This window comes from Lathamus discolor, chromosome 1 (assembly GCF_037157495.1).
Source record: "Lathamus discolor isolate bLatDis1 chromosome 1, bLatDis1.hap1, whole genome shotgun sequence".
NCBI lineage: Eukaryota > Metazoa > Chordata > Aves > Psittaciformes > Psittacidae > Lathamus > Lathamus discolor.
Window position 1 is genome coordinate 150,570,606 of NC_088884.1, and position 144,179 is coordinate 150,714,784.

General features: G+C 38.9%; 1 protein-coding gene across 2 annotated transcripts; it reads left to right on the forward strand.

Annotated features, from left to right (window-relative positions):
• Nucleotides 1-4,251: 4,251 nt before the first annotated feature.
• Nucleotides 4,252-71,011, forward strand: RAB28 (RAB28, member RAS oncogene family). 2 transcript variants are annotated; one of them, XM_065659205.1, is made up of 8 exons: nucleotides 4,252-4,559; nucleotides 11,739-11,835; nucleotides 16,569-16,657; nucleotides 23,776-23,905; nucleotides 55,122-55,225; nucleotides 62,624-62,701; nucleotides 69,338-69,438; nucleotides 70,331-70,413. In XM_065659205.1, the coding sequence occupies exons 1-7, from the start codon at nucleotides 4,482-4,484 to the stop codon at nucleotides 69,431-69,433; spliced, it is 672 nt and encodes a 223-aa protein (XP_065515277.1). In that variant the 5' UTR covers nucleotides 4,252-4,481; the 3' UTR covers nucleotides 69,434-69,438; nucleotides 70,331-70,413. The 2 variants fall into 2 exon arrangements, with proteins under 2 accessions (XP_065515277.1, XP_065515284.1); XM_065659212.1 differs by lacking the exon at nucleotides 69,338-69,438 and having other exon boundaries at nucleotides 4,283-4,559; nucleotides 70,331-71,011.
• The last annotated feature ends 73,168 nt before the right edge of the window (nucleotides 71,012-144,179 follow it).

Consider the following 144,179-nt stretch of genomic DNA (forward strand, 5'->3'; position numbering starts at 1 on the left):
ATTTAACATTTCCACTCAGTTGTCAGTCTAGTCCACCACATTAATCACCAAGTCTCACTCAAGCAGTGCAGAAGAAAAGACTATCTGGTAAAGACATTAGAGATGGTACTGATGAAGAAGAAACAGTTTGGGTTTTATTTGCAAATCTCTAGTGCAATTAAAAGTAACATCTGCTTTCTACTCTGCTCCAGGGCTGAGTGGCAAAATCAACACAATAATGCGAGTAAATCTCTTGAATTTTTTTTTTTTTTATGCACATTCCACTTTTTTTGGCAATAGTTTTGCTTTTCTTTTCAAATGACACTTTCCTTGTTCAAACAGATGTAATGGCAATTTCCACCCTGAAGAAGAGGAGCATCTATGGATAACAGCTACAGAGACTTGAAATAAAAAAACTGGTACGAATGAAACACAAAGAGAAATGCATGTGTTTGCATAAGCACAGGGGGAGAAAAAGCAGAGCAAGAGTTAAAAGAATGGTTTTTATTGGCAACAGAGGACACAGCTTCTGTCAGCCACTCTGAGAAATGTGTTGTTTCCATCAAGTGCTGAAGAGGACAGCAGAGATGCCTCCCCAGCTAACGACCCTGCATTCCTGAACAGGATGGCAGAAAGGTTGCAGGCCCTCACACATGCTATTCCTTTTCCTGTCAGCCCAGAATCCCACATCATTCGACTCACACCTTTTCACAGAACTTAGGAGAAGCATATGGCTACTTCCTATGTAGGTCATTATTTTTGGCTCTTTTGTGGATACTTGCATGTAGGAAATTTAGTGTGAGGTGCCCCTGCCCATGGCAGTGGTGTTGGAACTAGATGATCTTAAGGTCCTTTCCAATCCTAACTGTTCTATGATTCTATGAAATTCAACTTTATACTATATTCTAGAAAAATCACACACTCACAAAGATCCCACCATCCCTGAGAATATTATCAGCTACCAGTGGATTATTAGTAAAATGTCTTCACAAAAAAATATAATGATAAACAACAGAGCAAACAGCAACTAACTGAATGTCCACTAAATAATATGTTTGTTTCCTGTGCCATTGGGTAACACAGCAATTTTTCAGTGAAAGTTCTATTCAAAGGCAGTGCTTGGGGATTTTTTTCTTAGTATTCTAAAAATGCAGAAGAGTTTAAAATTATTTGTGTACTGCCATCAATAGAAAAAAAAAAAAACCTGACTGCAGGGTGTTCTGTTTGTTAATTCTAGTGCTTTTCACCCTGCTTAATATATTTTCTTTACCTGTAAAGTATCAAGTAGTTCATTACTAGCTTCCTTTAATCTATAAAATAAATATTTAGTGTATGAACATATTATATTCATATAACTATATTCATATATTTACCGAATAACAAACTAGTAAAGATTGTGCTGACTAAAACATTACAGTTTGAAACCCTCTCTAAAGCGGATGTGCTGGTACCAACAACCTGTACCACTACACACAAAATAACCACACCATGCTGTTAATGTGCTTGCTGGACACTGACAAATAAGATGTATACAGATTTGCAGTCTGTTGTGCTAGTATAAAGTGAAATAATGGTAGTTTTGATGGTTTTATTGATAATTAAAGCATTAACTCCAACAGGCAGCTTTAATCTTGTACACTGATTTTTTACAATGAAAAACTGCAAGGAGGCTCTTGGAGGGCTGAGCTGTCTGATTATGTTACTATGCTGTCTCCTGGGGTATTTTCCATTCACCCTTTTTGGTAGTCAACAGCAAATATGCATGTTTATCCACAGCAAGTAATCTTCGTATTTCCCAAATTAGGCCTTAATATGTAAGTGCTTATTTAAACAGATCAGATGCACAGCCTCAAGGCAACTTTAAGCCTGCAAATGCCATACTCAAGATGAAACAGTTCTTGCTATATTGTTCACTCATTTAGATGATGACTTTCTAACTTTTAATATGCTTGGGTGATTTGTGGAGAAAAAAAAATATTATAATCCAAGGAGAAAATTAAGTTTGGGGATGTGTATTATAACCCACACACTTTTTTGTTGTGTTTCAAATGAGAATACATGTGGCCCAGAGACCAGGAGCCCTTTGCTCTCTGACCATCCTGGCTTTGTATGTGCAACCTGAACATTCCTAATTCTTGTTTTGGGGGTTGAATAGAATCCTGCTTCTCCCCAAAAGCACTGGGAAGATTTGAATTAATCTTTTATGTTCTTTCTGAATGTGATTGAGGCAGAATTGGCAGGAATAGGAACAGTTCCCTCAACAGTGGTTTATCAATCAACAGTCTGCCTGGTGTGAGATGTGGAGCTTTTAAATGCCTAATGCCAATTGTAGAACCCCTCAGTATGTCAGAAATCATAAAGGAAAATTCCATGTTTGCCCTGTTGTACTTCTTCCCAAGAAATGCTGTTTGGCTGAGCCCTGGTGATGATCTTGCTGAAGTCCCCAGTTAAGAGAACTTGCAGTATAATTAAGCTAGATGATCTTAAGTGGAAAATAGTTGATGAGTAACACATTTAATTTGTTTTGAAGTATGAAGAAAGTCACAAAGATGTGTGTCTAGTTTTCCATTTGAAATTAAGGTATTTTCTGTTTTTTGTTTTTTGACCCCCCTTTTTTCAGAACGTCATTGGGAAAGCATTTGACCTCAATTATGCAAACACTTGAATACATGAGTAATAAGGAATCTTGATCCTGCTGAGGACTGAGTGAAACAGTGTACTTGCAATACTGGAATTTTCTGTCACACATTTCAAAAAGAAAACCTGAAAGAGACTGAAACAGGAACAATTTTTTTATTCAGGCATTACACAAAATTGTCCTACACATTCCTAGCTTGATACTGAACCCATTAAAATACGTCTATACTTTAAAGAGTTCTAGCTGTCTCTTTTGTTCAAATTGTTTAAACTATGCCCAAAGAATTGTTATCACTTGTTGGAAAGATATGTCAAACAGGGGATTGCAGAGATCTGGTACTATTGGATATCTTTATGAATTACTTTGGGACAGAGAATACGGTTCTTAAGGTTGCAGATACAACTAAGTTGGAAGGGATAGCATGCATTTTGAAGGGCAAGATTATAAATAAAATTACATTGACAAACTGTGTCAGTAGCCTGAAATATAGTATAAAATTCAATACAGGCAAGTGTAAAGGACTACAGTTGGGCAGGAATAAAACCTGGGAAAGTGTATGAAATTCTGATGACAGGAGGGGATTCAGGGGTGTTTTAGTAAATCAGAAACAGTATGAGTCAGCAATGTCATACCGTGAAGAAAGCAAACATCATACTGGGATATATAAACAGGAGTTTCATATGTAAGACACATGAAGTAATACTTCCACTCTACTCAGTACTCATAAGGCCTCAACCAAAGTACTGTATCCAGTTCTTGGCACACCACTTCAAGTAAGTGGAGAGATGCCAAAGGAAAGCAACAAGAATAATCAGAAGTCTAGAAAAGACAACCTAGGGAAAGACTGAACGAAGAGGAGTTGTTTAGTCTACAGAAAAGACAGATTGAAGCCATGCTAACAGTATTCAAATACGTGGAAAGCTGCTAGGAAAGGGGAGGTTACAAGCTGTTCTCCATGGTAAATGTGCGAAATAAATATTGGTTTAAAATTCAGTTAGGGCTATGTAGACAAGTTTCCTTACCAATTGGATGGCCAGAAAGGTTCCAAGTAGATTGTGTAAGAAAGCAGCAGCATCCCCATCTGGTGGGGTAGGAGGGTTTAGGAGAAACCTAGGCAAGAACGACTGTGCGGCAACATAGTGATATTAGGACTTGGTGCAGTGCTTCCCACCGCTATGAGCTTTCAGTGTTAGCTCACTTCTTTAAAAACACTACTATATCTTGCTGTTGTGCGGAAGCCCAGCGCTGAACGTGACCTGCTCATGGAGGCGGGTGCAGCTAGCACGGAAATGCAGCCCCGGTGAAGCGCAGCAGGCGGCCGGCTCCCCGCTCCCACAGCACGGCCCTGAGGGCCAGCCCCACCCGCAGCTCCCGCTCCGGGCCCTCAGCCGCCGGCGGACCACCGCGCGGACAGCCCCTCCGGCAGCCCGCCCCGCGCCCTCCGACCTCCGCGCTCCCTAGTTACCGCGCGGAGCGTCACGTCGGGGCCAAACCATCGCTGCGCGCAGCAGACGGCGGGGTTGAACCATTCGCCCAGCAGCTGGGGGGGGTACGGGGTCGGACAGAAGCGAGGGCTTCGCGGGTGCCCCCTGCTTGCGCCCGTAACGGCTGTCGGACTTGTTGCCATAGCTCTCGCTTGCGAGCTACCCTCTCCCCTTCTCTCTGGTCTCTCGTTGGTTTCGTCCCGTGCGGGCCATAGCGACGGTTGTGCGCTGAGGGAAGATGGCGGTTCCGGCTTCTGCACTGCTGCCGGCTCTGTGAGCGCGGCGCTCACTCCTTTCCCCCTTCCCCTCCTAGCTGTCGCACCCCGTCCCTCCCGGCTGCCCTCCGCCTCTTCTCCTTCCCTGTCGGGGGCGTAGGGATCATGTCGGAGTCGGAGGAGGAGGAGAGTCCGGACCACCAGCTCAAGCTAGTGCTGCTGGGGGACGGCACCACTGGCAAGGTCAGTGCCAGCCCCGGCCGCAGCGCCCCACTCCTCTCCGTAGCCTCGGTTTCCGGAGCCCTTTTCCTGATACTCCGCCTCAGCGCTCCCCCTTCCCGGCTCTCCCGCTGAGGAGGAGCAGCCCGGCTGACTGCTCCCCTTTCACTCCCGGCCCTGTACTCTCCTTCTCCGTCGTCTCCCTCTCGTGTGTGTGGCAAGGAGTAGCGGAGAGCCGGGCCGGGTTCCTCGTCGGGGCGCTGCGCCCCGGGACCGCCTGTGTTCGCTCCGTACTTGGCAGCGAAACCCTCTGTCGGCGTTTCGGTACCCTTGCGGCACCCGGGGAGATTTGGTCAACAAATAGATGTATACGGCTTTAATCCCATTTTCTTGAGCCTTAATGAAAGGAGCGGCTAATAACGTAGTGACTGTGCTGCTTGGTCCTGGCTCCCCGCAGTGATGCCCGTGCGCTGCTGGCCGCGCACTGGCGGCGGATGGTTGCCCGGCTGAGGTACCCGAAGTTGTTCTCCGTATCTGTCAGGGCCCGAGAGGGGGCCGGGGCCAGGCCCTGGCATGCGAGTTGGAGGTTTCCGCCAGAAGGGCGAGCAGGGAAGGTTGTCTAGGTGGATCAATAGGCTCTCTTGGTTTTCGGCTTCAGAGCTCGTTGCCTCCTGAGGTGGGTAGAGCAGCGTGCATCTATTTGAGTTCCTGTTCAGAATTTGGAAGGGCACTTCTGAGTAGATTTTAGTTTTTGTTTGTGGTTTTTACAGGGTTTTTCTTCTGTCAACATAATGAAGTACTACTTATAAAACTTTGTTTATAAACATGTTGCATTTTTAAAAGAGAAATTTTGATAGGCCAGAGAAGGCAAAAGAGATACTGCTTTCTTACCCATTAAAATACTGATCTTTACTATGCACAGGTGAACATTAGTGCTATATGTAGCCTGAATTTTTTTGTGAGATACACCTGAAAATAGTAATTTTATTGAGTGTTTGAAGGATACAGTTTTTCATTTATCATTTACTTTTGAAAACACGGGGAGGCAGAAGGTCTGCCTGGCTCCATTTCATATGAAAAGTAGAAATATTCTTAGTGGTGGCTTAAATAAACTGCCTGCCGTTAGTAGAAATAAGGTCCTATTGAAAGTATGTGCATGGTTTTGCTCACTTGTGCAGAACTCTGTGAAGAAACTAAACTTTTTTGTGTCCAGTGGTTATAAACTCAGTATGAAGTGCTATTGTACTCATCTGAGTCAGTAGATAGGCAATTCCAAGTGACTATGTGATGAGAGCATAATAAATGCACAGGATTGACAGCTGAAGTCCTGTTTCACTGGTAGTGTTCCCCAGGAGTTTTCCATTCAAACTGAGGAATCCTTTCACTACTGCTATTCAGCACCTTGTGGCAAGACCTCTTGCCAAACATGGATTTTCAAGTGTTCTTTGGTTTTGATGTATATTCCTGCTGGTTCCTACCTCTCATGTGGGAGCTGCCACTCATTGAATCTCCTGCTGGCTCTAGGAATCCTGTGCTTCAAGTGCAGTTTATTTTGCATGAGCAGCAGCTATATTGTGGTGGGCTGCTTTTCCTCCTGTTCCCCCTAGATGATGCTGTAATAGAGGCTTCTTCCAGCCATGCTGAGGGCCTAGCAGCAAACACTTGCAATAATGGATTTATTGTAAGGTCTTGTGAAAATAAAGAAGTGATTGGGTCATGGAATGGAAGGATAAAATATACCTAGTGCTATTTCAAGCACCTCAGAAGACTAAATTGTTGAGGTTCCTGTCCTTTGTTGGCTACTCGTTCCGCTTACTTGTTGAAACATGTATGTCTATATGTTTTCAACTCTAAATAGCCTGCCTCTGACATCTGGTTCACAGCTGGTCTTTACACACATGCATACTTAGCCTCTCACTTACTGTGCAAGATGTTTTTTCTTCTTCCTCTGTTGCTGGGATAGTTGGACAGGGGGAGTGTAGGGAATAATGGAATATATCTTCGAAATATAGTGTGAGATGTTCACATCTGACTTCTTTCTATTGCTCATCCTCCTGCCAAAAGAAAAAAAGAGATATTTTTATTTCTTTCCACTTGGCCATCTGGGGCTCTCTGGTCCTCAGTTCTCCAGGGGGAAAAATTTATGTCTTTGTGAGTCGGCTGGCCAAAGGTGTAAACTTGCTTTCTTTTTCCTCATCCATTGTTTAGAAGCAATGCGATTCCGGTTCTGTGCAAGGGTTGGTAGCAGTTTTAAAACAAATCAGTGCCAGTTCAAGGTAAGGATAATGTTTATGTTTCCACTAGCTGGGAGTTGCTCTGTCCATGAGGCAAGGGAGGGTTGTTGTGCTTCTACTAATTTGTTTTATGGTGGTTGAATGAATAATTGGATACTTAGAATTTTAAGGGGAGAAGAGCAGAAATGGAAGAAGGAATGAATGGGAGGAATGAGACAATATCTCTGAAAAAGTGTTTGAGAGCAATAGAGATGGTAAGGAAAGGGTAAATTGTTAAAAAAGAAAAATTGAGGAAGGCAAGATTGGTTAGTAAGAGGATAATAGGAAATAATTATTTTAACGAGCTAGACAAATTAGGAGAACAATCCCACAAGAAATTGTAGGTGGGAACAATGTGAGATGAAATAAACAGCAATTATGAATAACAGTTGGCTGATTTGATTTTGGTTACAGGAAGGACCGTATATATATACAGAGTAGCCATATGCACCTAGGGCTTAAATCAAGCCACTCATCCTGAGTCAGAATGATTTTCTGTTAAAATAAACCAGCAGTACTAGTATGCATTAAAAAAAATGATGTTATGATTCAGATATTTCTACTCTTGCTATGCACAAATTGGTTTAATGTTGAAGTATATGATGATGCTGATTTAAGGTAGAACTACTCTGACTTGGTACTGTTGAACAACGTTTTGGGCCTCTGGAAGCAAATCTTGGAGCTATTCATGGGAAGGGAGGTCCTGAAAAATAGCTGTGCAGGAGGCACAAAGCAGCTGAGGTTCTGTCTTCCTGCCATCTGTTGCAGCTGGGACTGGAGTATAACAGCAGGAACATCCTACCTTTTTCTTCTCTTAACAGCTGATTATGAAGATGAAAGAGCTGATGCTTGACCTGATGTGGGAGCTAAAACATAGGCTGGAATACAGAGTGGTGTCCTGCTTGCTTTAAGATTTTTTAGGATGCTAAATTTCTAAGCATTGTGCTAGTTCTGGATCTTGGTTTTAAACATGGGCTCAAAAAATTCATCAGTGTTGACAAAAACACTGTTGTTACTGTTAAGTCTTGCAAGTGGAAAATTGCATCAAGTGTCCTGTGCAAATTGGTCTAACTTCATAGATCCATGGCTAATGTCGAAAAAGTCTTGATAATTTTCTCTTTTAGAGTGAACAGTTTCATCAGTAATTAGGAGTGTGGTGGAAAGACACCAGCTTCAGTGGCAGAACTTTCTTTTTTACAAAATACTTCCCATCCAACCCCAATAAAGCTAGACTGTTCTCAGTGAGAAATTCTCTGTGTTGGACAGTTACATGTTTTTATGCTAGTTAAAGCATTTCATTATTTAGCCTAGTGTTTCTTTTCATTTTGTTTGTTGAAAAGTTCTTACCAGTTGGGGTAGGATGTGACTTAGGGGTGAATGTTGCTGTGCTTGGGGAATGACTTCTATGTTCTAGGAGTGAGGGAAGGAATAGGTAAGTGTTTTTGAAAAGTGGGTTCTCAGTTGGCTGGTAAAATTGGTACATTAATGGAAATTCATGGCTTCAGAACTGTGTGCTTGCATCCCATTGAATTTTGATTTTAGTTTTTGTTTTCTTACAACTGTGATACTACACTTTGACTTTCTGAAAGCTTTGTTCTGTAGAATTTTACTCAAAGAATCATCATTGGTGGGGTTTTCTCTACAAGTTTCTATGCTGTCCTGGTGAGTAGTCAATGTCAGTTAGAGCTGGCTATCATTGCTTGTTCTGTTTGACGTTCAGTTTATTTCCATTTATTTAATAAATAGGGTTTGCCTTTTTTCTCTTCTGTTTATACAGTAGGTAGGTGTTTAGGAACAGCATGTCAGCAGTTTGTACTGTGACTTGTTGACATTGACAGATGGAAACAAGAAATTGGCTTGCCTTGCCTGTGAGAATTATTCTCATCTTTGTTTCCAAAAAAATTTCCAAAATATTGCATTGTATTTTGCCCTTAGGGTGCTGTAAATTTGATTGTTGCTGTATTTTAAACTCAGAGTTTTTACTGTCTGAAAAGAGGGAGTTTGTCACACCAACCTTCAATATTGTATTGCTATTCAGAACAGCATTTGAACATTATAAACATTTGCTTTGAAGTATTTAAGATAAATGTGTGAACCTGTCAGACTGGGTCTAATGGAAAGTCTACTGTGAAAGTTGGTGGCCTGGTTGTCTTAGGAGATAGATAAAGGATAAGGCCTTCTGGATATCATACTGATATCATACTCATCACTGATCGTACTCTGATCTGTATATTGGTGGTTGAAATCTTATGAATGTAGCATAATCTTTTTCAAAACCAGTCACTGATCGCTACAGTTCTACTGAATGATTAGTTAACTTTGGTTATTTTTTTACGTAGGTTGCACTCAACATTGACAGAAAAGATTCTGTCATACAGAATCTTTTATGGCAAACATGGCAGGGAACAGTTTTAGGATTGAAGGGAGTATCTGCATTGTAGAGGTACCTGAATATGCATTGACATAACTTCGTTGACTGTTGTGGACAAATCTGAACTGTTGCTCTTCGTATTTTGTGGATAAATATTCTGTAAATAGAGGAGTCTAGTCTGGTAATCCAATGCCTTGAGCTCTAATATTTATTAGAAAAAAATTAAAAAGGAGTTAGTCAATGATTTTTTGCTATAAATTCCTTTGCATTCAAGAGCACGATAGAGGAAAAATGTCTGAGATTTTTGCCATGCTGTTGGTTATTTGCTGCTCTTATTGCTTGGCTGTTAATTGAATGCATGTTGTTTATTTTCACTAACACCCCTAGAGGCCCTCAGGGAATATCAAGTGTCACAGAGTGATAAAGCTAATATTTACTGAGTCCTTAAAACAAGAAGGGAGTGGTTGCTTATTTAATGGGGATCTAAATTAGTGTGTTGGAGAATATAGAATACTATGATATAGTTAGATGATATTTTAATCTGCACTCTGGGTACTGGTTACTTTTATGATAAGGAAAATTTGAAGGAGAAGGCTGTATGGTGTATTCCTGCGATGTTTTTGTTCTTATCTACATATTTAGGATCATGACAGATTAAAAATAATATCTTTGTAGTCTTGACAGACTGTGATTAGAAGAATAAGTTCTACAGACTTTTTCAGTACGACAGCCTAAATCTGTATTGAATTTAATTTTGTGTATGTTGTTAGTTCTGTCACATAGCTGTAGGCAGAAGAATCTTCTTACGATTCATCCTCTGTGGTCTTCACCCTTCCACAGTGATATAAATATATAATCCTATTCATGCTATTTATAATTTACTTGCCTTCCCCCCCCCCCCCAATTTATTTATTTATTTTTTATATCCTCTTGAGGCTTGAGTTAGTGAAGTAAGTGAAAATGTTGCCGTAGTCTCTAACTGACTTTTTGGATTACTTCCTAAATGTATTCTGATATCAAAATATCACTTGTCACATATATAGGACAGTGGTAGGAATATAAATGTGATATAGAAACAAGAAAACAGTAAATCTTGTATTTACTTCACAGGTAATTTAATTGCAGAATAAGAGTTTGCCTATTCATACTAGAGCTTTAATGCTGGAGCTCTGGTAACCATGTTTTCCTGCAAAAAGAGTAATTTATCTTTTCTTCCTGTGTACATTTGACAATTTTAGCATACTTTAGATCTTCATTATAACTGTTCTATTAACAGAACTTGCCTATTGTCATTGTTTCAGAACTATTGGCATTATTTTGCTACTGCATTAATTCTGTGTGCTCTAACAGCTATTTCTCATAACAATGTGACTCATCTCTTTGTGTCTGGATGAACAGAAAGCTGGCAAAAAACAATTCTTCTTGCCCATTTGAGTTTTCTCAGGCAGTGAAAGGGTTTTGTGAGGCCTTTAGGCTTTTATTCCCCTGTATGTGTAAATGCATATTTAGATTTTTTTCTGCAATTACTCTTGGTATTTTCAGATGTCACATCAACAAGATATTTAGGTGCACACCACTAATGTGATTTAGGATGTATTTTATCAGTATGATGTGTTTTTTAAATGTATTTCATTTTTTTCACAATAAAAATGTTTATATTCTTTAAAATTGCATCTCTCCTTTTTTTTCTTTTTTTCTTTTTTTAATCTGTGGATTGTGGGACTTTCTTCTTTTTTTTTCTTTCTTTCCATTTTTTCCTTTTTCTTTTCCTTGCATAGAGAACTTAAATTACTAGTGAAAGAATATAAATGCCTTGCTTCATTACTTTATGTATATTAGTTGTATATCCTTTTAGCAGTATGTAGTAATAGCTGATTAGTAGATCAACAGTGTATTGGTCTACTTTCATAAACCCACAAAATATAAATTGAAGAAGTAAATTTCCAAAGTTCTGCTTAAAGGAATAATTCTGCAAATGTGAATTCTTAAGGTGAGTTTAGTATTTTTTGTGCACAAGAAACTAATCTTCCTATTATGTAATATCTGATCCTGGAACTTCGATACACAGTGGTGGGAATCTGCCGCACTTTGGAGCCCCTGAGGGACTCTTCACTGTGCAGATCTCTGTTCCCTCCCAGAAAGTTGGTCTGGGATCGTGGTGTTCTGTACCAGGGAAGGACTCTTGTTTTGGAAATGAATGCTTTTTAAAAATAGTCTCTTCAGGTATGGATATTGTCACTTAGATTTGTTTCAGTTTGAGCGTACTAATGATGCCTTATTCAAATCTGTGTAATATTTTCTGATATGACTAAACAGTACCTTTGAAATACAAAGGAAATATGCAGTTTGCTTCTTTTTGCATAAATTAATATCCTTTTAAAGAAGAGAAGTAACATTCTTTTATTATGTTGAAGCTGGCCGGGATGCTTGTCAGTCCAAATCCATGGACACTGTTGGAATGCAATGATTTAAAAAGCGCTTAACTGTATTTCATACTTCTGGTTTAACATCAAGTTTTTTTGCTGTTTAAAACAACAATTTAATATTGTTTTGTTTTAGACATCCTTAGCTACACGTTTTGCTCAAGAAACATTTGGAAAACAGTACAGACAAACCATAGGATTGGACTTCTTCTTGAAGAGGATAATATTGCCAGGTAAAAAAATAAAAAGTAACACTGAAAAGACTGGGCAGGAGTAAGGCTTCCAGAAACAGATTCTTCAAAGTAGTGTATACCAAATAGGCTTAGTACAGTACTTTTTATGGCAAAGTAAATTAGGTTATTCAAGTAAAATTTTGTTAGTATGTCCTTGACAGGTGACAAAGGGTTATGCATTTGCAACTTGCATCTAAAACACTGAATTCATATAAAAGGAATGCTATCTATGTTAGTGATTTTTATTATCTCGAGTGAACTGACTGTCCGTGTGGATAGTGTAACATACAACAATGAAATGGAACTTTAAATATATTCACTCAAGAAGTATATGTGCTTTGAAAGAAATAATTTTTTTTTTTTTATTTAATGAAATACACAACTTGTATTTGAGTTGTGTGAAAGAAGCATAATGCAGCTATGGAATCACAGTGCTCTAATATGTGAATGCTGTTTTATGCAAGGCAGCATGAAATTGCTGGCATTTAATAGACCACTAAAATTTAGGGTCCCTCGGCACTCATAAAAATACAGTTTGAGCATTCAAGATGTTTCAGTTCATGACTGCAAAGAAACTATTTAGATGCCAGTTGCAGCACACTGCATGGAAAATGAAAAGAAATAATTAAAAAAGAATAGTTGCTGGTAGAAGTTTGTCTCTGAACAATTGGGGATTTGAAATAAGGCTTTATTGATTTGTGTTTGCTCAATTTCTAAGTATGCAAGTATTTCATTAAATGCATTTTCTTCTGGCTTCAAAAATCAGAAGAAGATAGCAAAAGTATGCGTAATTATTAAAAGTTGTAGTGAGATTTGATAAAGCTGATGCGAGTTCAGTTCTGTAGTTCTGTCTTTTTCCTTGTAGAGGACGAGGAGGGAAGTAAAGCCAGAAATGAAGCATTTTAGCTGTGACCTGAAGTTATAAGAAAATATATACAGTTCTTGAACTTATTTTGTTTAAATTATATTACCAATAACTTCTTGATTATGTTTATATATTTTGGTAAGTGAAACAGAATAATCTTTTCAGACTATTCCTGCATTCACTATTTTGGTTTGGCAATTTTGCTGTACTTTTTTAGTATCTGGTGAGTGATAAAGTACCAAATTTCAGTGCTTATTTCTCCATAAAATCAATGGAATAATTTTTTTATTGTCCTGCTCATGCCTCTAAAAATACCAGTGTGTATAATACTTAACAGCAGTACTTGCAAGTGGAATGTGTACACAAATCATGCAGTGTGCATGCTGAGAACTTCTTTTTGCAAGTTTTTTTCCAGCTGTTAAGCATACAGAAGCTATTAGTATGTTACTGGGATTCTGAATATTCTTGTGGAGTAGAAAATTTGGAAAATTATCAACTATTGATTCATTCATGTTTTGCTTTCTTCTAGTTTATTTTGTAATAAAATCAGAATGTTTTATAGGACCATATAGCACCAAAAGGGCAACAAAGTCTGTACATCTATTTTCCTCATTTATCATTAACAAAATAGTAATGTTTGTGGAACGAGTTCATATTCAGAAAGATGCATTTTTCTGCAGATTGTCATTCTGGTTTCACCTATGCGCATGTATGTGTTTAGGTATCTATGGGTTTCTGTGTTTTATAGGTAAGCTGAACTGGTGGTGGGGAGTGAGCGAAAGAAGAGGGAGGGAGGTAAAGTTTCTAAATACTGGAATGGGAAGCATTACTTAAGTAAGCGGATTTTTCTAATTTCTTGATTACTTCTTGGTTTGCAGAACTGCTGTGTTTACTTGAAAGGTTAACTCATACCACTGCACAGGAATTATAATATGTATATCAGTAGGAAACCCCCCTCAATTTCTCCTATTTGGTAGGAGAATTGGTGCATAACTGTGGTTCAGTAGTTGATTTTTTTTCTCATAAACAAAGTTTTCAGAAGTTAAAATTACTGATTTCTAGAATTGCAGAGACATTTACATTAGGCCACATTAGGAATGTATGTTAGCTTGTAAAATAAAGTACTGTTTTTCTGTTTTTGGGGCTTTTTAAAAAATAGTGTTATTTGTCCCCAGTTTTAGTAACTGATGCAGTTTTGCAATGAAAAGAAGTATTTTATATGGTAAAACAATATGGCTTAATACAAATAGGAAAAATACTGATTAATTTTGCACAAAGTGACTTTCAGTGTTCAACTCTTGACAAATTCTCTTCATGCAGTTTGTTAAAAATATTTTTTTTTTCAAATGCAAATCAACTTCAGTGTATTTATTGATGCGGTGTCTTGTGTAGTCTGGATGCAACCACGGTGTAGATTTTACTGCTTATATAGTGTGTATGTTAGTCAGAGGGTCTGCTGGTAGAGATTCGTAAGAGCCTTAGTCGAATATGCTTAGGAGGGCTGTGGGGTGCAGTCCAGTACACAGGATTCTCCTGTTAAAAGGATTTTTTTTCTAAATCAGTACAAAAAGTAGGCAGATTCATGTTTTTAGTTTCATCTTGACTGTGAATCACTTCAAATAAGGTAAACCCATGCACCAGGTATACTTCTGCAGAATCACCACTGAGTCAGCCCAGTGGCTTCAGTTCATACCAGAAACAATCTAGGTGCTTGCACGGTGTTGCCTCAGTTAATTTAACTTCTTACTCGTGTGTGTTTTCTACAGAGTAAAGAAGTACTAATGTTTTATTGTTCCATGTCAGCATATTGCATATTATTTTTATGGGATACTTTAGTTCTTTTTATTGGTATGTTAAACTTGTTTCTTAAGAACTGTCTTGTTATGCATGGTTTCTTTTTGTTGTGATTTTCCAGCTTGTTTATTCCTCCTAAATCTATGGAAAACCAGAAGATTTCAAACTCATTGCAGAAAACTTCATGTACTACTATCATAGTTGTTAATTAAATATTTGCTAGGCACATTGTCTGGAGTTTTTCCTTCTGTCAGAATAATCCTAATATCATTTTTTTTACCCATAAAATCAATTTCTGAACACAAAGTACGTATTATGGCACCTGACTGGAAAAAAAAAAAAAAAAGAAAAAGGAAATGAAGGATTTTTTTGCTGGAGATGATCAGCCTGAATTTCAGTAGTTAGTGAGGTGCTAATGAAGAATCACTTCACTTTAAATTAACATTCCAATCTTTTTTTTTTTCCAGTTTCTTTTTTTCTGTTGCAGTGAAGGAAAGTAAATAATTCATAACAGTAGATTTTTAAGTTGAACAGTCACTGTTAGACCATTTAATTTAACTTACTGCATTAAATTTTCTCAGATAATTTCATATACAGTTATCCAGATACTAAGCCCATCTGCTGTGCATGATTACTACTTTTAGGAATTAAAATGAGGTTAGAAACTTTTTAAAGCATTTGAACACAAAATTAGGCATTTGAAAATTGAGTTTGAAAGTGATAATATTTGTAAAGCTTTTTTCCCTGAACAGCTGACATGAATGACATGGTAAATTTCCAGAAGAATACAAACAACCAAGTTAGGGGTAGAACACTGCAGCATGTTGGAACTAGATGATCTTGAGGTCCTTTCCAACCCTAACTATTCTATGTTGAGCCTTTGAGCATATTTGGTTTGTTTACCCACCGAGGACGCATAATAATTTCTGACTGCAGATTGGCCAGTTTATCCATGCCAGATGCTATATGGAAGACTTTCCTGCATTGTTTGCAGTCACTTATGTTCTAAGCTTTAAAAATAATTAATACATAGTATATGCACTGTCAAAAGAAATAAGCTTTTTATTCTATGAAAGGTTGCCTCTGTTGAACTGGAATGTTATGATGTATTTATTGCACTACAAATCGAATTCTATATCTTACTGTTAGATAAAACCCAGTGTACCTTAAAAATACTGAGTAGGTTGTCCCACATTCATCTTTATATATCTGAGAGAAAAGCATCAGTTTAGGAAATCTGCACTTTTAATCAGATTAAAGCTAGATGCTTCATAAAAATACAATGTGGTATATTTAATACCATGAATAGCATATAATCAGCTATATGGTTCTAATTTGCTGTTTATATTCACTGAGTGCTGGGATGTATTTCTATGGAGCACACTTACTTACATAACTAATATGAATGTGTTAGTTATAAATTGATCGTGGAATTCCATGTAAATCATGTCCAATTTAGTTGCCTGCTTTGCAGTGGTGGGTGGAGGAAATAATAATAGTTTTGCATCCTCAAGTTAGATGTGTGTCAGTACTTCCATTTTTCAGTCTGTCATCTATGTAATTCTTTAACTGTATATTACTAAGAGCATCCCTACCAAATGCAGTTGCTGTGAAGATTTTACCCGCTTCTCGATCTGTAAACTTGGAAGGGGGGAGGGGAGGGCCACAACGTATGAAATAATGTGGTGAAGTTGGCATTAATTATATATTACCTTTCGTTCAAAGTACTGTGCTTTAGAACTCTCTCTGTAAAGTTGTACAGTTTTCTTCAGCAAAGTATGCTATATTATTTATATTCAGGAATGTTATACTATGCAATTCCACTTATCTTTCTGTTTATATTAAATATGTTAATGTCTAGCTGTAGTTTTACTGCGTCTTAGCTGGACACAAGTGAGTTTTTTCAAATGATACACTCATTTTTAGGTTAAAATTTAGTTACTATTGTATACTTGTAAAAGTTATTGTTGTTGATATGCTAGAGCTGTATTACCTGATGTGATAATGTATCTTCACTTTTATTTGTATTTAAATTTTCCAGGTTACCTAGTATCTGTATCATTTTCTTTTTCAGGAAATTTGAATGTTACTCTTCAAGTGTGGGATGTAGGGGGACAAACGATAGGAGGCAAAATGCTGGACAAATATATTTATGGAGCTCAGGTACAGTATAAATCATGATAATAGTATCTATAGTAATGATATAAAATTCCCAGAAACTTCTTAAAATTATACATATCTTATAGGTTATTATTTTGTAAATCTCAAAAATGTTGAATCAGTGCTTAACCTAAACTTAATTGATATTAAATATGCACATCTAAGTTTGGTATGCAGTTAATTTTTTAGAGCTGACTTAAAAAGCAGAGCACAAGTATGCATTTGTAGATCTGAATAACTCTTAAGAGCAGATGTATGCATGTTTCCATGCTTTGTGTCTTGAGTTAAGAAAAGCAATCACAGTAAATAAAAGGCTATTTGGATATCCACATGGTAGATATAGAGTGGCTGCTTTTAGAGCAGATGCCTCCTGCGGGGAAAAGTAGAAGGAGGAAATTAAGGGCAATCCTACACCATTAAACTCATACATGCAACTGGGGTTATAAGAGGGCAAACAAAAGGAGGCAACCAGGTAGCTAAATATTTTTGCAGAACTCCTATCCAATGAAAATTATTTTTATCTACAGGTTAACTAAGCAACTTAAAGTGAATGGTAAATATTATAGAAGTATCTAGAGTTATGAGATGATTTTGGAGGGTGTAATATATTTCAAAGTTCTTAATATGAGTAATCCCAAAATATGCTCTGTTCTTTAATTTGGAGTTTGTAATGAGAACAATAGACATGTTTTATTATTTAATGTTAAATTTATCTGAAAAGAAAATGAATGCACATAATTTTCCCCCAGTACTTCAGGCAAATAAGAATATGGAATCCTGAAACTTTTACTGGACAGAAACTTTGTACTAACAAGTGCAGCACAGTAATGGCTAATTAAGGAGATCAGGATTTATTAGTTAGTGGGATAAAGACAAACTTGTAAATTTAACATTCTTTCACTTTCAGAAAATGTCAGAATGTTTCTGTTGCATCTGTTTTATAGTATTTTCTTATTTTTAATAAAAAACTTTTTGCTGCCCTGTTAAAGATCTACCAAGCCACAGAAGAAAGTAACTTCCATGACAGAGAATTTGACTGATCACAAATTGTTGCCATATGCCCAAAGTAAACTTGATGAAGGAAATAAAAGGCTATTAACTTTTTCTGTATTGAATTTGGTGATAAACTTAGGAGTTTCTTATCAGCAATAGCAGGTCAAAAAGTTAATACCAGTGCCCCAAAGTAGTGAAAAAGTGGGTATCAGTAAGCCTGAAGTTACAAAAGTTTGATTTTTCAGTCATTCTGAGCACATTAACAGAAAACCCCTACATCAAATCTGTTCTTCTTTAATCCTTCCCCAACCCTCACTGTAACCCCCACTGTAACCCCTTTTTTTTTATAATGAACTGATAGCTGCTTTCTCTCCCATTAGTGTCATGTATTGCCATTGTTTGTAATAGGCTTCTTACCGTCAAAGCTGACTTGTAATGCACTTTTCTGTTAGCTTTGTAACAGCATCATGTTAAAGACACATGAAACTATTTTCATCAATTTATGAAACACCATGAATAATTTGGAAAGGCACTCTGTGCAGCATACTTCTAGGCAGAAGCTTATTTAATGTTGAAATCTATAGCTTTTTAGAAGAAAAAGGAATATTTAGAAAGAAAAATCTTTATAAGTATGTACAAAAATTCCTGTAAATGGAGAGCAAGACAGCAAGAATATAACTGGAAAGAGCTAGCATGTACTTAGGAATTTTTAAGTGTTGCCCAACCAACCTGAATGCCTTCTGTGGTTGGATGATTGGCTCTGTGGAGAGTAGAGCAGTCGGTGTCCTTTACGTTGACTTCAGCAAGGCCTTTGATATAATCTCCCATAATATTATTACAGACAACATGTAAAGATATAGATTAGATGGGTGGACCATAAGGTGACTGGAAAACTGAATGGACAGGTGGACTTAAAGGGAGATGGTCCACTGCTCAGTGTCCTGCTGGTGTGTGGTTGTAAGGCATATTCCTTAGGGCTTTGTACTGAGGTAATGTCTTATTAATTCTTTGAACAGTGGAACAAATTATTATTTGCAAATGGCACCAAGTTGGGGATGAATGGTCGTGTGCTGGAAGGCAGCTGCTGTTGAGAAAGGCTGCTGTCTTGGAGCAGTCTTTTCCCTACCTGTTTTTAATCTGATGTTGCTGCATCCTGTCTTGGTAGCTAAATTTCCTGATGGGAGCTCTGCAAATTGCGGGGGGAAAAAGAGCTCTCTGATCTTTATGAATAAAAGGTGCTAATAAACAGCTTTCTGTCAGTGCTGATTAAAACTGACGCCTTTATCGCAAGATTGAGAGAGGCTAAGAGTAATTGTATAGTCAGTTACCACAGCTGAACTGATAGACAGTAGCTCAATTACAGCTACTTAATCATGTGTATTTGGGTGACCATGTCCTCTGTATCAGCAACGACAACTGTGGTTAAGTATAAGTAGACTGTAAGCTGTTTTCACTTGTAAAATTAGCATTTCTGCAGATGTGCAAAATATCATAATGAAGTTACTCTTTGCTAAAATGAATAATCTGTGACTAGAAAAATATTTTAGAAATTTGGTCTGACATATTTCATAAATATTAATGAAAATTTTAAAGTTAATGTCGTTCCTTCATACTAAAGTCAGTCATAGGATGAGGGTAGATGAGGATAAATCTGAAGAAGAAAACATATGGTTTTAATTAGTATTTTCTGTAGCTTTCTTTTATTGTGACAGATCTTGACATAAACTTGACACCTTTTAAATGTTGATTGTCTAGTGTGAATATATTGCCTGGTTACAACACTTCCATAATAGCAGTTCTGCTGTATAATAGTACCATTGCTGTTTGCGTGGCAAATATTTCGGAACCACTCCCATCTCTTACCTGTAATTGCTGCCCCTACCCACATATCTCATTTAAAGTATCTTTAAGAGCTGGCATACACTACCTCATAAATTGGCTTGTTAATAGAATAAGAGTACTGCAGACCCTATCTTCTCCAGAGACCAGCAAATCATTTCTGCAATATTCGCACTTTTCAGTGACCTATTTTTAAAAATACTCTGTAATTCCAAAACAGAAAGCACTCACATATGCACTAATACAGGCAGAATGTCTCTCTTACTAGAGTGCAATTATGCAAGCAGGGACTATTTACCATGTTGCTGGAGACTAGAGAATTAACGTGCTGTTCTTGGCATGTTGTCCGCCATGTGTTTCAAACCTTTTTCATGGCAGGGAAATGGGCTACTTCTGTGTAAAAAGGCCAGTGTTAGTTTCCTACCTTAGTTGCTCACACATAAGAAGGAAACAACAGCTTTTATAGTATTTACTTGTTCTGTACTCCATATACTGTGGAAAATACGTGTTTTTTTTTTTTTTTGTGATGGGGTTTCTATGTTAAATAAAAAAAGGTGAAATAAATTTTAGCTATGAGTCTGACTAGTCCTTCATTAGTTACATATATCATACTAAGTTACTTGTAGAGTGCTGTTGTGGCAAAAATGAAAGCAAGAAGTATTCCTTATGACCTGGATGCCATGCTACCTTTTCTTGCATCTCTGAGATGTCATGAGATGTCATGCCTGCCATCTTTGTTTCTTAAGTATAGCAAATATCGACAATATTAAAAAAGAGAGAGGTTAAGAAAAGAACATGCTTTAGAGGAAATGTTTTAGATCATGGAGAAGGGGGCCAAAAGCAAGTTAGGTGAGCTCTAACTGCAGACTATGTTCAATTATTTCTTTCATGGTAAATCCACTGTGAATGCCCTTTCTTCCAAATGTGCAGGTAGGCTGCAGTTGTCTAGATTATATGTAGCAGAGCACCATTTGATGAAAATTAGTTAGAAACAGAGCTGGCCAATCTTAAATGCTCAGATTCTAACTTTGTCTTATATCTAATTCTGATTCAGCTCTTCAGTGGTGAAGAAGGTAGATAGAAGATAGATAGTCTGCTCAGTTTTTCTGCAAGCTGCCGAGAGAACTTGACCGCTGTTGAAAGAAGCATGGCATGTGCACTTTGTTATTTACAACATTCAACCTTATGTCTGGGTTTTTTTTAAGTTTTAAAATGCCTGTCCTTCAGCTTGAGTTTCTCCTTTTCCACTGAGCATTTAAGAACATCAGTATGCCCTTTCTAGAGCAAGTCTTACGTTATGGAAGACAAATGCATGTCCAGGCACTTGGCTAGTTATAAAAACCATCAGGAAAAATTGAGATGCAAGATAGTGAGGAATAAATTGTACAGAAGTTGAAGAGGGAACTGGGTGTTTAATATTGGATTTGATTGGTAAGGGAGAAAAGATAGCAAGGAAAAAGGTGTATGTGAGTTTTTAATTTCTTTGAAGGAACTGGTGAAAGCTGTTCCACAGAAATTAATAGTGGCCATATAAATGTAACAAACAAGAACTAATTTTTCCAACAGTTGATGGCATTGAAGGAAAAAAACAGATTTGTATTGCTATCATAGGGAAGTAGGAATTGAAAGGATTTAGGTAGGATCTGTTACTCTCTTCTGAAGCTATACATGTATAATGTTTATTTCATTTTTATCAACCTTCAAAAATCCTTCTGTGTTGATGACTGTCTCTGAAGGTGGTATATTTCAGAGCTTCACTATTCTTATTGTCTACATGTTTGGTTTTTTTTTCCCCCCTAATATGTACCCTTGCTGTAATCTTCTTGCTGCAGTTAAACTTGTTGCTGCGTGCCATATTGATCATAGAATTGTAAGAAAGTTCAAGGTGGAAGGGATCTCCTTCTTACCTACATTTAGTCAAACCTCCTGCTCAATGTATGGTCAGCTGTGAGATGGAACTAGGTTGCTCAAGGCTTTAGCCAATTGTTCCTTCTTGAAAACCTCTGAGGATGGAAATGGAACAATGTCTTTGGGCAATGTTTTTGACTGCTTGAATCTCCTCCTGGTGAAAAAGCTCTTCCTTATATCTGTTTTGAATTTCCCTTGTTTCAGTTTATGCCTGTTGTTTCATCCTCCTGACATGGACTTCTGTGAAGAGCCTTGCTCCATCTCCTTTATAGCTTCCTCATGTGTATGAAAAGGCTGCTTTTGGGTTCTCCCAAGGCCACCTCCTCTTCATGCTGAACAATTCTGGTGGCCCTTCGCTGAACTTACTCCCTTCATTGATGTTAAGAGGGGCCTAAGACTGGATGTATTACTTCAGATATGATCTAACAAGTGCTGAGTAGAATGAAATAGATCCCTTGATCTAGTGACTGTGCTCATGCTAATACAGCCTAGGGTCATGTTGGCCATCCTTGCTGCCAGGGAACATTGTTGGCTAATACTTGGCTTGCTGTCTACCAAGACCTGCAGGTCATTTTCGGTTGCTTCCTAGCTAGTCAGTCCCCCCAGCTTATATCGTTTATTCATCCCCAGATGCAGGGCTTTGCATTTGTCCTGGCTGAATGTTGAAAGGTTCCTGTTCATCCATTCCTTAAGCATGTTCCTTAAGCATTTCTTAAGCCTTGGGCCTGTTGGCTGGTCTTCCCAAATTAGTGTCATCTGCAGACTATATATAAGAGCATATAAAAAGATAATGGATATCTTCTCTTAAAACTTTTACCAGTATCATCATACCTGCCATCAATGTTGCATTAAAATACAAGGTTTTATTCAAACTTCTGATGTCAGTCATGGTTTCTAAACCTCCAGCACTATTACTGATCTCTTCTAGTCTACTGTTTTCCTGACATTTAGCATCCAAAGCTAAATGCATTATTTCACATGGAATGTTTCATGCCACTGTGATGTTTGCCTTTTTGCTATAAAATAAGCTTGACATATTCAACTATGACCTACTATAACTCCTTGATCCTGTTATATGGAACCTGCTACAAAACCAGATGTTTCCTATTGTGCAGGTGATTATTGCTTCCTTTGAACTTGTCATGGGACTTATTGAATTGCATCCTGTTATTTTTAGCTTGTTTCTCATCACATAATCTAAACTCTCTTCAAATAATCTTGTGGTCTCTACCAGTTTGTTGTCATCTGTGAAATTAATTTAAAAGTGTGCATCCTATTTTGTGGTCTAAGACACTGTTCATGAAACTGAGAAGTAAAGCTTGTCCCAGACAAATGCCTGAAAACACTTGACTTGAAAAAAATCTCTGCTGTTGACAGTGGCTCATTGAAGCAGCTAATTTTGTATGTGTTATATTGGGGCCTTTTTTTAGAATATTTGTACAAATTTTATGTGAGAGACAGTGTGCAGTTGCAGGGATACTTTTTTCCCCCCCCAGATGTGAACTCCGTGAGGACAAGTGCGAAAGAAGGCAATTCTGATTTTATTCCTCATCAAGGTAGATACTTTATTGGAATGAGGTGGAAAGCAGGGGCAGAAGACTCAGTAATTGAGAGGAGAGTGATTTGTGAGAGCTAATATTACAATTATGGGGGGGAAGAGGTGGGTGTTTGGGCTCTCAATAGGCATTATAATATTGGACATTAGCTCTGAGGAATCTTCAGAGTAATATCTGCTGTGAATATTTGTGAAGTGTAGCCTGGTGCAAAACCTCTGAAATACACGGGATCGTCTTCTGACCACATCTTTAGTTTCTTCTTTGAAAGTTTAAAGTTTGCCAGTGTTTCTTGCTTGTCTCCTACAACAATGAATGAAAGGATCTGGCCTTCCTCCTCAAATGAGAGTAGAGAAACAAGTTAGGCAATGTGCAGAAGTGTACAATTGAACTGCCTTTTTTCTCTTCAGAAGAGAACAGTGAAACTACAAATAACATCAGCTAAAATAAAAGTCCTTCTCCAGTGTGGTTTTTACTTTACCAGTAGTGTGAAGTGCTTTTGGGGTTTTCATAAAGCATATGCAGTTTGGAATATTTCTGATATAACTAATTGTGCTCTTTATTGAATTGTCTTTTTTTCTTTAACTACCCTTGTAGTTCTGGTAGTTCTGTTAGCATCTGAATTTGGAACACGTGGGATGCTGGAGATATACTGTAATAATGTGCTTATTACAGAGATTTATAATTCGTTTAATTATTCCTGAAAAGATACAATGCCATTGTTTGTTAATGGTCTGTTTTATTATAATAGTAATTTAGACAGATGCAAATTTTACCATGGTAAAATTTTTTTGTCAAGTAATATTTTTTATGTATCTTGTTGTTTAGGCTGTTCTCTTGGTTTATGATATTACCAATGGCCAGAGTTTTGAAAATTTAGAAGACTGGTATAATGCAGTAAAGAAAGCGAATGAAGAATCAGAAACACAGCCACTTGTGGCCTTGGTTGGAAATAAAAGTAAGTTATTAATATTTAAATATTAATTTAAATGCTCCTGATGTCGCTTTCTATTGAAGAAATGGGACAGGGCATATATGTTAGTAAAATGAAACCAAATACCGTCTTGTATGATGTTGCTGTACACAGATGACGTATTTGGGTGTACCTCAGGATTCTGGTTCTGGGCAGTGTGGTTGAGACACTTGCTGCATCATGCTTTACCTAGCCTGCAGCCTCTCTCCTTGTGTTTTCTTTTCTTGGAGAGCAGGACACAGGAGTAGAGATCTCTCTCACCCATGTTTGAATTTGGTAAGGCCTCAGGATATAGCCGTGGCTTACATCTGGAATGGAGAACTGGGAAGCATTCCTGGGTGTAATATTGGATGGTTCTGTATGTTAAGAGACTGCTAAATTAAGTACTGGTGTATATATATTTAGAATAATTACATATATAGTTATAGCTATATATATATAAATATTTATATATATATAAATATTACATATTATCTAAAATAACTAAAATATTATGTGCTAGGCATAATATTCAAGTTGCTTATTAGGCTTTTGGTTTTGTATGCTATCTGTAGTTTTGCACATGAGGTTACTTATTTCCTGTTGTTTTGGGATTTTTTTAACCTGTCCTCTTTTGATCATGTAAATATAATACAATGGATTTCTTCTGACCACCAAAATGTGGTACTTTAAGTAATCATCACCTAGGTAATTTCCTAATTAGATGCATTCCAGATTCCCTCGTTTCCAGCTAAGAAATTTTATATTAACATCCTTATTAGCATATCTGGGATGTTACAGTGTGAGGTGTCCCTGCCCATGGTGGGGGGGTTGGAACTAGATGATCTTGAGGTCCTTTCCAACCCTGACTATTCTATGATTCTGTGATCTCTGGACTTGATCCTGTTTCTCTTACCTTTTTTTTTTTTTTTTTTTTTTTCTTGAAGATGCTAAAAGGAAGGTAAAGCAATTTTAGAAGCAAAGTGGTGGAAGCAGATACAGATTTTATTTTTTTAACAATGTAAATGTATTTATTTGAACAACAAAAACCAGATTTGATTTATTTTTACTTTCCAAGTAATTCATGTCCATGTCACAATGTCCTTAACATGAACAACCACCCCAAAAAAGCCCCTCATCTAGCAAGTTAGTATTGTTTAAAAGCATTTGAAAACAATGTAGAAACAACACTTTCATTCAGAACCGTTAATTGTAATGTTGCTAGTGTGATGCTGTAACATGGTATTAATTATGAAAGGCTACTTATTTTCTGGGAAGAAAACACAGAAGCTCTTAAGAGTTACAATATATAAATAGCACTTCTGAAAGTATAACATAGACTGTGTTGTACTCTAGCAGACCAGAGTCAGTAATACAGATTCTGTTGAAATTCAGATGAAAAATATTTTTCACTGATTTATATTTTGCCCCCAGATTGGACTTCCTAGGTGGTGTTCTGCAAATCTTATGAAATATCTACAGTAAGATACACTGTAATATAGAATAAATAATGTTCTTTTGCTGGAATCACACCACGGGTAGAAAATCAGACACTGGTTTCCCTTTGAAGGAGTTTCATTTCTCTTACATACCTAGAGTATATATTCTCATATGTGTGTCTGCAATTCTTTAATATCCAAGTATTTCCTTAGGAGCATCTGCTGATAGTATCTGGTTTCGTAGGTGAGTGTCCAGCTAAAGGCTGACACTACTGTAAGGGCTTTCATTTTATGACAATAGCAGCTGAGGGAACAGCATGCTTGCTACCTTGTTTTCCTTCATAAGCTGTGCCTAAAGAAGGAAAGCAAACTATTGCTTCCATGTGATCCTAAGGATGTTTGTTGTTGTTGTACATGTGGAGCATGCAGGGGATGCTGTTCACATTGGTCACTCTTTAATATATTTCAGCAGATAAAAATTAAGTTTTTGGAAGTGTATTGCTTTTCTGAATTCTATAATAGTAGAATAAAAGCTAGGAGGGCTTCCACCCCAATACTTTAATGACCTGTGAGAAGTAACTAGTCAGACCCCTATTGTTTCATAAATACCAGACAAGGTAAATGTCTATTTAGAAGCGTGGTGTTGACTTTTGCATATTGGGAAAGGATAAAGCTACCAGTAATAACAAGTTCTTTAGGTGGAATCACTGTGTTCAGAATAGCTCAAGTTCTTTATTCAGTAACTGAGAAGACAGTTGCAAGAGCAATAGTAGGTTTAAAGCGATTTGATGAACTGATGAATTTGTTTGATCGCTTCAGATACTGGAAGGCTGCTATGAGGTCTCCACACAGCCTTCTCTTCTCCAGGCTGAACTTTCTCAGCCTGTCTTCATATGGGAGGTGCTCCAGTCCTCTGATCATCCTTGTGACCCTCCTCTGGACTTGTTCCAACAGTTCCATGTCCTTTTTATGTCGAGGACACCAGAACTGCACACAATACTCCAAGTGAGGTCTCAGGAGAGCAGAGTAGAGGGGCAGGATCACCTCCTTCAACCTGCTGGTCACGCTCCTTTTGATGCAGCCCAGGATACGGTTGGCTTTCTGGGCTGCGAGTGCACACTGAAGCTGGCTCATGTTCATTTTCTCATTGACCAACACCCCCAAGTCCTTCTCCACAGGGCTGCTCTGAATCTCTTCTCTGCCCAACCTGTAGCTGTGCTTGGGATTGCTCCGACCCAGGTGTAGGACCTTGCACTTGTCATGGTTGAACTTCATAAGGTTGGCATCAGCCCACCTCACAAGCGTGTCAAGGTCCCTCTGGATGGCATCCCTTCCCTGCAGCATATCAACTGAGCCACACAGCTTGGTGTCATCGGCAAACTTGCTGAGGGCACACTCAATCCCACTGTCCATGTTAGCGACGAAGTTGTTAAGACTGGTCCCAACACCGATCCCTGAGGGACACCACTCGTTACTGGTCTCCAGCTGGACATTGAGCCATTGACCACAACTCTTTGTGTGCAGCCATACAGCCAGTTCTTTATCCACCGAGTGGTCCATCCATCGAATTGATGTCTCTTCAATTTAGAGACAAGGATGTCATGCTGAACAGTGTTGAACGCTTTGCACAAGTCCAGGTAGATGACATCAACTGCTCTACCCCTGTCCATCAGTTCTGTAGCCCCATCATAGGAGGCCACCAAATTGGTCAGGCAGGATTTCCCCTTAGTGAAGCCATTCTGGCTGTCACCAAGCACCTTGTTGTTTTTCATGTGCCTTAGCATGCCTTCCAGGAGAATATGCTCCAAGATTTTGCCAGGCACAGAGGTGAGACTGACTGCTCTGTAATTCCCCCGGTCTTCCATTTCCCCCCTCTTGAAAGTGGGGGTTATATTTCCCTTTTTCCAGTCGTTGGGAATTTCACCTGACTGCCGTGATTTTTCAAATATGATGGCCAGTGGCTTAGCAACTTTATTTGCCAACTCCTTCGGGACCCATGGATGGATTTCATTCGGTCCCATGGACTTGTGAATGTTCAGGTTCTTAAGATGGTCTCAAACCAGATTCTCTCCTACAGTGGGCCCAAGGTCTGCATTCTCACAGTCCCTGTGTCTGGCTTCCAAGACTTGGGTGGTGCGGTCAGAGCATTTCCCAGTGAAGACTGAGGCACAGAAGTCACTAAGAACCTCAGCCTTCTCCAAATCTAGGGTAGCCAGTTCTCCCAAGAGCTTCTGAAGAGGGCCTACATTGTCCTTAATCTGTCTTTTATTCGCTCCGTACCTGTAGAATCCCTTCCTGTTATCCTTAACATCCCTAGCCAAGTTTAATTCTAACTGGGCCTTAGCTTTCCTAACCTGGTCCCTAGCTTCCTCGACAACATCCCTGTATTCTTCCTTGGCTGCCTGTCCTTGCTTCCACCTTTTATAATCGTCTTCTTTCCCCTCAAATTTTCCTCAGCAGCACCTTATCCGTCCAAGGAGGTCTCCTGGCCCTCCTACTGCACTTACTTCTATCCGGGAACATTCCTGAGCTTGTAGCAGGTGATCCTTGAATATCAAACAACAGTCTTGGGCCCCCCTGCTGTCTAGGGCTATATCCCATATATTCTCATTTGTCCATTTTCACTTACTGTCTGACAGAAATGCAGTCCTCCTATGTGAAAGTGTTACTTTATTTAAGGTAACTGTTTTCTTCCTGGGTGCTTAGTTTTATTTTTCATTCTTTTTCCTTCCCATACATTTTTTTTCTTTTCCATAGCCTGACCTACTCATTTGGTGAGAAAGCGTAGAAAATTGATTTGAGTCAAGATCTTACCCAAATTATCAGTTAACTGTGCCTTTACATAGATTTTTGTCTGTGTTTTATAAACAGCAAAAGGAATTGTAACATTTAATGTAGATTTTTTTCTCATATTAATTTTAAGTCAGAAGACCTTCATAATCCTAAAATATACAGTTGGCATTGAATCTTAAATTTAGCTTTCCTTGTACCTAACTTTGCATTATTTTGATTTTACTTAATATAAAGTGTATTTGAAATGTGCTTTTTGTGTATTGTGTGTTGCTAATACCACTTTGTTTGCAACAGAAATAGGGGAGTAAGACTTATTGCTAAGATTAACAAATTCCTTTGAGTTTCAGTGCAGTAACTTAAAACTTTTATAGATAGGTTGCTGTCAAATACTTCGACTTATATTGTATAATATAAATGCATCAATAGTTACCAAGTGAATTAATTATGTTTTGTGCACTTAGGTTCTTTGCTTAAATTTGGTATTGACAGAGTTCAGTAATCAGAATAGATCTTCTAGTCATTAGGATGAATTAGAGAGGTTTTACTGTGTTTTGTATAGCTGATGTGTATCTTTCCTTTCTGCCTTGACTCCTTTATATATTTTCCTCTGCACTAATCTATAAGCAGTCTCCTCAAGTGTCGTACCAACATTTTCAGTGGATATATTGTAAACAAAAATTAACCCAGGTTGCATGGGAGCTACACTCATTTTGATTTATAGCTACCAAGATGGTCCAAGGGCGGTGGTTATCTGTGGCTTATAAAGGAGGCAGGAATTATCAGGTACCAGTGTATTGTGGATGGATGAATGATTTGTATTCTTAGAGATATTAACCAGATCCGCTTCTCAATAAAGACTAATAACTCAGATTTTTAAACAGTCTTCATGACAGATGAGGGCACAAAGGAGAATGCATCAACACTAATTAAGAATGTTGACCGTTTGTTCGTCTTAGCCATGATTAATTGATCTTGGAGTGCTATCTCTGAACAGGAAGTGGTATGCTGTTACATTGTGAAGTTTAAAGGTTACATTTTAGTGTACCCTTTAGCTTGCCTTTACATACAACTTAAAATGTTTTTACCTATCTTATCTGAGCACAGAAAGAAACAGCCCAGATACCAAATGAATGTTTGGTGTACTGTGTACTAATGTGAATCTGGCTGGGAACAGCACATACCCAGTCTGCTTTAGGCCATTGCCTTACATGCTTAGTCTCCTCAGTTCTCAGAAAATTTCTTCATTGATACTCACCTTGAGATTTTTGATTTATTAAAATTCAGAACTATGCAATCATTCTCTTGTCCTTCCAGCCTCCCCCAGTTTTCTCTTCTTTTTTCTTTTGGGCTTGCCCTTGTTAGGTCTTCACCTGTGATTAAAACAAGTGTTGAGCAGCAAATGCAAAGATCTCTGTTCTTTTGAGTCTTATGTCTGATTAAACTAAAGTTCCTGTATTCCTGTATGACAGGTCCAGTCACCTGAGCCTCACACATGCTCCTGGGATTGGAGGGTAAACTACTTACTTGTAAAGACTCCTTTAAAAAGAAAACCTTGTCCTGTGCTACGGTCAATTTACCAACTCATTTGAATAAATGTAGAATGCTACTCTGTTTTAAAATATGTATAGAATGTTTGTCTTGACAAACTTGTAAGATTAATAGAAAATGGCAGTCTTACGGATTTGTTTGTTTCAATGGTTGGTTAACTTTTTTAAAGATGTTTTTAAGGAGGAACTTTAATGAAAGGGAAAATCACAGGTGAAAATAATGTTTTATTCACCATAATAATACATTTCCAATCCTGGAATCTGACTGGATATGCTCTGTATTACTTTAGAGATGGGAGCAACTTAGGAAGACACATTTTTGAATCAGAAAATTATGTTGCTTGTCTGAGAGAGAATTTGTCCTGCAAGATTTTGATCCTAAATCGTGTTTGGCTTAATAGTAATGGTGCTGGCTACCCTCACTGCTGAAGTGATCTATTTAATTATGTCAGTTAAATTGCTGTGTAGGTAGGGTCTGCTAAACTATGTTATATGCCACACAGAAGTACATAATCGGAGCCTGAGCTGCAAGTGTCTTTGTTTAGAAGGTGGCTGAGCTCACAGAAAATTATACAGAACAAAAGAAGGAAGGTTTACTGCTAGTGTATGGTTTTTACTTAGACATATTCCATTGGCTGAGAAGGGAAAGCAGCTGACAGAATAGATCACAATGGTTCTGGCCCCAATCTTCATGCATCGTGCTGTGATAAATGTATCTCTTGCATCTGGTTGCAAATCAGCTGATTTTTTACTTGGACCCTTCTTTCAGAATCCTTCATAAAATAATCACTTGTATGGGAAGTCACAGTGGACACAGCAGCTGCTAAATCATCTGATTAAAGGAAGATTTTTAGACTTCTGGACTTTCTTCCAGTGCTGTAGCATTTCTGGAGCATGTATACAGGATGGGTTTTGATGGTGGCTGTCAAAAGCCAACTGGCCTGTGCCAGAATACTAACAACAAAAGTAGAGTAGAAAGGGGAAATATTCTGTTGTGCTTCTCAAAATATAATTAATAGTCGTTATTATAATTTTCTGCCCTACCTGTCTAAAGTCTGGTTTCTGATGTTCAACACAGATAGGATTAGTTACTAGTAGTGAGTTTGTTTTTTGTTGTGTTCTGCTGCAGTATGGGATTCGGTATAGGGGAGAAACTGAGCAATATATACAACTTGCACATAGAAGGTATACTACTGTTACACCACTTGTCTGAGTTTGAGGTTTGTACAGCTAGACAGAGCTCTGATAGGAACAGGTGTAATTCCATGAAAATCAGTGAATTTGCCTTCATTTGAAGCAGGACAAAGTAGACAATGTGCAAACTGCTGATATTAATGTTTTCTCATTCGGATCCTATGGTGCTTTAAAAAGAAAGTGAGGATAGCCATTAAGAAGTCCAACTGTTAGACAGTTCTTATGTTATGCTTTTACATTTTAGTGACCATGAATTATCTGGTTTCTTCTTCATGCACTTAAGATCTTGAGGCTGCACTTCAGTTTTTTATTTGGGCACATAATTTGTGCCTGCTAAGACCAACCACAAATTAGGACCAAGTTCAAGGACCTGGCAGAATATTGTTAATGTAGCTGGAACTCAAATGCCAGTGTGACAGAAGTGCCTATAAATAATGTATTCTCATTCACAAACAGTTATGTTTACATTCAGAGAAAAATCTAAAGATGTCATTGAAAAATGGAATTAGAAGTAAAGCATTTAAATACAAAGGTTAGAACAGTATGTGTATCCTATTTTTATAATAATACACAGTTGAAATGCTGAGAGATCTCTTACTGTTTTCCATGGATTTTGTCTGTAGTTTATTTAGCAATGTAGACATACATCTAATAAAAAAGATGCTGCATAAACCATAGCCCAGGCTGAATGCGCTTCTGTTTTTGGTTTAGGTAGAAATGTTTTTTCTGGCTGCGTCCTTCATACTTAGGTCTTCTTACAACAAATGGAAAGCCCTTAATTGTACCTAAGGGAATAGTTAATCTACGGTGGACATATGGTGGACAAAAGCTGAGTCTAGTAAATGAAAAAAATTATAAACAGAAAATGTGTGAATGTCTGCACAGTCTGAGAGTCATGGGAGATATTGTAATGTTGGATTGTAGCTTATTTAAAGATAATTTGCTATTCTTTTCTATTAGTATATTAATGGAAGTCAGTGCAGCATAAAATATGTAGTTTTAAAAACCAGTGCAGTTCATGTCTATTTTCTTGGATTGAAAAAAATACCTACTTTTAAGACACGACGGAATATCTTCTCTTTGCAAGTTGTTCTGCTCCCACCTTTGCCATATGACATAAATGGAATTTGATTTCATTAGTGGAATGGAGCTCTCTGAATTTTTTTAAATTTCTAGCATTTGATTGGAGGCAGTTAATCAGGGTTAACCCTGAGCAGCTCTTGGACTTTATGGATTCAAGCATTATGTGTGATTGCACTGCTCCAGCAAAAGGTTAAGTATTAATGGAAAATGTTCACAGCTCTTTTACTCAAAGAAAACATGTTACTTGTAAGTTTTCTTTTGATTTTACTTTTACAGTTACATTGAATGTCTTCATTCATTTAGCCATCCATAAAGCAAATATTGTTGCACATGCAGTGGATAATAAGTCTTTTTAGGACTACTTGTGTGGTATGTCACAGATCATTAACTGCAAGTAACCACCTGACTTGAGGGAAGTCTGGAAGCATCATTACAGTGAAATAAGCTTTTATTTCTGTATCACTGCAGCACATTGATTTGTAGGAATGTCTCCATAAGCTCCTGTGGAAATATATTCTCATATATTATTATTGAAGGAAGTTGATGAGAGAGGATAACCAAATTTCAGGTGTGAATAGAACATTAGTTATTAGGACTTTGGACAAAGTGGGAAAAGGACAAGTGCTACTGTAGCATTATTTTCTATTTAAAAGCTAGATAAGTCAGTAAAATAATTTTGTAATACTCCAGAGTTTCAGAGTCAGTCTGATAAATACAGTAACAGTTGTACAGTATTTGTGTACACTGCAACTTCAACGGAAATTCATATAGTAATTGAATGTGTTTACTATTCTGTACAGGCAGAAAGTGTGGAAGAGAAGTTTCTTCCTAATCACCAGGAAAAATGGGCTTTTTCTATTTAAATGAACCATAAACATTTAAGATTTTTATTGGAGGTAAACAGTAATTATTTCAGCTTAATTTAGAGGATGAAGGGTAGCTTGTATCAATATGGGGAATAATAATAATGAATAACTGCCATTAATATGATCAAGTTTGTAGTGTGAAAAATGCGATTCTGAAACATTGTTCTGAAAATATATTAGCAAATTTGAGGTTCTTACAGAGCTTAAAGTTAGGATAATACTGTAGGATTATCTTGCTATGTTTCTGTTTTTCAAAATAATTTGCCGTCAGGTCCTTTAGGGGCACAATACAGTAGAAGATGAATAAATGAGTAAAGTGTTCAAATTAGCCTCTCAGTGGTATAGTATGAACTATGTGCATGCAGATGTAAGAATGCATTATATGTTTATTTTAAAACTGTGTATTTATCAGGACAGTATCATGTTTATTGGGGATTTGCAAGAGAAGAAGCAGAAATTAATGGTACTATTTCAAGTTTAGTCCACAAACTCCAAATACTTGATATAATGAGACATTCTGAGTTTATGACATCCACTTCAGTATAGGAGCATGTACGTGCGCTGCTAAATGTGTGGCTTTCTTGATAGAGCTTTAAGCATATTAATGCCTTCATGACATTAACACCTCTTGTTATGAATTCTTCACTGTTCCAGTATTTGAGTTGGTATCTCCTGATGAGGTTCTGAATGAGCTGCAATTTTTTCCTGCTGTCTACTTTTTTAGTTTATTTTATAGGTTGTTTTTTTTCTGAGGGGGAGTAAAAAGTTTAGGCTAGAAAGGTTCTAGGTTTTCCTAGAAGTTATTTACTACATTCATTACTTCTTGTCATGCTACAATAACTTCTTGCCGCAGTGACTGTAACTTGCTGCAACACTACTGATGTCTATCAGGAACTATTATTGAAAATGTCTGGGCTTAATAATGTTTGAATTTACATGTTTTGGGTGTTTTTCTGTGAATAGGAAAAGTTTTTATTTTTGAAGTTGTCTCAAGCTACACAGTAGAAGTAAAAGAAAATCTAATGAAAGAATAAAGAATAGTCATTGTAGAGATCTCTATTGGCAGCTAATACCTCTCCTAGTTAATAATTAACAATTTTCTTGGGCTGGATTTTTGAAGGACGTGTGTTAAGATGACCTCCTCTTACAACCTAAGTTTTGCAGTTTTATTTTGGGAGTAGTGTATCCAAAAGGTTTCCAGAGAAAAGTTACTGGTGTAGTTGCATGTTTAAGTAGTTGATCGCTAGGGCAATAATGCTGGTGTCTGAGCACAGCCAGTACTTTTTCCAGCTGCTTTATAGTGATATCTTGAAGCTTAAAATGTAATCTATATGGGTAAGCCACAAAAGCCACTATATATTAAAGCAGACTCTGATAGTAAATCAAAATTGAACAGCTGGCAACACTACTACAGTCATAAACTTATTTATTAAAAAAACTAAACAGAAGAATTATATTAAAAAGAGAGGAATATGTTCTACAGGCCAGTGGATATAGCTTAAAACCTGGAAAGTGCTGCAGATTAAGGGCCCAATTTATGAACATCTGTTCTGGCAGTTTCTTTGAGATTGTCATGTTCTTTACAATAAAAGTGTGAAACATGTTGTGTGTGTCCGTCCGTGTCCCCTGTACTAATCATGCTTTTCTGCAGTTCATAAAACTTGCATTGAGCCTTATGCAAGTGGGCCTGTCTGCTTTACACACTTGCTAGAGTAATTACTATTCATGGAAGAGTAAGTACTATAGCAACATCACAGTCCCATGGTATATACTTATCCTGACTTGTTCCAAGTGGATTCATTGGCTTTCAAAAGCAATGAAAGAGCACTAAAGTTTCCTTCATAAGTTTAAACTTAGAGCATACCAATGAACTAATAATAATGGAAATAGGTCACTAGAGAGCAAAATAGACAGAAAAATGTCTTGTATGTGGTTTCTTTAAAATTGAAGCATGCTTACCTGTCTGCTGTTTTGCTCTTTGACAGTCACTAAACCAACTGTTAACTCCCTTAATCTCTCATTTTGAAATAAAAGATAATAGAATGATTAATTGTGATGTTTACACATAGTACCTTATGTTTTTATCATATTGTCAGGTATGTGAGGATAAGCTTTAGGATATTCTTGATCTGTTTTGAGAGGGAACTAAAAAATCATAGATTTAAAACCAAGTGTCTAGTTCCACTGTACTGTTTTGCCTTCGACGTCAGTGCGATCAAGATTTGTTTTGGAAATTTTAGCCACAAGCCCTGCTTTATAATCAGGCTTGATATGAACAGGACAGGTCGTAATATTTTGCTCTCTAACTCTTGCTTCTTGTCTAGTAATTCAGACTGAACTGGAAGAGGCCATTGTGAAAGGCTATCGGTTTTTCAAGCAGTGCAGACCCTACTAACATCCCAAGCCCTGCTTGCCGTTAGGAGACAAAGTCAATGTCTCAACAAAGTCAGAGGTCAGGAAACCAAGGTGCAAAGAGAACACAGAAGAAATATGGAGTAAAACCACTTTCCTTATCCTGAGCAGATAGTGTTGCTTTATTGATGAAAATGGTTACATTTGATTTCCATTTGATTAGTTTCCCTGTGTTATGCCTTTATTTATTAGGTTGCATAACCACATGCTTTTGTAGGAAAAGAAAAAAGGATTCCAGTATCCTTTGGACAGAGAAATATCTTATGGGAACAAAGCATTTTGTGTTTCCATGCCATCCATTTTTGAGCATTTTATGGCATGGGTGCATGTCTGTGGTTTTTGTAGTGTGTATCCATTTCTGAGGTTGCTTGGCCTTTCCTCCCATCAGCACCCCCAGCCAGCTTGTGGAAAATGAAGGAAATGTATTTCTGCCAAGTGTGTATTGGTCATTTCTAGTTCCTTTTGTATTTTTATTGGGTGATACTTTTCTAATTGATTTATATATATTTGTATTGCTGAGAGAAGCATTAATAGGCAACTAAACAAAAAGTGACTTATAACCACTTCACAGTTATGGAAGTTGAATTTTCTATCTGCTCTAATACAAAACATGTTTTATTAGTGTGCTGTGAATAATTTTATCTGTCAGTGATATACAGTATATTAATATCAGTTGTTAAAGCATGGTTTTGTTTGTAGAAGGTTCAGAAATGTTAATGCATTTGCTTTATCGGTGTGTTTACTTGTGGTAAACTTTTATTTGTTATGTTTGATGTATTAAAGTGCACAAATGTATTTTATATGCACCTGCATAAAGCGTTTTACTTGTGACCTGGGTTTAATTTGTTAAAGTGTGCCTTGGATTCAGCAAGAATCAGAAATCAAGGCTTTATTTCATCAAAGACAGTATCAAGTTATGTCCCAGAGGAACCCTAGGCAGGGATCCAGGTTGTAGTGTTTTTTATTGGACCTGACTAGAACATTCTGGATTCCTGGTTTTGATTAGCTCAGGTTTTCATACTTGTTATGAATGCTTTGTTTCTCATCCTTGAGTCTCTTATATGTGGGTGGACAAGGGAGGCAAGCAAATGACTGCATCAGTAAAATTTTCCACCTGCCTCCCTCTGTAGGCTCTGCTGTCCAGACTGGATTACACGTGTCTCTTCTGGCACTTTTTATCCTCTCCATTCTCTTTACACCTTGTCTCTTGTGCTTGGTGCAAAGGGAATGCCCTCAATGTTGTTGGTTTTCTGTTTTGTTTTGAGAAATGTGGGTTAGTTTGCATGTATTTTTAGTCTATTAGGCATCTGTTAAAAATTCTAGCAGGTTCTTTGACAGAATAAATTTGATGGATGAACTACTAAGGTCTTTTGGTTAAAACGGTACACTGTACTAGTGCACTGGAAAAGATTTCTTTTGGAGCTGTTACAGACTACAGGGTATATAATCCATGTGGATTAATGTGGCATTTCCTTCATAATCCTCTGAATTTTCTGCCTTAAAAATACTTTTATGTTTTTCCTAAGAGTTTTAGTAGAAAAGACCCTTTAAATATGTGGTGATATCTAGAATTATGACATTGTCATTGTGTGCTTTTGTACTTAAGGTGTACAAGTAGAAATAAAATGTGGCATTTTAATTCTCTTTTCTTTCTGTGGGTTGTTTGTTTGTTTGAATTTAGTGTCTAGTGCTATGCATTAAGTCTTTAGGCCAAGGGGGCAGAATTTTTGTGAGTACGCCGGTGCTTAAAAATGTAGACTGCTGTCTGGTGGGATTTTCAGATGTGGTTAAAGCATTGCCTGGTTGCCCAGTAGTTGATTTGGTACTTTGAAAAGTCTCCCTAGGAATGCCTGCCTGCCACTTGAAGTATCTCAGTACTGTTGCAAATCTGATTCCAAATGTTTAATTATTCCAAGAAGACATCTAAATGCAGGGGAAGTTAAATTCTTTTGGCTTCCAAGCCAGTAAATATATGACAATACTAGTGAGCTAGTTCTGAGTTGTCTGTCTGAGTTTTATGAGTTCCTAAATCTATTTAGGAATAATATTGGAACCTAGGAAGCCACTTCATTCTGGAATTAATTTTAGGTTTACTTTGAGGGAAGAGCGTAATGGCCAAATTCTATTATATTTGCAAAATATAATTTAATTTAGTTTTGGAAAACATTTCTGAAGAAGCATAGAGTTAACATCCCATTAGCTAATAAAATCATTTAAGTGTGGTGTGCACTTAGTTTTGTGAAACTTACTTTGTGTGTTTACCTCACTTCTTGTTCTGGAATTCTTTTCCCTAGCATCAGCACAGCTGCATCATCCATTTCCACAGTCCTTTTAACCTCCGCTTTTAATTAAAAAAAAATTAAATCAGATGCTGTTTAAAGCTTCCCGTTTAGTTTTGGGAAAATAGAAGTTCACATCTAGCTTAGGCGTGTGTGAACAGCTGTTAAAAGCCACAAGCAAAACGATACTTATAAAAGTGGTGGGGGGAATTTTAAGAGCAAGCTGCCAGTTTGACTGTACTTTTCAATAGCTCTTCGCTTTCAGCCAAATGGTTTTAACAATAATTTTCTTTGAAAAAACCCCCCTGTATTTTATAGAAGCAGCAGCCCTAGCAGTTAGGCCAGTGGTAATAGGAGGCAACTTGCCATGTCTCTTTAACTTTTTATGAAATTTTTCTTTGAATCTGGGGAAATTGCTCATTAGAGAGGTTGGAGGGGCTGATGTCCCTCTGTGCCCACCCACCATGTAGGTACATCTGTCCCCATCTGATTCTAATGAGGGATCTTGTTCATTGAAATTCTTAAATTTCAAGATTAAAGTAAAAGGATAATACTTCCCTTGCGCCCTGTTTTGCAGGCATTATAGTCCTGCTCATGACTTAAGCATTTTGAGGTAATCATAGGCTTTTATTTTTGAGTCTGAGTTTCCTAATCTGACTAATCAGTTGGACAGTAACATGCAGGGAATTTATCAGATGTTAAAATTTAAAAGAAAGAGGAAAAATTTGGACTGTTTCTTGTTTATTCTACCTTCTGTAAACAGGCGTGACCTGTCTCACCATGCTGCCTGGTTGTAGGGGACAGTAGGTTCGCTTAGCTTAAAGTTTATTGTGTCAGTGTACACAAGTATTCATATGATGTATCTGGATGTGGGATTGTCTTCATACAGTTTGGAAGCCTGGCAGATACATGGCTGTAGCACAGACCTGGGCTACATGTGGCATATAGATATAACCTTGTGTGTGTGAATGTGACAGAATGAGCTTTGAATCCTAACTTGTGTTGATCCACTGAAATGAGACGTCCCCTGAGCCACACTTTCTAATAAAGTCTCTTAACTTTATGCGGGGCAGCAGAATGATAATGATCATAAATGCTTTTGAAGTTCCTTCAAAGCTATATTCTTTCTTTTGAATTTATGTTGTTGAGGTATCTGTAATATTTTAATCTTAGCTAATTAGAGCCCGTGTTAACTGGTGCCACCACTAAAATGGTCTGTCTTGGTATTTGTTGCTTTGTTACACTTCTGACTGCTGTGCTGGGGTTTCTGCACTTGTATTACACTTCCAGTATCACTTTTGCCCCCAAAAATGTAGTCTGCAGTGTGCAGCCTAATTCTGGGGGGTCTGAAAGTTTGGTATGACTTCCATTTAACACATCTGTCTTTGCAATATGCCCATGTTTTTTTTGCGTGCGCAGCTAGTGAAGAAGAGTAGGGTGGCAATTCCTTTATTTTGTAATTGTTTTCTGCTTACATGCCTAAATATATTTAACTTCATATTATTAGCAAGCAAGAACCAGAAAGCTTGTTAATCACTTCCAGTTTTGTGTATGTCTCATTTTTGCATTGGTTTGTTAAAATTCCCTAAAAATTTCCTGCTATCATTTCTGGCAGGAAAAGAAGAAACAATTGGGACAAACAAAATGCCAAACGAGTTATTTCTTTCTTCACAGTGAGTGTCCCTGTGTGAAACTGTAAAGCCCTCGCAGGACTGTATGTGCTGAGATTAGAATTTTGGGTGTAATTCATAGAATTATCCTCAAGAATTGAGAAAAATTTAGGTGGTCCCAGTCTAGACAGTGTATACAGGAGACCAGTAATGACCAGAGGAATGAAGAAGCTTTTATATGAAGAGGGATGAAATAGATTGAGTTCCTTAGCAGCAGCAAAAAGATTTATAAAACCATGAGACTAGAAAACAGTTATATAGCATGTTTTCAATACAAGCCCAAGGAAATCACATGCCTTTTTATTAAACAGTATGCTTAAAATAGATGAAATAATTTTTTCATGTTGTGGAAAATGAAATTGTGGAGGTCATTTATTGATTGTTGTAGAAGCCAAAAGTGCACATGGGTCCAGAAAGGAACTGCAGAGACTTGTGAAGGTCTGGTCCACCCATGGCTGTAAAACGTTTCAGCTGTACTCCTAGCAGCCTGGAGTGTCAGGCTGAGGAACGCAGATTGCCTGAAGGTGAGGTGTATATCAAGTGTGACCGCTGTAGTTGTACAGTTTATTTTCTTGCCTCAGTACCTGCTGTTGGCTGCTCCTTGTAGCAGGTTACTGGCATGGGTTATACCAGGCCTTCAAATATCAGATGAAAAGAAACCCCAAATTCCTGATTTTTGAGCTGTTGCAATTCCTGCTCTCCCATTCCACCCTCCAAAAAAACCAACCCTGAACAGTGAACAAAATGCCTCTTTACCATTTTGCCCTCAGTGCCTTAGGTTGTGTAGCTGTATTTGTATGTATTACTTTGTAGCTGATTGGTTGGAACAGTTCAGGTAGAGAAAACCTTGCCTGGATTCTGGTGGGTTGCTCCACAGTCGTACTTTTCAGTACAGCAGTCTTTGGATAAAGTAGTTGAGAGGTCTGCGGGATAGAGAAAGGCACCGGGTAGCTGAGTAATCCCTGCTGATTAATTTTAGCCCCTCGATCTTTACAGTATCGACAAATTCAGCTGCGTACTCACCCTATTTCTTGCCTAGACTGTGTTAAGGAAGTTTGTTTTTGCTGAAAAGTGCTAAAAATCTAACATGTTGTTTAGGACATTTTTATAAGCATGTTTTAAATGGAAGCATGAGGGTGGCACAGTTTTTCAGAATGAGCATGATGTTTAACCATTAACTGAAGTCTCTTTGCTATACTAAACCTGAAAACGTCACCCATGGAAATTATGCCTGTGAAAACTTCACTCCTTCTTAATGTATATTAGAAGACAAGGAGTGTTCTAAGTCACAAAGAAACTAGGTCATCATTGGGGCCGTGCTAAAATTTTGGTATATGATACCTTGTGGCTATTTGCGAGGGACTCGTTAACTTCTAGACTCATATTCTCCCCTTCCTTTTCAAACCTAGCAAAGGAAGTGCTGCTTATCCTTGAGGACTCCTAACTATAAAAAGTAGAGTGGGTTTGTTTAACTGTGTGAGGTCATTACTGACCAAATGATTTGGGAAAATACACTTTCAGCATCTAAATTTTGCTATAAGACAGATGTAGCTGGTTTCTTGAACTTCAGTAAAAATTGAAGGAAGCAGGAACTATTAAAATCATCTTTGGTTTTAGGAAGCTTTAGAAAAACAGTGTTAAAAAGTTTACAGAAAGTCCCAGCTGAACCTTAACTTGCTTAATATTTTCAAACTAAATTGAATCCTGAAATAAATTATTAGGAGTGCATACATGTGTCCAAATTCAGCTGTTCTGTGTTGTATTCCCTGCAACACTCAGCCCAGTCTGAGGAGGTAGTTTTGCTATTGACTTAACCCAGTTTCACTTTTGTCAACTGGTAGCAGTTTAGTCCTGGTAGCAATGCACAAAGAGTTAGTTCAGTTCACTGATCGAGCCTGAAGTGAACAGAACAATGGGAGGAGTTCTTGTGTGAAAGAACTTGTGGATTCCTTTTATTCTGCAGTGGTGCTATCCCATGCAAAGGTTTGGAAGCATAGGGAAAGCCAGGACCATCCATTAGAATTGCAGTTATGATAGCTTAAGCTGCTAACAAAACTACCACTTTTCTGACTTGAATTTCAGGGCAGCCGCTTCCACTGAACCATCAACTTTCCTGATAAAAGTTTCTTTTTATGTGAGTTCTTTTGTTCTGTTTTGTTTTCTTTGGTTTTTTTTTTTTCTTTTTTTGTGGTGTGCGTGTGAGAGAGATACGACAGGAGGGAATCGGATTCCTCTGCACAGCCAGCTGGCCACATTAGCTTTGAGAAGAGCATGGATCCTGCTGTGTTTGATCTGTAACAAGCAAATCGTGTACAAAGTACTTTTCTTATTCCTTTGGGTCATTTATGCACTATGTACCTTTTTAAGTCTTGGATAAAATGTTAATGATTTTTATTCAGTCCCTTGTAGCTAGCCTGATGAGTTGGTTCCCCTTCCTCACCTGAGGCTGTTTAATACTGTAAAGTTGCAATATTCTGTCTTAGTATGTCCACTATTTGATGTCTTCAACTTCTTTTGAAAAACAGTAGATATAAATATTGTAGAGGAGCTTTTGTAGCTTTTCCTCAGAATCTGAATCAACTACAGCCTTTTATTAAGTAAATGAAGTTTGGACTGAAGTGTTCACATCATGATATAAGTTTACGTCAGGAAGAAACAAACTATATGCCAATTCTACTTGAAGACAAGAACAGTTCTTCAGTACAATAATGAACCAGTGAATGTTGTATTCATTAAAATTCAGGTTTTTTTTTGTTTGTGTGATTACTTAGTGGTAATGAAATATGTGAATTGAGAAATGCGAAAGAGGTTTGTGCAGCCCCACTGCTACTGTCTGGTTTGAAATAATCATATTGTTGAAATATAAAGAGTTTGAATTCAGTTCTTTGTGGTCTTTGAAATGTTGTGGCTCAATTAAAGAAATAGCTGACAAATCTGCTATCAGCAATGTGAGTATGCTTGGGTTTTATTTCTCCTTTTATAGCTAATCAAAGTATATGTCTTTAATAAGCAATCTTGCTTTTTTGTTATAAAAAGTAATTTAATATAAAGTTGAGTTGTACTATTAATTTTTTTAACTGCCAGTTGAAAACGGTTTGGCTTGGTAATAATTAGTTACAAAAGCTTCCAAATGGAAGAAAAACTGGGCTGCCGTCAAACAGGATTTGATACGCATGGAACAGTTAAGCAGTAATAAATTGCCTAGTAACTGAGTAATTTCACTCAGATATGTGCCAATCTTGCCTCCACATTGAAGAAAAAAAATTGGAAGAAGAACTGATGTTTAAAATTGCTTAATGCTGGAGGTTTATTGTAATAACAATAATACTGACTTGGCCTGATTGTCGAACATTTAAAGCTTCTTTTTATATCCTAGTGAATGATTTCATGTTCATTTATAATTTTTGTTGTGGGAGAGCTCCCAGAGGGATATGTAGGAGAAGCACAAAGTGTCTCCAACTCTTTATTACATCTGCTGGAAGCAACAGTGGAATCAGGCATGGAAGGGCCCTGCAACTGACCTGGGCTGGCTCTGTCAGAAGCAAGTAATTCAGAGCATTGGATAAAGGCATTGCACTTGAGAAGACAGCCAGTTTTTAATGTAGGTGTTTGGCATGAAGTCAACAAAAGTATACCTGTGGAAATGGTTTGTGTAGATAGATGCAGCAGCAGCCATCAAGAATGCTGGAGTGGGTCCTGTGAGGAATTGTTATTTATTTATTTATTAGGTAAATGCTTTTTATAGGAAGAAGTTCTGTATTAATAGTTAATAGCTTCATGACGTATATTACTTTGAGATATGTTTCTATGCTACACTAAAACAGTGTTCTTTTTAGAACACTGTTTCACGAACTGCTATGTAAGGATAAATCTTTTTGTTTGATGTTATAGTATGTCCAGATTTACTATTTTTGGAAGAAACTACTTGTACAGCTCTACCTAGCTTGCAAGGCACTGTAGAATGTTTGAATTATAGGCAGAACTCAAATGTGTCTAATATTTTGTGGGTGTTTGGTGGGGCAAAGTAGGTGGGTTTTGCTTCATATTCTGCCTCTAATGACCGCATCTAATCTATTTATAAGGAGATATCTGCTTTTAATAGCATGAAAATTTCACAAGCAATAGTGAGTCAGACTGTTAATTTGCCTGCCCTTTTGATTGCTGACAGGGAATTCAGCCGTTCTGAGCTGACGAAGGCTGCGGTTCCATGATCGGTTGGTTTTGCGGTGAAGCCAGTTTACAGCTTGAAGTTAGCACTGCTACCCCATGGGAAATCAGATCTGTGACTTGGGTTAAACACAGCATTGCAAAAAGGAATAGCTATTTTTAGCATGGATCAACTCACTGAGCTTCGTAAGCTCATATGAGTTGCATGGCCTCCTAAGCAGGTGAGGAGAGAATAGTGTGCTGTGGCATGAGAGTGGGCATGAATAACCAGGAATGGGACAGGATGGTGAGATTTTCCAAGTTTTGGTGCTGGTATCGGTAGGTCTTGAGACTGTGGCTGGAAACTCTTGCTGTTGACTGCAAGAGACAGATGTGAGTGGCTGGAAGCAGGATCTAAGACATGTGTGAGTTTACATTAAGATCCCAAGACTCTTGAGTTTATGAAATTATAGTGAGCTTTATATTTTATGGCTGTCAATCCAGTAAATCTTTGTGGATTTTAGAATGATAAATAATTTAGTAGTGTTCTTATTATTTAACTGAAGATAATTATACTTTGTTCTGGAATTCTTAAAATCAGTGATGAAGTAGCAGATACATCAGATTAGAGAAAACATCTAAGAGAGAGCTAAAAAAGCTGATCCATCTATGGCTTGCAGATATATTGGACTAGCACCATCTTCTGAATGTTTAGTACATTACAGTTTTATGTCTTCACTGAGGTATTAAAGGACGTCTAAAAAAATACTCAACTTTGAATTTCAGTGATCACAGTACTGTAATATTGTATATACACTCAATTCAGTTTATGAAATTGTTAAATTAAACCAAACCAAAGGACAGCTAGTCGAATTAGTGGGAAATTAAGATTTTTATTTTATGCTTTTTTAACCTCTGTCCTAAAAAGTAGATTTAATATTGCAAGGAAGGAAATTACGTTGTGAGAAAGCTATTGAGAGTCCAGCAATTTGTCAGTGGTAGCTCAGCTAAATCAGTTTAAGCAGTTTGAAAAAAGTTTCAGTAATCCTGATAAAAATTGTTTCATGCTGAATCAAAGAAGGGTCTGTTGCTATTTTTCTGTCAGCAAATTGTGTTTCAGAGCACTTGGGCAGTCATTAAGGTTCGGTAGAGGGAAGCTTGGAAACTCCTATCAAAAATGGTAATCTGTAATTTAAAGGGAAACATATCTTTTGAAATTAGGCTCATAGAAGATAATTTGTCCAAAGGAGTTCATACGAATGTTTTAAATGATGTATTATAGTCATAATGCTGTTCGAAATTTCTTACAAAATTATAAATCAAGTAATTTTGTGTTTCTCATGTGTTGCTTTGTAAAGGATAATATTAGTGAGAGAAAATAAAGGTTCTAAATGGCATAACTTTTGTCTTGTTACTGTTGCTAAAACATTTGCAATTAGAAGATGACATATCCCTTGAATCTTGCTTTTTTATCAATGTATATGTTTAACTATTGTTTTTGTGAAGGATGCTGGGTCCAAAAAGTGAAATATTACACTTGTAGAAACTTTTTTTGTTTGTTTTTGTTTTGCTTTCTCAATGTCATTCGTTGTAAACCTTCAACTGCGTTCACTGTGACTCCACAGTGCTTTTTATAATTTAATGAATATAGCAAGAAAAATCCAGCTGGGGGGTGTTCTTATGTCTCAGCCATTTTCTCATTTCTCCTTGTCTCCAGGAGACAGCTATTTATAAAGATGTTTGAGTCTGAGTTAACAGCTTTAACTTAATAAGGAAGTAAAACTAATTGCTGTCAAATTTCTCTTTGCACAAAGGTTAGGAAGCCTGAACAAAAGTGTTAAAGAAGATGAAAGAGGATTTAATGCACAAAGTAATAAATAGATGGTTCAGTGAAACTTCATGTGATCTGAGACAAGGCTTAATTTATATTTTCATCAATGTTTTGTTTTTCCCTTTGTAAAAATAAGAATAGTATTTGCCTAATTTACTGGGAAGAGAATCAGTCAGCGAACGGTCTGTTAGTATTTGCAGAGTGGTTATGAACTGGCAGTAAGGGCCATGTAAGGATCTGACTGGATGAAAAGCAACAGTGAACAAGCTGTCTTCCTTCCAGGAGGAGCTTGTAATCTTGTAATACAGTTCTCTGTGGAAAGTAAGAACTAATTAACCAAAGGTGTGAAATCATAGAACATTAAAGTCCTGTGGGATGATTATTTTTTTGAGAGAGTGGCATTTGTTTCCTGAAACTGGGCTGTTCATTCTCCATGCCAGTATGCACAAAAGTGTTTCGTGTTCTTTCGTTCACATCCCCACTTAATTTAAGCTTACCCTAAGAGTTTGTTTATTTAGCTCTGTACACTGCAGACAGTAAACAGAGATACGTGTTAAAATCTTCTACACAGGGGTCTGTGCCACCATGTCTAAACTCCATGTGCCAGATTAATACTTTTCAAGTTGGTCATCTCTGCTATGCCTCTATCTGCCACCTAGACGTATCTTCAGTGTACTTAGTCACTTGAGTTGCAGAGGGGGATCACAGTCAACATGTCTTTCATCCTCCTTTCTTACTTTCTGTGTCCTTATGATACCCTTCTAAAAAGAAGAAAAAATAAGTAGTTGTTCCAATTATGTTTTAATCCTAAAATAACACTATGAGGTGACTCAGTTGTGTGTAGTACCATCTTTTTTGAATACTTGTTTCCAAACATGTCTGCATTAGCGGCAGGGGTAAGGAGTATAGGTACCTAACACAAGGGATCAGACTGTAACAATCAGTGTAATCTTAGTCCGCACAGTCAAATAATAACTGGTTGCAAGAATTTCTGCCAACAATTTAATAAAAAATGAAAACGGGAAATGTCTAACTGAGAAAAAAATATAGTCTTATTTTCACTTCAGCTGTCTCTTCATGCTGTGTAAGCCAGTCATCTGTCACCTTAGTTTTGAAAAGAAACTTGAGTGTATTATTTTTTTCTTCATGAGAAATTTCACTCTGGTATGAGAAGATGCCTGCTGTTTGTATTTGCAAAGGTTAACAAATCTTCTTAAAAACGACCTGTCATCTGCCAAAACATTATACATGCTTGTTACTAGGTGAGAATCCTGTCACATCGTGTCCTCTATAGTGAGCTGCACTTGGTGTGCTGAGACTGGGACATTTGCTTCTGGCTGCTCTTCTTGGTTTTTGTTGAAACCTGTTTTAAATCTTGGAAGTGTTAACCTCATTAAACTAAGATGCATAAGAAATACTGGTTTTATAGCTTTAGAAAAAGTGCTGTAATTCTTCATTCATTAACAGTATTTGAAAGTCTCATTTAATATAGGATATTTTTATGCAGGAAACAATATAAAAACTATAGCTACTTCCATAAATACAAATCAAAGAGAACTTTTCATGCTAAACCACATTCTTTCTTATTGTTTCCTATGTTAGAACAAAATATTATTATCAACCTGATTTTTATTTTGTGAAGTACCCTTATTCTAAGAAGCTCATCACAGATTTTGTCTTCAAATGTTTTTCTTTGAGAGGAAAGAGAATTCCACATAGGCTTTGTATAAATAAGTGGAGACCCATAAGAGTTACGAATAAAATCAGGCAAACTTCACAGGCAATATGCCTTTCTCTTTTTAACTGGAGACCTAGGAAATTGCTCATCTTTCCCATATTAGGCATACATTTTCTTGTTTTATGCCTGTAAGAATTTGTATGTTGGTTTAGAAGGAGCTCAGATAATAGATTTGACATTTACAGAGTTGTACTTTTAATAATTGAGAAACATATTTGCAATTAATTCTATTTTTTTTAGAGGAGACTGTTACTATGTTTTGTGTAAATTATAAGAGTTTTTAAGCTATCAGTTTTTTTTTCTTTCTGAAACAATTTCTAATTGTAGCTGGAAATGTTAGGTGTAGCTTTTAAAGTAATAAAGTACAGCAGCAACTATTATTATTGTGCCTTAGTAGCTTTTTTAATGCAACGTTTGATTTGTTACTGTGTCCTCATAGGGAAGCATCAGCAGTAGAGTGTACATGACAGTGAGAAAGTAAACACATGCTTGCAATCAAATTAATGTATTTCATCTGTCTTCAATTAATAACAATCTGTCATGCTATCTATCTGAGAAGCGGCATAAACAGTTTATTTTGTGTTTGGAATAACTTCCTGGAGGTAGTTAATGTGACATGTAGTTTGTCTGCCATGAGTATAACCAGATCAACACTCTAGATGTTTTCTTGATAACCTAAAAAAAATTACTGAGAAAGTCTGTACTGGAACTATATTTATATTTTGGTTTGAGCTTCCTTAAATCAGAGTAGTGGCATAGTTTTCAGGACTTCCATGGAAGAGTTTTCTTGGCAGTTACACAATTTTAGTGTGAGAAAAAGATTGAAAGCATTAATAAAAATTTAACTATAAAAAGCTGCAGTTAGCACTCAGACATTCCGGTCTGAATATTTGAGAAGTACGTGCTGTAGTAATGTAAAACTACCAAATCAAAGATGATTTTAAAACGCAAGAGGATACATAAAATCTGATAGTAGTGCACATTTGGTGCAGTTGCTGTCAATTTATTATTACTTCTGCATAGTTCCGGTTACCGTTATTATATGATTATTAATAACATTAGATACTTGTTCTATCAGATGACTTTATTTACACAGAAAGACCTTTTCTGTCTAATTAGAAAATGAAAGTGCACATGCTTGAAGTTCTAAGTAATCTGGTCAAATATTCTATTCAAAACGAAATAGTTTCATCTCTTTAGTGGGAAAGAAGTAGGTTACTGCTAAGCTGAGAAATAAAAAGTGAGGGAGGTTTTTTCATTGCCTGTTTTCTGTTTTTTTTTTTTTTTCCAAGTTTTTTTTTGCAGTGATGGCAGAATTAAAAGTGGTTCATTATGACAGAAGACGCCTGAGAGGGCTTCCTTCTGGCCAGAGTGGTAGGACCTACTAAACTATGCTCTGCTGAGGTGCTATGGGGCAGAGGTCTGATAAATTGGGCAGTAAATCCTTTTGCCCAGAAAGCTGCTCCCAGTGTTCATTGTGATTTCTGTTTTATTCATTAGAATAGTGCATATTTAGCACATCTTGGAGAAATCACTCTTTGATTCCCTTTTTTGTGCACTTTGCTCGTGCATGCAAGAAGCAGAACTTTCACACTCTGAAATTAAGCTGATTTGTTGAGCAGTGTCTGCTGCATGAGGATAATCCTGTGTAACAGTATCGTTGTCTTCAGTCTGTTAGATTTTCAGGTGCTCAAGCTAGGTTTGTTCTTAAGAAATCGGTCTGAAATTATACCAAAAAATAGGGTGAAAGAGAGATCGTCATATACAGCCCCCTTTTTTATGACCCTGGAGTATTTTCAAAAGAGAAAATATGTACATAATTTTAAGCACATGTAAATCAAATTAATAAATTATTAAAGCATTTTACTTGTCATGTCTGTGTGGGCTAATCGTGATAGCTCATTATTTAAACATTATGTAATTGTATACCTTGTGTGAACAGCTGCAAATACTTTGCAGAAAGATTTATATTTCATTTTTCACTGCATACTATAAAAGAATATATTTTTGTGTGGTACTATAGATTAACACAGATGTTTACTTGTAAATTTAAAACTACCCTCAATTACATTAAGATTTGAAACAGTTATAATATTCATGATAAAAGCAAAACTAGATAGTTGTAAATTTATGTGTTAATAAGTTTTTTAATGGAAAATACTGGTATTTTCAATAAAAAGAAAAAGTTGAGCTTAAACAGCAGAACTGCCCCTTTGTAGTTTTTTGCAGTTGCTGCAATTGCAAGGCTTGAAAGTGAAAGATGATCAGATTTGGGTGGAGAGGCGTCCCTTCACTGAGATTCTCTGAACTCTTTCATGTTTGTTTTCACACATGCAGTTTAAAAAGTGGTTGGGTTAGTTATCACTGGTGTGTAATAATCTAAAATGACTGTGTAGTGCCTTACAGTTTGCAAGTGTAATCTCATGATCCAGGAGAAATGCCAACAAGCTATTAAACAGTCACAGTTGCTTAACACGCATTATGCATGCTACTCAGCTGTTTATGCCATTCTGAACAAGTACTGTCACTATTTTTTCAGCTGCTTGGAAGCACCTGTACAAGTTATATACTTGTGTTTCTTTCAGAATTACCTGAAAGGAAGATTCATGCAAAATGGATGTTTCCAGATTTAAAAAAAAAACCTGTACTTTTACATGGAGTTCTTCTCCAATGATCTTATGAAAGAGACTGGCAGCCCTGTGGGAAAGGGAGATAAATAGCATGAGTAGCAGCCTTAACATTCTGTATAAATTATGTTCTGCTGTCTTTTTAGAGTATGTGCAATTATTTGCCTGTGTGATAATATTTAAATCAAGATATGCTATTACATTTTTTGGCATTTTGAAAGATTATAAACCCAGAACATTAATCGTTGTTCTAACTAGTGAAACATATTTTAAAATACTGGCTTTGTTTCTGTGAGTTGTATTACTCTGATAAATTGTTACATGTTTTTTATTATTGCCCTAATGTAAAGACAATACAGCTGTGGGATTTGATATCACACTTATTCCTTGAAGCAAACTCTGCTGAGCAAATTATATTTATTCTGGCTCATTTTGGTGAAGCAGGCGAGCTAAAGTAGTATTAAAGATACTTAACTATTGGTTTTCCACATATGTATGGTGTAATGGAATGGAGATGATTGTTTGTCCCTGCATGGTGGTGCTATGTGGCTTGTTTCAGGCCTTTTTTTTTCTCTTATGGAATGGTACGTATATCTAAATGGTGTAAAAGGAACAATTATGGCATTATTTATTTACCATTAGTGGCTCCAGAGTCTAAAGTCAAAAGCAGCATTATTATTCAATCAAGACTGAGTTGCTGTTGAATGGCTGTGTGTGGGTAGATTGTAAACTACCCATTTGTGTTTCATCTAATGCTTTTTTTGGTGTTCCTTGCTACTACCCAATCAAATTTCAGTGACTTAATTTCTCACGTAGAGTTTACGTAGAGTTTTGACTTTGAATAACTATACTCTCAAGTGTGTGCTCAGAGTTTTTCTATCATTTGATATCTAGCCTTGCAGACAGTCATTTAAAGTAAGGTTTCCTTTTCCGCTTAGAGTTAGTACTGTTGGCTTTTCACTGCAAATAAGTGATGTATAGCAACAATTCAAAGGGTAATGAAAATGTCGCTTATATAAATCACCTGAAGATGTGACCTAATCAGTTCTCTCTGGTCCTAACTTAAAACTACTGTTTTGTCCTTACCTTCTTTGAAATGTCTTTTGCTCTCCACAGAGGTGACCGTGATGGTTTTTAAATATTTTTTTTTAACCTAAATTCTGCAGTGTTCTTCTTACCTGTTTTTCTTCTCACGTTGTCAGGAATGCCTTAAAGGGAGTATCCCTGGGATTTGGGCTGTGGGAGTTCCATACTTCTAGATTCTGTTTGATTTTTTTTACCTTAGTAGATCTCTGTTTAGTCTCACCTACAAATCAAAACTGAACTCTCCAGAGTTCATGAGAAACAAGTATTTTAGTAATCCTTACCTACTTTTGCTGCAGCAGACACTGATCTTTGCTGATTTCATCTCTGGCGGAAGATTTTCGTTTGGATCCATTTGGCTTTGTGGAAGTTATGTCTGAATTCCTGAAGTTAATGATATATTTTTGTTGTGCCAGTATTTTTATGGGGTATGTGTACATACCAATGCATACAGATGTGTTATGGAGCAACAATGTATCTTGCTAGCTTTAATTGAAATGACTCTACACTGGACAGCCTTAAAGGTGAATGTTTAGTTTTATTTCAGAGAAATAAAAAGTTGGGCTGTTGACTAGCTAGTTAGAAACAGAGTTGCAGGAGAGGAAAAGTAAAGCAATGGAGATATAATTTGGAGAGTAACTGGCAACCATGGGGTTTTTTGTACTCATCGTACAAACTTTTTTTAGTGTGCATTTTGAGCATAAAAATGAGCAAACTGCAGCAACCCATATTTTGGATGTCTTTTCTTAAAAAGGGACTTCAAAATGACTGGGGGCTGATAAGCCCCTTTTTTTGTCCTCAAGTCAATCAGGGAAAGACTGTGATTTCTCCCTCTCTCCCCCATTGCTTGTGATGTCCTTTTGCTCTCCTCCATTGCCCCTGATGTCCCCTTGCTTCCACTGATTCCAATTTTTATGTGGTTTATTTAAGCATTCCGTTTAATGCAAGTGTACTAAGTGGTTCCTGTATAGTCAAGGAATTCGCAATGTGCTGCTCTGACACCATTACTATTTGAACTACCATTCCTGCCAATTGGTCCCATTTTTAAGATCTTTAGAATTTTACGAATGATACATCAAAGAAATGCTGTCACTGCAGTCTGTAGAACTTGCACATCGTGGGGTTGCTTTAGCTATTTGAGATCAGAAAACATAATTCATTAATGTAGATATCAGAGTTTATATCCAAGCACTTAAGCAAAGTACTGGTTTGTAACATTTGTGTACTTTAGAGATTCACTGTTTGCAAATAAATCTCACTTAAAAAACTAAAATCCTCCTGTCTCCTTTAGACATCCTATTGTGAATTTCTAGCCATCAGTTTATATTCTACTTGATAAAAATGGAGCTATTAATTTTCCCCTGTCACTCTTGTCTTTCTCATTCACTTCAGATGAGAAGGATGACTGTACCATCTGGCACATAAACTTCACTTTGGGACTTTCTTTAAATGTTTGTATTTGATGTGTGTCCAAATCTTGCAGATTCTTTGAGACCTTTGTTAGATATGGCCTATCATAACCATTACCGCAGTTAAAATGTTCTTATTTTGCATCTTCATTTCAGTAATTGCTTTTTCTTGGCCAATGCAGTGTTATCTAGCCATTTAGAATATTATGCAAGATCATTTTCCTGGTTTGTAAAATCAAGCCGTATTTATGTATCTGATTCTATCCAAAGCTTATTTGTCTCTGCCTTTCAACTTTTCATGGCTTAAGTGCATTCTAGTATCATCGTTCATCCTAAGATATCTATTCCTGCTGTTAATTGGCTCATCATACGAGCCCCCATTGGCCAGCTGTTTGTTTTCTCTCTATAGAGTCCCTGCATTCCTTATAAGCATCTTTTTAGAAAATCGTTTTTCTCCTCCAAATCCCTCCTTAAAGTCTTTTTGCTGTGATGTCTAAATAAAAGCTGGACAAGACTTATCTCCTGGTGTGCTAAGAATTCTGCCTGTTGAGCTGACCACTATCAGATGTTAAAAAAAAAAAAAAAAAGGGGGACTGAAGGGTATCTATTCACTGTATTTTAGCTGGTCTTCAGTAACTATGTCTCTGCCTCTAGCCTGGGGGGAATGAAAAGTAATATGAGTTAGGATAGTCATCTTTCATTGACTGCAAACTGCAGTTTTGTGTAGGTTAATATTTATTAACACTTGAAACCTGTTTCTTGTACTAACATTGTGCCCTCTTTCATTGAGAGCTAATGGAACATGAATTGCCTTGCATTTACTGTGGGCTGAGAGTACGCATGTGAACAGTTACCTGGCAGTTATATAGCATAACAGTAACTGTACAGTTCACAGCAGACTGCCCATAATTCAGAAGGGACAAGGTAAAATACTTTTAAGTGGAGAGGTGAACTGAGAATTACAGAAAATTTGGAAACATAATTTCGCCTTGATTTTCACTTCCAAGTCTGTTAGATTCTAGGATTGTTTGTGCTTTTAGTTTTTCTACTGCAGTAAAGTATATGCTCCACTAACCATATAATATTCTAGATGTTTCTTCAAGTAAAAAATAGGAGGCATTTGAGGATATGATTTCCGATATGGCAATGGCATTTTATTCCTGAAAATATATCAGTTGTTGTGTTCTCCTACTTCCTAATTCTTTCCATCTTGGGAGAGTTTGAGACAGATTGTAAATTGTGAGCTTGTTTTTACATAACATATATATATTCCTTACATAAGCACGACTGGTATTTTAGAGGGATGGACTATAAATGCTGTTTACCGATCTATTTTTATTGTAATCTTGTGTAAGTTTTTGGAGTTGAGGTATAGTCAAAGAAATACAGCAAGTGAAATTTGAAGATAGGGTTAAGTTTCCTTTAGGGGCTCATCAAATAAAAATAAAGAAAATATATTTTTATTCTTCCCAAAAGAGTAATCTCACTGTTGTGTTTTCCAAGCTGCACTTAAAGCTAATATGCGAAGAGTAAAAATAATAGTTAATAATTATATGGTTTAGGCAGCATGCTGTATTTTATCCTTAAAAGCATTTCAACAGAGGCTCTCTTCTGGTAGTTATATTTCAGAGAAAAAAATTGAGTAGCTGTTTCATAGACTGCAAAGTCAATAGCAATTTTTAAACAAAATTGGTATTAACTGGGCTTTATCTTAGTAAATGTATTTGTTCTTCCTTTTGAAACTATATATTCTACGTTTAGTATTATGAAAAACTGTGCTACAAGCATTAGTGTTAATAGCCTAGTATTTTAGTCCTTCACAAATTAATGCTTGTGGTAACTGGATGATTTTAGGCCTGTTCTTACAAACAAGGCCTTACTGATGTGCTAGGAACAGTAATATGTGGCAAAAACTCCACATTAACCAAGGTAAGCAGTATAAATGGGGTGTAGGAATCCCCTGCTAGACTAAAAATCTCCAAGAGAAAATCTCCAGAGCCTACAAATTAAAGACCTCCAATGTCATTTTAAAATAAAGCCTTTTATGTAGTAGGAGAGCATTTTTTCAGCTGATAATCAAATGACACTATTATGCAGGCTTACTAGATTTGCAAATTTACAAGTTTTTACAAGTCAGTTGGGTCCCTTCCTCAGGAAATCAGTTTAAGTTTTTTTTCCTGTATTGACTCAAAGAGCCTGGTTGTCCTTAAATCCTTCTGAATATATTTGCCTTATAATTTGACGGCATTGAGTCAACACCCTTATAGGAACTGCAATGCAATAAAAAAGAGAAACTGTTCAATATAGTTTCCAGTTACCTTAGGATCAGATTTTGAGAAACTGGAGCGTGTACAATAAAACCTGTGCAAGGCTTCCATTTTGCTTTGGAAGTAATCAGTGCTTTTGCAACATAAAATATTATTTGAAAGCTTTGCTCTGCTTCCAGTGGTTGTAAAATGATAAAAATGAAAATGTGTGTGACTCTTGAAATATGCATTTTACCGGTTTTAATCTTCTGAACTGTACTTTTGTGGAATTGAAAGCCTCATATATGAGTAATGAAGAATCAGTGCTTTTACTCAGTTCATTTTTTATTATAGTGAATGTTTTTGTTCTACCATATTCTGCATCTGAGTTCTTTATAACCTGCATTTTTTGATCAGAAAAAAAATGTATATTCAGATGTGCTTGGTCAACTCTATTTTGTAAAAGTCTTTAGATGACACTGGAACCTTCAATATGCATCATGCTTGCAAGCAGAATGTGCAAAATTTCGTTGTGTCAAGTTTCTGTATGTGGTTAACAGTAAATTTTTTACAAATTGTGTGTACCCAGCAATAAGTTTCTCCTTTATTTTAGATAAGAATTAGTCACATTTGACCATGCAGTTTTATTTGTGATTTCATTTTAGTTTTGCAAATAATATTAACCTGATGTAATTTGTTATTTTTATTATGGAAAATGATTATAGGAAGAAAGAAACCTGCATTTGCATACACCTGTAAAGGGAAAGATTACATCTGATGTGTTTCCAATGAATAATTTCTAAGACAGGTAACTGAATGGGCTCCGTTTTAGTAATTTTTCCTTTCTTCAACTTTTTAGTTGACTTGGAGCATATGCGCGCGGTGAAAGTTGACAAGCACCAGCGATTTTGTCAGGAAAACAATTTCAGTAGCCATTTTGTGTCGGCCAAGACAGGAGATTCTGTAAGTAAGAAAAATAAAACCCTTGTAGATGTCTTTTTTTTTATTTTTAAAGATGCAGAAGTTTTATTATACTTCACACATCAAATCATGGACAACAATGACTGTTGCAGGTCATTTTAGCCTGCCTAGTTAAATGAAAAATAGATATTTGTGTATATTCTCTATTAATTACAGTGATTTCTCATCTGATTTGCAGTTTAATGTATAGTTTTTAATATGATAATGGTCTAGTTTATATATCAGCATGAGAACAGCTGTATCTCTTTGCTGACAGCCTGTAGTTAAATGTATTCCTTCATTCCAGGTGGAGTCCCATCTGTAGACCTTCAATATAGAAACTTTGAACAGTTGATAGTGGCACAAGACTGTTGCAATCAAAGTTTTTAATAGGGGTCCTGAGCCATTGGAGACACTCCTTCTGCAGGTCCGCTGAAATTTGAACATTCGGTGTTTTAACGCTGTGCAGAGTATATTTTTGAACAACCTTTTGACTCTGAGCTAACTGGGTTATTTGTTTTAGTTGTAAGTGTATGGAAGAAAAGGTTCTTTCTTAGTTCACTGTGTCAGTCAAATTAAATCACATTGTATTGTTTTGCTTGATTTGTCACATGACTAATGACTGTAATTCCCATAAAATGGTCCTGTATCTCTCTCCTGTGTTACTTATGACAGCGTACTTCGTTTTTGTTATTGAACAATAAGACCATGTTCAGTTATATGAAAGTATAACTCTGTAACACAAATGGAATCCGTTTTTAAGATCTTTGATGAAACGTCTGCAATGTACTGCCTAATTTTATAAGATAATAGCTTTTCTTTGAAGTCTAACAATTTTGCTGTTACAGATGCAGTGAGTCCTCATTCTCCTTACAGTTTGTGTTGAATCTTTGGCATAATTTTTTTTAAATTAAGGTTTTTTTAAGGTAGAAACAGAAGAAAAAAAATGTACAATTCTTCACTCAATGAAGTATGCATCTGAGAAAATGTATTCCTTTCTCAGGCAAACAATCTTTTTTTTTTTTTTTTGAGATTTGGTAACAGGAAGAAAAAGCAGTTCTTTTTATAAGGTTGATATATGTAACATAGCAAACTATGAAGGAATCTTTATTATGTCTTTTAATTGATTCATGAATTGCAGCAGCATCCTGCTGTATGTACTGATTGTTCTTTTTTTCACTTGCTGTATAAAGACAAAAGTAAATTTAAACGTACCTAGAAAGCATTAACCAGAAGTCTGTTTAAGTATCTACTAAGAAAAGAAGGTATGAGGTATGGTTTACAGTAATTCATTTTTTTTGTTTCAGTATAGATTTGAATTACCTCTTCATGTTTTTCAGTACTTGTGCAGGAAAGACAGGGTGCTTACCCTAGACAGTGATTTAAGAAGAGACCATCAAATACTGCTTTGGTTATAGGCTTAGTTAAGATAAATGATTTTTTGTTTACCTCGGATCTTTCCAAATGACACATTTGCAAAAAATAATTTTGTATTTAGATTTAATTCTTACAATTTTAAAAAAGCCCAAAATTCTCCTCAGAGGAGAAATAAATGTCATGAAAGATCTAGTATAGCTGTCTTCCTGTCTATCAAACTGTATACATAAAGCACTGAACTTGTGCCTGATGTTTTGCACACAAAGCATCCTCACGGTAGGTGATCTAGCTCAGTACACCAAGAGCCTGGTGTGGGTTAAAGTAGGCATCTGGAAAAGAGACCTTGTTCAGGATTTCCTTTCTTGCTGTGTGGATTCTAGTAGAATAGACCAGTACTAGACCAAGTAGTTTAGAGAAAGAGAAATTATTTTGGAAGCTACTATGGTTTGTTGGTTGTTCCACTAATTTGTTGCTGTTTTCCATCTTGGGTGTAAGAAGAGATTATATACATTGTCTGTTTTTGAATTTTCACTGAAAATTACTGAAATCACTTACACAGGCTTTTTGGGGTGGCAGCTGTCTGATGAAAAGCAATGTTTGTTAGTAGTTTAGATTGTGAGCTCAGTCAAATAGCCATGTAGATGAAATATAATACGGGGTTCAGCAGCAGTGCAAACTTAAGCTGCTTCTCTTTAACATCTGTTGTGTTCTTTAATCTGATTTAAAATGCAGCTGCCTAAACTTTAAGATTGGTGGACTGGATTGAGATGAAGTAAACCATTGCCACCCAGTGTTACCTGTCCAACCATGTCCAAATTGTGACTCTGCCAGGTTGCTGCATCATCTTGGTTGTTTTCTAGATACTTGCTTTCGTTATAACATCCATAATGTTTTCTAAGACTTCAGAACAAATAGAGCATTGCATGGCTCTCATATTGTCAATGTTTTTTTAAACATGTGCAGTATAGCTTTTGGTGATGTTGATGCACAGTTCTGTTGTTTTCAATTTCAGAAACCTGTAGGTTTCTCTATTGCAGAATACACTGGTAATATAATTTTTGTGCTAAACATTAGTGAATACCCTTATTCATATTTTATAGCACTGAGAGTAGTATTTTAGAGGTGAGTTGTGTAAAAGCTTGTTTAAACTTAAGTCTCTGGAGGCAGAATAGAAGTGTTGCTTAACAATCCAGCATACAGGAGGCTCGGTGGCAGATTCAAACCGGCCACCAACAGCCACTCTCGATCAGTTGCTGAGGTGAGTAGCTTGAGAGAGGACGCCTGCAACACCGGAGCGGAGAGGGGAGAGATCAGCGTCCAGGAGCCTCACCTCAGAGCGACAAGAGCCACTGAGGAGGGAGCCTCAAGTCCTCAACAGGACTTGCCCAGGACTCGGAAGCTCAGCTCCCGCGAGGGGCTGACTCACAGGGGGCGGAGCCAGGAGGAGTGGCACCAGCTGGGAGTGGCTAAAAATCTTTCCCAGGGAGCGCGGCGACCAGGAGCGCGGCGAACAGAGCCGGCAAACAGAGAGCGTCGAGGCAGAGGGTCGAGGCAGTTTGCGCGGCAGTTCGCGCGGGCAGGCGAGCGGGCAGGGGAGCGGGCAGGGAAGCGTTCCAACCGCCTCATCGAGAGGACTCGCCTGGAGTACAGGAGGGGGAAGGAGTGCTGAGGGACGTAGACGGATTGATTGACCAGATAGATCATGGTTACAACACGATCGAAAGCTGTAGTGAGTACTAATGTGGGTATCCAGACTGAGCCTTCCTGCAGACATGCAGCTGTGCAGGTCTCTGGCTGCAGCGAATGCCTGAGCCTGGCACTTGTATTGGAGGGAGCCAGTGACACTGCTTGCGTTCGCTGTGAGCAAATAAATGACCTGCTCAGGCAGGTGGCTGAACTGAGGGAGGAGGTAGAAAGGTTGAGAGCCATTAGAGAGTGTGAAAGTGAAATAGATTGGTGGAACCACACCCTAAGGCAAGGACAGAGGGAAGTGGTTCAACAAGATATGGATCCCCTTCCCTCCTACCATCAGACAGAAGGAGAGAGCTTAATGGACAAGGATGGATGGAGGGAGGTTCCTCCTCGGAGAGGTAAGCGAAAACCCTCACAATCCCTTCCTCCCTCCCAGTTGCCCTTGAATAACAGGTACGAGGTCTTGGAACTTCAGGGCCAGGTGAATGGAGATGGTGAGGCAAATCTATCTAGTGAGTCACCCAGGGCTAGTCACTCACCCACATACCTCAGAACTTCTCCAACCAAGAAGAAAAGAAGAGTAATTGTGGTGGGTGACTCCCTTCTGAGGGGAACAGAAGGGCCCATTTGTCGACCGGATCCACCCCACAGGGAGGTCTGCTGCCTGCCTGGGGCTCGGATTAGAGATGTTAAAAAGAAGCTCTCTGAACTGGTGCAGCCGTCTGACTACTACCCACTGCTGGTTTTTCAGGTTGGCAGTGACGAAATTATTACGAGGAACGTAAGGGCAATGAAGAGAGACTACAGGGCCCTGGGACGGCTGGTTAAAGGGTCTGGAGCGCAAGTGGTGTTTGCCTCCGTACCTGTTGCAAGCGAGGGTGAAGGGATATATAAGAAGACTCTGCAGGTTAATGTATGGCTACGTGACTGGTGCCAAAGGCAGGGGTTTGGGTTTTTCAGTCACGGGCTGCTGTATGGGACACCTGGTTTGCTGGTGACAGGCGGGATACACCAGTCCCAGAGAAGAAAAAGGGTTTTGGGGCAGGAGTTAGCAGGGCTTATTGACAGGGCTTTAAACTAGTTATGAAGGGGGGAGGGGATTTAACAGGGCCTGTTGGGGACAAGCCCAAGAGGAACATGCTAGGGATTGAAGGATGGCGGGCTAAGGAGGACTATCAATCTCTTGTTTCACTTGTGGGAAAGGATAGCTTTTTAGACCCTGTCCCGCAGGGGAAAAAGGGTACTAGGACTGGCTCCCTGAAATGTCTGTACACCAATGCACGCAGCATGGGGAATAAACAGGAGGAGTTAGAAGTCTGTGTGCGGGCTAAAGGTTATGATCTAGTGGCGATTACAGAGACATGGTGGGACAGTTCACATGACTGGAATGTGGTCATGGATGGCTATGTCCTTTTTAGGAAAGATAGGTCAGCAAAGCGAGGTGGTGGAGTGGCTCTTTACGTGAGAGAGCAACTAGAATGTATTGAGTTCTGTCCGGGGTCGGATGAGGAGCAAGTGGAATGTCTGTGGGTACGAATCAAGGGGCTGACTGGCACGGGTGATACAGTTGTGGGGGTCTATTACAGACCTCCTGATCAGGACGAAGGAGTTGATGAGGCTTTCTACAGGCAACTGGAAGTAGCCTCGCGACTACATGCCTTAGTCGTCGTGGGGGACTTTAATTACCCCGATATTTGCTGGAAGACTCACACAGCCAGTCATTCACAGTCTAGGAGGTTCCTCGAGTGCATTGATGATAATTTCTTAATGCAAATGGTGGACGTACCAACTAGGGGAGCAGCGCTGCTAGATTTAGTACTCGCCAACAAGGAGGGTTTGGTCGAAGTGGTGACGGTCAATGACAGCCTTGGCTGCAGTGACCATGAGATGGTGGAGTTTAGGATCCTGTGTGGGAGGAATAGAATACCTAGCAAAGCCACAGTTCTGGATTTCCGAAGGGCCAACTTTGGCCTCTTCAGTCAACTGCTAAGGGAAGTCTCATGGGAAAGTGTACTAGGCGGTAAAGGGGCTCAAGATAGTTGGTTAGCATTCAAGGACCGCTTCTTCCAAGCTCAGGATCGGAGCGTCCCAATAAGTAGGAAGTCAAGTAAGGGATCTAGGAGACCGGCGTGGTTAAACAAGGAGCTGCTGGGCAAACTCAAGTGGAAAAGGAGAATCTATGGATTATGGAAGGAGGGGCTGGCCGCTTGGGAGGAATATAGGACAGTTGTTAGAGGATGTAGGGAGGCAATTAGGACAGCTAAGGCCTCCTTGGAACTCAATCTTGCTAGTCGGGTTAAAGACAATAGAAAGGGCTTCTTCAAATACATAGCAAATAAAACTAACACAAGAGGCAATATAGGCCCACTGCTGAACGAAGTGGGTACCCTGGAGACAGAGGATATAAAGAAGGCAGAGGTGCTGAATGCCTTCTTTGCCTCTGTCTTTACTCCTGCAGACTCTCCCCGAGGGCCCCGGATTTCTATAGCCCCAGAAGGAGTCAGGACAAAGGAGGAGTTTGCTTTGGTAGATGAGGATTGGGTTAGGGATCAGCTATGCAAACTGGACATCTGTAAATCGATGGGTCCGGATGGAATGCACCCACGGGTGCTGAGGGAGCTGGCGGAGGTCATTGCTAGGCCACTTTCCATCATCTTTGGTAAGTCGTGGGAAACGGGCGAGGTGCCTGAGGATTGGCGGATGGCAAAGGTCACACCAATCTATAAGAAGGGCAAGAAGGAGGACCCGGGTAATTATAGACCGGTCAGCCTTACCTCCATCCCTGGAAAGATGATGGAACAACTTATTCTTGACTCCATCACTAGGCATATCAAGGATGAGGGGGTCATTAAGAACAGCCAACATGGTTTTATGAGGGGGAAGTCATGTATGACCAACCTTATAGCCTTCTATGAGGAAGTGACTAGGTGGAGGGATGATGGTAGAGCGGTAGATGTAGTTTTTCTTGATTTCAGTAAGGCATTTGATACTGTCTCCCACAGCATCCTCATAGATAAGCTAAGGAAGTGTGGGCTTGACGATCAAGTAGTGAGGTGGATCGAGAACTGGTTGAAAGGAAGAAGGCAGAGAGTTGTGGTCAATGGCGCAGAATCTAGCTGGAGGTCTGTGACTAGTGGAGTTCCTCAGGGGTCGGTGCTGGGACCGGTGCTGTTTAATATTTTCATCAATGACCTGGATGAGGGAACTGAGTGCACCCTCAGCAAGTTTGCTGATGACACAAAACTGGGAGGAGTGGCTGACACACCAGAGGACTGTGCTGCCATTCAGCGAGACCTGGACAGGCTGGAGAGTTGGGCGGGGAGAAACTTGATGAAATTTAACAAGGGCAAGTGTAGAGTCTTGCATCTGGGGAAGAACAACCCCATGTACCAGTACAGGTTGGGGGTTGACCTGCTGGAAAGTAGTGAAGGGGAAAGGGACCTGGGGGTCCTGGTGGATAGGAGGATGACCATGAGCCAGCAATGTGCTCTTGTGGCCAAGAAGGCAAATGGCATCTTAGGGTGCATTAGAAAGGGAGTGGTTAGTAGGTCAAGAGAGGTTCTCCTCCCCCTCTACTCAGCCTTGGTGAGGCCGCATCTGGAATATTGCGTCCAGTTCTGGGCCCCTCTGTTCAAGAAGGACAGGGAATTGCTTGAAGGAGTCCAGCGCAGAGCCACAAAGATGATTAAGGGAGTGGAACATCTCCCTTATGAGGAGAGGCTGAGGGAGCTGGGTCTCTTTAGCTTGGAGAAGAGGAGACTGAGGGGTGACCTCATCAATGTTTACAAATATGTAAAGGGTAGGTGTCAGGATGATGGAGCTAGGCTTTTTTCAGTGATATCCAGTGATAGGACAAGGGGCAATGGGTGTAAACTGGAGCATAGGAAGTTCCACGTTAACATCAGGAAGAACTTCTTTACTGTAAGAGTGACAGAGCACTGGAACAGGTTGCCCAGGGGGGTTGTGGAGTCTCCTACACTGGAGATATTCAAGGCCCGCCTGGACAAGTTCCTGTGTGATGTACTGTAGGTTACCCTGCTCTTGCAGGGGGGTTGGACTAGATGATCTTTTTAGGTCCCTTCCAACCCTTGGGATTCTGTGATTCTGTGATTCTGTGATACTGTTCATTCCTTGTACCATTGTTGAGTTATTTTCTCCTGATTTTTAAACAAAATTGAATGTACCAGAGGTTGTTTTCAGAGCTCTCTTATACAGGTCATAATTTTAATATATCTAATTGTTTAACAGTTCAAGGATGTTTTGATATATTTGAAAGAACCTCAAGAATGCCTGTTTTTAATCTTTTAAGTGCAGTTTAATTTTTTTCCATAGGTCTTCTTGTGTTTTCAGAGGATTGCTGCTGACATACTTGGCATCAAACTAAACAAAGCAGAATTGGAGCAATCACAGGTGATTTTTCCACAAATACATGTTTTTTTATTTCCTGGTATTTTATTTAGTGTTAAAAAAAAAAATCATTGGAAATTAGTAAGTGTCCTTTAAAGCAAGCAAATATAGGGAGAAAGTTCAATTTGAGAGCTATTTGTTTAAAAATAGTGCGTAAAATTAGTTTAGAAATAAAGTCCTCTCTATATGTATTCATCCTGCCCCTCTACTCTGCTATTGTGAGACCTCACCTGGAGTATTGTGTGCAGTTCTGGTGTCCTCAACATAAAAAGGACATGGAACTGCTGGAACAAGTCCAGAGGAGGGCCACAAGGATGATCAGGGGACTGGAGCACCTCCCGTATGAAGACAGGCTGAGGAAGTTGGGGCTGTTCAGGCTGGAGAAGAGAAGGCTGTGTGGAGACCTCATAGCAACCTTCCAGTATCTGAAGGGGGCCTATAAGGATGGTGGGGAGGGACTCTTCGTCAGGGACTGTAGTGACAGGACAAGGGGTAACGGGTTAAAACTTAAACAGGGGAAGTTTAGATTGGATATAAGGAGGAAATTCTTTCCTGTTAGGGTGGTGGGGCAGTGGAATCGGTTGCCCAGGGAGGTTGTGAATGCTCCATCCGTGGCAGTGTTAAAGGCCAGGTTGGACAAAGCCTTGGGTGAGATGGTTTAGTGTGAGGTGTCCCTGCCCATGGCAGGGGGGTTGGAACTAGATGATCTTGAGGTCCTTTCCAACCCTAACTATTCTATGATTCTATGATTCTAAATCAACCTTCATTGTAGTAATAAGGGAAAAAATAGTATTTTTTCAGTCTGAGAGCTGGGAATTAAGTGTGTTAAATCCTATGTTTAGTTAATCTCAGATTTTCATCGTCTTTGTGTGCCTATATAATACAGGACCTCAGAACTGAATCTCTGCCTCAGGGAAGGAGTATTGGCTTTGTAAGGTCACTATTTCCCATTTTATTCTGATTTGAAAATGAGAAATGAATCCTGTTCTGTTTCAGTATACTCATTCTCAATGGCAGGCAGAGCTGTGGAATTGTGTGTTTGGGTAGCTATTACGGCTACCTGGCATCTGCAGTTATTTTTCTCACCGTACCAGTCCCAGATAATCTCCCCCTAAAGGAGCTGCATGGTTTACATCCTTGCATTTTGTGTTTTGTTCTTTGAGTTATGAGTATTATCTTGGGGATTTTCTGTCATTTCCTCTGCAGTGAGAAAGGGCTGAGAGGGAAGAATGTTTCCCAGCAGTAGGTGAGAAGGTCATCAAGAAGGTTGTCCACCATTCTCTTACATTGGTTAGCCGTGAGTTAGGGATGTGAATGTAGCGGTTTCACAGTGAACACGTGGCAGAACCCTGCTGCATGTCATGCTCTGAAGTGTAGTAGAACTTTGTTGCAAGTTAATCCTGTGCATTAATTGCTGTATGCAGAATGGTTCTATTGAGGGCATTGTTTTAGGACCTTATGAATTTATTGGGAAAGGATATTTTTGCTATTTTAAAAAATTAGAACTGTAACTATATTCATTAAAGTGTGAGTACTTGCTTAACTATCTACTAGAGTTGGAAGTCAGTTTTTGTCAGTGAAAGTTAGGTAAAAAATGTGTTATTGTTCAAATAAACAACCAAGCAAGAGGTTTTCTAGTGTAACCCCTTTTTCCTTATCCTTCCCTTTCCCTCCTTCTTCCTAGCTCCTGCTTCTAAAAATAATTTTCCTGCCAGTAAGAGTGTGTGCATAGGTTTAAACCAAAAAGATTTTATACAAACCTTATTTCGGAAACCTGAAAAACAAAGATTATACTACTGAATATAATCTTACACGTGCATATACGTAGTATGACCTTACTATGCAATGATGTTTGAGATTACAATGCACTTTAAATTTATTTATTGAACTAAAAGTAGTTGTTTTGGTGGTGAAATATCCTGGAACTGCTAGTTGCTGCCAACGTTAAGCAAGTACCACAAGGTAAGTCAGCAAGTTTATTATGAAAAAAAAGAAAAAGGCAGAGCATTTTTTACCTACAGCTTGGCCTCCTGCTTTTTGAAATATACAATAAATATGTAATTTCTGAACGTGTTTTGCCACAGTGGTGTTTACAATCCGCGTTGAGGTGGTTAACTAGAAAACTGTATTGCAAACAGTAAAATGGTAAAATATACTTACAGTGCATACCTAATGAGTAAGGCCGAAAGGTTCTGAAAAGCTGTAATTTATGGCTAAAGAAATATTGAGTGTGTTCGTTCGATGATTTTTACTACTAAGGCACCATCCACCTGTTGTTCTGAGCTTTATGATTATTTGCATATAAATAATTCAGCACATTAAGAGCTCTTCAGTTTTTCTTTGGTTGTTTAGCTAGAACTGGAACTTCAGCCTTAGACCTCTCTGTGCTTAGTGATTTTGTGTTCCAATAAGTAAGCTTGTAGATAGTTAGGCAAATACCTTAGATTAAAAAGAGAATATAATAAATGGAGTTATACAGAAAATTGTAGCTTTCTAGATAAGGTGTCTATTTTTAAGTTAAAGTAAGAAGCTTTATATAGCCCTGACTCAAGAGTGCATAACTTTCTGTGTCAAATTGGTATTAGCTTTAAGTAGGTTTCCTCCTGCCTTAGTATTGTAATGACAGTTTTTAATTTTGTTGAGCAGATCAATGGAACATGCAGTTGTGGGTCAGAGTTGATATTATGCAAATTGCATTAGCAATAGCTTGTAAGTAGCTTGCAATAACGCATAAACTAAATACTCACTGTGGCCCACCCATTAGTGTTCATGTGAATCCATGCTATAGTGATTTAAAAAAAAAAAAAAAAAAGACCCCTGAGAAAACAAGAACAAGAAAAAACAAAAGAAGAAACTGAGAAACAAAACCAGAAAATGGAGCTGGACAGAAAAGAAACTTCAGTGTTGCCATTCAGGTACAGCACAAGTCACTGTGGTGCTACGCTGTGCATGTAGAGTAAGAGCAACTGCCTTTGCAAAGTTCTACTAATTGAGCATGGTTTCAGTCTACTCTGAAGAATCACACAAAGTGAATCACAAATTCTTTGTTCCAAGTAGAATATTTACTTCCTTTGAGTGGGCTGTAGGTACTACTGTTTAAGTCAATGAGAAACCAGTGGGAATTGTATTGGAGTGTGTGTTAGCTGTAACTTAAGGTTCATTATTGTATAGAACTGACTATCCTGGTCAATTCTAAAGATAGAAAAGGAGAATTCTCTACATAAAACTGGAGAAGGAGAACTTTAACCTCAGGGAGATGAATAGAATGACGTTTTGAGAGAAATTACGAGCCTGCGGTGGAAAAGCCTAAGTAATGTGTAGGTGCTGTTTCCCAAGAGCATGGATCTGGTCTCTTAGCTGAAAGGAGGTGGTGTTACATGATGTCGCCATCACTAGGTTTCTGGTTTACCACAGACTTTATAACAGGTACAGGTTCCTAAGTGTGGTGGTAATGTTTGGATTTTGCTTTTTTTTTTTTTTCCTCCTTGTTTTTTTTTTTTTTTCTTTTTCTTTTCACCTATAGAATGGGCTCAGGGCTTCTTTAAATTAAGAAAGAGCTATATGAATGCATTCACTTAAACTTTCAGCCTTTTAATACTCTAGCTATTGAACTACAAAAGTAGACAGAAAAATAGATAGATGTACACTACATAAATGTTATAAAGAAACAAAAAACTAATCTAATAGTAGGTGTGACTCATCCTTGAATCAGTAAGTATGCAAGTGTTGACTTGGATTTAATCTTTAAACAAAAAGTAAAATACATTGTAGTTTTTACAGATGTGCACTACTCAGATAATGGATCATATCTTTGAATTTCCCATATTTTGTGTAATGTGAGTTTTCCTCATTTTGAAAAACGAGAAGGTTGCTGCTTGAAAGTATTTGTCAGAGAACATCAGATATCTTAATTCAGTCTAGGTGGTAATGAAGGGGAAGATGAAATACTGAGTTTGTGTAAAATGCCAACAGTGATGTGCTCTATGTATGTCTTACTACGTTTTTCTTCATTATTACTGATTGTCTAATGTAGAGAATGCTCTTTAAAACATATTTCTAGTGCTTTTGATTTTGTGCCTGAAGATCATATTTCTTGTGTTTAAGATCAATTCTAATTGCTACACTAGGAGGATCTTAGAAGTGGCTCGCAGGTGGTTAGAAATAAATAATAGGAATCTCAAACATGTTACTTATATGAATTTGTGGTGCTTGACTCTTGACTTTAGAGCTTTGATGAATGGCAGAACTGCAGAAACTTTTGTGAAAAGTGGATGGGTGTTCTTGGTCCACTTCGATTTAACAACACAACTTCTGCTAATGAACCCAAAGAACAAGCCTTAAAAATTGAGTTATTTACCACGCTTTTCCAGAAAACGGCTGCACCAGTTTAAGATATTAATGCAACCCGAGCTATTTGTTTCTGCCCTTTTGCTGGAATTTATCACTCCCACAGCAGAATCAGAAAATGGAAGGCGATCATGTGCCTTGGCCACATCAGGGTGAAGTTGAGCAGTTTAGCTTAAACCGCTGCTGAAAGTTATTTTTAAGTGAAGCTGCCAGACTTTGTGCTGAAGCGGATGAGGTGCAAGTACATGTTACATTCCACCAGCTCTCCTTTGGCGGCAGTGATCTCCAGCAGAGGAATAGGACAGACATTTGGGGGTGGTAAGTTTTTAAACTATCTCAGCTAGAGCTACTAAACCTTGTCTGTTAACATGCTGAGATGACTGTTAATAAAACCTTTATTTGGACAAAACTGTGGTGAAACAAAGAACTAGATTACTCCTTATGCATGACTGGAAAGTAGAGCATGTTTTTGAAATGGAACAGTTCCAAAGTAAGAAAATTGCAGATTCTGACTTATTTTCAGTCCTGAAAATACTCCTCCTTTTAAATCACAAGGGTCTGATGAAATTTGAGGAAATAGCTCCTTTACTAATCAGATGTTTTTCTTTCTGTATTTTTGACTTTCAACTGTAGTGTAAAAACTGCATGGGGTACAGCTTTGTTCCTTGGCATTGGCAAGAGCTAGCATTTTTGTAAGTGATGTGTAGTTTTCTATTTAACTAAATGCCAGTTCAGCAAATCAGGGTGTGTGTGCCAGGTTTGTACAACAAAATGTTTGGCAGATAAGTTTGATCAGGAATTCAGAGCAGCCGCACCAAGAAAGGTTCTCCTCATTGACAGTGGTTTGAACCATGGTAATGATACGCCTAACGTAGAAACTGATACAAAGAAACCTAAGTTTTTAATTACCATGAAGCTAATAGAAGAAATGTTGCAGTGGGTTTTTTTCACTCCTATTTAGATGAAATTCCTTTAGAAAATCCAAGTCATTTATGATAGTCAGTTTCTTGCTACATTGTGCCTAAGCATGGGTCACTAACCTGCCTGTGTTTACAGGATGGGATTTAGACCAATGTTTTGAGGAACAATTAATTGCCTACTGATTGTGAGCCTTTTTTTTTTTTTTTTTTCTTTTTCTTTCCTCTTAGCTGTAGTCAAAAGATTGGTATGAAAAAACTAGGTCCTGTGAGGTCAGATAACACTCTTTAGCGCTAAACCTCCTACCACCACCTTGCATGGGATTTGGCAACCTTTCCCTTGATAACATCAGGCCAGGACTTGAGTAAATCATGAGTGGTGTCCACTAGATAAGATAATATGAATGTGATCAATTAAACTCTAGGCGAGTACATCAGCAGCTAATAAATCCAGATCCCTTACCAGCCAGTTCAAGTGTTGCTGCTTGTTTGACATTCAGGTTTTATTTACAGAGGTAATCTTTAACATATATACTGTTTATATATTCACATAATCCAGTTAATAGTTTCCTTTAAAATAATAGTATTTATTCATGTATTCATACATTTTAACCTTGAAAATATGTTGTGTAAAGCTGAAGTATTTCAGAAAAAATTATTAAACTGGTTTAGGGTATTTTTCATAACTGACCAGCTTCCTCTGTTACTTTGTTGTTCTATGAATTATTCTCCCTTTTGCATGAACACTGTACTAGTAGTAAGCAAACTTCCAACAATTTTGTTTGACTTTAGCAGGGAAAAATGAGAGCCTTTTATTTTTGCATTATGTAGAGCAAAGTCAGAGGTTGCAGCACTTGGATGTGAGGTTGTTAATTTATGACAGTTTTAAAATTATATATTTAGTTATAATGCGATAGTTATGTAATGGAAAAGGTGCATGTGTGCGTCTAATGCACTTGCTACAGTTGCTGATAGGAAGTTGAATAATATTTAAGTACCTTAAAGGAATAGGACATTCCCACCTTTTCTTTCACTGATTTGCTTTCCTTTTTATTCTGTCCCTTCTCTTGCTTTAATATACTTTTGTTGATTGCATGTATAAATATTTCATTTTGGTGCTGTGATAGGGCATGTCCTTGAAGGAGCTTGAGAAGCAGCCCTAATGCTGATGATGCTTTCAGCTAAACATGTTGCTCCTGCATTGTCATAAAGCCTGAAAAGAAATGCAGTTTTGTTTTTCCTTCTGCATTGTCTTCTTATTTCATTCATTCATTCTTTTCAACTACTGATCAATCTCTCCATTTCTCTTTCCTTCTCTTTTTACATTCTTCTCCTTGCCCTCTCTCCATTATGCTGATAACATGCTGATTAACAGCATGTTGTCAGGGCAGAACTAGTGAAATATCCTGAAGAAGATAACCAACATCACAACACTTCCAACTGCCAGAGCAAAGTCTGCTCAATGCAGTAGTTCAGGTATTGGTGGAAAACTTGGTTTGTTTGGTTTTTTTCCCAAGCTGCGTTGCTTTTACATGAAGTAACAACTGTTACAGTAAGTTCTATTGGAAAAATGTTTTGTATTGTGGGTGCTTGTAATACTTAACATATTAATTTGGAACTCTGTACGATTGCATTTTGTTTCTAATAATAAGGTATTTCATAGAAATTAAATACTTCATGCTGCTGCATTAAGGAGGTCCTTCAGTGCTGTGTATTCAAAACATTGCATAGCTGCCTCAGGTAGAAATAGACTTATTTGGAAATTGGCATCTCGTTTCCTACTCCTCATATGGATCAGACCAACAGTCTGATCAAATGCTTTTAAATAGAATGAGTAATACCTGTTGGATCTGTATTAATAAATAAATAGTCAGTCTGCCTATCAAAGATTTTGAAATATGGTTGTATTTAAAATTTACTTTGAGTTCTGTCTGTGCGTTCCTGTGCAGTGCTTGGAGTGAAGACCGAAAGACAAACTTATGTACAATTTCAAATTACAGTTTAGGCAGTTATTCTTAAAGAATGCATACCATAGTCTTTGTAAGCAAGTATTGTTTTATTATTTCCATTCAAAACAATTTTCATGGAAGTAAAACTGTATTAATGGCTTTTGCAAAAAAGTCGTGATCCATTTGTAGCCTTGTGAAAATCTGCTGAGGCACTTCCTTCTGCTTAAAATGGATAAACTAGTACTTAGAATGAGAATTAGCACCTGGGAAGACTTCCTGTAAGGTAGTGGAAAAAAACGTAAATGGTACCTGTTTTGCCTAATATTTCATATACTTTTATAGCAAAATATCTGTTGAATTTTTTGCCAGCATGAAGATTGCATTTCCTAATTGTTAACTTGTGTTTTCTTTTATGACAGAGGGTGGTGAAAGCAGATATTGTCAACTACAGTCAGGAGCCTGTGACAAGAACTGTTAATCCTCCTAGAAGCTCAATGTGTGCAGTGCAATGACTGTGCTATTCTCTGTTTTGATACCTTCGGTGGTTGTCCTATCTTGACACAGGCTCTGGGATTACCAGGAACTTTAACAGTGACTGTCACAACAATGCATTTAGAGGCTTCACAAATGTGTTACACCACTGTATGCTGAGAAGCAGCAGGCAGGCAGTTTTTGTACTGGCTGAAATTCAAACATGAGACCACACACTTTGGAAAATTAAGGTCTATATTCTTTTAAATTATATTTAAATAAAACAGTATGACTGTGTTTATATATTTCTTCTGATCTATTTGACTGATACTGAAATAAAAATGGATGAAGAAGTCCGGCATTCAGAATGCTTTTAAAGACATCACCATTGAAGGGTATTTTGCCAAAGCATTTTTTAAATTTTTCCTTTTCTTTCTCCTGTGATCTGAACTAACACTCAATGAAATGTAACTTGGAAAAGCTATTGCTGGAATAATTTCCAGCACATAATGTATTTTATCTAGGGGTAATTTGGAAAGTATTCCATTAATATATGTACATAGTGCAAAATGTATAAATTGTATCCGCTAAGACACAGTGCTTGAAATAAAGCCGTAATTATAAAAACAGTTACTGAAGTCTCCAGTTGTCTCCATGGATGCTCTGAAAAATGCTAGTGCTTTTGTGTATTTTTATTACCACATCAGCATTAGTTCTTGCAGTAGTAGATATGCTTATATGTCTTCATGAATATGGATGAACCTCAGTCAACAGTTTGGGCTGTAAATGTTGAGTGATATATTCAGCATGCATTAGAAACTGTTGATAGATCAATTAGGATCAGTCATTTTTAATAACTAAATGAATTACCTTTGGCCTGATACTCTTTTCTTTCTACTTCAGAGTAAATGACAAATAAAAAGCTCTCTGCTCTGTGATCAGTGCATTTCTCCTCTGTTCTTTTGCTAGCAGTCTCTTTTAGATGTGCAGTTCTCTGCTGGCACATCTGAATAGAAAGCTAAGGAGAAAAAAATATTAAGCCAGCTTGAGTCCAAACTAGAAATCTTTCTGATGTTTTAACTCTGGAATGTGTTTTCTTATAAAGTACAGCAAAGCATTTCAAGATTTAGAGAATTAATGAGGCTGAGTGAAGGAAGCTGGTATATCACAAGTGAAAATGGTGAGTTTCTTCATGTAAGTTCTCCTATTAAGCCGTTCAAGCAAGTGCTTAATAGTTGGAACTACTAAACTATTAGTTTAATAAAATAGTTGACCTATCAAGTTTAAAACAAAAGAAGATTGCAGATGGCAAGAATCTGCTTTTTGTTATTATTTTGGTATATTCCAAGTTCATTGGAAAGCTAAGTTAATTTTTAAACCATGCAAATGTAGCTTGTCACAGTTTTATAGCTGCATGAGAATGACTTAATATTATATCATTCAAATGTGGAATAACCTAAGAAACAAGCTGAGATACTGAGAAATTACTCTACACTAAGGTGTGAATTTGCAAGAAAATATTCATTCTAGGGTTACGGTCTGTGTTCTTGTTCCTGTTCCTTGGAGCTTGTATCCTATTGCATAGTATTACCTTATGGTTAAACACAACTGAATGGTGAACTGTCTTCCAGTACCACCAGATGAGAAGTTCTGTTCAAACAGTTTCTCTGAAGTAGCTGGGAAGTTTACAAGGTTATGCCCTCCAAAGCATGTGGTGTAAGGTTCTTTGAACCATCAGATTTCTCAGTGTGTTTGTGTCCTGAACTCTGCCCAGTATGCTCAAATATTCATGAGAGCTTCCCTTTCCCTGAGGAGCTGAGCACAACCTGGCTCAGCTGCATGGCTAGAGCCATCTTTCTCTCATGCATGTGAGCCAGCCTCATAGTTCTGCTTTCCAAGTAATATGTAGCATGGTCTTAAAAACTGAGCAGTGCTTTTCTCTTAAAAGCTTCTGTAATCTTACATTTTAGAAGAAAATGCTTTTTCATAACTTGTAACACAAAGCCCATTATTACCCCGAATGATAAAAAAGCTTTGCTTTTATACGTGGGGTAATCTTGCAGTATGAAGGCTGTGATATATGTCCCCATCCAAAGTATTTTACAGATGGATTTTACCTCTCTGTCTCATCATGATCTTTTATTCTCATGCCTGTTTCTCTAGCTGTCTGTGACTTGTACATCATTTCGTGGTTTATTGGCATTGATCTTTGCACCATTTTCTATGTTAAAGCCATACCTCCTCTGGAGATATTATTGTTTACATTTCCAAGCTGCTCTTATTCTTCCTCCCTAGCATACATGTATATTATTTACGCTAGCCTGGAATCTCTTGTCTTCTGTGCCCCCAGCCCCTCCTTTTGCTGCCCCTCTTAACCTCCTCAGCTTTTCTGTATTGTATACTGACTTCCACTCTCCCTGCCTTTCCCTGCTCTTCCTGCCCCATTTAGATCCATTACCTGTCCATGTTTTAATCCTTACAAATGAGCTTTGCTCTTTTTGCTCAGCCCCAGGAGACCCACCTTGAGCCTTTGGATTCCAGCTGCAGCCTAAATCCGTAGCTGTGGTAGCTGCCTTTGAAGTGCTGCAGCAGCTGTGGCTGAAGGTTCAGGGGTACCTTTGCCATTGCTATGGCCCAAGTTCCACCAGGCAGAGCAGAACGGTCAGAGATAATTCTGGAGGATTAAGCAACGCGGAGAGAGGGAGTAGATATGGCAAGGGATCTCTGGGCACTGGAGGGGTGGAACCAAATCTGCTGAGAGGGGTGTGTAGGGGGAGGCAGGCTAGACACTAACCTGTACCCGGTCTCCTTGCCACTGCTGATCCACACAATTCACATCTGGTGGAGTTAAAGCATGTGCCGTATTAATGCACTTAAAAGTTTTTTGCAAGGTGAGAACTGGTTGAAAGTAATTCAACGAACAATGATAAAGTTAAATAATGCAAGGCTTTCCAAAAGTGAGGAGACATATGCTTAATGTCCATTGACATAGGGAGTGGGTTAGGGCCAGGGGGAAGCATGTTTTCTTCTGAAGCTGGGGCCAGATGAAGGGAAGAAACATGTTCAGGCCCTGAGCTTACACAGATCCACACTGGTGAAGTGATCTGCCTGCTCAGAGCTGTTGTAACTCAGCATTTCAGTAACAGCTCCACAGCTAAAAATTGTTTCTAAGTTCAGCTGCTTGCTAGGGTCAGCCTTGTGTGATGTGGTGGATACCAATAGGCACATGGTGTCTGGCTGTGTGTTAGATTACCAGTGCTTTTAAAACATATATTTGAAGTGTTACTAAACTCATGCAACTTTTTATCTTTTGTGGCTCTAAACTTTGGTGAGGTCAAATGGAGTCTCTCTCACAAACAGTGATGTGAAGATATTTTCCCTTACAACCAAATGCTGTGAGTGCCAGAGCCTGCCATGAGTTCATGATCTTTCTGAATACACAGTTCTTTTGACAGTTTATAAGAAACCTGTTCCATAAAGTACTATTTGGGTTTCACTGGAACTAAAGGGCTTTTGAATCAGGTGGCTTCAGATGCGGAGAGAATTTGCTAGTCAGAGTAGATGCTGGCAAATGCACCTGATAATGAACCCAGTAGCCCAAATTTTATAATAATTTTATAATGAAAAATTATAGCAATACTTAAAATAGTCTATTTTTTCTTTTTGTGATGATGGCAATTTAAGTCAGAATCTTATTTTTTGTTTTTATATTACTTTTATGGAAGGAATATAATTGTTTCTTCACAAAAGCACGTTTGTAATCTTTGTTTCATGGTGATCATGACGTTTTCATACAATTTCTAATAGAGGCTACTGTTTAGAAGGTGTCCCTATTCCATGTGTTGATCTGAAACCAAGGATTTGAGAGTCACTAGGAAGAGCAAGTGGGGCTGAAGCCTTGTTGCTATGTACCTGTGCTGTACTGGGATCACTGCTCTGTGCTGGCCCAACAGCTGTAACTGACTGAAAGCTAAATAAAATCCCCCATAACTTGATGTCTTTAACCCTTTCAAAGTAAAACTTGATATATCTAACTAGCACTGTACTGTCCTGTGTGAATTTTGGCATTGACAGAAGACTAAATTACTGTTCCCTAATTAACAACTTTATAATAAAGGGAAATTTTCTGCAGGAGAATTTTTCCTGTTTTGCATACTTGCATTCTTTTCTGATGTAGCTTAAGGGTTTGTATGAAGGGCCTGATAGATACATTTAAAGCTGCACTGGCTTTTATGGAAGTTATAGTTACAAAGCTGACATGATTAACTACTTTTCCTTTTGGCATTTGAGTATTATTTCTCAAGCAAAGAGGTTATTCCACAATGTTGTGTTCTTTTCTTTCTTAGTTCAAGTACTACTGCTTAACATATCATCTGATTTCTTTAGGCTGTCTTCATTTAAAACAAACTCATAACCACTTAAAATGTCAAACTAGCGGAATGCTACTGAAAAGAAAAAGCCCAAATTTAGCCATGTTTGCATAGGGGTAATGGTATACATATGAGATTAAAACTCCAGTCCAGATAATTATCCATAGGAAGCAAATACATACTCTGATTTCAGATGCTATGAATAGAATGTGATTAGAATTTAATGTGCTACAGTTTTATTTGCAAAATACACAGGTCTTATATAAAACCTCTTTTTATAAAGTACTCTCCAGAAGCCTTGGGGATCCCTGTTTAACTTGCAAATGCCGAAGTTTGATCTTCCCCAAATAGAAGATAGTGAAGCTCCTGAATTCCATGAACTGATTTCTATTTTCAGCTTCCCATAGAGAGCTGACTGTTCAGCCAATGCAAACTCTTTTTTTCTACTCCACTTCATCTTCATTCATTTTGGCACCATTTTGAACTGGAAAACTTCCAGTTAGCTAATTGGCTATTTGCCTTGTTTTATGTGGGGGTGATGTCAAGTGCTGAAATAACCAATTGACTGAAAGCAATCTTGTTTCAAAGGCTGGTCAGAACCAAACCTCAGAAGGTACCAATTTCAGGTTTGTTTTGTATTTAACCGCTACACAGCATTCCTTATCCTAGTGGACGAACCTCAGAGAAGAATATAGATTTGAGGTCAAGAGCCTGTGTTTGCTCAGATACCACATTTAGAGCGCTGAGTTCTGGAGGAAATAGGAATCCAGGTATTTTTTTTTTTAATTTCACTTCAGGACTTTCTCTGCCTCTACTTTCGAATGTCCTCTTGGCAATCAGTGTTTCTAAAATACATTAATGTCCTCATTTATAAAAAAGATGTGGTAATTATACCATAGGAAAGTTTTGCTCTTAAGGATGAATGGAAAAAGCTGCTTATGTTGTATCAGATATCACTGGCGTAGTGAAGGTGTTCATTAATAATCAACTTTACCTTCTATGATCTGCTAAATACCCTATATTCTGCTTTCTACTTTTCTAGTTTAAAATACACTTCAGAATTATAATAATTATAAATATAAAATACCAAATACCAAACTGTTTTTAACTAATTTGTGCCTCAGAAAGCTGGTCCTGCAAACTGCTGCAGGCAAACATTTTTTCTTTGCTAGCTAAACTCCATTTCTGTCCTTTCCTGGGCTGATCCATACCAGGTAGCTTGCAGGATCATGACCTACTAATCCTTTTTGATTTCTGGTGAGCTTTTAAAAACAAAGTAGACCCAGAAACATCAAAGGAGGATTTAAAAGACACACACTGTGCTCTGAGAAGTAAATGTTGCTTTGGAAAGCATTCTCTCCTTTACAAAGAAGTGAATGCTGTGGTTCAATACTATTCACCAAAAGTACTTAAGCATATGCTCAAAATTAAGCGCGTATTTAAGTCCCCTTGAAGTCTATGTGATTTAAGTACACACTTGAAGCTAAATACATTCTGGCATACTTTGCTGACACAGAAATTCTGGTTCCATTGAAATAAATGCCTTTGAGGCTAAAGTTCTTTGAGGAATTTTGGTGTTGTTTCTTGAATTTCCTATCCATTGTGAAGGGTGTAGACTACAGCCACTCCCAAGTTAAAATGAAAAAAAGGTGTTTCTTATCTATTTAGTTGCGTTTCTGATACTTTTGCCTAGCAAGAATGATACAGAAGTTGCAAAAAACCCCCCAAAAACCAACAAACCGTAAACTAAAATTGGGTTCAATTGTGTTCAGAGCATTTACCTGACATGGGACAAATTGCTGGTTTTGGAACAAATGCTCCTCAAATCCATAATGAAACACAAAGAGAAAGGAATCTGGAGGTGTGTGGCAACTCTTATTGCAACCTAAATACTGACTGACGGTGCAGGAAAACATATCAAGCTTCTATTTCTAGTGACTGAATTGCAGATCTGACATGGTGGATAAGCAAGAATCGGTACTTCTCGCTCATATTTGGGGAAATATTTGATCCCATCTTGGAAAAAATGAAGTGTGATCTCTGGATATGTTCCAGTATATGTCAAAGAATGGTGAGGCAATGTTTAACTGCATAATGGAAACTGGAAAGAAATTTTGACATCCCACTCATCAATCCAATTGCTTTTTTATCTCCCACTGTCTTGGAAAGAAAGCAAAGTGTAAACCAACATTTGGCACAAATGGGCTGTCTGTGCCATTTAGCAGCAATTTGGGTGTAATTGGTAACAATTATACAGACAACTCATTTATAACAGTGAGTGAGCTCACAGCCTAGCGTAAACTACAAGAAAACTAATCATATCCCCCAGGAATCACACACTGATGTAAGAAAAGCAATGGAAGTTTTCTAGTTGAACCTCTTTCCTGGTTTTATCACCCAGAAATTCAAACAGGTTGTACATTCTCAAATTAAAAGCACAATTTGTGTTTGTGCCAGTTAAGCTTGAATATAATCAAGAGTCTAAAAGAGTGCTCGCTATCTTTCATTATGGTTCTGCTAATCTTTCTGACTAAATGGCCAGTTGTTGAAAGTCAGAATTTTAACTCCATCTCAATGCAGCCATCAGGTGAGTTGACTAGGTGGCTTTCCAGTCTCCTCTGTCCGGGGCAGCAGAGGTGATGGCCAGTGGTGATGCTGAACCACAACTGAGCATGTTTGAAGAAGGTGCAGCCAGATTTTGCAACCTCAGAAGTGTAAATTGATTGATTGTGGTACAATTATTTGGATTTGTACACATCAGCAGCAGTTGAATTCTTCCATTGTCTTTTGGATAAGACACAAACTTACTTTATTATTATTATTTTTAGGGAAGTGTAAATTTATAGTAGCTATTTAGTTGTGACAACAGGTTGTGGATGTTCCTGCATCCTCCTGGATATGGGAACAGTCTTTTCCTCTTTGGTTGAGAAGCTTATTTCAGTGCAGACTGAAACTAACCATTTCATTAACCATACTGACCATAGTAACCATTTCACTAACCATACTGATTCAGGTGGGATGCTGCCCAGGTTGTGGAATTCTAGAAATAATAAGTGCATGTTCCCATTCCATGTGCAGAGCAAATCCAGTTTCTTGCAGCTGTTATATAGATACTTACATGACATCATTGCTGTTGTATTATGCCTAATGCTGTTGCTATTGTTGCTCTCTGTGTAAAAAAGATGTATTTGAGTTCATATAATTTAGCCTTGTTAATAGAGTTTCATGAAAATAAATATAGGGGAAAAACTCAGATTGACTGATACTGGGGAGTGGGAAATCCATGCCCTCCGGAGACAAAACAGGCTCAGAGAAAATGCAGCAATTTCAAGATAAAGGTGGGTTTGTGCACATACGTTCATCTCCATCGTAGCATAAATCATGCACACGAAGGCTGCAGTCACGGTTCATGCAAGAAAGTTTCTGTATCATAGAAGTCCTACACTGATCTGTGGAGTGGCCATGTGGAAAGGTAGAGAAATGCTAGATGGGATCATCATAAGAACTGGGCTGTTGACTCTGTGTTTTGTTATATGATAAAATCCTATAACCCCTTTTGTAGCCAGAAACTTCAAAGTGACTGTTCATAAATTACTACTACCCTCTGTGCACATGAACCTCCATTATTTGGTAGATGTTTTTCTCTCAGGGCACATTTTGAGGCTTTTGTTCAGGTTTTCTGAATTCTCGGTGCTTTCCAGTTTCCTAGGCTGGAATGGCAAGGATGAGGTCAAACCTCACCCCAGAAGAGTGTCAATTCCCAGTATCTGTTGGTCATCTGAGGAAGAAATTGTTTGGAGATACTTGTCTGAACAAGTAAATACGAAAACTTTCAGTGTTGTCTGACAACTAACTTGACACCAGTGTAAGAGTCACAAACCTGCTAAATCATGGCACTGGTGTCTGCAACCATGGATTTGCCTATTCTGGCAAAATGTTTATTTGCCAACAGAAATATGGCAGATTATAGCAACTGTAGGGGCTGTGAAGATCACCGAATCATTAACAATGATCTGCTGCTGATAAAAATCCTGTCATTCAGCATATGAAAAATAACTTTCCTGTTGGATTGCAGAGGGCTACATGCAATCTAAGTTCTTAGAAGCATCATTTTTTGTTTCTGAGTATGAAATTAATCAAAGCTGTGTGCTGTATCTGGTTTGAATCATCAGCAGGGAACTTGAAAGAAAGAAGGAGGGTAAAGGTGCTTGTCAGAGATCAGTTTATGTTTGGGAACTGCTCGCAGTTTACCTATGTATTTCTTTGGAGTTCTACAGAGCCGAAGATCTGTTACCAGGTTTGTCAGACATTAAAGATTTCATGCAGAGGAATGCTGCATGGCTGGAGAGTAGGTATGCAAATTGGCTCTTGCCCTTTCACCAAAGCACTTGAATGTTCCCAGCAGTATCAGCCTTCAGTGTTTCAAATCTACCCTCCACTCCTCTGTCACTAGGGCAGTACAATGACTTTTATGGCCATGTTGTAATCTGGAGTGGGAAAATGATCCAGTTTATAAAATGTGGAAGAGGAGCATAAGAGAATCAGTTTTAATTAGAAGACAGGATTGATGTGACCTGGCACATGCTGTAGGCACAGCTGAGGTGGCAGTAAGCTAGGGCACAAACACACCAGTAGCGAGTGTTTAGGTGAAACAGATTCCCCTGGAATCACAGATCTGGGAAAATTTATAGCTTTTTATGACCTGCATTCCTCAGGCCATGCAAAAGATCTAAAGAAAAGTGATCTTTTTCTCATCCTTCTCACCACTGTCTGACCTCCTCTTGACATCAGTTCCACCTGCAGAACGTGAGTCTGCAAACTCGTCCTTTCCTGTGCTCCCAGATACTCAATTCACTTTGTTTTCCTCAGATGTTGCTATTAATGGCAGAAACACAGCAAGTAACTTTTTTCAAGAATTTCCTTCTTTTCACCTGGCCAGCTGCTTCATCAAAGGACATCTGGCACCAAAAGACATCCCCTCCCATTCAGATACAGAAAAAAGTGATGGTATAGCCCTAAAAAGCTGCGCAGGAGTCAGTCGAGTCAGGAGCCAAACATGGGTGCAGAAAGATGAGGGTAAAGTGAGGCACAGGTGCACCTTTAAAGGTGGAACCGAGAAGCTGCCTAGGTTGGATTTTGACAAAGGCAACAGCCTACTCTTTGCAATGTCTGTGATATTTGGTGACACTGGTTTTGCTCACTGAAATTACTTATCTACTGGTAAAGGCTAAGTAGCCTTTCCACTTCTCAAGGCAGAGGTCAAATGAGGCCTCTTAGATTCCCAGGAGACCAAAGAAAGTCTGTCCTCAAATCCCTACTATTAAACAATGGTACTTTCATATGTAGCATAAATGGCAATATCCACAATATATATATTCAATATGAAGAAGTTGCATGGTGGTGTTGCAAGAGGCAAGAGCTGGGAACACAACTTGCGTGTTTGACATCTCCTGAGCCATCGCTGATAGGATCAGAGGACATGCTAAATATCCAGAACTTGTGTCATTGGCTGAACAATTTCCACTTCAGTGCTAAATGGTGACATCTAAGCAGATACCCAATTGGAAAGCAATTCTGGTTAAATGCTGTCAACCAAACATTTAAAAAGAGAGTGGCTTCCATGGGTGGAGCCCTCAGATCGGGGCCAGGAGACCTGTAATTCTCTCCCTCTGCTACAGACATGCAATGGCAACTCAGGGAATCCATACCTGCAGAGTGGTGAGATTACAAGGTTTCTTTTCCTTCAGATCATAAAATCATAGAATCGATGAGGTTGGAAAAGACCTTTAAGATCATCAAGTCCAACCGTGATCCCGGCACTGCCAAGTCCGCCACTAAACCACATCATCTGCATGTTTTTGGAACACTTCCAGGGCTGGTGGTTCCACCACTGCCCTGAGAAGCCTGTACCAATGCCTGATCACCCTCTCAGTACCTCACAACCCAAGGAGATGGCTGTCACCATACTGAGTGTTCACATCCCTCGCCTAAAGAGTGCCATGTTTAGAAAGTGTTAAAGCTATGAGCTGTGCAAGTAATTATGACCAAAAAGCAGAGGCTCCTTGATTCAAGATAGGTTCTACACGAAGCTGGTGTGGTCTTCAAAACATTTGCTAAATTTTAATAAATAACAGAATGCGTAAAGGACAAAGGGTTTATCCATGCAGCTACACAGTATTTCATCCCCTTTTTAATAGAGTCAGGAGATGGATTTCATAATAGTTGGATTCCTGCCCTTGATTACTTCTTGGTTACCAGTTACTCAAAGAGTCATTGACCTTTCAATTTGTAATTTATGAGAGAGTCTTACATTTGATGATACTTCAGAATATTTTATGTCTTACTTTTTATCCAGACCAGCTGAATAAATGTTCTGAAAAGTCGCTGAGATTTGATAAAGCTGAAATAAACCTAAGCCCTTGCTGTTTTTTTTTTGTGTTTGTTTTGGGTTTTTTTGTTGTTTTTGTTTTCAGTGGGCTGTTATTTATTATTTATTTATGTTTTAAACTTGAGACATTTCACTTGGTCTTATAGTGATCTGCCTTGTTCTCTAACGTTAGGAGGTGGGGAGGGTTCCTGTGAAGACTGACTGCTCCTGGTTGCTGCGAGGTCTTTAGAAGCTGACATCGCAGGGGCAATTCTTGTCTGAATTATTTGATAAAAGAAGAAGTTAATTTTGCCTTACAACTCTAACAGGGGTTTGCTACCAGAGCTGACATTGCACAGTGGAAGGCCAGTACCTCTGTACTGTCGCGGTGGTGTTTGGGCTATGGAAATGAAACTGCTTTGCTGTTGATCATGTGAGTGCTTACAAGAAGCTTGGCTGCACTGCTGTCATGAGAACAGGGGCTTCGGGGTGAGGACAGTGAACAAAAGAGTGCAGACAAGGCCTCCAGTCTAGGCACTGGATCAAATACCACAAATCTTGGCCCTGAACATATACACTCAAACTGTGAACTCTCAGGTACAGAGGGAGTGCTCGGATTTTCTTCACACTCCAATGTTTAAAGTAGCTGCTGGGGACTTGGTGTTTGAGAAGCATCTGTTCAGAGGCCAACAGAGAGCAGAGTGCTAGGTTTTAAGACAGCAAAGTTTTAAATTAACACAGTATTCCCAACACGACTTCATGGTTTCCTCTTAGGAGCTGGTATAATTTGTGCTCAGAGATACCACAGAAGAGATATATTTGACCCAAGGCATGCACCCGCAGCTGATTTGTCTGGGTTATCCAGATTGTGCCCTGTAATGTTGGGATGAGAAGAAACTGCAGACAGGGTTGCAGAGGAACACAACCTTGATAAAGGATGTCTGGTTTTGAGTTTGTGGATGACCAGCTCATCAATACAGGATGTTCATTGACATGCGGGAGTGTGTTGAATTGACCATCAAAATGTGTGCTAATGGGAGAAAATTTCCAAGAATACTTTAACCAGTGACTGTAAAGACAAGAAGTTTTAACATTTTGTTTAAGCTTAACCTCCCCCAAAACCTCAGTCTTGAGGTGTGATTTCGTATTACTGTCATTTAAAAAGAAGTAAAAATTCAAATCTGCAAAGAGATTGAATTAATTCAGAATATGTAATATATTTTGGTTTTTGAGCTAGAAAATGCGTATAAACACTTTTCACTGCAACTGTTAACATTGCCTGCTTTCTGTACAGTTACCTTTCTTGCCTTGGCACGTTTTGCTGGGAACTGGCTCTTAAAGTGATGGAAAATGAAGCACTCCTAACCTACAAGGTGGCCTTCGCAAGTGAGTGCTTCTCTCTGTCCCAGGGGTTGTTTTTAACCCCATATGCCTTTTGTGTTCTCACTTCAAATTCCTTTTCCACCGAAGCTGGTGTCCTCCGTCCTCTTTTGAAAAGCTGTTGGCAGAGCTGCTGCAACTTCTTCTGCAAAGATTTACCACGTTACATTATCCCTTCCAGTTCCCTGCCTTCAGTTTGTGAAAACTCTGCTATCTGGTTGTTTGGGCTGGTGTTTCTTCTCTTGAGCAGGTCTGCAGGAGGTGGAGAGGAGTTCCATCACACGGGCTTCAAAGAAGGCAGGATTAAGCCCCACTTTAGAACCTTTTTTTTGCTGGAGCTGCGACTTGGATGTAAACCTCGTTCTGTAGGTGTGGCTGAGACCAAGATTACATGAGGACCTGGGTGACTGGAGTGTGAAACTGGAAGGCAACAGCCTGCCAAAGGGATTGGGACCAAGCGGAGTGACGGAGGATGGAGACAGGGGTGTTGTGAATATACTGCGTGATTGAAGCACTCGGTTACTATGGGGCTGTGCAACACCACATTCACCACTGAGGAAATGAATCCTGCCCTCATGGCAAGGCTTGCGTGCCGTAAATAACAGAATGTGCTGCACCTTTCTGGGTGAGGAAGGGAGAAAATATGCAGTATCTGGGGGAGAGTCTTCAGGGAAAAGAATAAGCGGTCGTGTAGTGGAAGATGGTGTCAAAATGCATGTGCATGAGCAGGCAGTGCTAGGGTGGGACAGGCAACTTGAACTCTGCTTTTTGCAGGCTTTTCAGTGTTTGGCTTTGGATTCTTAATGTTCTTCCATCTGTGGGTTTTTGTTGGCGTATAATATAATATACATGTATAAATAAATATCCTATGGTGGAGTGAAGCTGCTGTATTAAGTTTAGTAGACTTTAAAGCAAATTATCTTACATTTTAATTGGGTTTTCAGTTAGATTGAATGAGCAACATTGTAAAAAGGGACCTTTGCATATTCTTTAAGTATGTTCCTGAAGGTTATTGCAAGTTACCACAAGCGGATTCTGTTGGGAATGCGTTCATTTTCCTAAAGTTCAACCAGTAATCTGTGAAAAATTATTTTAAACTGTTTCTTTTCCAATCCTGGTTGCTGCAAGTTATTCATGCCATAAGATCATTCATTGGTTTTGCACATTATTCTTTTTGTTTCCTTATGGAAAGCTTGAAGACTGAAACGTGCTATCTTGTTCTCTGTTTCCAAGTTGCTTAAGGATGCATAATGGTTATTTCTATGCTGTGAAATAAGAGCTACTTTTTTCCTGTAAATGCAAAGCTTGACTGCCTGTATCCATGGTATGAGACAGCTTTAAATCTTTGCATAGTCCCATTGGCTTGGCTCCGTGTGAGTAGTAAGTTCTGAACATAAGCACTAAGCAGGATCCAAGGCCTAAGAAAACAAGCAGGGTGCAAAGACCAGTGCAATGAATCAGCAGGAGAAATAATCAACAAGGGAATAGTGTTTGCAAATAAATGTTGATGTATTTGCCTAGCACTATTAAATGAAATATCTGGAAAAATTAACTGCTGTGATTATCTGACAAGTAGCAAAATTGCCAATAGTCACTACCAGTTAGGCTTGGAATTAGTTAGTCATAGCAGACTGAGGGGTGAAAAAATTAAGTACTAATATGAAATGCCAAAAATAACTGCAGATAAAACAGAATGTTAATATTTTCTTGCTTTCTCTGGCCTCATTGCCCCTCCCCATCTGGTATTAATTTTGATTTGATTTGAAGTAATCTTTAAGACATCAAGGGTGTTAGGGCTTTGTAGCTTTAGAGCACTAGGTCTGCTTTTCACATTGAAGTGAAAAGTGTGGACCTTTGAAGTACTCTTATGGTTCAGAAAGGAATACCCCCACCCCCTCTTTTAGAGCAGAGTGAACTTCAGATGTGTTTAAATATTGGCTCGATATGCTCAGTCTGAAAATGTTCTGGAGCGTTCTGTTTCCTCTTGAGCTTTGTATCACCCTTGAGGGGGACACTGCTGACTCAGAGGCACATGGAAAGATGTATTTAACAAGTGGAAGATTTAAATTCATTTCTTACTCCCATCCAGCTCTACACCACATAGTCTGGATTGCGCTGCATGTCGTCGGCTCCTTAATCATTGTCAAAACTCCTATTACTTCTCAGAGTGCACAATGATGAAGGTCACAAACAAGAGACTGCATTTTTATGCCAAATTTTCTTCCTATTGTGTGTCACTCGTAGTGCTTTAGAGAGTAAGAAGTACTACTCGTTACTCGAAGGTGCCTAATCTTAAAGCGTACTGTGAAAGCAACATGGTAGCGTGATAGCTGCTAGTGGATAGGATTTGATTTTAAAGGGTGCCTAAATAATGAATAGACTAGGCATTCCACTTAGGTATAGCGCCCATTCTCATAGCAGGGCAGAGGTGCAAGTTTTATTCTTTCCTTTTGCTGAAGCTGTTTGCAGAAAGCTGGTCTATATGCCGGTCTATAGGAAGATGCCATTATTCAGCTCATCAGCAACATCTGTGTACCAGGTAGCAGCTCTGGCCGCCTCTGTAAGACTTGCAGGAACTCAGCTAGTCTTCCTTTGTAAGACCAGAAGTTTGTCCAGCATTTCACACCTCCCGGGTAGGATGGCAGCGAGTTCCTGCAGGTGTTATGAATGTCTGTGCTTGGCCAAGTGGTCATTCTCAGCACTGCGGAGAATAAGATAGCAATAAAACAGCAACATGCTGCAGAACATTGCACTTCAGCTGCTGTGTGTTTTGATTACTGTGGGGGAATAAAGCAGTAAGTTTACTTTTCTTTCTGAGGGCAGCCTGGAAGGTCCAGGCTGGTCTAAACTGGGTGGCTTTCAGGCTATACACCCAGAGCTGTTCTTAGGTAGCCAGCTAGGTGTGCTGAGCTGGTATCATGGTATCAATGCTCATGACACTGTGGAGCAATGCAGACTTGTTGGCTGAGGCTGCCAGGGGCTGCCTCCATGGGCAGGCAGTACTGCAGTGCCATCTGTAACCGGGGGTGTCAGCAGTGACATACTCCTCTCTCCTGTACAGCAAAAGTCATCTATTAGAGACTTTCCTAGAATAATGCCACCTCCCTGGGTCAGATTTTGTTTTCATATCACAATTGTTTTGCACTTCTTTTTTTGTCAATATTAATGGAGAACATGAAATCAGGGATGTGTCTCTGCTTAATAATGTGCTGTGATATTAGATGGTAACTGTGGTGTCTGCCTGTGGGGGAATTTCACTATTTGCTCATCAGTGTTAATGTGAATTAATTTGCAGGGCTGTGAAGTTCTTTACATGAATAAAAGGAAATATTTAACAATAATAATGTATATTTTAAACCTGTCCTTTCTTTGTCATGATTAGGAATGCTACACCATTAATATTCTCTATGTAGTAGACAGTTTTATGAGGAAAGGAGCTATTGTAAGTGCAAGGTTTACAATTTCTTTGTCTAACTTTGTGAAACAATATTAATTTCTCAAGCTACTGCGTGAAAGAAAATGTCACTGTTGATTTATAGCCTTTGGTCAAATACTTGCATAGAGTTTGATCCATTTGCTACACTGTACAAATTTTTAGAGCGAGGAATTGAAGCATGTAAATTACATCTTGTTGAGGTTTCTCCTTGTCTCGCATGTGTCTGTCAAATAGATAATTACACTGATTATATTTGTCAAAGAAAAGGAATTCTAACCAGATGTATGAATAAATGTTTTGTGCTGTTATAGCAATTAAAATCTTCAGTTAAGGCAACAGCTTAAGGAAGCATTGAATTTATTAGACTTAATAGAAAGTGGGTGTTTCCGTAAAGCCACTTATGAGATTTTGCAGCAATGAAAATATTAAAGGTATTTGTTACATTTCATTACAATATTTTCATTTTTTCCTCGATGTTTGTGTCAGCACATACAGAAATACAGTGCTTTGAACAAAAATAGTTCACCTGTTTTTGGTAATCACATGTCAGATGGGCAATGGCAGACTTGTGGTACTACATATGTTATACAGTGGTGAGTTTATGGATTGGATTGCTATATTTATTTAGGAAGCAATAAAGTCCTTAACTAATAACAGAGTATGAAACTATAGGAATCTCTTAGGCTCTCATACCCCATGGAAAGCAGATGGGCCTCACAGTCTTTGCATAGTCTTTCCATAGTGATCTAAGCTTCTCAGCAAATGTTTAATATGTCCTGTATTTTTTACCATGACATAATTTGCTTATCAGACAAATATTAGCACATACTGGTTATGAGTGAGGTCAGAGTCAATGCTCCTAAGTAGAGTTCACAAAGACAAAACTAATGTGTATAATTTTACCATTTACAGAGTTGTTTGGGGAACAGATAACTGTGGAAAAGCATGGGAATGTAACTGTGTGAGGTGCTTTTGTCTTAAGTAAGAGAAAATACCCTGGATCTGCTATCACATCATAAGTAGTACAACTGATAGGAGTTAGGATTGCTTTTGTTGAACTTAGTTTCTTTGTGCTAATTAGAAGTACATCTTTACATTTACTTACTGTGGTCAAGAATATCTTGCCAAAAGGAGTTTTATTTTATATATGAATGTAATAAAAAAAGAGTAAAATGTGATTTGATTGAATAGCGAAAAGGTGAGAGAATAAAATGTACAATGATAATTGTTCTGACTTCATACATGCATGTGAATAGTTCCAATAATTGCAGTGAGACTGCTTATGGTAGTGAAGTGTTTGCCTGCATATTGTGGCCATGTTCATTCATTCTGTTGCCATGCTTTTACAGCTATATGAGACACAGGAAATATATATTAGACACAGAAAATGTAAACCTATCCACTGTATATTCTCAGTCTTCTGAAGTTGGTTGTGTTGGCTTCACCTCTGCCTCCCAACAAACTGGTATTGAAAAAATGCCCTTAAGGTTTTCAGCTGTAAAATTCTAGATTCACCATGAACACAGTTTGGCTAATTCAAAACCTGTGTATTTCTGTTGGATGTCTCCAGAAAGTGAGAACAAAACTGCAGTCTTGAGCAGACATGAGAAGCTTGGCAGAATCTAGCAATTTCTAAGGATCTAGAAGTAATTAATCTCCAAATTTTAGTGGGAATTGGCATGGAAATTTGTATATGAGCAGACATAAACCGTTGTGGAACCATTCCTGACTGAATTTCAGAGAAACAACTGGAACAGCATGTGCAAACACAACAGATTGTTAGGTATCCTCAGCTGACTACATGCACAGCATAAGAGTTCAAAAAGAAAAATAGGCTTAGAAATAGATTATTGAGTTTATTACTGTGATTTAAAAATAGTATACTTATGGTTTTGACCATGTACACTAGGTGAGTTTTCGATAATTGAGCCAAACACTAACTCCTGAATTGTCCTAGAAGAGTACACGATCCTGCTGCTTGGGTGCTCAGGAAGCTGAGGAAAATATTTATTGCTTTTACTGTAATTCAGCACTGGGAATGGAATACTGTGTTTAGTCTTACAACTGGTTTTCATCAAAATGACTTTAAATCGTGTAGCTATATCCTTTTAAAGGAAGTGCTCTTTTGGGGGCTAGTTTTGCCAGAGTTTATTTCAGCACTGCATTAACTCCACCTCTAATACTCTAATGGTTTGTTGTAATCTATCTTCATCTTTTGAGAAAAATGAAACTTTATTGAAAGTCTGTATCAAGGGTTTGTATCACCCAGTGTTTATCTTATGTTTGTGTATGCAGGATAATAGTAGTTCCTAGCTGTTATTTTATTATATAGGATTCAGGGGTTTGAAGTCCACTTGCTTGTAATTCATGGCCTGGTGCAATTTAGTCTTGCTGAAGTGCTCAGCACTATTTCTGAGTAGAAGAACAGAAGAATTAGAGTCAGTTGGGTTTTCATGGTAAACTGGAGAAACACTCAGCTTCTAATAGTAGAGTAACTACAACTAGGCTATTTTGATGTGCCTAACAGTACGTTTAAGACAAATTGGCTGTTTTTAGTCCTGTCTATCATAAGGAATTTTACATGACAGCTGGCTGATGAGGCATAAATTGGCATTCTTCAGTGTAACTGAGATGACCCTTTCTTGCTTCCAGTCTTTGCAGTACCTCTGCTAATCTGACAGCTCACAAAGGTGACTGGTGTCTTTGGCTTTTGAAAGAGTTCAGGTGATCTAAGCCCAACAGCTGTGTGTTTTCTCCCATGAACATCTGGCACTCATCGTGGTATGTATTGTTTTATGCTTTGTTTTACATGTGCCAGTAATGCCTTAAAGCTACTAGAAGGCCAAAGTTTATTTTGGCTGAGTAGTCAAGTATTTGGAATACACAATAATATAAAGCTGCTCATTTCCCTCCAAACTCCTACAGCTGTTTTGATAAGCTATAAAGCGAAGAGGAAAAACTAGACACGACTGTAACTATAAGATGGATTCTCTGGTGCATCTGCAGTGGGCTCACAGCTTGGGTGGTTGTAGGTCAGATATATAAAGGAAAAGGGATCATTTCACACTGGTATCCATCATTAGTAGTAACTTAGGACAAATATTAATATTAGTGAAATCAAAGCTCCTTCATTTTTAAATGGGCAAGTTACATGTAATAAACTACTTAAAACATGATGAATAGCTTTAAAATTATAGCCTCTTCAGCAATTAAATGTCCATTAAATAAATTTCTGTATCTTTTTAATCACCAGAATGAATTTTTTGAAATTCAAGATATTAAGATGAAACCACTGATGGCAGTAAAGGTAAACCTGCCACTGGTGAAAATGTAGGTGGTTTTCCTAAGCAATGTGTGTCAGAAAGATGATTCTGAGGTATCCTTTTATTATAATGATTTCTAAACAATTTGTGACCATAATAGCTTCTCTAATAGGGGAAGAAAAGATAAATTTTTAAAACAAGTAAGAATCTGCACCAAGATCATAAATTTATGGAACTTTAATCGATGAGGTAAATCTTCAGTCTAAATATGAAAGAAAAAAGATTAAGTCACAAAAGGTCTGTTAGTGGGCCATGAAGGAGAAACTATCCTGGGCTGTTATGCAGAAATTCATGCTTAATGTCTGGGTACAAATTTACTCAGTTGTCTGGAATGGAAACTTCAGATGGTACATTCCCTTCTTCTCTTTCACATATTCATCACAAATTGCAGAACTGCTCAGTTCTGTGTGAGGCAGAAAATGGAAAGAGTCCCTTGCTCATTGGTTTTAGTGTTTAAAGCTGGAAAGAGAATATGCACCGGGAAACTCACTGGATGGATTAATTTTCAAGTTATATTTGTAGGCAGAAGAAGATGGAATTAATTCAGAACTGAAGGTGGCATCGTATTTATCATGAACCCCAGTTTTATTTCTCTTTTATGTCAAGTTGTCTGTTGGACCAGCCATTTCAGACTTACAGCTCTTATAGGACCTGCCATCTTTGGCTATAAGACAAAAAAGGCAATTTTGCATAGTACAGCAACTTGTTAGCAATTATATGTCACAAGGAGAAATTAGTTTGGGACAGAAGTATTTTTAGGGGGATTCTGCCCTGTCTAGTTGGAAGTTCCATTAGCTTTATGGTGGTGTGGAAAAAAGCCACAGTCAGAAATGGTGCAGCTAAAAGATACTGCTGTCCGGGCAGAGGAATGGGATGGCTGTTAAGTGGTGACTTGAAGGTAAAGACAAGCTCTGTTTTTTTGTGGGATATGCTTAACATAAAGGTGTTAGGAGGTAGTGGGTATTTGTGTTAAATCAACTGCAAAGGAGAGGCATGGGAAAGTTGGGTGTGTTTTAAGTGTTTCTATGTTCTACTTATATTTTCAAAGCTGTTATCCTGCCTCTTGGGTAAATAATATTTAGAAAATATTTATAACATATACAGTCAGCTTGATGTTTAGGTCTTTTAGAGCCTAGGGGAAAAAAAGAGTAGCAGCAGTGTTAACATGGTTCAACCCTTGTGTACTTAAATTGTAAACTCATGGAGGAAGAATTACACAGGGATATATTTGCACAGTGCTTGATACAGTGGGTTCTTGGCTTCTGTATCTTATTATACTACAAATAGCAGATAAGCAACATAACTACATTACAGTCACTGTATTTTAGAATTATAGTTCAGACAGTAGTGATCAAACCAGTGGTAAAATGGGATTTCAGTCTGGTTTTGCACATGTATAATTTGAAATTAAATCCTCAAATAAGCTAGGAGAACTATAGCTGTAGGGGGAGCAGATGATCAGAGTTCAGAGGACAGATAGTTAGTGGAAGGAAAAATGGGCTCTAGGGTTTCCTTTGTTTCACCCATATATATCTGTAACCCATACAGCTGCAGAATTGTCTAAAAGTTGGCCAACCACTGCCTCCCTCTTCTCTCTCTCAACACATGGCTTCTTTCTACTCACACAAGCTACAGCTGTAGAGCAAGTAGCATACAACACTAAAGCTAGTATTACACTAGGCTTGTCATTCCTATCCTTATTCTCTTCAGTACCTCCACGTAGCACTCATCCCTGGAAGTAAAGGCATTATCGATTTTTAGGTGGTTTTGGGTGCTGTTAATGAACATATCTCAGATATTATTTTGAAAGACACAGGACAGTATCTTTCGTTATGCAGCAAAAATATTGTGTGTTGTTTGTTTTTTAATGATAACATGAGCAGATAAAATCCTGGTGGGGTAGTGCAGTCCAGCTATGAATTTTGTTCACAAGCTTTTGTGTTCTTCCATGTGTACAACCGGAACAGGGGTACCTGCATTTCTGATGCTGTAAAGAGATGAATATTTCAATGATACTATCCATTCTGGTCTTCCTTGCAGCCTCGTCAAAATGCAACTTCTTCCCTGCAGGAATCACACATTAGATCTCAGCTCTGCTATTCTGCCTCTTCTGCTCAGATAGTAATCCCACTGCTCTGCCCACAGGAGGAGAGCAAACAGCAGCAGAGATGAAAACCAGTGTGGATGTGAAAGAGGAGAATTTTGCTTAAGGCATCTGAAGTATCATGGGGGGCTTAAGATAAAAGTTGTTGTTGTGTTTGGAGTGCAGCTGTGGAATATCTGACCTCAGGCTCAATAGCTACTGGGGACTTTTAGTTTCATCATTTGATGGTATAAAGTTTCAAGAACCTTGATTCTGCACTTTGAACAGTTTAGATGCAGTGGATGCTGCCTCTGGTTCTTTAGATGAATTTGCTGGAGGGCATGAACTCAAGAATTTTTCTCCGTGTTTCATTGGGTAGGAGAGACTGACACTAGCTTTACATGCGGGTGAATTCTAAGTATCACTTCTTAAAATTCTGTTTACCAGAAAGTCTACAAAAAGAGTAGCAGGCACCTGGCAAGCTGAGACTGCTGCCCTTCTCGGTGACTCGTTCACTTCTCTTCATACTTTCCCATCTGCTTTTGTCTGTACCCTCTTGTCTGGTACTGGAACTGCAATGTTTCTGTTGCAGGGGTCATTCTGCTCAGGGTCAGGCTACACTTAACACACTGATGTCCGTATCCAGCACTTGTTTTCTCTGCAGCTAATTTGAATACAAACAAAAATGGGTTTCACAACACTTCAGGAACTGCAGTCAGCACCTCTCCCTCTGCAGATGCCTGTGATTGCTGTCGCTTACCTTGGCAGGTTAAATCCTCAGGGTATAATTTCTCTTGTATGCATATTTATGCTCAGATTACTTGACCACAATGCTTTATTTTATCAGAGAACTGGGACTATATTCTTCTCAGAGGAGAGAAAATTGTATTCCCTGTTTCAGTGGGATGCACAGCCTGAAGAGACACATTATACCAAACCAGGCCAAACTGAAAAAAAAAGTGGTACTTGTGTTATTTTGTCTGAGGCTTCACTTCTTCATAGCCACCATGCAGGGGTGATATCACCTGGGAGACTGATTGCTTAAAGACATGGCTATATTCTCTAAAAGTCACAAATGAATTATGGGCTCTGTATGAGGTCTCTCAACGCTGGACACTTTCTCTGCAGTAGGGTACAAAATCCTTCTGCAATGACTCAGAATCCCAAGTGCTGCACACAGTGCTTGTGAAAACATTCTGTACTGTTTGAAAATGTAAGTCAGTCCCCATATCTTTGTAAACAGGTTGATGTCTTTTCTCAAGCAGTTGAATGATGGGAGAACTTGTTTTGTCTAATTTAAAACCCACTCAGATATCATCACTTTCAAGGTTCAGCTCAAGCTTGAACATTAGTAGCATAATGTGATATATGGCAATTCCAGTGCTACTTGTTACATTTCTTTCATAAAAAAAGTTTGCAGTATGTTCTGCTTGCTTGCTTGCAGTATCTATGCTGCTCTTATTATTTACTTGCAGAAATTAGTCATGACCTGTTGCTTACACTATGGAAGCTCTTGGAAAAGATTGGGAAATCCAGGCATTGAGGCGTAAATGAATGCACACGTTTCTTCTCTAAAAAAAAAAATAAAAAAATTCTGGACCTTAATGAGTTCTCCATTTCGTAGACCAAACCGGCTGGGTTCGGTTGTCATTTTTTGTCCATACCTACTGATTCTGCAGAAGTGTCAGCCTGGCAAGACAGTTGACAAGAACCATGCTTTTTGACTTCCACTGTTAAAACCTCATAAGGTTCATTAATCTTTTCATCCCACAGCCCTAGATTTTACTTTCAGGTTATATTTTAACCAACTTCTAATATAACTACACCCGTCTCTCTGAATGGGCCCTGATACTATAATCCCATAACAGCATTTAGGGGCAACGATGTTCTGATTAGCTTCCAGTGGTGATTAATCCTTCTTTTCCCCCAAATGGCAGTTGTTTGTATCATTGGTAGCACTCTCAATTCTTAGCAGCTTTTTCTTATCAGTCAAGCCCTTTTTCAACACCTGGACTGGCAATGAATTTCATGCATCAATGACTAAGAGCTATTTTAGAGCCATTAACCACACCAGTGCTTACAAATGTAAACGTTACACTTGCCAAGCAACATCCTGCTTTCCAGTCCCCATATTCCTCTTCCTTCTCTTCCTCACCCTGTCCTTATCCCCTCAAATTATTTTGAAGTAACTCTGATTCAGGCTAGCCCTGGACCTTTGGCAGTCTGTCCTCATGTTCCAGTTTCCAACTGTACATTGACTTTCAATACAGAAAAAAAACAGGCATTTTTTACTTTACTGAAGCTGGTTTGCATATCTGCCTCCTCTTGGCATTGTCTCAACCTGGATATCTAACAATGCTGTACTCTGAGTTGGCCAGTAGGTGTCAAAATAACCTGTCATTTGAACAACTGCGATGTGTTACTGATAGGAAACATGATCTTTTGTCTTGTCTCGAGTTTATGAAGAGCTGGGCTCTGCAAGTATCGTGTGTCCTCACCCAAGAATAGAGCTGATGTTGCAGCAACTTACTGAGAGTTTGATACTGCTGTAAATAATAGTATTACAGATGTCTTGAATCTAGTGAAACCAGCAGATACTGGAAGTCTACCCAGGTTGGTAATGCTGTAGAAAGGAATATGCTTCTCTGAGTGCCTTTCCCTCTCCAGTTAACAAACTGGACATATGCTTTGTAATAGTCTGTGTGTAGTGCTGCCATACATTGAGATGAGCTCTTCATTTTACTGGTTGTCTTGCCTTTGTTCTCAGTCCTTTTGTCCTACCACGTTTGACCTTAAACTTGATTTTTCTGAGAGTCTTCTACCTGAGAGCAGACACAATAAGATGAGTTTTGCCCTCAGGGGTGCAAGTTGGCTTCTTCTGATGTGACTCTGTGAAGTGAAACACTTTAGCCATTGCGTTCAGTGTCTCACTGAAAAGTTAGGGAACCCCTGTATGTACTCGGGTCATTTGGATAATGAACAATTCTCATTTTCTTTGACCATTTCAGGTTAGAAAACAAAATAATTGATGTTTTCATGCTGTTTTCAAAACCAGCAGTTTATGTAACATTCACATATGTGTTTACTGAACCAAACAGGCTATAAAGAACAGAATCAAACTTGTCAATGTTTATGGGTGCATTCTGCAGTCTCAGTTTACCAGGATGAATGACAGAGGTTTGCTGCACTAAAACTTCATATGCTCCTACAGTTCTAGTTTAGTACTGTGAAGGAAAAAGTTTACTGGGATCTGTAATTGCATATTTTATAAACAATTGTTTTTTGTTTCAGTTTACCAATGAACAGACTGAAAACATAAGCAATGAACAGAGATTTAACCTATCATCTCTTTTGGGAATGCAGTTTTATCTGATTTGTATGTGCATGTGCATCTGTGTATGGATAACCTGATCTTTGGGAAGGGTGCTGTTACTAATTAATTCCAGTTTATTCCAAGTTTGGTCACCAGCATGTGGCAAAACACACAGACCTTTGGCTTCAATGGCATTTCCAGGCACAGTTGTGGCGGGAATACTGCTCTCCTGAAAATCAGTCCCTTGCATCTGTTTGTGGTGGTGATGCACTGAGGTAACTACAGTAAGTCAGAGAAATATGAATTAGTGAAGGATTCATAGAGGAAAAAAAACACCCTGCTTTTATTTGGATTATCACTGAAAGAGATGTTAAAAGCTGAGAACTGCAGTGACATGAGCAACAGAAAGATATAGATTGGTCATAGAAACGCAGCCAGTCAGGCTGAAACTGAGAAGGCTTCCACCCCTCAGAGCGGTGAATTTCTACCAGTCTTCTAGCAAGATGAATTGGAAAAAACCCCATAAAAGCAAAACAAGCCACAGAGTATTTGAGGTGAATTATATAAAATCAGTTACCTGAATTGGTGTTTGTGAGAGCCAGGGCTGGGTCTGATGACATGAAGGGTCCTTCCAAGCCCGTTTCCCTTGAAAATAATGCCTGATGCTACGTGTTCCTTCTCTGATACCACAGAAGAGCCTCAATTCATGTCCCAGGATTCCTGTGCTGGGCACCATGTGGGCTTAGATGAACAATTGTTTGAAGTCTTTTGTTTTCTCTGTCAGTGTGTGCAGTGCTGAAATATCTCACCCAGCAGTGGACAACTTATCAAAAACAGGTCTTGTTATTGTTGGTTTTACCTGTGCCACCTCTTCAGCTTATGCTTTCGTGGCTCCTCATACTGTGGGTTTCTCCTTACTGCTTTATGTCTATGAGTGATTGTGGTGGAAAATTTGTTTTCAATTAGTATGAAACCAAAACCAGTAGGAAATATAAAAGTATGGGTGGGAAAGTCAACCCTAAATTAGTCCAGAAAGTGCCTTGGGTAGGAGGCAAACCAAAGCCCAAGGGACAGTGAAAGTGAGTCTCTTCAACTGAGCAGAGTGATCAGGCAGCATTTGATTTGAACTGGGGAGCTCTAACTAATGAGATCTTACAAGGCATCATGTACCTGGGGGACCTGTTGGTTCTTTGACCTGCTGAGTGAATGTAATTAATTTAAATAATATTTTAATTTGAAATGCAAAGTAAATTGGCTGCTGCCCTTTCAGCTTTCGCTTAGAAACTCAGATGATTTTTTGATCCTTAATGCCACACTACAGTAACAATAAAAATAAGTCTTCTTAGTACCTTCTTGTATCTGCCAGTAATAACACTGGTTTATAATGAAGCCAACAAATACTGAAATTTGAACAATTTGTGAAGTCAGTAGAAAATCTGTAACCACATACTCAGGCAAATAGGCTTTTCTTATATAATAATCACCCTACTCTTATAAAAAACAGATGCAATTTCAAAGCAACAGAAAATATGTGTGCTGCATGTTGGAATATGCTTGTTTAAGAAATCATCTCTTAAAAAGTCCATGGCTTTGAGTTTACTGTCTGTATCTCTTTTTTCTCATTGAGATTGTTTTCTGGTCCCCTTTGGCCCCCTATGGAAGGTGCACACCACCCACCACGATCATGCTCCATTAAGCTCTTATGCTAAACAAAAATGTTCTACGGAGCTTTCATTTATCAACCTTCCCCCAGAGTGCTTTATGCATTTCATCAGGGATTTGCAAAACTATTCACAGCTTCGGAAGCGCAGCACTGGATCGCCATGATCGATGGGAGAGGAATTCAATAACCGCCCAATGCTACTGAGCAATCCTGGGTAGTGGTTTGGGACAGGAAGTGAATGAGCAGGAGATAATGTGCTGAGGTAGTTGATTAGGTCCCTGTTTAAAATGGTCTGGGATTTTTAAGTGTTCTTGGCAGTTAGAACCTCACTCTTAAGGCTCATTCAAAGAACGTTATTTCTGAGAAAAAACATTAACACAGCTACAGATTTATTCAGGCCTGTCCCAAGTTGGCATTTTACCTTGCAGAGAGGTGAAGTGAAAAAATATTTCGTTATCACAAAATATCTCATTTATATGCACTGATTTTATAAAGATGATGTTCCACTGATGAGCAGTGATAAATACACATGTAAAATTTTGCACAAGATGTATAGTATTGCTGCAAGACAGAATGGTGCCCTGTAACCACAGAGCCTTGTTATCTGGATTTACCTTAGTGCTCTCCATCTAAATACAGTCACAGCTTAGCACTACTTATCTTAGCTATCCTATTAATTAAAATAGAAATACCTTCGTAGTCAACATTTCCCCTTCTCTCCTTCAAAGCCAGGATTGGTGTAGTGTGATGTGATCTTGTGAATACAACGGTTTGCTTTTGCAAACAGCTTCAGAGTGTGTCAGCCTGAGCTCCTTTATTCTGCGCTGTAGATGTCTGGAAAATTGCTGCGTCTCCTCAGCTGGGTATTCTCATTGCTTAGCACATTCCCTGCAGCCCCTGACAAGAACGTTACTGTGGGAACAGGGGAATGTCCAAAGCACACGATGTTCTGGCAAATCCCAGCTGGCAGGCAGCCCTCTGGGGTCACAGCTAGCCAGATGTGATGTGGGCTGCTCTAAAGCAGACCACTGGCAAGCTTGAAGGGCCAAGAAATTTTTTGCTGCATCCACTTACCCCCAGCAGATACTGGGGCAGCTGAGGTTAGAGGCTAACATAGTGCTTCTCAGCAATTTTGAGGTGGAACATCGATCACTGGTTTCCATGAAGAATTAAATGGTACATTCGGTTTATTGCCATGAGGAGATATATAAAAATACGTTCTTTTGTACTTGAGAGAGAAAATTACGATGCTTAAAACATTCATTTAATCCACAGGTTCTATCACAAAAACAAAGGGCTGACAGCAGTGTTGTTTAGTTTTGCTTAACCTGGAGTTAAATGGGGCTGTGCTTGTGGCCAGCTAGGAATAACTATGAAGCCACTATATATAAAAGTTGATTTATTTCTGAATCTCGTAAGCAGGACTGGTGTCCTGTCATGCTAGGTTATTTATAAACATGGAGCAGAAAATTCTTTCTGAGCATTTAATGGCAAAAAAGGACAAGACATGACTTGGACAAATACCCAAACAAAAAGTGAAATAACTAAATAAAAGTAATCATATGAATGAAGGATACGATCGTCACAGCCCTTTGCTAATGCTGTTATTCACAATCGTAGGTGAAATTGTAATTGCTATGAACAATTCATAGCTGGGTTTTAAAACTACTATACATTGTTTTTAAATGAAATATTGTTGGATTGAAGACTGCAGAATTTTGTAAGATTTATTTCATTACAGTTAATTCTTATGCAGACAATATTTGTTTTATGTTATAAATAGTTATTTCCCATGTATTCTCTCATTTCATTAAAGCAGCAATGGTTTTTAATGTCTTTTAGCTTTCTTTGAGTTGTTTAGTTTAGTTGTGTTTTAATCAAAACCCTAGTCAAGTGGTGAAGAATAAATAGTAGATAACAATGATGAATGGAGTATCGCAGAAAATAGATGTCTGATCCAGCTTCTGTTGAAATACAGGAATAGGTTCCCATTGACCATAGTGAAAACGAAAGGAAAAATGGTCTTTTGATTCAAGTTGCAAGCTTTATGAAAAATTAGTCTGCATAGTTAAACCTATATAAACCCAGCCATGAGGCCCAACAGTACTATAATTTTTAGACCTGAGAGCGGTTATTATTTGAAAAGCAGTTTTATTTGTCTCAGAACAGAAGAGGTGTCCTTTCATATTATTGATTATGGGTAATTTAGAAAGACCTGGGTGGTCTTATGAAGGGTAAAATAAATTATGACAGAGTATAAGTATGTTGTAGATGAGGTATAACTGGAGCGTACCATATAACAGTGGCATATGTCAGTGAATTATGTATTACTTTTTTTACTATTGCCTAAAAATTCTAGAACAGTTTTCAGACAATAATTTTATATAAGAGAACAAGAACAGAAACAAAGGGAAAAAAGAATGGTTCCGTGTCCTTCTGTGCAGTCCAGGAATGTTGCTTATTTATAGAATGTAATGCTACTTATTTTGAATGTTGGTGACTTCACCTCTTTCATGCACAGCTGATAAAATCATTCTACTCAAGAACTTTGGATTGCAAACATAACTGAAGTTGCATTCTTCTGTTTCCTGAAAAAGTTGTAATTTAATACTATTTTTTTTCCTGACCAATCTCTCTGAAACATGTTTATTTCTGGCTGTGTATATTTATTGGCTATACAAAATTCTTGAAGTTGAGTTTGACAGGAACGAGAATTTATATATAACTGGCCTGTTTTCATGCTGAAGACTGCACCAGCTCTTGGAGAGAAATTGAGGTAAGTGTTGACCAAAGGCTCTTTTATAAATGGCAGAAAATCAGTGGAAACGGCAAAGACATGAAGTGATGGACACTCGAAGGAAGCTTTTGGTGAATCAAAACCCAAATGATGTAAGAAGAAAGCAAGAGGAATACATTAGGCACACACATTAGATGTATAACTTGGCCACAGTTAAAGTTAGTCCTTTGATCAAGTGGAGGACATGGAAACTTGATAGAGATACCGGATTATGCTAAATTTATGATTCCACACAGAGGAAAGCCACCCAGTACGAGTTTTTGGACAGCTTAAGGGACTGTAGACTGGAGAGAAACTGGAGATAAAAATACAGATATAAATAGTTATGTGAACAGAAGGAAAAATGGCATAGGAAGATGATGGAGTCTTTGGATCCTTTGTTGAAAGTGGGAAAGAAAAGGGAGGAGAGATGAGTAGTATCTATCTATAAATGTCAGCTGTTTGAAAGACAGTGTTACATCAGTGTAGGCAGAAAACATGTAGCACAAAGCCTCCTTTGCTGAATTTGTTCCAGGCCACAGACATGGTTCAGTCAGATGCTGTGCTTATTTTATGCACAAGCAGTTGGTATAGTTCTTTTGTTTTAACATAGCAAGCATATTTAACACTGTTAGGTATACGGTTGGACTTGATGATCTTAAAGGTCTTTTCCAACCTAAATGATTATGTGATTCTATGATAGACATTGGACAACATGTTGAATGCCTAATCAGAATGCAAAAAACAAAGGAAGGCTGGATGTAAAGAGGAGAAGCATGACAAAGAGTTTGCAAAAGCAGAGAGAAAACTGAGGGACAGTGAAGTTTGAGCAAGAACACCTGGTTTCAGGTGGGAAGTGTGCTTCACTGTTTCTAGGACATAATTTCAAGGGAGAAGTCAGGCTGGACTGAGTGAAGAATGAGGTCAGTGGGGAGGAATTCAGTATGACTGTTCATGGCAGCTGTTGAAAAGGCAGCATAAAAGGATGAAAGCCAGAGAGGGTTTTGTGTCTTTCTTCTTCACATGGTGTAGAAGAGAAAGGCACATTTCTGTCAAAAGTGTGAGGAGCTAATGGGAGTGAGAGGCTGAGGAAAGGCGGGGGGGAGTAACAGGACAGCAGGGAGGATGGACTGGATCACTGTCTGGTGGTGGGAGTTGTCTGGTGGTGTAGTAACAAGCCCTGCAGTTACTGCAGCACAGTGAATAAGGAATAACTTTAACATTAATAGCTTTCCTTTCAAATGTGCTCCATTTGTTAAATGGGTTTGCATTATATCACTGCTGATAGCCTCATGACTCTCCCTGATGTCCAGACAAATCTATGCACAGGCCGCAGGACCTTCTTCTGTTATGTGTATGATGCAGCTTGTGTTCCAGTGTTGTGCCCAATGCTAATGTTAAAAGAAGGCTCTGTTTTTTACTTTCAAGGCCTCAGGCTTTCAAGCCTTTGGACTTAGTGCCAAAAACAATTCATCAGGAATGCTCTGCAACTCGGTGATACAAAACCTGTTAGGATACAGATCACTCACAAGACAGAGTCTGAGGAGGAAATATGTGAAGTGTTGGTTGACCTCAGCATGATTAATGTATTTTAACACATTGAACTCTGTTTCTTACATTGTGAGTTTTATCCTGGCTCACCCATGGTTGTTTATTTTTATTTATTGAAGGAAGGGGAACCTCCATTTGTGAAACTTTCATGCATTTAGGAGTTAATGACAGTCCATGTATAACAGCAAAATATTTATATTGAGACACAACTGTCCCAGCTGATTCTACTTCTCCTCAGCAGTTTGTTTCCTTCAAAAACAGCCTTTAAAAATTACAGACTTTGTAGAGTTTGTGTCACTCATCTCTGTTGTGAAAGGGTCATTTACAGGATGTGAAACTCTTTTACTGGTCTAGAGCAATGAACGGGATCTCTTCTATAACTACGAAAGCCACCCCATCCCAGCTTGTTGTGTTAAGAATATCCTGGGTTGGAAGGGATGCCTGATGATCATCAAGCCCAAATCCTGCCTCCACACATGGCAGTCTAAAAATTAAACCATATTTCTAAGAGTATTGCCCAAACGCTTCGTGAACACCGACAGGCTTGGGGCCTTGATTACTTTCCCTGGGGAGCTTTTTCCTGTGCTTCACCACTCACCCAGTGAAGAACTTTTTCATAAAGAAAACAAAGTAATTTTGTTTTCCTGGGATAGCACAGGCCAAGCAATGCTCAGTAGGCCTGATTAGGCCAGTGGGAGTCATAGAACCACTTGTTTGTGCCTCAAAAAGTGAAAGAAAACTGGTTATTAAAGCTGCATTTGGTGCCTTGCCTCTGAATGACATCTAGTGTACCTGTCTGTTGCTAGGTACTTATAGTGGGGGGCTACATCTGTTTTTATGTAGTGAGTGAAGACACCCTTCCTTCTGAGCCTGCTTACACCCAGGAGCTTGGTCCTGTCAGCTGCTGTGTTCATATGGCATGCAAGAAGTCACCAAACAACACCAAGTGCTCCATGATGAAGAGATTTGCCATCTTGCCTAACCCAGTGCTTCCTTGTACTCAGTGTTGCTGAGTCCTGCCTCACACATGGGACATATTTTCAAGTTACAGGCAGCACTGCCTTTTGGATGCAGCAGGTCCTGCATTCAGAGGCACTTGGACGCCTGTACCAAGTGCACGGGATTTGCTGTAGCTGATCTAAACAGGGCTGAGATAATTTCTGCTGTCAGTGAATGGGATCCTGCTTTTCACATGTCCTTTTGGGATGAGTCTGGGCAGCAGCTGGCAGAATGAGAGCTTCCAGCCTGTGAGTCCAGCACTTCAAAGCTGCCCTGGACCATGCACCAGCCATGTCCTGGTCCACGCAGAGCAGCCCTGGAGACACTGCACATTGGAGGGACAGGCCACTACCTACACCTTCTGAGTTCCTTCATCATCATCTTTGACAGGACTTACAAACTTTCAAAGCCTAAGGATTCCTTGCTTGTCCTAGTTTCAAGGAGGCCAAAGGCATTATAATTCTTTCTGGGCTTAGCTGCAAAAGGAATACGGTCTCTTTCTTAGCAATACTGGGAAGGAAGAATAAACCGGGGGACAGTAGCTAACCGGGGATCATCCATGCAGTTGCTGGAGGGCCAGTTCTCTTCCAGAGGTTTCTGCAAGTTAAAGAGTTAAGGCTTCATCCTTCTTCAAATCACTTCAGCGCGAAACAGCAGCAGGCAAAACCCTACTGTGTTAGAAATGCTCTGGTACTAGGAGAAAAGTGGCACCTGTTTCATGGGTATATACCTTTAACCTAAGCTGCAGCTTTTGTCTGGTTGACCCCTTATATAAGCAAAAAGTCCAGACCTGTTTCTTTAAGCTTGTACTATCCATTCATCTCCCAATAAGACAGTCTTCATATTTCACCCTTGCTCTGACTAGTGTTGCGTGTTAATCCTGAGCTAAGTTTAGAAGAATGAACATATTACACAAGGATTACACCAGCTAGTTGAAGTTCTTTTAGCATCTGGTAACTTTGTCAATTCACTTAAAAAAAAAGAGAGAAAAAATGAATTTTGACTGTTCTTACTACTTTTTTCTTTGCAAGTGTTAGACTCCAACACTTTTTTTCATATATACGTTAACATTTATCATAATTCTTAAGTTAAGGCTCAAAAGTTACACATTTAAGCCCCTTAGAAACAAAGATGTTTTTAGAAACATTACCTAACATTTTTGAGGTTTATCGCATGCTCTTTTTCTCATGGAAATTATGCAGTTGAAATCTGAAAAGTGTTACCCACAGGAGTATCCACTTGCTATTTTGAGGTGGTGATTCGGAGTTATGCCATTATGACACAGTATTGAAAGTACTAAAATTAAGGTAGAAAAGATGACAGTTTTTAAGTAGTTAATGCCGCCATCATCAATGTAGCATTTCATACCTGCTTTCTACATAAACCGTCCTAACCTATGTTTTAAATATCAGGCGTGGTCCAGGAAGAAATGCTGTTATACAGAAATATTTATATGTTTTTAGCTGGCCAAGGCCAACAAATAATACAGTGTCTCGCCAGACCTGCAGCAAATTGTTTTCCCTAGAAGCAAGAAGAACCATGCAAGGGCCCCCAAGCCCCTCAGTTTTACCCCATCTTCTGCCTCTCTTTCTGAAGGTTTCCCTGGACTGCATGTTCATGAACAAATGTGAGGTTAATGTTTAAAAAAACCCATGGAGCATACCCCTGGACTCAAGGGGAATTGTGAGGCAAAGAAGATAATGGAGGCATTGCAATGAAAGGTCCTGCTTCAGATGAGGTAACTGCCTTACGCTGTCAGTGTTCAGTGGCATGGATTTGGGGTTGGTAGGGAAGAAGGAGTGAGCAAAATGCAGGGGTGGTGCCTTGAGGCATATATCAGGAGTAAGCAGCTGGTTAAGGCAAATCACTGCTCTCTTGGGCTCTCACAACCAATCACATATCTAGGTCCTTCTCTTATCTGTTCTGGAAATTACAATTACAACTCATTATTTAGATCCTGATTACACATTTATTGTTGGAAAACAATAGAATAGAATGGAAAACAAAAGACTTTATCTAAAGAGTAAGTTTACTCTGAACAGTGTAATAAAAAAAAATATAAATCCCTGTTTACTCATTTTCCAAATAAAAGGGTTTTTTCTTTTGCTTCCAATGCAAAATAAGTTTGTTTTGAAACTTTGGTTGAGTTGTGAGGGGAAAATATTCTATCTGGTTAACAGGTCAAACAGGAAACAGCATGAACAATTCGACTGATCTGTATGCTGTTATTTGTTTTCAATGTCATAGCCTTTAATCCTATTTTGGATTTGGTAGCTCATTTGTTGTCTATATGGAGCACTTTTAGAAGATCAGTCACTCTTTAGAGAGATTCTGTTCTATTTGTGCTTAGAGCTCCTGCTTTGTACATATTTGCTGCTTTCTGAAGCAAAGTAAATTAAAAAGTTCAGCTTTTTCTTTGAGCTATATGCTGTGAATGGGCTAAAGATGTGACAGGTATTACAGGTGAATGAACATCTTCAATACTAGAATATCCTTTGTTTTTGTTAAAGCCATCAGAATATAGAATCATAGAATCATAGAATAGTTAGGGTTGGAAAGGACCTCAAAATCATCTAGTTCCAACCCCCCTGCCATGGGCAGCGACACCTCACACTAAACCATCCCACACAAGGTTTCATCCAACCTGGCCTTGAACACTGCCAGGGAGGGAGCACTCACAACCTCCCTGGGCAACCGATTCCAGTGTCTCACCACCCTAACAGGAAATTATATCCAATCTAAACTTCCCCTGTTTAAGTTTTAACCGGTTACAAATATACAAAACCATAGTTTGGTTTCTGGTGTCCATTTGTAAATGGAGGGTAGATACAGTGGCAAAATAAAGATAGCATTTTTCTGCTGTTAACAGAATGCTGTGGTTGACACCTGATACAAATCCTGTCTACTTCTGGTTCAAATGTGGCACTGCAATGCTGTGCATCTGTTTCCCTCCTCTGCATTTCATAGTCTGAAGTAGCCCGAATTCAGGCTGTGGATACTGCTGAGCCCTTGCAAAAGGGGTAGGTTACTGGTTGACTCCAGACTCATAAGTGTTGAGCAAAAGGTGTTTTTCTCGAGTCTGATTGTGAACCATGAAAACTCATGGAATTAGATTTCAGCCCTGGTTTACAGCTGTAATATCTCCAAAACACTGGCTTTTCTTTCGTGGTAAGTCTCCCATCTTAAGGTTGATCACTTTAACTATTAATTCAAAATGAAATTCTGGCCTCCTATGTCTGCTTTTGGAAAAGGAAAGGAAAAAGGAAAATAACTGAAACCTCAAATAGAGGATTCACTTCCATTATTGAATTTTATAAGGTGATATGTGGCATATAAAAGTCTGTATTGGTAGCTCTGGATCACATGCTTGTGTTTCTGCTCTCTCTCATCTGGAATGTGCTTGGACTATCTGTGTTATGGTTTGGAATGGAGATGGTTTTTCCCTTTCTCTTAAATTGGTGACTACAGGATGTGGCAGTTCTGATTATACTGAAAATTGCTGTAATTGTTATCAGGCAATAAACATTCAATCTATTTTTGTAAGATGTAGAGCTTAGTGGAAGTTTTCCAGTATCTGAGAAAATAACTGGAAGCAAATTGGTAAGGATACAAGCTGAATTTGGACTTTGAATACTGAGAAAGTTGTCCTGCTTTATTCTGCTAAGAAACTGAGGATTACTGTAACACTCCCAGCAATGCAAGACATGTTCTCAGCTAAGAATAAATACAAATGTCTTTTTTGTATAAAACCACATTGTAAGTAGTGCAGGAATGCATACCTGTCATAAGTGTAACTGCTGTACAGAAAACAGAACAAGAATGTGAATTAAATGCTCTTACAAAGGACATAATTTTCCTCGTTGGCTCTCTCATAGGCCATTTATGGGCAACTGCTATCAAATAAGCCTGCAATAAAAAAATCTGTATTGTGAGTTCACCTTTAAAGCAACCAAAAGATAATGCCCCCATAATTTAGGTGAGAGCTCTTATTTTTTACTCTGAAATTATAGTACTTTTTGAAGTACTCTATATGTGTAGATGGGAGTGAAGATTCTTAAGTTGTTAACATTTGATCTCCTGTTATAATTAATCAGACCCAGAATGTAACTTAAATAATGTGTTTATACAGTTTTGTCCAGGAGTTTTGCTCACAGTCTTGCTTTGAAACTGTCTGCATTGAATGGGACTAAATATGCGTGCACTCTTTTTCCTTTTGAGAAAACACATTTCCACCGGACATTCCTCTTACTTCATTTTAAGAATTGATGAATTTAGAAAAGGAAAGGCTTATTCAGAAATCCTGTAAGTATTTTATCGGCCTAGTAATGCCCATAACTCACTCACTTGAAACATTGCAGGATGGGAATTAGTTTCTTGGATTAAAAAGCTCCCTTTAAAAATAAACAGGAGGGAACACAGGGGAGAGACAGAAGAGTCTAACATGTTTAACATTTAATAAGCCTTTTGATCCATTTCCTAGACCAGTTGCCATGCTTTTGAAGATAAAAGTAATTACAATTGATATGGGGGTGTTTTTCATGCACTGGGGCTTGAGAGAATTTTTGTTCTTTACAGAAGCAGGAATGTGAATGCTTGGCTCTGCCTCTAGGGTGACTTTTTGACCATTTTTCTGAGTACATCTGGGAGAAATCCAGACTTCACTGAGACCAGTGGGACTTTGCTTATTGCCTTTAACAGGGCCAGGATTTTGTCTATGAATGTTCAAGCTTTCAGTCACTGGCCAGCTCGAGTGGAGCTACATTTAAGCTTCTCTTTTTTACTACTGCAAGTTGCCTCATCCTGGCCCTAGACTGCAAAATGACTCCCAAGAAATTTTCTTCCTGGAAAGTACATTGTTGATGATCTTAGCATGGTCTCTTTAGCTGAGGCACACCAATATTTTGATGAAAGACTGGGGGCTCAATCATAAAGTCTGAACATTTTCTAGGCGATGGAATCTATTAGGCTGAGTTGGGTGAAAGTACTGTCTTGTAAATCTTGGCCAACCAGTGAGAAGGTTATGCGTGAGACTCAGATGTTAAATACAGGGCCTTGGTCTGTATTGGGATCTCTGACAATGCTGTAACAAAACTAGCAATGATAATGGATTGTGCAGGCGAGGAGATTTGAAATCTGTGGGTCTCTAACAGAATGAGGGTTTGCTTTATGCTACCTCTGCAGAGAGAGAGGCACACCCACAGCTGATGCAAATTTACTTAGCTTGGTCTTCTCGCACGTGCTTCTGTCCAAAATGGTTTGAAGGGAACAATTTACAGAAGTCAGCTCAGAGATGAAGGAACTTGAGACGTGTTTTTCAAAGTCTCAGTGATATTTAGATCTGACCTTATTGCAGACCAGTGGATCTTGAGGTCCTTGATGCCTAATTTGTGTCTGAAAACATGGAGCTGACACCAAAGTCATTGTTCTACTGATAAGCAAAAGTATGAGGCAATTAAGTGCTCCTGTGCAATGTCTGTGCTTGACTTCTGAGCTGTGCTTTTTGGAAAAGAAATTTTCAAACCCACAGTAGGTGCCAGAAGCCACCGCAGACACCGAATAAGGGTGCCAAAGAATGGGTTTGCAGAAGGTGGCTGAAAGACAAATGTTACCATTTGCCTAACAGGCTGTTGTTTGGTCCCTGCCAGAGACTTGGATGTGGGATTTCTAGTTGCAAGGTCTCTGGTGAGGTTATACATCAGAGACTGGTGCTGGAGGTACTCAGGAGGCCAAGGTGACCTGACTGCTCACAACACTCCTGCCAGTGTGGTGTCCCAGTTCAGTTTGCATTCCCTCTACTTACCATTGGACTGCCCTCTTTTCAGGTCTGACCGGGAGTCTGTGCATTGCTTTCTCTGGATTGCTTTAAGGAAACCTGGGGTTGAACGAAAAGTGAATGCTGTAAATCTTTCCCCTGTGATGTATCTTCAGTGGAAGAGGAAACTTTCTTCTGAGACAACTCAAATGCCATCATTCATCACAATGGTTATATTCAGATTTCATGTTACCCTCCTAATAAAGTTATAAATCTGTTGCACAGTCATCTGGTGGTTACATGCTTCATGGAGTAATGCTTCACAGAAGTTTCCACTAGTCACAGTGTGTTCCATAACTTTGCGGGGGTATGTAAAATTCTGAGATTGGCTGTGATCTCGTTTTGTTACCTTGCATAGTTACTGGAGAGCATACAGAAGCAGGTGTAGTATGCAGTCTTTTTGATAGTATGGGACAGTTGAAAAGATAGTTTGAAGTATTACTGAGTGCAGAGTGAGGTAAATACATTGAAAGGGGTTTTTTTTTTTCTGTTTGTTTTTTTAAAGAGCAGAGCTCTAGAGTCAGGACTATCTAACCTCTGGTTTTAGTTACTTGAAGATAAGCAAAGATTTAGAGTTTTAAAAATTCTGTGTGTATGAAATTGTACATTTAAAATGTAAGCCTTCAAGAAGGTGCATAATATGTCTCTACTAGCTGCCTCTCAAAATTGGTGATGTGTTTTCAATGAAACATATTAAAATAATTTATGTATCTGCAAAAATACTCCAGTCCTCACTATGTGTGACCAGTTTGCCACTCTGCCATTCAAGTCTCAGGTCTGGTGCAGTAAATAGAAATGTTATTTTTACTTAGTTTCTGTGCAGTTTGTCTGTCTGCTGCGTGTTAGCCACACAAGTAACCATGTGGCAGGTCAAAAGGAAAGCAACTCTACAACCAGGACACCTCTCTGCAAACAGCATAGGCTATTCCTATGTCTTTCCTTGATGGCACTGGAATCCTGGAATCCTTGTGACTCCGGTGGCTTTTTTCATTCTCTGCTAAGTCTCTGCCTGTGCCTTGGGCTTCTTGGTTCTTCTGCTCCTTTACCTACAAGCAGCTGCTAGGGGCAGGTTTGTGAGGGAAGGCAAAGCACTGCTTGGGAGTGGACAGTGTGTTTCAGATAAAGGAGTGAAGGGTGTGAGGTGGCTGAATATATTACTCCAAGAGGGGCTTGCTGAAGCCAGGAAAATCCAGCTCGTCCAGACTGGCTTTGCTTTCCTTTCCTTTCACCCCCTCCTGTGAGTAATGTGAGTTGTTTATTTCTTCGTCCCTGCCCTTGCAGAGAACAACTAGGCGTTCATTTCTCTTCCCACCTCCTCCTCTCCTAGGCCTCTTTTTGTTCCTTGAAGAAGCTGGAAGGGACAGGGGAAGGGAAAACTGAAGGAAAACCCCTTTCACTCCTTTTCCTTGCTGGATCACAAGCCAGCAGGGGCAGAACCAGGCGAATTGCCTGAGCACGGAAAGAAAAGGACACTGTGACACATAAATATCTCCCTGGCTGGGGCATGCAGCCCGCACCACGTCCTCTTCTTCCAGACCCTGAGCAGTGACAGCCCCTTTGCTGCTGGGTTAGATTCCTTTGCTGCTGCCTGTGTGTTTCCATACAATATCCTCTTGGAGATTTCAGCTAGGATGACTTTTAAAATGGGTTAGAGCCTTAACTTCCTCTTCCTTTAATAGTTGTCTCTAGTAATTTCATCCTCCTGCTTTTAAATGTCTAAGTAATTGCTAAAAAAGATGTTTATTTGGTAATTTACAGTTTAAAGAGGAGTTTGAAAAGAAATTAATCTCATTAAATGGGAAGACACTATGTAATCTTCTCAGACATTCCAAGTTTCCTCTTCATATTTTACAGTCTTTTTTACTATTTACTTTGTATCTCTTTTCTTGAAAGTGTTTATTTTGGGAAGGTCAAAACAAAATTCTCCCTATGTCTCTCATCAGCTGTAAGATGAATGCCTACAGTTGGAACAAGTTTCATTGAAGCTCTCATGCAGGATAAACAAAGTCCTGACCAAAGGCTTGAGTCATGATAGGTCTTTAATGACTATTGTCATGAAAAAGTAGTTAACATATTCCCCACCAAAAAAAGGGTGTACCTTTGCTGCAGAGTCAGCAACTTATCAAAATAAGGGTAATTGAGAGAGAGACTGAAAGGGCAAGGTTGATATGGAGCTGATGGGCATTGGAAAGAACATTAGCAGCTGTGTGTTCATTAAGGAGAACAATGCAAGTGTGCAGGGGAGGTCACGTATGTCATGAGGAATTTCTGATGTTATGGTGTCAGGCTCTTCCGATGAAATCAGCCTACAGAAATGGGTATTAGAGTAGGGTGGTGTAAGTGTGTAGTTACCACTTAAGCTTTTGTAGGCTGTATCATACTACCCTGTGGTAAAGCCTCAAATATCCCTGTACTCTGTGGGGAATCTTGGGGATTATTTTGAGAAGGGAATAGGTATTTCTATAGATGGAGCTAGAGAGCAGGGAGATGCCTAAGAAATGACCGCACATCCTTAAAACAAAGCAGATCTGTTTCCATTGCCTTTCCTACTCGTGTGACAGTTAGTGTAACACTTGGCAGTCAACAAACGCTGCATGCTGCTCTTGTCATCATGCGGTGGGGCAGGAAAACTGCTGACATGGAAAAGTGCAGACAAAATCAAACAAAATGATTCATGGCTTGGAAGGCTCCATGTCCTGGGGAAGGATTAATCAAAACTGGCCCAGAGAGCTCAGGGATAGTAATATGCATGCGTATTATAGTTACTGGGTGATAGAAAAATATCTTTGGATGATTTGGGCTGGATTCACAGATGCTGTTTTAGGAGGTGCTTTTATTATTTTTTGCTGTTAAGAAAGGTCTCTCTTGTAAAAGTCTAATCTCTCTGTGAGTGAGGCACTAGGAAACCGATGTTGTATAGCTTACAGACCTATGGCATTCACAAACAGTCCTAAGGAGGACTGAGTGGAAAGTCCAAGAAAATTGCACTTTCAGGCCATTGCTTAGTGAAGGAAAGATGCTATGAGAGCTGTGGGACAAGCTTATCAAGAGGAAATAAAACACTTTGGTCCTTGAAGAGTTCAAGCATCTGAGAGTGGCTCAGACTGTGATCTCATTTTAATTTTAGGGCTATATGACAATTGTCACATTTTGGAAGGTGTGCATTTGTCTTTCTGTAGCCCTAATTACCTTTGAGATGAAGATAATGGTGACTGGAATCTTCTCAAAGATTCAGTACTAGTTAGAAGAATAAGAGAGATAATATACTAGTGGGAAAAGTAGTGGGAAAATATGCATGGATGATTTGAGAGAAGGGAATGTATTAGATTACATTTCTAAGGGAAAATATCTAATAAAATACTTCACTGAGTATGAGTAGAGAATTTTTTTCTAAAGAAGCTTCTGAACTCATTGGCCAATTTTGGCTTAATTTACCTGCCTCTGTATTATTGAAGTTCCTGTTTATTGTGAAGAAACTACAGCTAGGAAAGACATTAGTCCACCTATGAAAGGAAAAGTTTCATCACATATATCTTGGCCAAGCAACCAGCACATATACTATTCAGAAACAAGCATGGTGTGTGCTGCCTCTTGCTTGACCTGAAGCTGATGGATATGGGAGGGATGGGGGCAGTGTGGATTGCAGGGAGGGGAATTTATCAAAGGAGTATGGAAAAGGGGCTTGGGCTGTTGCAGTATGGAGGGGGGAATGATGCAAGCCACAAATCTGTAGGAAACCAGGCTTTATTAGTTCCACTGCTTTTGGAACAACTTGTTTAAACTTCCCCTGTAGGTAATTAACTTTCTAATGGCACTGTGAGATAGGCCACCTGCAGAACCCTTGGGCAGGGGGATTCACAAGCATGTACGGTTCAAAATAGGGCCTCATGGAAAACTAGGCAAAAGTGTGTTAGAATAATATTTACATTCAGTAGCATTAAGTACATCTGTTTGTTATTAGTGGGAGGCTGAACTGGCTAAAAACCTTCCACAAGAGAGTGACCCAGCAGCAGAAGGCCAGGTACCTCTGACAGCTTTTCTACAGCTACCAATAGAGCTATTTTAAAAAGCGTGACAAGATTTCCCTCTCAGTGTCAATTTGAATACAAAGGAGATCGAATTTTGATTACTGAATATATAGATATTTCAGTTCTGTCCCTTTAGGCCTCTGGTTTCGGACTTATTTTCTCTGTTACTCCCATGTTTACAAAGGGGTGAAGTTTTCATATGAACTAAGGGAGTGCAGCTCTGGTTGGAATTAGTGCAAACCAAGGTGGTCAGCCTGTTTGAAAAACCAGGTGTTAAGTGACAGTCTTAGACCTAATAATTTTTAAATTTTATATAATGTTATTTAATGGGAAAATATCGATGCATCTTATTTAATTAAACACAGACACAGAATTTGAGATTTTTATCTAAATTCAGTTTAGTACTCTTCAGCATAACTTTGATGTTTGAAGAGTGTAGACATAATTGCTGGCAAGGATTACTGATTTCAGTGTAGTTGTCATAATTTAAGCTACGTGGAAATAATGTTTAATTTCAAGTGGAATAGCTTTGACAGAGTCTAGATCTTTCAATCCTATTTCTTAGACATATGTTATATATGTGTCCGTACACACAAAACAGTGTTGGGGAGATGGGCTATTCTTGCTGAATTGGGTTAAATTTCCTGTTCCACTGTGGATTTGTTAAATGGACAATTTAGTAGCCGTCCCCCTAACTTGTAACTCTTATGTGTTTGTTTTCTTTCTCTTTTCTATTTAGATTTGTAAGAGCCTGAAGAACAAGGAATAAAATGAATTATGTATATGTGAGTTTGTGTGTAAGAGACAGCACATAAAACCAAGGAGGCCCCCACCTTTGCTAATCAACTCTTTCAAATCTTAAGCATCCACAAGTTGCAGAGAGACTTGTAACTCTGAAAGCTGTTATTGCAAACTCTTCTTTAACCACAGATTATTGTTGTCTTTCCTCTAAGTTATGGAAAACCTCTCCATGCAGTCTCTCTGCAGGTTTCCATTAGCTTCCCCTTTAGGTTCACGCTCACTGTGTGACTGCCTTGCTCTCTGTTCTAATGTCTGCTGTCCGCAATCATTGAATGCTTATGCTAAGTGGTATTTCCTGGTCAGTCTACATCTTTAGTGGTCTTCAAGGTATAAATATGTTTAGACATTATGTTACACCTTTGTCTCCCACCTAAGAATTCTTGTGATGTATACTCTGGGATGAAAGCTCCTCCGGATATTTTGTTTGCACAGCATACTGAAAGCCTGATATAAATGATAGAGCTCAGTTCTGCTGCCCAGCCATAGACACCCATGGATTCCCTAGGGTTGTGAGACAGCTCTGTGGGACTGACAGACATCATAAAGGACCTTTGAAGGATGTGTGTTTCCCTCCTACTGGAGACCTGGGAAAATCTAAAGGTGTCTCTGGAGGTGCTCAGCATTATTATTTCCTTATCTCCAATCATGCACGTGAAAATTTATTAATTATGGAGATTCTGAAGTAAAAACCTGCCTTCTGGAAGTCATTCCTGAAGAGAGAAAAAAGCAAAACATCCTTTTGATTTGACCAAATCTGGAAGAAATCTATCTCAGTTATGCTTAAAGAGAAATGAGCATTGGGAAGTAAAATATCTCCAAAGAGAACGAACACAATAGCAACAGATGTAAAGAGCTGTGTGTCTGGAGCTTAGCAGCAGAAGTAACCACCTTATCGTGAGACTCAGAGTGTTGTTTTGTGGTTTAGGAAAAGCAAGTAGGTATGACCAAAATGACTGTCCTTTGGGAAGATGGAGTCAAAGGGCAAATGCTTGAGAGCCACAAATATGAGCTATTCAGAAAACAAACAAAGACCTCTAAAGTAAAATGCGCAGGTGACTGAAAAGGTCACCCTGCGAATAGCACAAAGAATGAAGTGAAGGAAGGTGATGAGGTGTGTTTGAAACAGTGGCCTCATCTCCTGTGTAAGTGCACCAGATGAGGAGCAATGTGGGTCAATAGATCCCATACTGAAGATGGGATCCTCCAAACTCCTCTAGTCTGCATGAGGGCTCAGGACACAGCTGCTCATTTAATAACTAGGAATGTGGGTAGGTAATGTGTTCAAAATGTGCTGGTTTCTAGAGCTGTGCTATTTAAGCAGTGCAGAATGGCAAGACTTTGAAACAAATCCTAACATTTTATAAGCTGAAGAAAGGAAGCAAATATTCACCCCCAAATTGGAGACCACCTACTTAAAATGTAACCCTGCAGGTAAGGCGAGCATTTCTTAAATAAACTCATGCAAGCAGTGAGTCACCCTTTTGCTTCTATAAATTTTTGTTTAGTGTGTTTCTAGTGAAAGTAATTTGGCTTCAGAATGGGCCTGATTCTCTGCTTTCTCTAACTGCTATTGGGATAAAGTAGTTAGATTAATCATTCAAAGACTTCCCTCTGTCTCCCTGCCAGCTGAAAGCTTTCTGCTCTGATATTGTGCTCTCTGGTACCAGCTCTAGGCAGTGCTACCTCTTGTTTCTTTTAAATCCTTTCCACGCTTATGTGATTTGCTGAAATCAGACATCCTTTTTCAAACCAAAAGTTTTATACAGATAGGGTGAACGGGGTTCCACTCAGACCTGCCAGGCTTGCTCTAGTGTGCTTGCTTTTCAGTGAGCTAATTTATTTTCTTAACTCCCAACTTCTTTCTCTTTTTTTCTTTCTCTTTCTCTTTTCCTTTTTATTTTTCTTTTTCTATTTCTTTTTCTTTCTTTTTCTTTCTCTTTTTATTTTTCCTTTTCTTTGTCTTTTTATTTTTTCTTTTTCCTTTTCTTTTTCTTTTTTTTTTTTTCCCTTTTCCCTTTCTCTTTCTTTTTTCCCTTCAGCCAATTACATCTATTTGGATGAGTCTCATTTTGTTATGTGCGGTCACTTATTTATTACAACTCACTTACTGGTTTCCACATGTTTCAAAAATGTGTTTGGTAGAGGGGATTACGTTGCTGTCTCTAGCTATGAGTTTGCTTGGTCACTTGGACATATTCACTGGGTTGTGAGATCCTAAAGTCATACAAACCCTTCAAACTGAAGATTTTCTGTTCTTTTTCTTCACTGTGGGAGACCTCACACAGGCTTGCCTTTGAGCTCTGCTTCAAGGAAATGCATCTAGCATCACAGTTTTACTAGAGCAGAGTAAAATCTCTTCAACCCAGCTCCTGGTATTCACCTCCTTTGGGATATTACTTGAAGTACCTCCTTCCAGATGTAAAAGACAGAATGTGAAAGGTCTCTCAAGAAACATTTCTTGAATAATTCTCAACAAAGTTGATTCAGTAAGTGAAGCCCCTCCTTGCTTCTTTTTTGAGTTAAAATTGAGGAATCAGGAATTCAAATAGGATAGTTACCTATGAGTGACCAAAAGCCAGTTTCCAGAAGGCTTTTCTTACTGAATCATAGAATCAACTAGGTTGGAAAAGACGTCTTGTACTAATTACAGTGCTATTTTGAGAATCTAAGTGTTGTAAGCATTGACTAGGTCATGTTTTAGTCAGATCTGTTTTGTTGTGAATGCTGTGACTGATTTAAATTCTACTCTATTATCTTTTTGCTGAGCTAATGCTTTCGTATGATCATTTTTTGTGCTTAAGCTTGTTTGGAGAAGATGTCTTTCCTTGTGATTCTTAGCAGTTCATAAAAATAAACAACATGCAGTGTGTTTGTTTTTGTACAAACAGCGATATTTACATTGCATGGTTCTGTGTAATTGCTTTGGGCATAGCTTTAGGAGCGAATAGTTAAGACAGAAGCAGATGATGAAGAATCTGTTTAATCCGCTTGATTGTTTCAAGCCAAGTAAATATAACTAAGCAGGACAGAAAGGGGAAGACAACTCTTTGTTCTACCCTCCCAGTGGTGTTTTGTGTGGATTATGCACCATGCCTCAAGTATCAGCAGTGTGCCTGCGTGTTACAGTAGGAGAACCACCTTCATGGACAGATATAGCATTGTACACATCATACAGTCATGTAAGTTTGCCCTTTTTAGGCTGTTTCAGACAAACTGCTCTTTTCTACAGCTGTGCTCTTCCAACACCCTTGGAAGATACACTGATTTCTTTTGCAAGATGATGCATGAGATGGAACTCAGCAGTTTCCCAAGACCTCCGGTAACAAAACTGTGAGATTAAAAAACCCAACTGAACTGGCTGTTTTCTTTACAAATGTATATGCTATAGCAATAAATAATGCTAATGAAATGGAAACCAGTGATTTCAGTCTCTGCTCATGAGTGGTAAATTATCTGAATATTTATAGTAGTATTTTATCTGAAGAGCTGAGTATGATTTGATGGAATACGTAATAGCTTTCTGAAACCACTGGGCACCCAAGTAACTGAACAAGCATGTCATGAATTTGAAGGTAACTTTCACATCTAGGACTGTGCATGTACAGGTCATTACCTGCATGAATGCATAGAGGAAAACAGAATGTAATATCTGCTAGGCAGCCGATACACTTCTATCTATTTCCCTCAGGCAGGAAGTCACCTGGCTACTTTTAAATCTGTGTCCATCAATGTAGTCAGACATAAGGGTCTTTTTTAAGAAAAAAAGAACACAAAAAGATTTAAAGTATATTGAAATTTCCCACCTGTACTTCTTGCTGCCTCTCTCTTTCTGTTAGAGGGTTAACAGGTTTTTCCAGCCTAACAGCAAGAGTCCAGGAGTTCTTTCCAGGAGTCCTGCATTTTAAAAAGATCCCTATATAGCAAGCAGGCACTCAGTGAATCTTTCACTCAAGTGTTTTTATTGCTGATGTGTAGTCCATCTCTTGGCAAATTCCAAAGAAGTTTACTAATATTTAGATACTAGAGGGTAGTGATGACAGTCAGATGACAGCAGTTTGTCACTAAAGTTGTCACTACTCTCTGCAGTACTGGACCATGAGGAAACACGGGTGTATGAACTGTTCTCTGTTAGCTGCAATTTGAAAAATGGAAAAATAAAGATTTAAGGATTTGCTGTCTTAAAGGTTTCACATGGAATATACTTCTGGGTTTCCCTTCTGTTTATCACTGTAAAAGAAAGCTGAGCAGGTTATGAAATCCTTGGGCTTTGTGTATGTATGCAATATCTCTGTAGCTAACTAATAATGATAGCCACACGATAATGAAAAGGAATAGCAAAAAGATATGGAAGAGCCATTTGACAAGAGGAGAGGAAAGAGGTAGAAAAGAAGAGTCAGAGAAAAAGACAATAGATTATAGAAATCTGGGCTGATCACTAGGTCTTTGATGTTCCTTGGTTGTCTATAACGCTGAAGTTTAAATACTTTCCATTCATATGACTGATGCCCAGGGTGGAAGGCAAACCATCCTTTGCCTGTGTGGTCAGAATGCCCCTGCTTTGTTTTGTGTATTGATTTAAATTCCTGTCACTGCAAAAACATTGCTTAATTTCTGAGAAAAAACAAGATTATTATCTTTGTTGAGTTTGTGAGAGCTTCAAATTTGCAATAAGTACCCTTATATCTAGTGATTGGTGAATACCCAGAATCGTGTGAGACTGTTAATGTTTTTTGCTGTTAACTTTTAATCAAAAAACCCAAGAAAAACCCACCTCCCACCTCCCCCACATTCTTACAACCAAAAAACTCCAGTCCACCAAAACCTGATACAAAAGCAAAACTGGAGGGCCTTCCCATGACTTGTGTAGAGGTTTAGCTGTATCTCTTTCACAGTACTACTGTTTATACCAGAAGAGCTTACACAGTGCAAAGTCTTTTCATTCCAGGGACTCTATTTTTAGTGATAGCTTGAATCCTTAGCACCCTTTCTTATCAGTTACTGTATGGAGTTTGGAGAACAAGGGTCTGGAAAGTTTCCGGATCCTCTCAGTACTTCAGAAGTGCTACTCAACATCAAAGTATGTTGCCTGAAAGTAAAAGCTCTACTCAGATGTTTCTGCTGTACCTCATTGTCACTGTATTCCTCTTACTTGGAGAGAGTTGTGAAGCCACTCTCTACTCAGGCCCTATACTCCAATGACTGGCTGCAAATCTCTAAACCTGAATTATGCCATACAGCATTGCACTATCAGGCATGACAAGGGAATCAATTGGCTCCCAGAAGAATAGACTTCCAGTACAGTGAAGATCCCAGAACCTCAAGAAAAGAGAATAAAATCATTAATTCTTTTTAAGTGTACTCATTAGAAATGGTTGGATAGTCTGAAATAAGCTATAGTTAAAACACTGAAGACTTGGGAATTTTTTTGGTGAAACATATTACATCAGAAAGTTCCAGCTTGTGGAAACAGAAGTTGTCTGTGAGAAAAAAGACAGTTTAGCTAAGTTTCCTATTTTTTTTTTTTTTTTTTTTTTAAGAAGAGTTATGGAATTGTTGAAATAGCTTTCTGATCTTTCTGGAAGCAAATGAATCCCTTTTTCAGAAAGCATTTTAATGGATACTCTTTCTTAAAGATTTTCTTGATTTGATTTTTTGTTCTGATTCGGGATGCAAAAGAATTCAAAATATTGAAAAAAATTGATAGAGTAACAAACCAGGTTCAACGTGTTTTGAAGGTCCAAGCTCTCAGATTATCTGATGACTAAAAAATAAGTTTTCTTTTCAAGCAGTCTAAGTTACCGTATCATATTTCTTTCTGTATATTTGATAATTCTGTTAAATATTTTTAATGAAAAAGAATGTTTTCTGCTGTGTTCACTTTAATGTTGTTAATTTCCTGCCAGAGGCTTAGAGCATTTGCTTGCCACTAAGTAGCATTTATTCATGGTTGTGGACCGATAAGTTCATTTTATAGTTTTCTTAAGGATTATTGTCTGGTCACGCATTTGCTTAAAAATCCATACGAAATGAGTGATCATAATTTAATAGCAATGCATTTTTGTGATAGATGTAAAATCCTTAAAATCCAGTGAAGATCTTGGGCTAGTCATGGGATATGTACTGTCACACACCCGTGCAAGTTGCAGAGTTTCTCTTTGAGTCCGAATTTGGAATCTATCACTTAATGAGTAGCTCAGTAACTGAGTAAATCCAGGAGATGTGAGGTGTTCTTAGTATCATGTATCCCTGGCCAGATAAAAGTGAAAAATATGTACTTGTGAGGACACCAAGTATTAGTTGTTTTTGTGAAATGCACATTGCTCATGTAGTTACTTAATACAAGTATTGCAGATATCGATAAAGAGAAACTTTCATATATTTCTGTTCTTAGTGTAGGGTATATTAAAAAAAAAAGAAGAGACTTCTTTTTCCTTCCTGCATGATAAGGGTCATCAGAGCTGGTCCAGCATTGGAAAACTGGTTGATATTTCTGTTTAAGAAGCAAAGTAAATAAAACACAATCCCTGGAGTGGATACCTCTGCCATGTTCCCTTGGAAGGTTCCTTATTGGACAGAGGTGCTCTCTGTCCACACGCAGGGCCTGGCGATCACACACACGTGGGGAATGAATTCCTGCAGACTTTATAGCCACCTTTGCACAATAACAATAAATAATGAAATAAATGCAGGGCACTTTTGCTGCTTGGTTCTCAAAGCAGTCCACAGACCACTTAAACAGTAGTGCATTGATTTTTCTCACCCTTGGAATACAGCGATCCTGTGTCAAAACACGGCCGCTGTTTAAAAGCACATAGCAAAATTACACAGTGTTTAGGACAGGAATTAGTGTGTAAAAACTACAGGATATTTTCAAGGATGCATAAGCATAATTGTATATGAATAATTTCTTTTTTAATGCATTTCTGTCACTGCTGTTTGACTTCAGAAAAGTTTTGCAGGAAAAAGCTGTGCTGTCAATCTTTAGCTGCTTAGCCAAAGAACTTCTCTTGCTCTTCTGTAGTCACCTTCCTTTTTTTGTTTTTAATTTTTAGTACTGAACTACTTACCATTGTTCATGCCCACAGTGTAATCAATACCAATAGTTGAACTTCATCAAAGCTGGAGAAGCAGTTGTAGTAGTGTTGGACAAATCTGTTACTTGTATCAATCTAGATGGATGTAAGTAGTAAAAACCAGAGGATGGGAACTCCAAATACCATAGTAAAGAGCCTGACGCCCAGCTGCTTGAACAGCCTGCACTGAAATCTATTATTTCAGAGCTTAGCTGCTGTTGGTACCTAAGCTAGGCTGATAGAAATCTTCTGGGAATGTCTTTCTCTGCTGTGACCATGCTTGTGAGTGCACTCTGCAACATATCCCTCCTAAGGTGGTTTTGAGTATGTGTCACACATAGTGTTGAACTTCTTTACAGATGTTATTGCAAGCCTTTAGCCCTCCCTGGGAGCTTCAGAGCTACTACTTAAAAGGCCTTATTCATTATGTCTTCCTTGATCCAAAGGTATTTCAGTTTGCTCAGATTAAATGCAAGTGCTTTTACTTGGAATTCCTGCTATCTTTTGGTTCTTCCACATCTATGTTAATATTTGTTTTCAGTGAGGCCAGAATTGCAGTGATAATTTCCTTAGTTTTTATTTAGCTTTTTCATGTGTGCATACCGATCACAATTATTCAGTTTATAGGAAGATGTCCCAGTTTGTTTTCTAACATGTTCTTGCCAATAGTAATTTATAACTTTTCAAAAGCTCTTAAATCTTGCATTAGAAATTTGAATTTGAGTTCTTCACTGTTTCTAGTACTGAGTTACCTTGCAGCAAAGGTTTTCCACTGGCTCCTCCCTTATTTATAAGAAACCAATGGAAAAAACTTGACAAACTTGATCATGTTTTTATTTTTTAAAACTAACAGGACAAGAATGTCCAAGACTGAGCAGGCTAACTCTTCCCTTTGCCCTTTCTCATATTTTTCCTAAGCCCTAAATTAATATCCTTGATAATGAATGCTCTATCACCGAATGCTCAGAAGCAATACATTTTAGAGTCTTGCTTCAGATAAAAATGTAAGATATTACTGGTTTCCATTACCAGCAGTTTAAAGATGCAGGGTTTGGGTGGTTCTTTTCACGGTAAGCCCTAATGACACACTGTTAGAGGAGCTACTGTGTGTTCAGTAGTGAGGAATGAAGCTCTAAAGGTCTGGAAGTTTGGAAAAGTTCAGATGCCTCAAAATGCTTGGATTCCTCTCAATTTTTTTTCTTAGCTGTATAAATCTACCACCCAGCTGTCATCCTCTGAGGAATTAGCAAAAAAGCATATTTATAAGACAAATCGTTTGGCCGATGGAGAGAAATATGTTAGCAATATTTTTTTGATTCACATTTGAAAGTAGAGTATTTCTTCCATTGCAGTCAGAAGTCAGGGCTGCAAGTAAGTTCTTTCCAGCAGACTTACAAAAGCCTTTTTCTTTCTGCAGGCATTTAGCCATACCACCGTGGGCTGTGATCTTGTCAGTTCTCATAAGCTAGTAACACCAATGGTAACAAAATACTTTCCCTCGTTGTAGGATGTACATTTCCATGAATTGGGTTGGTTCATCTCACACATGAAGTGGCAAATCTTTCTTTCTTTTTTGTTTTTGTTGAAAGCATGAAGAACACTGGAAGAATTTTGAGCAGTTTTCTTGCTGTTAAAAGCGAGTCATGCAAGGAGAAGCCATTTCTCATAGCTGATTCAGTAATGGCAAAAAACTGTTGAGCACAGACATAGCCTGAAGCACCTTTCTCTGTGGTTGTCCTGGTGTAGCAAGCTGACTGTATGAGACAGGATCAGGCCCGAAGCATGTAAATGAGCTGGTACAAGGTTTTGAAGTGCAAACCTGCATCTGGATTAATAATACCAGAAAAGACAAAGTAAATGTGCGCTCTCTCTCCTTTGCTATACAAGCCATTATCATTCAGGTGGATTTAAAAGGGCTTTACAGCCTAGCTCATTTATACAATGTGCTAATGTGTGTTACTTCTGCCACTGAAAGCCAGCCACTTACAAACTAAAACATGGCATCAGTTCAACAGCATGTAGCAGCAAACTGCAGCATGGCAGGAGCTGAGCACAGCAAACACTTCCAGCTGAAGCAGCGCAGACAGCAGCAGGAGGGAGAATTCAAATTGCACAGTATGTATTTAGATAGGACTTGCAACTTGAGGTGACTTGCGGAAAAAATTACCTGGGATATCAGTGATCAGTGAGCAGGCTGAGACTGATCCTGAGCCTTGCTTGGAAGATGGCACTGCGAATACTGCAGCACTCCCTGGCACCAAAGGAAAAGAAACTTTTTACTATGTCATTAGCACTACTAGCAAAAGAAACTGAGTTTTATTCTCGTAAATAGACCCTGCAGACATAAGTATAGCTCAGCATCTGAGTTCCTTTGACAACTCTTTTCCTTTTGTAATATTTCGATTGGCAATACTTCTTTGAATAGGTGGGTTATTAGAGAGAGATGCATTTGCTGCTCTGCAGCAATAGGCCTCTCTTCCTGTGAAAGCACAGTATTATAAATGCAAAAGACTTTTCTTGCTAACACCGCTGAGAGGATGGAAGTTCTGGTGGGAAGACTTCCAAGTGAAACTTTGGCTTCACTCAGCTGGAGTGGCACAGTCTCCATACTAACAGCACCTTCCCGGCCCCCCCCTATTTTTTTTTAACCACAAACTTCCCCATGTCACAGCTCTGTGCAAATATTTCCCATATGTCAGCTGGCTGATCCAGTAATCACTTAGGGCTGGAGTGTAAGTTACACAAGCGGCAGCAAGCACACAAATATCTGAGTTGTACAATTCTGTGATTCCATGGGATTTAACTATGGTGAATTGAACTGATTTTTAAATTAGAAACTTTCTCTTAATAGCTGTGTAGATTCAGTGCTAGAAGAGCCATTATTTCGTTTCCCACTTTACTCCTAGCCAACGTAGAATGTCTTGCTTGTATTTTGATGGTGCCTCTCTTGCTGTTTGCTTTCTCCATTTGCTTTCATTTCTATCCAGTGTGCTGTCATTATGCCATGAACTAGATTCTTTGGGTAAGAACTATCTTTTTTTGAAGATCTAGAGCTTGCATGGCATTTCATAAACAAATTAATTAATAGTGTACTCTATCATTTATTTTATATCTGTAATACTGCTCTTCAACTGACTGTTGACTGTAATGTTCTGGACAAGGTAATAGCCGAGAATATTTTGATTTTAGGGAATTCTGGGAAGCTTTAAATTAATCTTTTCCTTCAAGGTGGCAGGAGCGCACTCCTCAGCACAGCACTGGCTGAGTATGTGCTGGCATTCATGGGAGGCAGAAGAAATATCATGGTGTGGGGACTTGGATTTCTGAGACTTCTTAAAAAGAAATGCTTTTCAGAAAAGAAAGCTGTGAGCAGCCCCGGCTGCAGGTTTCACTCTCTGCTCTTGTGTGTGTGTCTGTGTGCACAGTGTTCCTCTGGTCCCCACCTACACTGTGTGGGGCTGGTGTGTGGGCAGTGAACTGGGGGGAGACAGGCAGGATGCAGGCTATGGTTCAGGGGACAAGGAAGGCCCTGCTCCAACTTTGCAACTGTTAGGAGCAAGAGCTCTGGCTGATGGAGTCACCTTTCCCAACTCATCACCACTTTTAGACTTTCTGTGTACCCACAAAGATCTAAAAGTATCTTTGCAGACGGTTTTACTGACCAGTCTTTACTGGCTCTAAGAGTCCCTATGCAAGCCTTACACTTGACCATTTTCCATCTTGATTTCCTTTCCTCTATTTCCTATTTTTTCTTGAGTTTCTGCACTTCCAGTTTATTTTATTCTGTCTTAGTTTGCCTCCTCCCCCCCCGCCCCCCCCGGTATCTTTTTCTCCTTTCTCCCTCTTTTATTTCCCAACATTTTTTCTTTATACTACAGTTGCAGGCATGGACATTGAATGCTACAGAAGAATAAATAGAACAAAAATGGTTTTTACGCTGGATTCCTGTTAGATTCATTGTCTTTCCTGCCCACAATTTTCTCTTTCACAATTCTATTGATTTTAAAGGTATATATTTTGCAGTGAACAGTGCTATGAATGAATGCATCCTATAGTATGTCATAAGCAGATTCAGTCACAAGGATTGAAGCACTTATTCGGTTATAGCTGACAATAAAGAGGTTGTAAATGTGGCATTTGAGTTGTACTGCTTGGCTGCCACTTTAATAAGTCTTTCTTTTCTTCTTTCCTCCTTTTTCTGTTTCTTTGTTTCTGGAAGTACAACAGATGCAAGCTCTCTTTCATGGTTTTGGGCAATATTTTTACCTGATTTCCCTGATTGTGTGAAGGGGTTTTTACATTACAGGTAGGCTCTAGCCTCATCCTCAAGACTTAGAAGGAAAGAAGCCCAAGCCCAGAGGCAACTTGGCAGAATTTCTACATTATTAGTCACATTGGATATGAATTGGCTGAGCATGCCCCCGACAAGAGCACCCACCACCATGGACCTCTATATGATGTGAATTTTTAAGCATGCAAAGTGCCTGCAACCTTTCCTCCTCTGGGTGGCTGACACAATCCAGAAAGTTAGTGGATTTGGCTCAGATAAGGGTCACCTAAGCCAAGCTGGCTGTACCAGTTGACAAAGTTTGTTCTATGCTTCCTCCCAGGAAGATTTTTGAGTGTTCATGAAGCTTCTTTGGGGATGACGCTGAGTTCAGTAGAGTTTCAAAGTGTCAGGAGATGTGGAAGTGCTGTGCTTGGGTAGAGAGAGAAGCCCTCACAGAGAACAGTAGCCCTTGGTCATGCATGAAGGTGCAAACTGCATCTCCCTGCACCTGCTGGAATAAAACTGGCCTTAGATGTTCTTTTTTTAAAAGCTTATTTTAATGTCTCTGTAGCAGCTCTGTAGAAAAACATATAAGAAAATTAAACTCTTGTTGCCTTCAGTTGCAAAGGGAAGAAGCAGAGCGATTCTTTACCATACTTTACAACTCAGAGTTATTTACTATAGCAATTATTTCTGGGAGTTCAGAGTAATTTTAGGACCTTTTTTTTCTGTTTTTTGCTTTCTGGCAAAAACCTGCAGAGATAAAAGTGCCTCTTGCCATACTGGTACAGTGGCAACCACTGCAAAGCAAAGTGCTCCCCTGAGATGTGAAACTCAGCAGTTACCCACTGAGTGCTGGACCAGCTGTGGAAGGAGGAGGAATAAAAGGTGATATGAGTTAGATTTATGCTGATGTATGAGGTGAGTGCAGATTTTTTGCTTAGAAGTTGCTAGAAGTTCATGGTATTTTACCAACTGAGATTTATACATTCGAAAATGAACCTCCAAATGGGAATGTTTCCAAAGTCTAATAAAGCAGAGCTATGCTCATACACTGACCTTGGCAAGCCTGCAGGTAAGTTCCACAACTTCTACCACCTTATAAACACTAAGATGGGTTATACAGAAAAAACTATAGAGGCTCTATTTAGAGACTTATGGTAGCAAGTAGGCAGAAAAACTTCAAAACCACCAATTTAATTTATTGAAGGTCTCAACAGGAATATATAGGAAAAAATTCTGTCTTCCATTGCAAATATTCCCCCAGCAACCCAATCTACCCGCCAAAAATACGCAGAATTTAAGGCAAGGGGTGGGGGAACCATGTTAAATTTATTCAGTAATATCACTAAATAAAACTCAAAGGATGAGTGTGAACCTGAGTCTGTATTTTACTTGATTAGCTCAGTGAGGAAGTGTATGGCTGAGAGGTTTTTCAAGCAAGCTGTACTTTGCCATTTATGCAATTGTATATCATGGTTATAGCCAGCACAAAAGAACAGGCACTGGGATTTAGGCACACTTTTTTAAGTTTTCCAGCCTGTCTCTGGGTTGCATAAAGGTTCCTTTTGTGGGTCCAGCTTGGGAAAACACAGGTGAGATCAAGAAGTTGTTCCTAGTTCCAACTGAAATGCAGATAATGCCATTTTAGGGTTCAGGATCTTTACTTTCAGGGAGGGAGAGCATGCCAGGAAAAAAAAAAAAAAAAAAAAAGCAGGCCAGAAGCAGAATCTGGATCGCTCCAGGGCACAAATGAGAGCAGTTTCAGAAACAGCAACTTCTACCATCATCTTCCCAGCTTGCCGGTGCAGCAGGGCACCATAGCTCCGTGCTGGCTTTCTGCCACTCCTGAACTCTAGGAATTTCTAGAGGCCAATTTATGCTGTCTTTGCTATATTGGAGCAGGATAAAGAGGCCACAGTGAGTGATGGAATTATTTACCTGTGTAGTTCCAGAAAGTGACAAGAATCACAGTCCTCACACCCATTTGTAATTATTCGTATTAAACCATCTTTAGATTCTTCATTAAATCATTTTTGGAAGTGTATTTTTTTTCTTGCATTGTTCTTCCAGGATCAGAAGAAAGCCAAATAATATTTTACAGTAGTCAGACAAAAATGGGGTTTTAAATTTTAGTATATATTGTGATACGTTGTGGTTTTAGACTTCGTAAACCCAAGATGTACCTATACCTCTGGTATATTTTAATGTGCAAATTACGAAAAATGGCTCTTCTAAATAGCCAGGTACTGGTAATGGTGCTATTGTATTTACATGCAGACTTCTGCTGTAATAAGCCTGAAAAGCTACCTCCTTCGTGGACTTTCAATTTCTATTTGCCCCAGAGACATATAATATTTTAGCATGAATAAGAGGTAGAGTGCACATTGCGATATGAATAAGCGCGTATGCTCTTTGGAGCTGTCAGTGCGTTCTGCCTCAGCAGAGCTGCCGAAGGGATGTGATTATGTACATGGTCCCAACTGCAGGAATTTTTGTTACATTATATAACTACATTTTTTTCCTGAATTTTCCTTATTGTTTTTCTAAAAGTTTTTTTTTTTGTTGTTGTTGTTGTTGTTGTTATATTTTTGGCTTAGTAAAATGTAGAGGAGGTTGCTGTTCAGCTGAGAAGTCTATCATATGCAGCTCCAACAAGCTGGTTCATACTTTAGAGCTGGGTTTAGTTTCAAGAAATATGGTTCATTATGCAAAACTGATTTGAGTTGTGGAGTCTTGCCAATACTACTCATAAAGTGGACTCTCACCTAACATAAACTTTTTAGGGTTTATCCTACATCTGCAGTTCATGATTTGTGGAACACACAACCCACGTGCTGGGGGATGTATGGAACTCCCAGCTGGTATCATTAATGTAGGTTTCCAGTTGTGTGTTGGAAATCTACTTTTGTCCATGTTGAGCAATGTTTTTGTAATGATTTTGGCTTTTCTAGAAGCAAGTCTTCAAAATGGTGAAATCTATACTAGATTATATTAATAGAAAAAAAAAAACCACCCAAACCCTGAATAATTTGTTTTCCAAGAGTCATATTATTGCTCTTGCAAAGGAAGCATCATTCACCACATATTGATCCCCCTTCTCCAGTTAGAAGGACTGGTCTTACAGTTCCATGAAACATTTTCTGGCACAGCAAATAGAAACCTCTTGCATTTAAACGTAATTGGTCTCTCATGAAAGGAGAGAATAGTACCAAAGAGTCATGTCTGGACTCCGTACCTTTCAATAGAAAAGAAAGAACCTTCCCTCTGTTTTAGTATGTCGGGGGTTTTTTTGGTCATTGTTGTTATTTGGTTTTGTTTTAAATTCTTACTGAAGTTATAAAGCCCACTTTGAGAAGGGGACATTACCTTATTCCAATGCTCACTTGAATTTTGCTGACTATATTGACTTTATATTTTGTGACTCAGATCTTCACAAATTTGTCTTTTGTTCAAACTGCCTGGATGTAAGCCCATAAATTGGTGTGGCCTTAAGTAAGCCTCAGTGTGCACCAGATGAGCCAGCCTGGGACTATGACATGTCTCACTGCAGATCTGAGTTTGTGTCTCTCTGGAGAGAGGACATGCCAGGTGCACTGCTGAAATCATAGCTCTCCTGTGGCACTCTCATGCAGTTCATGTCAGGCAGATTAGGTGAATACAGGGTCCTTCTAGAAGAACACCAGGGAAGTAAAAGGCATATTTATACAACATGTGCCAAGGCTGACCTAACTGTATAGAGGATGCAGTGCTCTCAGCAACAGCTTGGCACCTTGTGTACTTAAAACCAGACTAGGCTGTCTTTCAGGCTTAGTATATTTTTATATGCATGCGTTCCTAATCTGCAACACAAGCAAAACCTTTATAATCATAGAATCATAGAATAGTTAGAGTTGGAAAGGACCTTATGATCATCTAGTTCCAACCCCCCTGCCATGGGCAGGGGCACCTCACACTAAACCATCTCACCCAAGGCTCTGTCCAACCTGGCCTTGAACACCGCCAGGGATGGAGCATTCACAGCTTCCCTGGGCAACCCATTCCAGTGCCTCACCATCCTTACAGTAAAGAATTTCCTCCTTATATCCAATATAAACTTCCCCTGTTTAAGTTTTAACCCGTTACCCCTTGTCTGTCACTACAGTCTCTGACGAAGAGTCCCTCCCCAGCATCCCTATAGGCCCCCTTCAGATACTGGAAGGCTACTATGAGGTCTCCATGCATCCTTCTTTTCTCCAGGCTGAACAGCCCCAACTTCCTCAGCCTATCTTCATACGGGAGGTGCTCCAGTCCCCTGATCATCCTCGTGGCCCTCCTCTGGACTTGTTCCAGCAGTTCCATGTTTTATGTTGAGGACACCAGAACTGCACACAGTACTCCAGGTGAGGTCTCACAAGAGCAGAGTAGAGGGGCAGGATCACCTCCTTCGACCTGCTGGTCACGCTCCTTTTGATGCAGCCCAGGATACGGTTGGCTTTCTGGGCTGCAAGCGCACACTGCCGGCTCATGTTCATTTTCTCATCGACCAACAACCCCGAGTCCTTCTCCACAGGGCTGCTCTGAATCTCTTCTTTGCCCATCCTGTAGCTGTACCTGGGATTGTTCTGATCCAGGTGTAGGACCTTGCACTTGTCATGGCTGAACTTCATAAGGTTGGCATCAGCCCACCTCACAAGCATCCCTCTGGATGGCATTCCTTCCCTTCAGCATATCGATCAAGCCACACAGCTTGGTGTCAATGGCAAACTTGCTGAGGGCGCACTCAATCCCACTGTCCATGTCACCAACAAAGATGTTGAACAAGACCGGTCCCAACACCGATCCCTGAGGGACACCACTCGTTACTGGTCTCCAGCTGGACATTGAGCCGTTGACCAGAACTCTTTGTGTGCTGCCGTCCAGCCAGTTCTTTATCCACCGAGTGGTCCATCCATCAAATTGATGTCTCTCCAATTTAGAGAGAAGGATGTTGTGTGGGACAGTGTCAAACGCTTTGCACAAGTCCAGGTAGATGACATCAACTGCCTTACCCTTGTCCATCAGTTCCTTAGCCCCATCATAGAAGGCCACCAAATTGGTCAGGCAGGATTTCCCCCTAGTGAAGCCATGCTGGCTGTCACCAAGCACCTTGTTGTTTTTCATGTGCCTTAGCATGCCTTCCAGGAGGATGTGCTCCAAGATTTTGCCAGGCAGAGGTGAGACTGACTACTCTGTAATAATCAGCAGGACTGTTTTGTGAAATGTGGAGCAGAGGAAACTGAAAGCTATAATACTGTGTCTGATCACTTTTTGTAATTTACTTAATTTCTATTTCCTCTCTGCTATACTTTTTGTCTCTGGAATAGACTGTAGAAAGGGTCCAGTTTTTGTCTTGCCCTATTCATTGAAGTTGTTTTAATTCACTGTTAATATTATTACCTCATTATAAAAAAGAGTATTTGCACATTATTTCTTCTCACTTCCACAAAATCTATGGTTATTGACTAGTAAGGAATCTTATACATCTAATCTAATGTGTTCCTTTTAAAATATTCAAAAAGTGAGGCCTAGTGTATTGTCAACAAATGATTTTGTAAGTCATAGAATTCTGTGCACCCTCCTCTCTGCTCCTCAGATCTTGAATTCAACTGTTTCATGGTCACTCCAGTCAAGGCTACCCTCGAGCCTCACATTCACCACCAGCTCCTCCTTGTTGGTGAGAACAAGGTCCAGCTTAGCAACTCTCCTCATAGGCTTCTCTATCACTTGGAGAAGGAAGTTATCATCAATGTATTCCAGGAACCTCCAGGAGTGCTTATGCCCTGCCAGGAGCAGATCCCCACTGTAATGTCACCTGTCTCTGCCCTCCCTTTATTCCCAACCCATAAGCTCTCAGTCAGCTCCTTTTCCATCTCCAGACACAGCTCCATGCACTCCAGCTGCTCACTGACATAGAGGGTGACATTGCTTTCTCATCTCCCCTGCCTGTCCTTCCTAAAGAGTCTGGATCCTTCCACGGCAACACTTCAGTCAGCAGCCATCCCACCACATCTCTCTGAAGCCAGTAAGATCATGACCCTGCAGCCGTGCACAGAGCTCTAACTTCTCTTGTTTATTCCTCAGGCTATGTGTGTTTGTATAGAGGCATTTAAATTGGGACCCTGATGAAGCTGGCTTACTGGCTGGAGTGGCTGGAATTCCATTGTGCTGCTCTTTGGGTGCTTCTGCTGACCTGCGATTCCTCTCCAGGCTCTGTGCATCTTTTGCTGTCAATGACATCAAACTGCCCCTAGTGGGATGGATTGATGTTCTCCTCTTCCGGGTACTTTGATTTTACTCTTAGAATACAGATATGTGGGAGCAGGAGCTTTGAATTGCATGTTTCACTACCTAATGTGCAATATACAACACTTATGGAGATACTTCTGCTGTAGACATCCACCATGATTATAGTTAATTGAATATAGAAATCCAACAACATCAGACTGAACATTTAAGGCCTTGGAGGTAAAAAAGATGTCACAGATGTCATACTTCCCACCAGTTTTCTCACTTGTCTTCCTGGTAACAATAAAATATCTTTAAACATATTTTCATATGCTGTCTATAAATACAGTTTTATCTTGGGAGACAGGCACTCTAAAACTGAGAAGACTAATTGCTCTTGTCCTTGGAGATCAGGGAGAGAGTTCTACCTTCTCTCCAAGGGTGACTCTATATTAGTAACTTAGTGTCTGGGAAGAGTCACACACCCACTTTCCTGAAGGGGATCTGTGTAATGAGGTTGTGCTATGAACTGAAGCTAAGCCGTCTGCGACAGGGTAGCACACCACGTCTTATATTGCTTGTATTATACCTACAGAAGTTATACATGGATCAAAATTTTTAAACACAAATTTTATAAACTTTAGTGAGAGTTAATTATTTCACTATTGCTGAATAAAAAAAAACCTACTGAGAGAGTGGACTGAAAAACTGTTGTCAGTGCTTGTGAATGAAGTACAGGATATCTTGGCAAAGCGTTTGACAATCTGCAACATTGCTTTCCTGGGAGTGAATAATTATTTTTTACCATTTCCATGTATCTGGAACATCACAGATCACTCTTCTTAATCTTTCTGACAAAATTGTTTTGTGAGAGATTAGAAAGAAGACGTTTGAGGTGGGTAGGGTGTGCTTCATGGAAAGAATCATGGGGCAGGCTGAAGCTGTGGATGTGTCAGAAAGTTCACACCCCTGACGGGGAAGCTGCTACTCAAACTTCATAATGAGGATCTTTTTCCCTGTCCTGACCTCTCTCCTGAAGTCTGGCATTTGGCTTTATGGCACATTGGTCAGTTCTTCAGTCACTATTTCCTCGAACGTTTATAGCTCCACTTTAAAGGTGGAATTCTCATCCTGAAGATGATAATCCTTCATCGTGTAAAATGACCGCGTTGTAATAAGATCTTGCAGGGTGCGAATGTGTTATTAGGTGTCAGTCTGCGGGCTCGGGTCATCCACCAGCTGTTATACTGCACAGGTTGTATTTTTTTGCAACATTTGGTGGAACATTTCAGGACTGTGGGATTATCTGAACCAGATGTGAAAAGCCATCTCCCTGACACAAGTGTGCAATTAGTCATAAGTGATTACCCATGACCCCTTGTGTGCAAGGGGAGGGAAACTTAGGGTTAACTGCTGTCTGCACCTCAGCTGAAGAGGGCTATAAAAGTTCTTCTTTTTTACTTCTCAGTCTTCAGCCAGTTCTATGCTTGTTCTTGCTTTTAGGATTTTTCAGGGACATGCAAACCAGGAGAAACCTCAGAGAAATCTGAGTCCTCCTTGGAAAACTGTAGCAGCAAGTTGTTGGGAAAGAGACCTGAGTCCTAGTTTTTCTGCACCTTTGTCATTTACAGTTACAAAGTCAGTGTAATATCAGTCTCTCACAAGAGAAGAGACTGGATCTGCTGGCCCGAGGGCAAGGAACAGATTAAGGACCTCCCTCTGGCTAGATAACCCTTCTTTTGTATGAAGTAGGACTTCATTTTGAGTTACCTCTGCTGCCAGCAGCTCCAGTAACATGACAAAGGGAGAGATAAGAGACTCTCACTGGGGCCTTACCTGTCAACATCAACACCTTAACTCCCTCTGGATCAACACCTTAACTCTCTCTGGAAACTGATCAGCAGCCAGCACAATTCCTAGACTACTGTTCAAATACCATCTCTAAGAACTAATGCAGCCCAGCTGAGTTTCTGGATAGATCTAAGTGGTGGCTATATCCCCATGTATCTGTAGAGTTCCCAATGCGATGGGCTTCCTATATCTGCTGAGAGGTATGTTTGCTGATATAACTGAATAGGTGACTTTATAACAATATGGAAAGCTTTGTAGAAATCCAGATATATAGTTGTGATGGCATTGGGAACTGTGTAAAACCTTTTCTTATTTAGAGCCAAATGGAAATCTCAAATGCTTTTGGCAAGCTGCATGTTGACTTACATTCTTTAGTTGATTAATGATTTCCTTTTCTAGGACTGGGGTTCATCTTTACCTTTCCAGTGTGATTTTCACACCTGCTTTCCCTCAATTATGGCTGTAGGCTATAAACTGGTCAGAGGTCTACATTTATTTATGAAAGCAAGGGCCACAGCTCAGTCGCAGTAAGGGAAAAGAAAAAGGTAGCTGGTGCTACATAGACTTTGAGCAGCAGGTGGAGATATAAGCTCCCACAGGTTGCAAGCTGTTGTCGCAGAAAGTAGAAGTGGTCAGTCAAAGATGACTAAATCATCTTCTAGCTATGTTATTATCCAGCCAAAATTGCCTCAGATTTATCAACACTGAGCCTTAATTGTTAGCTCCTACCTGTGTCTCTAGCACAGCTAATCAACAGCTAATACAAACGATGTGGGGGAATTGAGTGGTACCATCTGCTTTCTGAAGGCATTCAATGAAAGCAGAGCTACTCTCTGTCCCTTTCAGAGGACCAAGGGGGCCAAGGAGCCCAGAACAAAGCAGATCTCACATGAAATCCTGAACCAGAAGCACAACAGTGGCCCAGTGCTGGCTTTGGAAAAGGGGCAGACCTTTACAATATTGCTGTGGCTAACAGGACTGCAGCTCCCAGCTGTAGCATTAGGCTTTCAGCAACAGCTATGAGGATGGTGCCAACAGACTATATCTCCTACATATTCAGGTCAATTGCACATGAAGAATAAGGCCTTGTGAGAGATGTCTCATCACAGCTGCTTTTTTGGACAGTGGAAATTTGGATTATCTGAAAGATATGATGGTCTCTTAAGCATAGTGCCTTTACGGAAAACTGAGAGCCTGCCTTCCCTCAATGAGCCATTTAAAAGATTCACCAGCCTACCTCCTGTCCTCCTTCACCCGTCAGAGTAGGATATAAACCACAGCTCGGCCAGTGAAGGCTTCCAGACAGTTTTGGGCTTCCAGTGTTAGCCAGGCTCAGACAAAGAACCTTTGGCATTTATCCCCTGGAGAATTATTCTTCCCTTCAACAGTGGTCAGTTCTTTCCAGATCTGCATGGTTTTAAGTAAGAAACATCTCAGTTTAGATTTAAGACTTTCATCATCTTTCTTGAAGGTGTTTTTCTCCCTCAAGCACTTACCATCAAGGCTGGGCTGCATGAAACACATTTACTCCTGAGTTTCCAAGCACTGCCTTCACTGTAAAATTTAATGGACATCAAGGGAAGAATATTTGTTGGTCAAACAACAATTTTTTCAAGATTTATAGTTTCTATCACTCCTGGTTATGACCTTACCCTCCATCCCAGCCACTCTTCTCAGCATGCAGCTGAATTTTTCCAGTTTCATGGTACACTTGAAGTTCTTCAGAATTCAGTATTCATACCGAGTCCTGACAAAGCGTTGAGTGTTCACCCAAATGTTCAGATAAATATTAGACCATAGCATTGCCCTCCAGCTGGAGAAAAAAATCAAAATAACCTTTGGAGGTAAGGTCAACTCCATCCAATGCTTCAGCTGTGGCAGCTCTGGGCTGACTGTGCATCATTCTCTGCAGCTGAATGGCTCCTGGTACAACCTGAACAGGGGACAGGCAAGGGTTGTTGACATCTACATGTGGACCCAGTCCTTGGGCAGCAAATGAGATGCTGTTCCAGCACTAAGGGATTAGCATGAGTGAAAGAGAGCTCTGACCGTAATTTCCCTTTGGCAGCTTAGGTCCACACTTAACTTTGAACGTGGGAGCACGCCTGTGGAAGCAAAATGGCCTGTTTGCTTCCTCGCAGCATGATACGTGCTGAAGCCTTGTGGAATCAGCACTCTTGTTTGGGTTTCTGAATTCCTGCCAGATCAGGGCATGTAGTTCGGACCATAAAAGAAATAGAAACTGTTCACAAGGCTTGGATCCAAATTTCCACACCATCTGCTGTGTTTGGAGATCAGTGTGGAGTTTTGAGCCTGCCATAAAAGTAGAGGGAAAAGAAAGTAACATTTAATAAAGAAGTTAAATGAACAGGAAAAATAGGGAATGAACTCAAAGCATGTCCATGCATGTTCTTGGGTGTCATAAAGTAGAGAGGGAGTAGTACTAAACAGAAAAAAAGGACAGACAGGGCCAATGGAATACTAAAACCCAGGTAAAATTAAGCCAGTTTACAGTGGTATAGTGAAGGTGACCAAGCCTTGATTTATTACTCACTGGAGTTTAAAGTTGAGATTAATGTCGTCTTTGGCAACTCGTGGCTGTGGGTGCTGGAGATAGAAAATGGGAGTGCGGCAGCTCTGAGACGCTGGTCATGTACCAAGACGGTGTGAGCACCCCAGATCTCTTTTTTAGAACACCTGAAGATCTCAGTTTGAGCCCTTTGTGTGTCTGGCTGGAGAAAATCAGAGTATGCCTGATGTGAAGAACATTATATTTGGGTGATGGGGCTGATTTATATAAACATAACACATTGGTAATGAATATTGTCATGATTAGGATTGGAAATTGAAGAATTAGCAAAAAATGCAATATAGTAAAGTTTACATAAAGAAAGTATTATCTCTGTTACCCTTTTTAATCTCATTGCAGAAAATTGCCATCAGATGAAATTACTATACCCTTATATATTACTATTACTATACATTAACTAGATTGGAAAATATCTTTAAGAAGAAAGGTCTAGTGTTTCATAATAAAGGTGGTGTAAATTTTACGGTAGTTCTTAACAGCCAAAGAAAGAAAAAGATTAATGGAAACATCTATATGTCATTCTTTAAAAGCCAAATCAGGAGCAGAGTTATGGGTTTCCTTCTGAACACCACTTCCTTATTTGGAGGGATTTTTACTGTCTTTCCAAAAAAACTAGGAACGTGCTTCAAAATTTTAAGTTGCCAGTGTGGCAGCAAGAGGTTTAAACACCATTAGAGCCCTCTTAACTCAAAAGAACAAGTAATATTATGTGCCGTCAAACCACAGAATGTAAATGATGACTGAATCACCTGGCACTATCTCTTTAACTCAAGACCTGCCATTACCAAATGCTTGGGGTGGTTTTATTTTTCTATCTTGAGGCTGCTGCTTCTCCAGTGAGTTTATTTTCCATTCTGTTTTTTGTTGTTTAGGTAGGTGCAGTAATGGCATTCCCAGGGCAGTACTGGGAAGCACTGGCTTCTTTTCTGCAGCAGAAAAGCAAAAGCTATTACAAAGCTGAAATCTAATTATGGAGAGCACCTGACATTTGGTTCAAATTTTTATGAGGCTAAACATAAAATACTACCAATGTCTAAGGAGGGATATGTATTAAACAATCTGATCTTTAATCCTTGGTATTAGATTATTTATTTGTTTTAGGCAATGAGGGGTGTTATTTGATCTTTTCCTCACTGCCATTTGTCTTGCAGTCTACGCTGCAGATGCACTGAGAAAAGATTGTGTTCCTTCATCTCCCAAATAAGCTTTTTGTTTGTTTGTCAAGGCTTTTGTACAGCTTTCAAGCCTGAATTTCTGTGTGGGCTTAGGTAAATTTCTGTTCTCCTTGAAGCTAAACAATACAGTAACCGGCTTAAAGAATTCAAGCTATAAAAACACCACCTTTTTCTTGTGTGGCGGTTAATCTACAAGACATTTAGGAGCATGGTGGACACACCTTTGAAAGATAATATAAATAATTTGGTAAAAAGTTAAATGAATGTAAAATACTGAAATAAACCTTTAAAATGTTCTTTGCAACCCTTCAGTCCTTGATTTAGAAACTTTGTTAAATAAATACATTAATGCATGCACACACATCTGTGGCTTTCTAAAAGCTATAGGGATTGAATACGTTCTCTGTTGACAGTATTTGATACTCTCCCTTATATCTTCATCATCTTTAACTCATTAATCCTCTCTACACTTCCCTGAGGAAGGGGAATATTACTTCCTTTTTATATGTAGAGAGCTGAGGCAGGGAGGTATTAAGGCCTGGGCTCATAAGGGATTTTCATGGTATAAACCCTCCAGTTATGCTGATATCAGTGGGACTTGGATGCTTATGTGCCTGGGGACCTCTATGATCTGCACTGAAAATTTTTTTGGCCAAGAAAACCCCACGAGCTTTGGTCAGGCAGGAAATTGAAGCTGAGATTGCACAGGGATGTTAGGTTAGTGCTGTAGCCATTTGGTAGCATTTCTTTCAGCTGCTTTCTCCTTTTTAGCTTCCTACTTCCCAGCCCTCACAAGCTCATATAGGCTCATGTAATGTCTACATGATGAGGTTGTATGAATAGGATAAGATCTCTTAGTTTGCTGTACATTCAAGGTAGCTCTAGCTCAGTGTCTTGACTTTGCAAAAAGGATCCTAGCAGGTACTTGACATCCAGTTTGTGCCAAAAGTTATGGTAGGAGACTAAGTAAGGGACAGCATAAGCGTGTTACAAGTTTCAAAATATTGACTACTGCTGAGCTATTGATCCTTTTCCAAACAGTTTTGTGAATGCCGAGTCCTTGTGCTGCTCACAATATATAAGGTAAATCATGTGGGTAAAGTCTGTTTAAAAAGCATTGTTTTTATCTGTTTAAAAATATTTTTTTAATTTTTCTTTACAAATTTTCCTCTTTCTCCACATTCTGTAAGTGAAAGCTGTCAACTTCATTAGGAGCTTTTACTCCTTTACTCTGACAGATTCACAATATGAGTTCTACAATTCCTCAATTCTTTCCTGGGGAAGCATGGGAAAGATGATATTTTGGATTAGAAATCCCAACAGAAGTAGCACCATTTCATTATTTACTTAGATTAAGCTAAAAACATTTGTCATTATAAATGCAAGAGGTAATTTCCTGCCAGAACACCCAAACCTTTGACATTTTTCCTTCAAAAATCCTTAAATGTGTGGTAGGGTATCAAAGGCTTTTCCTTACCATCATCAGCAAAGGTCAATGGTTTCTGACAGATGCATATTAGGCCTGACTTAATTATGACTGAGTGCCACAAAGTTTTATAACATCTGTTATCCAGTGACTAAAAGCATCCATTTCTATTCTATTTAAAGGACTAGCAGATGCAAATGACAATTTTAATTGGGAAATCTGAACGGGCAGAAGAAAAAGAAAAAGTTCTTTTTTTCCTGGAATATTTTTAGTAATTGCTATAATTTTGAAGTAACTCAAACTTTAAAAATTCCCACACGTGGCCTTGACAAGGTCAGCAAGGCTTCAGTAACTTTTATGTTTCCTGCATGATCCCTGCAGGTTAAAGAGAGGACCTCGCTACAAGGAGGCCTCACTGCAGAATAGAAGCTTTCCTATAGCCCTGAGGAGCAGCTGTTCCTGGGCTGCTATAACCACTCACCAAAAAGCTTATTTTCATAACTTGATCAAAAATCTACCTGTGAGATCATTAAAATGTCAGATTGATAAGGTCACGTAAACCATTTCACAAATAAAGGTCCTTGCTTGGACTCCAGCATTCTAGAGTAGAGCCTAAGCATGACTGCCCTACTTGGGCACAGCTTGCGGCCACTGCATGTTATGCTGTATCGACATTGCTACTGACCATAATGATACTTGAGTATCTTTCATGTAAAACAAGAACTTCATGGAGGTCTTGCTGCCTTGCTTGAGGTCTTGCTGCCTTGCTTGAAGAAAAACCATTTGTGTTGATGTTGTGCTTTTTTTGTCACTTGTTTTTTTTATTTACTGTAGATTTTATTAATTGCTCTTTTAGGAGAGCTGTGGTTTCAGACAAAGATACTGACGTGCAAGTGTCTTCTATCTGATGCACGTTAGAAGCAAAGCCTAACCATTCAGCAGATTTTTGGTCTATAACACTCAGACAGTTTGTATTTCAAGTGCAGTGTCACACAGAGCACTCTGAAGCCTGAGAACTTCTGCTCAGTGTTTGGTGCTGAGGCTTCAGGACTGCATCTGCAGTGCACAGTATCTAGAAAGTGAAACAGGTCATGTTTCTGAGGAAGAGAATTAGGGCAAAATCTTGACTTTGTGTCAGTTTCTACAGGACAGCCAAAGTTTACCAGTCTGTTTCAATTTCTGGTCTTGTCCAAACAGCCTGTAATACCCTGGGCAACTCATTTGATATCTGAAGCGCATGTTTGTCTACTGCAGCTCAGTACAACTAAATAAGTTGCTTAACAAAGGAGCTGACCACCTGCAAGTTTTCAGTTCATTGTGGAGACAGTCAAGGCTGACTTCCTTACCTGAAATAATAGGGAAATGTTTTGTTGTATATTTCTGTTGTTGAGCTCCCCACAGTCAGTACCATGCAGATTGGCGCTGCTGTGGCTGTCAGAGATGGTGCAAACCTTGGGGAAATCCCCTACAACAGTCTTCAGATAAGGTGAAATATATCCTGAGTTCTCTTTTATGGCTTGTGAATGAAGCAAAGGATTCTTTGCCTGAACCCAGAAAAGATCCCAGAAAGTATTCTTTTCAAGGAAGGATGTTTTCTGACGCTCATCAGGAGCTGTGCAGGGCTTCTCAAACAGCTGAACTGGGTCATTCAAATTTGGAAATATATACATCTCAAAATGCCAAAGGTTCATTTGGGCTGGGTATAAATAAAACATTTCAGAACTTTAATCTCAGATCAGTACCCCTTGTTTGGCATTCTCTGAACTCGAAGCTAGGAATCTTTAAAAGGTCAAATTTTACTTCACTGGTCTTCCAGGGGGATTTCTCTGAGCTTTATTTCTGCATTTCTGAATTTCTGCTAAAATTTCTGTTGTTGATATATGCATATAAAATCCCAATCTAGCAGCAATAATAGGATTCAAGGCTCTGCACACTTGTCAAGATTTGGGAGATGGAAATTTTTCTGTTGAATAGAAATGCATATTTATTACTCAGTAAATTACAAGTAATTTTTCTAAGTGGCAAGTTCAAGAGCTAACAAGTAATGAAGTGGCATGTGAGGGAAATTACAGACCATTTTAGAACTGCTGGACAATTCATCAGGTCTTGCTTCATTTGTCATGTATGTACAAAAGCTGCTATACATTATTATGCCCATGCTGTACTGCACTAGAGTAGCCTAGGTGGGGATGGCTTTGATAAGTTCCTTTTCCTGATGGACAAATATTGAGCTGCTACTTAGTTTAAATAGTTTTCTTATTCATATAGATGTCTCAGTGGCTCTAGCTGAAATGAAAATGAAATATTAGAGAGTTTACTACAAAGTAAAATGAAATGGAGTTTAGTGAAATAGCTAGAGGCGATGAAGAGATTAATATTCATTACTGATTAGAGAATTTGATTTTTTTAATGACCTTAAAGCACCCCAGAATTATTATCTCATTTGTTTATTAATCCATTGTATGATAATCACGAATACATTCTAAGCATTAACTTTCAATTGGTATTTGCAATGAAAAAACATATAAAATTCTTTACTGAAAATTAGTTGCACCTCTTTGATAACATCTCAAAGAGCAACCAGAATGCTGTGTACTAAGTCGTTTTGCCAAAATGTCTGATGAAAAGAATCTGCCAATGGAAGGCAGTCTCTAGATACTGTTTCTGTATCGGTTGGTATTGCTTACTGCAACACCACCAGCTGAATGAACATGGATCTCACTGTGAAGATAGAACCATTAATCCTGGGATACACTGTTTTGAAAAAATAAAAGTGCAAACTTTATGCATGATAACAATAATGTAGGGAGAAAATTTCTTCAATATTTTTATTAATCTTGCAATCATTATCATTATTTTTCACTTTGTTTTTTACATGTTAAATACACTGTATTTAAGTACAGGTCTGTTAATTTATGGAGACAGTGAACTGGACTTTAGTTTGTTTGTTTTTCTCCCTTATTTGAGACAAGGAAAGGGCTAAGGGTTGTGGACATGACAGGAGGCTTAACTCCTAACTGCGGGAGCCACTGGCAAAATAATTTAGGCAGGGTGAGATGCAGGTACTAATTTGCCTTTGTATGTTGATGAATTCTGGCCCACTTGAAGCCTAAAACAAAAGCCTAACCCACTTAAACGGTGTTGGAGACTTTAGATGTGGGTGGCTGTTAATGATTTCTTTCATCCATTCTTTTCTCTTGCTTACACTTCAGTACATTTTTGTTTCTACTGACAGTGTTGAATAGCTGATTTTCAGTCTGACCATTTTTGTTTCAGGAAACTGGTATCTGTGAGTGGGACAAGAGTGAAAGAATACATTATGCTACAGGTGGCATGGGCTATGTATGTCAGGCCTCTATTCTTAGGACCAGGGTCAAAACTGAGGTTGTAGATTAATTGTGTAACAAGGTGTCAGAAAATATTCCACAAATAAACAGAACATGGTTAACTCAACACTTTGAATTTATAGAAAGTCTAAATTAGATCCTTAAAACAACATGATTATTGCTAAGTTCTAGCCTGAAGCTAAACTAGGGTTCTACTTTGAATGAAGGAGTTCCCAACTGGCAGGAACTTAAAAGGTAACTTAATATGCTGCACTACTAGAAATATAACAGACTGCTTATTGGGACATGTTTAAAAAAGAGAATGTAGATTAGTTTTCTGATCTCACTGATACGTATTTCTACAAATAACACCAGAGACAAGTGAAATCTGTTTCATGGCTCACAAGAAATCAACTGGACAAAACCCGAGTTTCAGTTTGAGCAGTTCTACATATACAGAGGACTCCCAGCAGAATCTTTAAAAATAAGCATATGTTTCCCCAATGACATCATATTTTTGTTATCTGCATTGTACCATAGTAATTTTTTCAAATAAGAGACAAAGAGAGCTACAGAAAAGTTAGAGACCATAACATTTCAGTTGAGTTCTGTTTATTCCTACTACTACTTTTAAAATATTTTGATTAAGTAATGGTGTAGTTAAAAAGCAGGGATGGTGAGTACTTCCAGGGCTGAAAAGCATGTAAAATAGTGCAGAAATTGGACTTAATGCTTTCTTTCCCCTACAGGTTATAAAGAAGAGATCCATATAACTGCTTGCTGAGGTATTTAAGGGGAAGTAGCAAATAGAGATTAATCTTTTAGTTCTCATTTAAGTCTTCAGTTTTATTTTTGGTTTTGTTGTTGGGACATGAAGGTTGTTTCTGTTAATCCAGTATGCTTGGTGGAATGAGATGGTAGACAAGAATAAAGAGATTGTATGCAGTATATTTCATATGAAGTTGCAAATAAGTAATTCCAGGTTTACGGGTCACATCTGATTGTTAGAATTTATGTGTTTATATATATACATGTGTTATGTGTGTTTATAAATTTATTTTGTGATCAGTGAATGTTTTGCTTCTACAATATCTATGGTTTTATTATATATATCCATGTGAAGCACATGGGAAGGTGAAAGATATCTCCAGTAAAAGGTAAACCTATGTTTCTGTGTTCGATTGCTGATAGGCAGGAACAGTTCCTTTCATTTGAGAAGTCTTCTGTTTCTAATAAAAATCTGCATGAAAATCTGTGAATGAAATTTGGTATCAATCTGTAAACCACAGGTTCTCATCTGGTTTAGCTTTTCTTTCTCAGTTGCCAAAAGAAATTAGAGTGTTCTGGATTATTCAATTGCAAAATTTAATTAAAAACAAAGAAAAATAACCATTAAAAACCTGATCATAAAAATGACTGTACCTATTTCTTCTGGCTTGGAGCACTGAGCTCCTTTTCAAGTTGGTTTTAGAAGGGCACTGGAAGGGCATAATGGGACTACATATACCTAAGAAGATAGGTACTTATGGTGTGGAGCACAATGGAGCCTTGCTTTGAGGTTCTACAAGAAGTTATTGGTATAGAGAGGTATACAGACATGCTGTCTAGAAACCCACAGCCCTATATGGGCCACCATTGTTTATAACATGTTCACAAGGCTAAATTTCATGCCTGATGCAGACACATTGAATAAAATTTCCATGTCCAGCTGTGTAACAACCCATGATCCCCGTGTTGTTTGCAACACTATTGTCAACTGCTTCAACTCAGATAACATCAGCTCATGTAAATCAGCCTAATGTCCTTGTTTTCAATGCAGTTATACTGACCTGTGCCAGGTAAAGCTGATAGAGCTGGGGTTGTTCAGCCTGGAGAAAAGAAGACTCCAGAGAGACCTTATTGAGGCTTTTCAGTTCTTAAAAGGGCCTGTAAGAAAGATGGGGAGAGATTTTTTAGCAAGGCTTGTTTTGATAAGACAAGGGGTGATGGTTTTAAACTAAAAGAGGGGAGATTCAGGCTGGATGTGAGGAAAAAAACTTTACAATGAGGGTGGTAAACTACAGGCACAGGTTGCCCAGAGAGGTTGTAGTTGCTTCATGCCTGGAAAAATTCAAAGCCAGGATGGATGTGGTTCCGGCGATCTGATCTAATAGAAGATATGAATTGCATGGAAGTGCTGCAATCTTATTCTCTGTGTATGTTAACTATTATTGCCACATTCTCTAGTGGATCAGGTTACATTAAACAAAATTTATATTCATACGGGGGACTTCAACCACCCTGATATCTGTTGGAGGGATGGTATGGCCCAGGACAAGCAATCCAGGAGATTCCTCAATTGTGTGGAAAACATCTTCATTCTCCAAGTAATACAGGAGCCGACAAGGAGAAGTGCCATGCTTCACCTCTTGCTCATCAACAGCGAAGGGCCAGTTGGAAATGTGACACTCCAGGGCAGCTTCGGATGCAGCGATCACGAGATGGTCGAATTCGAGATCCTCAGGACAGTGAGGAGAGTGTGCAGCAAGCTCACTGCCCTGGACTTCAAAAGAGCAGACTTTGGCCTCTTCAGGAACCTGGTTAGTAAGGTTCCATGGGATATAGCCCTAGAGGGCGGGGGAGCCCAAGACTGTTGGTTGGTATTCAAGGATCACCTGCTACAAGCTCAGGAGTGCTGCATCCCAACTAGAAGGAGGTGCAGCAGGAGGGCCAGGAGACCTCCTTGGATGGATAAGGTGCTGCTGAGTAAACTTCAAAGGAAAAAAGAGGTTTATAAAAGGTGGAAGCAAGGACAGGCGGCCTAGGAAGAATACAGGGATGTTGTCCAGGAAGCTAGGGACCGAGTTGGGAAAGCTAAGGCCCAGTTAGAATTAAACTTGGCTAGGGATGTGAAAGATAATTGGAAGGGATTCTATAGGTACGTAGCAGATGAAAGACAGATTAGGGACAATGTAGGCCCCCTCTGGAAGCTATTGGGAGAACTGGCTACCCTGGATTTGGAGAAGGCTGAGGTTCTTAATGACTTCTTTGTCTTCACTGGGAAATGCTCTGACCGCACCACCCAAGTCATGGAAGGTAGACGCAGGGACTGTGAGAATGAAGACCTTGGGCCCACTGAAGGAGAGGATCTGGTTCGAGACCATCTTAAGAACCTGAACATGCACAAGTCCGTAGGACCTGATGAAATCCATCCACGGATCCTGAAGGAGCTGGCGAGTGAGGTTGTTAAGCAATTGTCCATCATACTTGAAAAATTGTGGCAGTCAGGTGAAGTTCCCGATGACTGGAAAAAGGGAAATATAACCCCCATTTTCAAGAAGGGGAAAATGGAAGACCCAGGGAATTACAGACCAGTCAGTCTCACCTCTGTGCCTGGCAAAATCTTGGAGCAGATTCTCCTGGAAGGCATGCTAAGGCACATGAAAAACAACAAGGTGCTTGGTGACAGCCAGCATGGCTTCACTAAGGGGAAATCCTGCCTGACCAATTTGGTGGCCTTCTATGATGGGGCTACAGAACTGATGGACAAGGGTAGAGCAGTTGATGTCATCTACCTGGACTTGTGCAAAGCGTTTGACACTGTCCCGCACGACATCCTTCTCTCTAAATTGGAGAGACATCAATTTGATGGATGGACCACTCGGTGGATAAAGAACTGGCTGGACGGCTGCACGCAAAGAGTTGTGGTCAATGGCTCGATGTCCGGCTGGAGACCGGTAACGAGTGGTGTCCCTCAGGGATCGGTGTTGGGACCGGTCTTGTTCAACATCTTTGTTGGTGACATGGACAGTGGGATTGAGTGCACCCTCAGCAAGTTTGCCGATGACACCAAGCTGTGTGGCTCGATCGATACACTGGAGGGAAGGGATGCCATCCAGAGGGACCTTGACATGCTTGTGAGGTGTGCTGATGCCAACCTTATGAAGTTTAACCATGTC

Excerpts from the sequence above, each read along its gene's own strand:
- RAB28 (XM_065659205.1), top strand. The coding sequence starts at position 4,482 with ATGTCGGAGTCGGAGGAGGAGGAGAGTCCGGACCACCAGCTCAAGCTA. Across the intron at positions 16,658-23,775 it reads AATATATTTATGGAGCTCAG|GCTGTTCTCTTGGTTTATGA; the intron begins GTACAGTATAAA and ends CTTGTTGTTTAG. Across the intron at positions 62,702-69,337 it reads CAGAATTGGAGCAATCACAG|CATGTTGTCAGGGCAGAACT; the intron begins GTGATTTTTCCA and ends GCTGATTAACAG.